The sequence below is a fragment of the Pinus tabuliformis genome, chromosome 5_2 (assembly GCF_031772625.1).
Source record: "Pinus tabuliformis cultivar Carrire ecotype Pingquan chromosome 5_2, CPIR1, whole genome shotgun sequence".
Taxonomy (NCBI): domain Eukaryota; kingdom Viridiplantae; phylum Streptophyta; class Pinopsida; order Pinales; family Pinaceae; genus Pinus; species Pinus tabuliformis.
The window spans coordinates 1,060,863,546-1,061,007,724 of NC_142306.1; the positions used below are offsets into that span (position 1 = coordinate 1,060,863,546).

The 144,179-nt window shown below is 38.8% G+C and overlaps 1 pseudogene; it reads left to right on the top strand.

Moving 5' to 3' along the window:
* The first annotated feature begins 25,994 nt into the window (after nt 1–25,994).
* Nucleotides 25,995–86,908, top strand: LOC149162892 (malate dehydrogenase 1, peroxisomal pseudogene; annotated as a pseudogene).
* The last annotated feature ends 57,271 nt before the right edge of the window (nt 86,909–144,179 follow it).

Here is a 144,179-nt window from a genome sequence, read left to right on the forward strand (position 1 = left end):
TAAATGCAGTAGAAACTGTACTAGCTTTAAATGGATGTGATAATGCACAAAAGTGTGCATACTTGGTAAGTCTGTCAACTACCACCATGATGACACTCTTTCCCTCAGACTTGGGTAAACCTGTGATAAAATCCATTGAAACCTCCTCCCAACGTTGGATTGGAATGGATAAAGGTTGTAATAGACCCAGGGTCTTAATTGTTTCAACTTTATTTTGTTGACAAACCAAACATTCCGCCACAAATGTTTGAATATCCGATTTAAGGCCATTCCAAAAAAATTGCTTCTTAACCATGTGGTAAGTTTTTAAAAATCCTGAGTGCCCTCCTACAGGAGAAGTGGGCAATTCCATAAGAATCTTTTGCTTGAGTTGGGAATTCTTACAGAGGTATAAGTGATCTTTGTACCATAACAAATCATTTTTCCAGCTAAATGTATCAGATGTACTGGAGTCTTGTTGTAACTTTCGAATAAGTTCCCACACTTCTTCATCATTCTTCCATTCCTCCCTTGCTTCATTTATCCAATCTGGTTGGATAATAGAAATGGCGCACAACAATGCTTCCACATCCTCATCCTTTCTTGAGAGTGCATCTGCCACCACATTTTGCTTCCCTTTTTTGTAGATGATTTCAAAGTCATAACCCAACATCTTTGTGACCCACTTTTGTTGCTCCTCAGAGGATAATATTTGTTCTAAAAAGTATTTAAGGCTATCACGATCCGTTTTTACATTGAAGTGTCTTCCCATTAGGTAGGGTCACCATTTCTTAAGTGCATGTAGTATTTCCAACATTTCCTTCTCATAAATAGCTTTGTGTAAAAACTTCCCCTTGATTGGACGACTTTCAAAAGCAATGGATCTTTCATTTTGCATTAAAACAGCACCAATTCCATTTCCTGAAGCATCACATTCCACAATAAAGGTTTTTGTGAAGTCTGGTGTAGCTAAGACCGGTGCTTAGCACATTGCCTCTTTAAGATGTTCGAAGGCCTTTGTTGCTTCTGGAGTCCATGAAAATGCATCTTTCTTCAATAATGTTGTTAGAGGTGTTGCTATTCTCCCATAATTCTTAACAAACTTGCGATAACACCTATCAACCCGAGAAATCCTCGCAGATGCTTTATGGATGTGGGTATTTTCCATTCCTTAATGGCTTTAATTTTGCTAGGGTCTACCTTAACTCCTTCATGAGATACAATATGACCCAGATATTCCACCTCTTGTACTCCAAAGAAACATTTGGATTATTTTGCATATAATTGTTTCTCCTCCAATAGTTGTAGCACCTTGTCAACATGTTCAACATGATCTTTCCAAGACTTGCTGTAGATTAGTATATCATCAAAAAATACTAACACAAATTTTATGAGGGGTTTGAAAATGGAATTCATCAAACCTTGAAATGTATAAGGTGCATTGGTAAGGCCAAAAGGCATGACCAAAAATTCATAATGACCCTAATGAGTTCTAAATGTTGTTTTCAGAATGTCTTCAGTCTTCATTCTGATTTGATGATATCCTGAATGAATTTCCAACTTGGTGAAGTAAATTGATCCATGCAATTCATCCAGTAATTCATCAATGACAGGAATGGGAAACTTATCTTTAATAGTGGGCTTATTGAGCTCCCTATAATCTGGACACATGCACCATGATCCATCTTTCTTGTGCACCAATACTACTGAAGCAAAGAAAGAACTTTGACTAGGTTGAATTATACCAGCCTCTAGCATTTCTGCAACCATACGTTCAATTTCACTCTTTTGGCATATGGATATCTGTACAACCTGATGTTTGGAGGAACACTTCCTGGAATCAGATGAATAGCATGATCATGATCATGAATAGGTGGGATACTTTTGGGAGTCTCAAATACCTTGGAATGATTGTCCAAGACTTTTTGGAGATCTGGAGAAATAGATGATTTCGATGTGGAAACATCTAGCGAACATAATTGTGCAATTGCACATCTTTGTTCCTTTTTTAAAGATTTGTCATACCGTTAGAGCTAATTATCTTTCTTGGTTTCCCTGCAATTACCCTTAATTCAACTTCCTTTCCTTCCACTGAAAATTTCATGAAAAGTTCTTGAAAATTAAAAGCTATTGTACCCAAGGATTGTAGCCATTGGACTCCTAGTACAACATCAGCATTGGAATGGAAAGCATTGGGCTAGTCAATACATATTCTCCCATGGATAGCTTGATATTATGGCACTTTCCAAAGCAATTTATTGTTACTCCATTTGCAACTATCACTTGACACTCTAGTGCTGGATATAGGAAGAAATTCAATTCTTTTGCTACCTTACAATGAATAAAATTGTGTGTACTTCCTGAATCAATCAACGCTATTACCTTTTTCTTCTTGATTTGTCCTTCTATCTTGATGGTTTGAGGAGTGGTAATTCCAGCCAATGCATTACAAGATATGGTCGGATTCATTTCTTCTTTATCTAGGCTTTGTTCCTGGAGTATATCCTCTTCTTTTGACCTTTCTTGCTCCTTTTCTTCTTCCTCTTCACAATCTATGTAGAATAATTTCTTCTCAACACACTTATGACCTTTAGTGTATTTGCTATCACAACTGTAACAAAGCCCTTTTCCTCTTTTTTCTTCCAATTGTTTTGGTGTAAACCTTATAGGTTGTGGAAGACTAGGGGCAACAACACTTCCATCTTTATAGTTGTGAGTGGTATGTTTCCTGGTTGCCATAATTTTGCTTTCCATTTTTCTTGCTAACCTGAATGCCTTCTCTATTGAATCAGGTTCCCAAAGGCAAACATCATGTTGGATATTATCCTTTAAAGTCCCTATGAACACATCAATCCTATGCTCCTCTGGAATATTTTTTTACCCTTATGTTCAATTTTTGGAACTCCTCAATGTGCTCCATTATTGAACCCTTTTGTTTGAGACTTATCAATTGGCTAAAAAAAGAGTTGCTTTTTGTATCCTCATAATGTGTTATCAATTCTTTCATAAAAGTTGCCCAAGTGATAATTTGTTTACGAGAGCAAAGCTATTGATACCATACAAACTGATTTGGTTCCAAATATAAAGTTGCAATACGTACCTTTTGTGTGTTTTGCACATTATTGAGATCGAAAAATTGCTCCATCTGTAATATCCATGTTGCGAGATCCTTGCCATCAGATTTCCTCATATCGATTTTTGGAATATGGTGGGTCTTCAATCCAACATTAGAGTCTATGAAATCATGATTAATATTTCTTTTGTTTGCATCATGAGTTTCCTATACTACCCTTTAACCATTAGTAAGTATTTCTTGTGGAAAATTTGTCAAATTTGTCTTCAAATCTGCCATGCCTATCTTCAAATTTGTGTTCAAATCTATCTTCAAATTGTTCATCTTAGCTTCCATGCCATTCATCTTAGCTTCCATGCCATTTATCTTAGCTTCTGTTAGCTTTTGTGAGAGTGACATTTGTTACACTTGGTATTGTAATTTTGATATATCATGTAGCATTTCTTCCTCTTCTTCATGAGTCATGCTAGAGCTTTCAAGTTGCTTACTAGGTGTTTGAATTTTCTTTCCTCAGGGCATCAGTTACTGATAATAATGCTCTACTATTCCCTTTGAATTCCTTCAAAATATTTTTTCAAACCAAGCTTAAGCAAGAATTTAAAAAAGATCTACACACCTTTTTCACTTTGTAGATGCTTGATATTGCCTCTGATGTATCTCTATAATTTTGGATCATATAGTTTTGAAATTGTGACCTGAAATAGCCCTCTATGTCCTCTTTCCAATGCCACCAGTCTTATCCAAATTGGATTCTCTAAGGAAGAGTTATGCCAAATATCCCACAGTGACATGATTATAGACTAGCTCAGTAGGGAAAACTTGTACGACATGCCACGTGTCCCTGTTTCGACCTTTGGCTCTAAAAAAATATTTACAAGAAACTACAGTCCGTCCTCTTCCTTTACCTTCTTACGAAATTTCAATCCGATGCTCAAAGAGAAAGTTATTATGATTTTCCCCAGGTCACCTGTTTGGGATGTAATTCAGAGTCTGCAAAAAGACCAAATTCCTCAGATCATATCTCCGCAAATATAGTGTGAAAAGCTCTTAAATTTGAACCTTAGGTTCAGTGCAATTTCCTCTCAAATGGGTTTTTTTTTTTCTTCTGAAACATCGCAGAAATAAAGTTATAGCGAAAATACCACGATGACCTATTTGGAGCAACGAAACCCTAGAATCCAAAAGCTCTGATTCCAAATGTTATGAAACCAGCTCACAAAAAGATAGAAAAGATAGATCAACGCCTTAGAATTCAGCCTCTTTGAGGCGGCAACCTCCTTTACATTACACAAATGAATGATTCTTTTATGATTCAAATGACAAAACCTCCTTTCTATATATAGGAGTCTAAGGAGTCACAATATAACCCAGCCAACCTAACACTAATAATATAAAGGCACAAAAATAACAATAGAGGGATTCTTTGGGGCACAATAATAACAATATGGGGACAATAGGGGCATAGTAATAATAATATGGGGACAATAGGGGCACAACAATATTAATAAGGGATACAACTACAATAGTAATGGGGTAATCACTAGAATTATGGGGACGTAACAACTGTCTAGGCCTAATGGCAGTGGAGCAACACCAGAGATGAAACTAATACTTTGACGACTATATTGCTTGTGCACCTATATACCCTCAACCCCAATTGAAACAATTGTGTTTCCTTGGCTTGGAATGTGTATCAATTAACCAAGAGCTTGGCAGATGCTACATCTTACAATCAAGTTAGTGTGAAACCAAGATGAGCTAATAACTGAACAATACTTCCGGAGGTGTTAGACTTGCTTTTCATGAACAAGGTCCATTCAAAGAGCTAGAGTTCTACCAGTGTGTTGCCAAGTGTTGTAGTGGCTACAACCACCCTCCAAAATTTTTCCTTAGCCCGTTTTGGAGCCTCCCTACCAACCTTTCATAGCACCTTGTCTTGCTTCGTCAAGTACACAAGCTTCAGTGTTTTTCATGCACAAAGGCAGCCTGTCGAGCACAACTTGATGCATTCCCCTCACAGGTTGTTCACCCAGACTTGGTCCAGTTGCAGGCTGAGCAGCTTCCCCAAGAAAATTGTGCATTTCTGGAGGGAAACCAGTCTTCCCTCCATAAATTGTGCAATCTTGTATGGTAGCTTGTTGGGCTCCAGAATTGTGCAATTTTGCTAGCCAACACTCCTAGCAGAAACTGTGCAAATTTCCCCTGCAAAGCTGCTCAGCCCAGAATTTGCAGAAATCTGGGCAGCAGTCAGTTACTCTACCCAGAAATTGCACAAACCTTCTAGGTAGTCATCCCAGCTCCCAGCCAAAAATGTGCAATTTTCTCAAGAAATTGAGCAGTTGCATGCATGAGTAGTCTGGTTGACCAATTCCACCCGGGACCAAGGAAACTTTACTTGCATGCATGCATGACTTGTTCTTCCCAGAATAAAAAAAGGCAACATGCAAAAAGCATCCCATGATTTGGGGAGCTATTTTTAGCAGCGAGGGTTACATGCAAAGTTGTTTTAGAAACTTCCCTCCAAGTGTTGCTTTTTCCTAGATTTGTGGCATGCGCGTCATGAGCCCAAACTTATTTATTTGATGCATCAGAGCTCATTCTTTCACATCGATCTTGGAACTCTGACATCCCACATCACATCCAGGACTCTTCGACACATCTGACTCAACTATTCATGGGTAAGTGGCCTCAACTTGTCTTTTTCAGCATTTCTGTCGCTTTTTGTGTATTCACTTGTGTGAGTGTTGTTTACTTGATTTATTTGAACGCTTGTTGTCGTTTACATTTGTACTAGCTTTTCCTAGCTCTGTTTTAGTTTTCATTATTATCTCACTACTGTCGCATCCATGAAATTGTTTTTCATGAATGTTTGTTGAACCCGCAAACCGCTTCACCCACATGCATATTGATCTATTTGCTGAATATTTCATTCATGTTTTACATGCACTGTCAATCACTTCTGCTTCCACTTAGTGTCGCCATGCATTTACTGTCTTATTATATTTTAGTTTCCCATCTGCAGGTCAGGCCAACCTTGGCCTGGACTCTGCCTCACTGAGACTGCATTGCGCAATCTTGGGGAAGGAAGGCTATGCCTTCCTCTCCAGAAATGCACATTTTTTCCTAGCACTAGCCTCTAGGACTATTTTGCGCATTTCTGGAGGACAATGACTACTGGCCTAGGAAATTGCGCAATGCAGTCCCTAGGCATGTAGTCCTTCCCAACTGGAATTGCGCATTGCGTAATCCCAGTACCCAGCAGCGAGTCTGGATTGTGCATTGCGCAATCCTAGCAGCCAGTCTAGATTGCGTATTGCATATATCTAGCATCTAGCCCTACCTCCTAGACAACCCAGACTGCCTTTTGCATAGTTTTGGAAGCCATCCTCCCTTCAGAAATTGCGTAATCTTTCCCATTAGTTTCCTAGGTATGTGTTGTGTCATTCCCCGAAGTTCCTTTATTTTCAATGATAGATTTCTTGCCATGCATGTTTCTTGTCTCCAAATCTTGCAAGTGTTTATCTGTCTCAATGGATTCCAAGAGAACAGGATCTTAGTACATTAATGGAAATGCAGTTGGAGTTGCAACTGAGCAAGTGTCCTCTAGTCTGTCGATCTATGAATACATAAAGTTGTATCTAGACAAGGACATCAAAATGAAGTGGCAAGAGGTTAATGAAACATTTTCAGGAACTTTTGGGGAACATCTTGAACACTGTCAGGTGTAAGTGAACATTCATAAGTTCGGCTTGTACCGGATTGCATGCATATATCTCGTGTTCCCATGCACGGACATGATACACTAGATTGTCTCTCACACTGATCCCAAGATAATGACCTTGAGTAGTGTTAGTGGGATGAAGCTTGTGACCTTCTGGGAATGAGATTATGATGAGATGTATTAGATGTCAGAGCATGTGACTGTCATGGAGACTCCATTAAGCTTACCCAACAATAATGCTAACTCCATAGACATTCTAAAGAATTGCGTAAAGGAGCCAACTCGATTCAGCTTGACACCCAATCAGGTCTACAAGACAAAGATACCAAGGAAGGCATACCAATAATTGATCGTATTTTCTTATCAACTATATGGCCAAGCAAGCATAGAAACCTTCCCACAGAGTTGGGTAGTTGCACTGGACCAATTGCCTAGAGAAGGAAAACCATGTAATTGGTTTGGAACATTGGCTCATCAACTGAACGAATAAGTAATGAAGGCTCGATAGTCACCTGGAGGTATGCATGCAGAGATTTACATTTCTGCCTACATCCTAGATGCAGTTTGTGCCCATAAGGAGTTCACAGGCTTAGAGTGGGCATGGTCACCGACAAAGACTGCTGTGAACACATATTTCAAGTTGTTGTCTGAATTCAGCTTCAAAGAAGTAATCACACAGCTGTCCAATCATTTTTTCGCCCCTATGTACAAGATGATATTCGAATAGGATCCACCTTGCATGTTAAAGGAAGCAATGGAAGCATTGATAAGCATTGCAGATTGGTATGCCTCACCCTCCGGCACTTTTAGCGAAATGTTCAATGCAAAGAAGCCTCCGCATGTTCTGCCAAAGTTTTCCTTGGATGTACTTGTCATGAAGGAAGTAGCATATCACATCTCAGCAGGATTGACAGCTAGACTGCATCAGAAGAAGAAGGCACCTTGGCCCAATCTTTCATTGTGGATTGGGTTATATGAGATCCGGAGTATCAATCAAGCGGATGTCAAAGCAGAACTGATGAAGAAGTACCTGTTTGACCTCCGAAGCTACAATCCGTATGACCCACATTGCATTGTGAAGGATCACAGCACGAGAGTTCAGTTCAACTGGATCTACGTGGCATTTCATTGGGCCGAGGAGGACCCATGGAGATATTGCTACAGTTTCTCCAGGCCCAATGAACTGATCAGATTCATTGTGAAGTGGTTAGCAAAGCAGCGTGAAGCATCATCATGGAGAGCGCCAGCAGTAGCAACAGTGGTAGCAGATCCAAGCATACTAGTGCAGGACAAAGGGAAGATGAAGATTTTCGATCACATGTAGGAGGAGAAAAGCTACAAGTTTCAAGAAGATCCATTTGTATAGAAATCAACTATGGCTATATAGGCAAAGAGGCAGCAGTGCGATAAGTGAATTGCACGAAGGCAGAAGGACAAGAAGAGAATGGAAGGAGCAGAGAAGAATTTGCATGAGCTGAGAGAGAAACTCCGAAAGGAACAAGAGCTGCCGAAATAGGAGAGGTAAGTGCAACAACAGCAGATACAACAAGGGGCGCAACATGTGCAAACAGACAAAGCAACACCTGTACAAGTAGTTGATTCATCTGAACAATTGGCATCAGGCAAATAGGATGAACCGTCACAAGGGGAAGACTTTCTTCATGAGATAAAACATGCAATTCAACAGTTGCATGCAGCATGGAGTAGCAGGAGTTGGAACAAGACACCGACCTCATGCCTCACCACAAAGAGGTCGACTCACCCACTTCAATGCAACCAGAAGAGGAGTAAGTCTTAGATGACCAAGGAGGCACTGAGATCCTTAGTGATCAACCAAAATAAGAGATGCACAAAATCTCGTTTGATGAATCCCAACATAGAGTTGTGTAGTCTCGTAGAGTGTCAACTACGGAGGATCAAACATCTCCTACACAAGTTGAAGAATGAGTGATCCTGACTTATGTGCACAAACATCCATCTGCCTTGGCTGATGCAACCAGAGTGTATGTCGAAGCCACTAGCTCAAGTGTTCACTTCCTAATAGCTAAGAATGAGCAAACGGCAAAGGAGCTACAAATGGCCAAAAAAGGAGGAGACTTGGTGATGATGTCCACCTGAGCTGAACTGAAGAAGGAAATACTAGATGAAGTATTGTCCCTTGACACAGTTATGCAAGCATTGTACTCCAAGTTTGGTACCATGCACAAGGCAGACGTCCATCTCGGTGAATGGCAACAACGATGTGCTAAAAGAGCACGCATTTTGACGAACGCGCATGTTGTTGTTGATGACATGCAAACATGGACGATGAAGTACAAGAGAGCCCCACTTCACCTTCCTAAGATGATGAAGGTTAATGCGGTCAAGCTGAAGGCACGTATCCAGAGTCAGATCCAGAATTATGAAGAGCTCTCATAGTTCATCACTAGCATACAAGCCTCCCATGCATGAGTATTCAAGAGTATGAATGTTGTGGTGTGCACGCATGTGATCCCATCAATTGGGACTCTCACCCAGGCAAATACCAAGAAGCAGGTCCGACTAGAGCTTCACTCATACTTCGACGAGTTAATGCGCATCGCCATCAGCCCAAACTTGCCTATCAGTGTAGACAACATGCATAAGTATGTTGCTGGTCTAACCACATTAAAGACAATGATGCACATGCTTTCAGACGAGTTGGATAGAGGACCCCGAGCAGTGTACCCGGATTCTATGGAGGCGAAGGTCAGGTTTCAGATGGATGTCATTGCAGAACACACGAACACTATCAAAGACTATATAGCTTGGCATCAATATGCTACTGTTGATCAACATGAGTATTTTGAGCAGTTGGACTTCTATAGTTGTCTAAGTCAGAGTGATGTCTAGTTTGGCTTTCTCAAGCCCTTGTGTTCACATGGGTACATGTGCAAAGTAATGTTGAGTCATGTCAAGTGTAAGTCAAGTGTCAATAGTGGATGTAACAGTCATAGAGTAGGTGAAGAGTCATGAGGGTAGTTGAGCAGTCATAAAGGAGAATGTCAAGGGCCACCCCACCCTTTTCTATAAATAGCCCCTCATAACTCATTGTACAGGCTTTTGGTTAGCCAAGCTTCTGATAAGACTATCTTGGAGAAATCTTGGACAGTATTGTAACACACCTTGGCTTCTCCATTGCACGGAACTAGTTCATCTCTTTGGAGTAGCACGCAGATGTGGCTGTAACGTTCCACTGTTGGGGCTAGTAGGTTTACATGGATGTATTGTATGATTGGGACTTAAACTTATTTATATAATAAGAGCCAACACATTTTCATGCATATGTTGTTATTGTAGTTGGACTATTCCAGTTGCTTAGCAATGTATGTTGTTTAACTTATGTAGTTGTGTATGAACTGCTTTATATGCAATTATATGAATCTTGTTGCAGATGTGTTGTTGGTTTAACCATCACTTTGGATTGTCGGCTGACCTACTTTCCAGCTTGTGATGCATCTTCGCTCATGTGTTCCCTTCTCAGCTAAGTACTACTACAGGTTTCCAAGGGGCACACTCATCTCACCCCGCATATGTTAGAACCTCTCATCCACCTTGACTCATGGGAACGGTCACACCCTTGCTGCTGACATAGTTATCTTGCTTGCCTCTGTGTGACATCACGGTCAAGGCATTACCTTACGACCCACTGCTGGGACTCCTACACCAAACGGTCTGAGGTCTAATTGGGACTTCTTACCTGGGAGATCCCCTTGAAATGTTGGCGGGTCCAACATTGTCAAAAGATTCATAACTTTTATTGAAGTCTTCTTTTAAGTACTTATTTTTTCAAACTCATATTACTTAATCTATTTATGTGGGACCTATGGAAATGTTTTACTCTTAAACAATTTCCTGAACTCCATTATTTTTAACCTTTGGGTAAATTAAAGTTTATTATCTTTAACCAAAGATAAATGTTTCTTCATAGGGACCCTTTCCATTAATTTCAAGCTAAAACACCTTTTATGATTTTCATTTAAGTTAATTGTCCTACAAATTTTGCTATTTTTTCATTTTTGTCGAATTTACGTTTTGATTGTTTCATTGAATTTGACTTTTAGAAAACTTTCCATTGATACTTGTTTCACCTCATTTGGTTATTCAGTTTGTAAATGACAATTCTTTGATGTTGGACCATTTTTGTCAGCTGGGTTTCAAAATGTATAAAATTTCAATTTTTGCAATTAAAACATTCATTCATTGTAAGTATTAACTCTTAGTTAATTTTTACTAGTTTTTTTTTATTTTTCACTAATGCCTCTACAAATGACCCAACCAAATTGTGGAACAGCTAAAAAAACGCAGTTTTGGGATCTTGATAATTTATTCCAATTTCTTATTTTAAAACAAATTGCCAAACCCAAAATCTCAAAATTACAAAATGACTATAGTTAATTTTGTAGAATCTTTAATTCCATGTGGACCCAACTCCACATCATCTCCTTCCTTCCAAAATCCCAATTTAAAAAAAAACGAAATAAAAAATTTGTGAAATGAAATTGCAAAACGATATGGCCATGTGATATAACGCGTGTCGTATATCGCAAGTTTCATTATCCACTCATTAAAAAAATTATAATCACCAATATTGATTTTATGTGAGAGGCTCTTTTTCGTTTAATATAAAGTTTGGAGTCAAGCACCTTATGACTCCCAACCTCTGCTTACGTCAACCTACGTCACCCTCATCCATTATCACTCCACCTCACCTTTCCTTAACTCCACCACTCCATTAAAAGCTCACACTCATATTTAATATCACGTAGGTTTTGTTGTTATGTTTTAACTTTGGATTAATATGGTGTGGTTTTAAGTTTTTATCACTCCACCTCACCATTCCTTAACTCCACCACTCCATTAAAAACTCACACTCATATTTAATATCACGTAGGTTTTGTAGTTGTGTTTTAACTTTGGATTAATATGGTGTGGTTTTAAGTTTTTAAAATATAAGTATAATATTATATTATGATTTATGATATAATTTTAATTTTAATATAATATAATTATATTTTAATTAATTATTAAATCATTTATTATTATTAATTAAATTTTATTTTTAATTAATTTATAACTAATTAATTTTAGTTTGTAATTAAAATTAATTAATAAATAATTGCAGTTTAATTTAGGATTAGAATTTAATTTAAAATTTTCATTTTTAGTCTAGACAACAGAATTTCCAGAATTTTGGCAGTTTTAATTCCCCAAATTTAGAAGCTCATAAATTGTGTTTTATTTGGCCAAATGAGGCCCAGGATGTCTCGTTGGATGATAAAATCATGAAGAACATTTCTGAAGTGGTTTTATTACTAGATTTGATCATTTAATCGGTCTAAAATTCAACAGAAGATCAAGCTTTTATTTTTTTAAATAAAACTAATTTTCTGAGTTTAATTTTCGACATTTTCATTTGCCCACAACTTCTACTGAGAATAGATCTATTCTTCTATGTTCTTCCTAACCAATTAGATATTCACAGGGATCAATAGAAAGATCTGATTTCTTTTTAATTATTTATTTAATTAAATTTGATTGGATATATTTTATATTCCAGATTTTGTATTTTGAGTTTAAGTTTTTATTTAATTAAACTTCGATTGGTCCTTTTGCATGGAAATAGTTGAGGACGCAAGGAGAAGAAGATTTCAATCAATGAGAATGCTCTAGCAAGAGAAGAATGGGATTTTTGGGCCAATGAAAATGAATTGAACATAACTACTCTTCAATAACTTTCCCATTGAGAATTCTTTTTGTAAAATTATGAGGATAAAAAATAGCAACAACTTCTTTAGCCAATTGGTAAAACTCAAACAAAAGAGTTCAATGGGGGAGCACATTGAAGACTTCCCAAAAATTGAATATAAGGGTAAATGATATTCCAGAGGAGCATGGTATTTATGTGTTCATAGGCACTTTAAAGGATAAGGGTAAATAAGGGTAAAATGATATTCCAGAGGAGCATGGTATTTATGTATTCATAGGCACTTTAAATCAGGTTCACCTTTGGGAACCTGATTTAGGTTGGCAAGAAAAATTGAAAGAAAAATTATAGCAACAAGGAAGCCTACCACTCACAACTATAAAGATGGAATTGTTACTTCCCATAGCCTTCCACAACCTACAAGGTTGACACCACAACAATTGGAAGAAAAAATATCAAAAGGAATTTGTTACAGTTGTGATAGAAAATACACTAAAGGTCATAAGTGTACTGAGAATAAATTATTTTACATAGATTGTGAAGAGGAGGAAGAAAAGGAACAAGAAACATCAAAAGAAAAGGATATACACTAGGAACCAACCCCAGAGAAACAAGAAATGAATTCGACAATATCTTGTAATGCATTGGCATGAATTATCACTCCTCAAACTCTCAAGATAGAAGGACATATCAAGAAGAAAAAGGTATTAGTGTTGATTGATTCGAGTAGTACCCATAATTTTATTCATTGTAAGATAGCCAAGGAATCAAATTTCTTCCTATATCTGACACCAGAGTGTCAAGTGATGCTTGCAAATGGAGGAACCATAAATTTCTCTAGAAAGTGCCATAATATAAAGTTATCCATGGAACAATATGTATTGAATATTCCAATTCTTTCCATTCCAATGGGTGGTGATGATTTTGTACTAGGAGTCCAATGGCTACAATCTTTGGGTATAATAGCTTTTAATGTTCAAGAACTTTTCCTGAATTTTTTTTTGCAAAGAAAAGGAAGCTAAAATAAGGAGCATCGCAGGGAAACCAGGAAAGACAATAAGTTCTAATGTCATGACAAAGCTTTTGAAGAAATAACGTGGTGTAATTCCACAATTATGTTCACTAGAGGTCCCCACATTGAAATCATATTTTTCTCCAGATCTCCAAAAACTCTTGGAAAATCCTTCTAGGGTATTTGAGACTCCCAAAGGCCTCCACCTATTCGTGATCATGATCATGCTATTCACTTGATTCTAGGAAGTGTTCCTCAGAACATCAAGCCTTACAAATATCCCTATGTCAAAAAGAGTGAAATTGAATGTATGGTTGTGGAAATGATAGAGGCTGGGATAATTCAACCTAGTCAAAGTTCTTTCTCTACTCTAGTAGTATTGGTGCACAAGAAGGATGGATCATGGCGCATGTGTTCAGATTATAGGGAGCTCAACAAGCTCACTATTAAAGATAAATTTCGCATTCATGTCATTGACGAATTATTGGATGAATTACATGGAGAAATTTACTTCACCAATTTGGATCCTCATTCAAGATATCATCAAATCAGAATGAAGACTGAAGACATTTTGAAAACAACCTTTAGAACTCATGAGGGTCATTATGAATTTTTGTTCATGCCTTTTGGACTTACCAATATGCCTTCTACATTTCAAGGTTTGATGAATTCCATTTTCAAACCCTTCCTTAGAAAATTTGTGTTAGTATTTTTTGATGATACACTAATCTATAGCAAGTCTTTCAAGGACCATGTTCAACATGTTGACAGTGTGCTCAAACTATTGGAGGAGAAAAAATTATATGCAAAAACCTCCAAATGTTTCTTTGGAGTACAGGAGGTGGAATATCTGGGTCATATTGTATCTCATGAAGGTGTTAAGGTAGACCAAACAAAAATTAAAGCCATTAAGGAATGGAAAATACCCACATCCATAAATAATTTGCAAAGATTTCTCGGGTTGAAAAGGTTTTATCACAAGTTTGTTAAGAATTATGGGAGAATAGCAACACCTCTAACAATATTAATGAAGAAAGATGCATTTTCTTGGACTCTAGAAGCAATGAAGGTCTTTGAACATCTTAAAGAGGCAATGTGCCAAGCACCGGTCTTAGCTACACCAGACTTCACAAAAACCTTTAATGTGGAATGTGATGCCTCAAGAAATGGAACTGGTGTTGTTTTAATGCAAGAAAGAAGACCCATTTCTTTTGAAATTCGTCTAATCAAAGGAAAGTATTTACACAAAGTTGTTTATGAGAAGGAAATTTTTGCAATACTACATGCACTTAAGAAATGGTGACCTTATCTAATGGGAAGACACTTCAAGGTAAAAAAAGACTATGTCAGTCTTAAATACTTTTTAGAACAAAGATTATCTTCAGAAGAGCAGCAAAAATGGGTCACAAAGATGTTGGATTATGACTTTGAAATCATCTACAAAAAAGGGAAGAAAAATGGTGTTGCAGATGCACTCTCAAGAAAGGATGAGGATGTGGAAGTTGCTTTGTGCCATTTCTATTATCCAACCAGATTGGATAACCGAAGCAAGGGATGAATGGAAGAATGACGAAGAGGTGTGAGCACTCATTTAAAATTTGCAGCAAGATCCCAGTTTATGTGATACATTTAGCTGGAAAAATGATTTGTTATGGTACAAAGATCGCTTATACCTTTGTAAGAATTCCCAACTCAAACAAAATAATCTTCTAGAATTGCACACCTCTCCCTTAGAAGGGAATTTAGGATTTTTAAAAACTTACCATAGGGCTAAGAAGGAACTTTTGTGGGATGATCTTAAATCTTATATTCAAAATTTTGTGATGGAATGTTTGGTTTTCCAACAAAATAAAGTTGAGGCAATTAAAACCCCGGGTATGTTACAACCTTTATCCATTCCAAGTCAATGTTGGGAGGAGGTTTCAATGGATTTTATAGTAGGTTTACCCAAGTCTGAAGGAATGAGTATCATCATGGTGGTGGTTGATACTTACCAAGTATGCACACTTTTGTTCATTATCTCATCCATTTAAATCCAATACATTTGCTACTGCATTTATGGAAACAATTCAAAAGCTACATGGAAACCCAAAAATTATTGTAAGTGACAAAAATCCCATTTTCACTGGAAATTTTTCGACGAAATTATTTTCTTGTCTGGGTACTTAGTTAGCTCATAGCTCATCTTATCATCCTCAATCTGATGGGAAAACTAAGATAGTGAACAAATGTTTTAAAGGGTATCTCCATTTCTTTGTATCTGATAAATAGACACAATGGGTCAAGTGGTTGCCTTTGGTTGAATGGTGGTATAACACTTCCTTCCATATTGCAACAAAAATGACCCCATTTATGGCACTTTATGGATATCATACACCACCTATCACATCATCTTTAAGAGAAAATTCTAACGTTCAAGTAGTGGAAGATCACATCAAGCATCAACAACAATTTCTCCAACTCTTAAAAGATAACCTCACTTTGGCGCAGAATAGAATGAAATGACAGGCAGATCAACATTAGAGTGAAAGAAGTTTTGATGTAGGCAACTACGTATGTCTACGACTACAACCATATAAAAAAATGTCCCTCAAGCAAGCTAAGAAGGATAATAAATTATCACCAAAGTATTATGGTCCATAGAAGGTGTTGCAAAAGATTTGTATTATGGCATACAAATTGGAGCTTCCTGCATCTTCCTGAATTCACATAGTTTTCTGTGTTTCATGCTTAAATAAGTTTATAGGTGACAAGCTCCCAGTTCAAACAATATTTCTAGAACTTGAAGAGGAAGGAAAAATCATATTGGAACATGAAGCAGTCACAAAAACAAAAACTCGACAACTATGAAATCAATCAATTTCAGAGTATCTCATCAAGTGGAAGAACTTACCCACCAAAGATTCCACATGGGAGGATGAGAATTTTATTCAAAAGCATCCAGAACTACTCAAGTGTTGATAACAACACTTTTTTGAAGGAGAGGGGCATGTTAGGTCCCTATAATACTAGTGTATTCCCTCATTGTTATTGTCATTTCAGCCCCTTATTGTTATTGTTGTGCCCATGTTGTCCCCATATTTTTATTATTATGCCCCATAGGAGCCCACTATTGTTATTTTTGTGCCCTTACATTATTATGATTATGTCATCTCTCATTATATTGTGACCCCTTAGACTCCTAAGGTTTTTTCATTTGTATCATCCAAGAATTGTTCATGTGTGTAATGTAAAGTAGGTTGCCCCATCGAAGAGGCTAATTTTGAATTCATTGATCTATCTTCTTCTATTTTTTGAGATGGTTACATATAAATTTTGCTTTCTCAAAATATCCTTTCAGCAGTCAAGTTGCAGTAAAGGAGTCAGCTCTGATACCAATTTTTAGGCAAAAGTAATATTGAGAGGGGGGGGGGGGGGGGGGTGAATCAATATTACAAAAATACAAATTATTTCTGCAAATAAAACTTATTTAGAAAATTACTTCAGAAAAATATAGCAAGATCAAACACATGAAAAGCACAAACAATCATCACATGTAGACACTTGAATTTTAGGTGGAAAAACCCCCCTCCAGGGAAAAAAACCACTAAACTATTTTCTGCTTCTTCTATTATCTATTGCTTCAAAAATATTCTCATTACATTACATTAGCTAGCACCCACTAGCAATGGAGCACCCACCCCTTGACTGAAATGAGAAATGTTGGCCACAACCAACTTGGAGCACCCACTCCTACAATAGACAAATAATATGCACTAAGCTTGAAGCTCCTACTCCAAGTACAAACAATTTTGCTATGATATGATTCATAAATAAATATGGTGCTGCAAAATCAAAACATGCAACAAGAATTCACACTCATGCAGCCACAAATCCACACACCAATTGAGAGAACAAAACTCTCTCTACACACCCTTCAAACTGAATTTCAATTTTTGCATCCAACACTCAAATGTTGTTGAAGATTAATCTTTGAAGCACTCTGCAATTCTAAAATTTGAACTCACTACAAAACTCACTTGAAGTGTACTTGCAACACATGCACATTCACTTACTCACACTCTCTCTTTCGAACCAACAACTGAGCTTCTTTCCTTCTCATTTTATAGAATCTGGAGATGGTTAAGTCAATTAATAATTTAGATGATGGAGCTCACACAAAACTTGTTCACACGCTTCAGAATTGATTGAGAATGGAATCTTGACCATATAAAACCACTCTATCCACTAGTCCTTTTGATAATTTCAAATTTAATCACTTTCTAGAGGCCCCCACAACTCATCCTGACTTTTTCTAGAAGATTCTGAAAATAAACTCCGCTAATCAACAATTTAATTCTAAGAGTGCCCGAGAAACCTGGACATAATTTTTTTTTTCCTTAGACGCATGCATAGGACTAAACAAGAACACCTTTGGACACTCCCATAGTAACTGTGAGCCAGCGTCTATACAGCTCTGGATGCTCCCATGACCTTTCATCCATGCATCTGGGACTTTTCTCCCTTAGACGCTTCCATGGTAACTTCCAGCCAGTGTCTATAAAGCTTCAGATGCTGCCACAACCTTTCATCCATGTGTCTTAATGGTTTTAGACGCTCTAATGAGCCTCCATCCATGCGTTTGGGGTAGAGCATGGCTTCAAACAAAAAATCCAACCCTCAAGCTTGCAACAGAGCTTCACGAGAATGAAGTGACCTATAAACCATCCCTTTAGACTTAACTTGACATCAAGAACCCAACTGTAATACTTCATCAAGACATCACACACACACCATCAACTAGATTTCTAGACAAGTTAGCTCAACTTTAGATGAGGCCTTGTTACCTCATGACACCACTCCTACAGACCTTCTGGGGCTTATTCCAGCATGTTACAACAACATCACAACCTTTAACAAATATACAACCGATGCAAGACTTGACATATAGACTCATGAGTACATGCATTCAATGGGTGACATCAATGGAAACATAAATAGGCCAACACCTTCACCTTTCAATTTCCCTATTCTTTGACTACCTTTGAATTCCCCTAAACTTGCATATTTTTCACATCCTGATTGTCAAAAAACTTGAGAAATATCGTATGTCCAAGTTATTTGATCTAAAAAGAAAACATAATTCAATAAAAAAGTTGACTTTTCAGTATAAAGGTCTAATAGTGTAGTGTAATTAACATAAAATATAGTGAAAAAACAAAAAACACAAGAGAAATGATAGATAAACCCTAAGAAAACCCTAAGAAGGATCTCTTAGAAAATAGAGAGCTATGATCATTTGCCTCTTCAAGGGCACAAACTCTAAGAGAAATGCTCCAAATATAATAACTTTTGACCCAACATTACATAACCTTCTACTTTGTTTATTACTATCCATAGTCTAGAATATTAACTATCTATGGGCCCCATATAATAAGGGCCAGCCAGCTAATTTAGGTATTATAAATAAAAAGAAACATGTTTACAGTAAATGACAATTAAAAAATTATCTAATAAATCTTATCCATGGAAGGTGTCCTCATAAAATAATAAAGTATCTAAGTAAGAGGGTTGGGATAGGACCCTAACATGCCTTTCACCTTTTAAAGCAACATTTTCCTTTAGGTGAGGAACTTGTTAGAGAATTGTTGTTGGTTCCCATGTGGAATATTCCTATTTCATATATTTCCACTAGATCAATACTTATTTAATAATGTACTAACACAATTAGTATTCTCTAGTATAGAGTACCTCTTTTGGTTGGAGCAAAATGGACCCTTCTTCACTGAATATTGGTAGGTTGGTTTGCACTTTGCAATTTGATCCCACAAACTTCTTCAAACTAGACATGTGAAATACTAGATGAATCTTGGAGTGGGTTGGAAGAACCAACTTATAGGAAACATGATCAATGCATTATATGAACTGATGGGGCATATAGAACTTAGGAGATAGGTTTTGGATAACTTTATCATTGTGTGATTCATGTTAATAAGGCTACAGGAAAAGAAACACTTGATCCCCTTTGGCAAAATAACTTTTATGTCTATGAAGATCAACTTGTTGTTTCATTCGGTTTTGCACCATAACCAATTTATCCTTGAGGATATAGATAATGGCTTCTCTAATCTGAAGTGTTTTATATATTTCATGAACCTTATATGTTCTGAGTACATAGGATGTCACATACAAGGTACTTTTGGGCATAAATCACTTCACATTGTTTCATTTTGATAACTCCATTATAAGGGGTATTATACCACCATTCATCTAGGGGAATCCATTGTGCCTACTGGTGCAGCTTTTTAGTTGCAAGGCATCTCAAATAGGTCTCCAAACACTTGTTGACCACTTATGTTTGACCAGTAGTTTTAGCATGATATGCTATGTTCATATTTAGCTATGTACCTTGAAGTTTAAATAGCTCCTACCAAAATTATTTGGTGAATATGGGGTCCTAATCCAAAACAATGGAAGTGGGCATACCATGTAGCTTAAATATTTGATCCATGAAAAGTTATGAAAATGAGGAAAGAGTGAAAGGATGAGCTAGGGGACAAAAGTGAGAAACTTTTGAAAGACATTCTACCACCACCATGATCATTGATTTGTTACTTACTTTTGGGAGTCCAATTATAAAATCCATTGAAATGTATTACCCATATTTGTGTTGGGATTGGTAAAGGTCTCAATTCCCTTGGTATCTTTATTGTATCTCCCTTGTTTCTTTTGAAAGCATCATAGGATGCTACAAAATCCCATATACCTATTTTCAGGCCTTGCTAGAAGAATGAATGTTTAGTTCTTTCCTAGTTTTTAAAAAATCCAAGGAGACCTTTTTTTGGCAATGAGTGGAGCTCTTGTGAGACTCATCATTTTAGAGTTCAACCTTTTGTAAAAACAATGCACACTTTATATCAAAATGTATCCTGTTTCCATGTATAATTTGTAGGATGGTTGCAATGTGTTTGAATCCATTGGATTATTTGTTAGACATTCTATATGGGCTTTCTCAATCCATCCTAGACTTGGTAATGATAAGGAAAGGAGAGACACTTCCTCCTAAAACTATCTAGATAAGGCATCAACTCCAACATTCTCCTACCTTTATTATATATGATATCATAATCATATCCAAACATCTTAGTGACCCATTTAGGTTGTTCTGGAGAAGACAAACGTTGTTCAATAAATTATTTCATATTATGGTGGTAATTCTTGATATGAAAACACCTCCTTGTGATTTATGGTCACCAAGTATCCATTGCATGAAGGAGAACCATCATTTCCTTCTGATATGGGGAATGTCCCAAATTGCAATCACATAATTACTTACTAGTCAATTCCATGGGGCATCATTATTGTATTAATATTATTGCTATACCTCTTCCTAAGACATTGCATTCCAAGAAAAAAAGCATTATTAAAGTCAGGGATTGCTAATACCATAGTAGTACACATGGAATTCTATAAAGTAGTGAATAGCCATGTGGATTCCTCACTATAGACAAAGGATTTATTATTAAGGAAATAAGTTATGGGAGCTACAATTTTTCCATAATTTTTCAATTTTTTCATATGGTAATGTATAAGTCCTAAAAATCTCCTTAAATATATATGGTGTTTCGGATGGGACCAATATTGCATCATCTCCACTCTCTAATGAGAAACTCATACTCCTTGAGTTACAATGTGACTCATATATTCAACCTCAAAAGCCCCAAAATAACATTATGAGAACTTAAAGAATAATTGTTGGTCTCTTAATAATCGCAAGGAATTATCAACACGCTCTATGTGTGATTCACATCCAAAAGGCTCCGGAAGGTGAATGGAACATTAAAAAGACTAAAATGCATCACTAAAAACTCATAATTACCTTCTCTGCTCTAAAATTCATCTTAGGGATGTCTATTTTTTCCTCCCGATTTAGTGTTATCATGAACATAGGTCAAGCTTAGTGAAAAAAATTTCTCCATGCAATTCATTTAGGAGATCATCAGTAACCAGGCCAAGAAATTAATCCTATATTGTTTAATTATTGAGATCCCTAAGACTAGGACACATGCACCAAGTTCTTTCCTTCTTTAACATCATGACTATTATTGATGAGTAAGGTATTTTATTGGGATGTATGACCCTTACCTCCAATAGTTCTTGAATGATATTTTCTATTTCATTATTCTACGCAAAACATTGTAAGTAAGGATACACATTTGGTGGTTGAATTTCCGGAGTAAAGGGAATTCCATTTTCATGCTCTCCTTGAGAAGAGGGCAAATAATTTTTTGTCTAAAATAACTAATGATGTTTATTAAAGGAAACATATAAATCTAGGTGAATTTCTTGTGTTGTATTATCCATAACTTTAAGTAAATTGGGCAATAACACTAGTGGCCTTTCTTTAATAACATCTTCATATGATGAGAGTTGACTATTTTAGGGGAGCCTACCCTAAGACCTTGATGGGTGTGTACATGTCCCTTTTTAATGAAACTCAAATAGATTTCTTTGAAATTAATTGTGATCGTTCCTTACATGTGTATCCATTCTTTCCCCAACACTATATCAAAACTACCCATGTCGATCACAAGTACATGGGTTTTGAATTATTACTCACCCATCTATATTTTTATATTTTGACATCTTCCCCCACATCTCATCATAGCTCCATTAGTTATCATGATTTGAAATTTGTGCACTAGGTGTACAAAACAATGGTTTTATTTTTTCATTCTCTTGTGAATGGAATTATGAATACTACCACAATCAACTAAGACTATAACTTTCTAGTGCTTGATGTATCCCATTAGTTTCAAGGCTTGTGGAGTCGACTTGGAATGGTCATAGCCAACAAATTTGTAAATATCCCTCCTAATCCTATAGAGGAGAGATTTTCATAGCTGGAAGCACAAGTTTCAAATATAAACCATAATGTGAATCTCATCATGGAAACCCTAACCAATAAGCTTGGACTATTTTGAGAATATGGTTGTGTTTTTGTTGCTACAAAACCCTCCAAAATTTCACTACATTCAAATTTTGGAGTCTACTATCATTGTCAAATCTAGAGTTTCTTTTATCTTCAAGTGTCGTGTCATGTCGTTATATGTGTTTCAAGTATTTTTGAATGGTCTCAAATGTTGTCACATTGATCAAAACGTATTTTAGTGCATTTGATAGTCATAGCATCTTTGTTGTAGCAAAACGACACTTTTTGGTCACAATCGGACACACTACACCCATTGCACTTAGGGAATGGGTATAAAGTTGATTTTCAATGAATATTTAGCTTTTTTCATGTTTGTCTAAGTTCTCTTAATGAGTTGGTTTGTGTCACACATGATTCTATGTCCAGACTCATCCTGTTCACCCCTCGTCCCATATCTCAGACTTAGAAAAAAAATCGGTTCAAAGTGAATTCATTAAGGCCAAGAGTGCATGAGTGCAATATAAACCCTTGATGAGGAAAATCCTTCGTTGTTCAAAAGTGCAACATGTTCCCTCCAAGAGCACTAGGTGCACTCCTCAACCCTCTTTTTCCTTCCTTACTCTAAATTGTGCCCTTCAAAAGACCAAGTCTTCCTTGAGCACACTCCTTTGACTCAAAGAAGTGTGCTCTCCTTGAGCACATAGGCACACCATCAAGGCTTTAATCTCCACCCTTCATCCTCTCCTGATGCACCATGCACCCTCTTGGACTCTTTGAGTGCATGAGTGCACCTCAAAGGCACGAATCCTCAGTCTTCAACCTTTAGGAGTGTGCCCTGCGCCCTCTTAGGCCTCTCGAGCACATAAGCACACCCTGAATTCCTAAAGGCTTCATCCTTCAGCCTTCAAGGGTGCGCCCTACGCCCTCCATCTTTCCCTTGGGCACACAACGCACTTGGGAAGCTCGAAGCTTTCCCCTTTATCCTTCGAACTTGCACCATGCACCCTGCCTTGATTTCCATCTTCCTTTGAGCACATGAGCGCTTTTCAAAGCCCCTAAGTCTCTCCTCTTCAACCCTTCAGCCTTTCAAAGTTTTCCCATGCGTCGTGAATCCCCTTTTGTTCCTCTTAAGCACACTAAAAAGGCATGAATAGAAAATATGCATGAAACATGGTAGAATAGGAAATTTTCAAGCTAATGGTTTATTGTCATGGGTGATTTGTAGATAAAAGTATTCTAGAACTAGCATGGAAAGCATGCATGAGGAAGATTGGGCGAGGATAAAAAATAAAGGAAGATTGAAAAGAATGAATAACACGCTTTCATTTCAATGATTAAAGAAACTCCAAAGACTATATTTGATCAAAGAACCTTTAGAGGGTAGAGGAAATCAACAATTGATGTTGCATGAAGAATGAAAATACAGTTGGCATCCATGTCATGACTAGAGAAAGTCCATGTCATGAGTCACTATCATTCCCAATCATCCAAGATAGTGACATGTCAAGTCTCATCATGTGATGATGTGGAAGTCATCATGTATTATTATAATCATTGCAAAGGACAAATATGTGGAAGACCAAGAGTCATGTATGAACCAAAGAGTCATGGAACTCCAAAAGACATGTAATACCAAACTCATATGTAATTCCAAAAGTCATTTGGAATTCCAAAGGTAGTAGAAGTCCAAAATTCACTACAAGTTAGAAACTCGTGTCATGAGGATGTGAAATTTCATTCCTCAAGTTATAAACAAATCTTCATTTCTCATGTAAAGGACTTTTAACCTTGGCTTCTCCCACAAGGCATTATAGAGATAGAGTTAGTACTTTTTGGGAGCAAGTAGTGGCTCTAACGCTCCACTATTGGAGCTAGTGGTGTTCATTGCATTTATGTATCTTGGGACTTTTGCTTAATATTGTAGCCTTCCAAGCAAACATGTTTTCATACATTGATTGTGAATTTTCTAATACTATCCTTTGAAAGTTTATGGTTCATGTTTTCCTTCATTAGTACTGGATTAATTGAACTATTTCAGTTACTTCAGTGCTTCTTGTTAGAAATGTGTTGTTATGTTTATAATGATTGTCACATCCATCTGAACTATTTCACTTGATGTTAGACGAACCTTTCTATTTCATGTGTATCCATTAGGATATTACTATTACTTCTCTCTTAGAGGCTCACTTAATTTTCCCTCGTAGTAGAAGAACCTTGATACATCGGAAATTGAACATTTACAAGGAATACTAGATTGCTCATTTGAAAGGAAAATTGTGCTTCTCTCTCATGCTAATATTTAAATCCAAGGCATAACTTTAAGTAAATGAAAGTCGGGCCATATTTTTGATGGGACTCCTACCCAAACGGTGTGAGGTCTAGTTGGGACCTTATATCAGGGAGATCCCCTGTATGTTGGTGGTATACAACACTGTCAACACTCTAGCACTAGAAGGGGGGCCTAAACCTCCGCACACTGTAATCATTCTTCTTCCGTTCAAGGTAGAAACATTATGAGCACTACTCTGATTCTTGAAGTAGGAGGATATTCTTAGCTTGGCCTAGAACCAACTTGCAAATTTACTTACGAGAAAATCCTATTAATTCGACCTATAACCCATCGGTTCGTGAAGGATATTAGATTAATTCCCAGAGCACGGAATCTTCCACATTTTCTGAAAAAGAAAGAGAAAATTGGTATTGGTATCTTGGTTTCTACAATGCAAGATTTGGTTTTTGCCACTCTTGAGGGGTTGGTAGAATCAACAGATGATAATGAACATCAAGAACAACTTCCACCACTTAACGAAGGATACGAAGATGATACCATTTTTCTTCCTAACGACCTCTTTGATGAATTAGACGATGAAGATTCCTTGTATTCTGATAAAGAGGAAGAACACAGAGACAAGAAAATGAAAACCAGTATTTGGATTGGATGGCCCAAGGGTCTCCTTCTCTTTCGGATAACTTGCATAGGGTGTCGAGACATCCAAAAAAGTTGTTCTCAAAGTATGAACCAGATAAAAGGAAGAAGGAAGAAGACCATCTCGATGGATTTTACCTACATTTATGAATGATGGAGGTAAGGTATGATGATGTTGCCTACAATCTTTTCTCTTATACATTAGATGATAGAGCAACATCATGGTACCATAGTCTACACATCAATTCATTCCCACCTACAGAGATTTTAAAAAGTTATTTCTTCAGAAATTTGTTGACGAAAAAACTCCCTCCATGCTACTCAAAGAGCCTGGAAGCATAAAAATGGGGAAAAAGGAGCAAGTGAAATTTTTTAATCAGAAATTCAATCGTATATTAAATAAAATCCCCCCAGGAGTGCAACCACACAATTCGATTACTAAATAGCCACCTTTCCCACCAGTATTTTCCAATTCGTAAGGAGAGATGCAAAGGCAATGTTGGCACTAAAGTTTGTAGAAGCGATCACCATTGAGAAGGACTTGCACACGAATGGGGTCATTACAAGCGATGAGGAATCAAAAGACTCCAAATATACTAGTAAGAAGTCACAACCATCTGGAAATATGGGAGTTGATTTTAGACGCCATGGATCACAGGACCAGAGATCGAATCTCTCGAATTGCTGCTCACCTCGTCCATCCAGGGCATTCACAGTTGCAGAATGAAGGAGTACTCGGGCGCATCGATTGCAGATCGAAAGGCGGGGCGTCTGGATTCAAGGTGGCTGTCCTCGGAGCCTCAGGCGGCATCAGACAACCCCTTTCCATGCTCATGAAAATGAATCCGTTGGTCTCAGTCCTTCACCTCTATGATGTCGTCAATACCCCCGGCGTCACTGCAGATATCAGCCATATGGACACCACCGCCGTTGTGCGTGGATTTGTGGGCAAAGAGCAGCTGGAAGCAGCGTTGGTGGGAATGGATCTAGTGATCATCCCTGCAGGAATTCCACGGAAACCCGGGATGACTAGGGACGATTTGTTCAATATTAATGCGGGAATCGTCCGCACCCTGTGCGTAGGGGTAGCCAAATGCTGTCCCAATGCAATTGTGAATATTATTAGCAATCCAGTCAATTCCACTGTGCCAACTGCAGCCGAGGTTTTCAAAAGAGCCGATGTCTATCTGCATGTTGCAGATCTGCTCCCTCTCACAATGGATTGGCACAAATACTGCAGATCCGGGCAGGATCCATCCGATCTGACCAATATTAGAAGACAACCAGAACCCAGGCAGCAGATCGGTGGAAATATGCATCAATCGAGCAGAGGGGATGCAGATCTTGACATGCAAATGGAAGTTCGACCCAATAAGAGGTTAGATCTGGAAGATTGCCTACAGCCAGAGCACATGGCAATCAGCAGCGACATCGGCTTAGGCAGATCAGGAACTCTGCCAAAACCCAGACTTCAGGTAACAACAACTCGTTTTCAGATTTTTATTAAAACCCCTGAAGGGAAATCCTGTATAGTATGGGTACATGCAGGAAGCACTATCATGCAGCTGAAACAACAAATTTGGGCTTTGACCGGATATCCTGTTCAGATCCAACATTTGGTCAGTGGTAGGTGGTCTCTCCAGGACAGTAGAACTTTGGGAAGCTACGAGATTAGTCCAGAAAAAACCATTGTTTTAAACCTCAGGCTGAGAGGAGGAGCTCTGCCTCAGGGACAGCCAAGCTTCTCAGGAGGAGACAAGGGGAAAAAGACAGCATCTCAGCATCAACCCAAGGGAGGGTTCTCCTACAAGAACATTCTACAAGGTAACAGAGATTCAGGGTCCTCTCCAGATCAAGGCGGATATATATCCAGGCCATACATAGTAGATCAGCTAGGGCAAACTCCAGCCCTTAACCTTGATTCTACAGGGCTTGATGATTTCGTTAAGTCTTATGAAACGCAGGCTCTAATCTGTCGCTTCAACAGTTTTTGGCCAAAACCATCGGATCTATTTCACTGGATTTTCACCAGTTGGACCATGGAATGTGATATACATTTATGCTCCAAGGGGTTTTTCATAGTTAGATTTGCATCCAGGGAAGTCAGAGACACAATCATCAGTGCTGGACCTTGGTTCTGGGGAACGTCGGGGTTGTTCATGACTCCATGGTTTCCAGATTTCGATCCAAACAAAATGACTGTATCCAAAGTGCCGGTCTGGGTCCATCTATACAACCTTCCCCTTCACTTTTGGAGTGAACGAGTTTTGGAAGGAATTGGGAACAACATAGGGAAATACATCAAAACAGATCTGGAGAGGATTGATGAAAGGGTCTACACTTTTGCACGCATTTGTGTGGAAGTAGATCTAAGTAAAGGGCTGCCAGACAACATAAGGCTGATCTACAAACAACAAAATTGGCTGCAAGCACTAGACTACGAAAACACAGCTTTCAGATGCAGGCTATGCAGGCAAACAGGGCACCTGCAAAGCACATGTCCAGAAGCCAAGAAAGCAAACAGTAAAAGAAAGCAGAAAGGGAAGCAGAGGAAAGGATGGCAATTTTCTCCCCATAACTCAGAAGACGAAGAATCAGAAGCAGAAGAGGAAGATACCCCCGCAGAGAATGCTGAGGTATCCCAAGAAATGGAGACACAGAAGGAAACTACATCAGACAACAAGGCTTTACAGCGTCATCCAAATCAGGCAGAGAAGGCAAACGAGGATCAGAGCATGGGAGGGATCAAACGACATCACCACTCAGATACCTCGGATTCAGACAAGGAAGCAGGATCTCAGAAAGCAGAAACACAGTTAGTCATAGCTTCGATCGAGCCCACCCAAGGAGAGTGTCGCAAGGTCGAAAAGAAAAAGGGAAGAAAAACTTGAAGTGTGAGTTTTTAATCACTACCAAACTCAGTTTTTCTTGCCTCCTTTTTTTTCTCTTTTTTTTCCCTTTCTTCTTCTTCATCTGCACGTTAGCTTTGTAACGTTGCGTGGGGTGCAAAATCACTCGAGCCCAATGGGCGTCTTATGGAAATGCTTCAAGCATCTGCTAGTGTAACTTTTCATTTTTTAAATAAAAAGTTACCGATTTTTCCACTAGAAAAAAGAAGTCACAACCTTCTTCTAGTAAGGCTAACGAAAAGTAATCATCAAACATTGAAATCTTGACAAGGATGGTGAAGATGCTCACCAATGAAATTGTATAACTAAAGAAAAGTTCAAGTGAGACTTCCTCCAGCAGCAAGCCTCCCAATTATTTCCCATTTCTAAGGAATAATAGTAACAACAACAATTAGCTCGCCATGTCTGCACAAAGTTTGAATGTTGTGATGAACATAGCAAGAATTGGCATGGATAATTATTGTTCTTTCCATTAGGAATATCATTTAGGAAAAACATGCCTTCAGTGGAATCACAACTGGAATGCTTTGGTTGCACACATTGTAGATACTCTATTAGCATATGAGCAGATAGAATAGGCAAAAGAATTAGAAGAACCTATAGCAGTTGAGTAAAGAAAAAGTGTTGGGCATGTAGTGAATGCATATCATTGTATCTACAATGCTGATAAGAAGGATGTTGAAGAACCACCACAGAACGAACCCCCTTAGAAGAAGAAAAATAGTCGATCTAGTCTAAGGAGTAAAGGGCCCATATTTAATAGGAATTGACAAGACAAAAGTTAAAATAGTAGTTGCTAAGAAGAATATCACCATTGGTCAATCCTACTCAGAATGCACAGAGTAAGCTCGGAGAGCCATCTAAGTCCAAGAAAAATTCCTCGAGTAATAAGGGTAAGTCCAACACTCTGAAAGTGTCAAATAAATCCACTCCTCCAAACACTTCAAGATTTCCTACAATTGTTGAAACAATTGATTATAACATTGTGGAAGATATGAAGAAACATTGAGCCAAATTTTCCATCTATGAGCTCACGAATATTGCAGCCCAACTTGAACTTATTGTCCAGACCCTTTCAAAACCTTCGACGAGTGATAAATCTTCCTCCTCTCAAAAGGTGTCAAGTAACTCTTTTGGTCCTCTTGAATCTGTAGTAAATTCTTTATCACTAGAAGCTATCACTCTTTTCTTGCCATTTTTATTAACGTTTGGAATTTTTAATTATAATGTCCACAATTTTTTAGTAGACTCTGGTACATCTATGAATGGCATGCCATTATCGGTAGCAAAGAAAATAAATGCAAAATGGGAGAAAATTGTTGGCATTATGATACAGGTGTTGTCCTTGATGGCAACTCACTCAGATGAAAGATCAAAGTACTATAGGTTAACAACAAAGAATTATAGTTCAGGCTACATAGAATGAAGAAAGAAAGGTATATGCAGGTTCACCTTGACCAAGTCGCATATACACGTAGGTTCATTGAACAAAAGGAGCATATATGTACACACACACTTTCACAGAAGGAAAAGCACGTATATATTGGGAAAACAAGTTTTTGGGTCCACGGTTTCTGACCCAAGATATTTGGTCCATGGTATTGGTCTGTGGTATTAGTCCGAGGTATTTGGTCTGAGGTATTGGTCCTAAGTGGTTTTGGTCCATGGTATTGAGAAAGGCCTAAAACTATATAAGGAGGAGAAGATCATTAGGCCAAAGAGTACAAGCATTTTGAATATCTAATGAAGTGTGAGATCCAGTATGCAGATTATGGGTTTATGATGCTCTGCTTGATCTATACCAAGGAGGAGCCTTAGCGGTTGATGGAGGATAAGATCTAATAATGGATCAGGATCTTAAGGCTTGGGATGAATAATCTTTATATGGTTTGATCATGTTTATTCTAGATTTGTATAATGATGCATGTGTCGATCTGTAAATATTATGATCTGGTTATAACTGAAGTCTGGAATAGCTACAAAATTATGAATGAATATTTACAGATGTATACGCTGGTTGACCTTGGTAAAAGCACATATACACGTAGGTTCGACACATCTAAGTAGTGTATACCTTGTGAACTATGATTTTTGAAGTTGCAATTAGTTCTGGTTGTTGATGCAGAGTTCTGGGTTTTACATTGTGTTCTGGTGACTGTTTTTTGGTGACAGTATTCTGCATATTTAGACTGGTTGATTGTGATTAGCTTCATTGTTGATGGATGAAATCTAATGATGGATCAAGATCATAATGACCTATCATTATATGATCTGATAATGGATGGGATAGATCTGATCACTGACATATGTTTTATCCTCTATGTGTGATTATGTCTGAAGTTTGGAAGTGCAGCAAAGTGTTTGCAGATCTACATGTTGGTTTACTTCAGGGAAGTTGTGTATACACAGGTTGGCTTATGCCAAATAGCGTATACACTCTGAAGCATGGTTTTAAGATTACAACTAATTCTGAATGATAATGTAACTCAGATCTGTGAACTGGTTACAGTGATCTATCTGTTGCAGTTGATTGGCTAAAGTATGAATGATTGATTGATTCAGTTGTGTCAGAGGTTCAAAGGTTTTTAGTGATTGATTGAGTTTGGTTGATTCAAATTGATTTTCAGTGATTGGTTGATGCAGATGTAGTTGATGGTTGTATTACAGTGGTAATTGATTTTGAGCTTCAATGTTGTTGATGGGTCCAGTATGAAAATTGGATGAAACGTGGCCTTCAGAGTATGATGTTGTGTTCCAGGAGTATCCAGTCTGAAAATTTATGAAACGAGGTCCCTAGAGGAAGAGACAAGGTTGTAGCCTTTTGTAGGTCGGTGCCTACGTACTAGTAAACATATCAGCTAGTACAAGAGCTAGGGGATTGTAGCTCCCTTCCAGTAGAAGCTAGAGAATGAGAGAAGGTTGTAGCCTTCTGCAGGTAGAAGCCTGTGTACTGGTATGAGTCTGCACCAGTACATTGTTGTAAATAGATTTTCTTATTATTAAAAGAAGACAGAGACAATAGCAATAGGTGGTTTTCACCCACATTGGGTTTCCACCTTAAATCTTGGTGTTCATGTGTGTTGCTTATGTGTGATGGTTTACTCTGTTATTAACTACATATGGTTATTGTTTAATGCTTAATAAAGTACTGATGCACAGATTAAATATCAACATATGATGAATTAACTGAATCATTAGTTTGTTGGATATACGCTTGTTTCCTTAAGCATAGTTGCGTGTACACACAGGTTACCCACATGGAAGTAGTGTATACAAATTTGAGTATGAAAAGAAAAAGATTATTGAGTTGATTAATACTGATTCACCCCCCCCCCCCCCCAAGTATTATTTCCAAAAATTGGTATCAAAGTAGGTCGTTTGGTAGAAGCTTGATCACTTGAAGGATATCCATAGAACAATGGGAAAGAAGCTAAAGAAGAAAGCGCCTCAAAAGAAGAAGACATCTCAAAGGAAATATGACAGTGGGAGAATCGATTGGGGAACATGTGGAAGTAACTCTTCAGATTCAAAATCACCTCAAAATGAAGATGAACAAGAAGAATATTTATCAGGTATGAATTTGTTATCCTCTGGTGATACATTTCTCCATCCATTTGAAGATGATGAAAGTGATAGCGAAACAACTGAATTTGCTCTTATGGGTGAGGAAGAAAGATATCAAATAGAGTCAGAATTTAAAAGGCTTACGGATAAAATTAGATATCAACAAGATCTATTGGACAAAAGGGAATGTGCCTTCAAAGAAGAAGCTACCAAAGTAAAAACTCAACTAGAGGAAGGAAACAAAGTAAGGAATCAATTCAAGGAAAAGGAAGATCAATGTCAAAAGTTGTAGGATGAAGTGACATCATTAAGAAATGAATTAAATGAAAGAAGCACAACAATCAAGAAACTCAGAGATAGATCCAGTTACTATGAAAGTCTTGAAGCTAATATCCTCTCGCTAAAAGAAGATCTTAAAAAATCAAATAAGCAGAATAAAGAACTACTCCAAGCTCTTGAAAAACAAGAAAACGAAGTTCTTGAAGAAAGGCAACAGATGGAAGAAGGAAGAAAAGTTGAAGGAATCATGAAGAAGCAGTATCTTGAAAAAGATAAGCTCTTACAATTTCAAGATAGTACTAAGATCTTGGATGATATTCTTAGAAGTCAAAGGTCTCCTGCCATGAAAACTGGTCTTGGTTTACATGAATCTGTTGAAGGTGAATCTAGCTCACAAAGTAAGGCAAGAAACTCTAATGAAAAATCTAAAATGCTCAACAAGGAGATGAGAGGTCAATCCCATCAACAACCAAGGAAAGAAAATCTTCAAAGAAAATCTTTTACTCCTAACCATGGAAATGATAGTCGGTTATTTCCTCAAATGAATAATGTTGAATCTTTTATATGTCATAATCTTGGACATGTTTCAGCAAGATGTGGAAGAAGAATGGTTCACACAGAAATATCATCAGCTTGCAGGTACTTTAAGGGATATTGTTTTTCTTGCAATATGTTTGGTCACAAAGCCACTAACTGTTATAGAAGAAATATGAAACATGTAAGATGTTATGCATGTAACAAGCTTCAACATATAGCAAAGGAATGCAGGAGAAAATATTAGGCATCATACCAAAAGGAGAAAACATTATCACACTGGAAGATATGGAAGAAGAAGGAAGTACAGTCAGAAAATTGTGGCATGGCACAGTGTACAGACATGAAAAACTCAGGAGAAGCCGAATGTATGAAACTTCAATGCTCTAAATCTCATATGCAAGTTTCATGAAGATAAGCCATGTATATACGTGAGTTCGAAGTTGCACAGTCGTGTATATGTAGGTTTGAGAAAAATGCAGATGGATAGACTCAGAAAAACTAATTTGATATGGCTCAGACAATTATCAGTTATCTTTTCTGTCGTAATGACTACAGTCTGTGGATATTATTTAGAAGTGTTTTTGATCCCCACAAGTTGTTGATAACTTAACGTGTATTTGATTGATAATGATGCCTTGATACTTCTTACTAATATATGCAATGATCAGATCTGAAAGTGAACAGGTGGAACAAGTTCAGGGGGAGAACATGTTATGCTTCTAATAAATCATTGTTGGCATTATGTTTAGAAGCCTTTGGTATCTAATCAATGATGATGAAGCTTGTGTGGCTAAATGATACATCTTGTTATATTTTGGTTATGAGGTGCCCATGATAAAATCTCAAATGATACTTGGGGTCACATAGTTGGTATTCAGATCAGATTTATGGATGATTGTGAATGACCTTTTGATGATGCATATAGTACATATATGTTTCTTACATGGTAATATTCATTGGGACAAGGACAAGTACAAAGCCTGAGTACACAACTTCATTATTTGATGATGAACCACTCATTTCTTTTATGTTATTGTCATCATGCCTTCAAAGATACATAAAGTTCATATGGTGCAGTTATGATTCGGGATTTCTATAGATCTTGGGACTCACACGGTTGAAGATTGTTGTTGTTGATGATATCAAGAAATCTTGACAAAATTAACATGAGCTCATATTTTGCTAGGTACATATTGATTACTCAAGTTGCATATCATTGGTTGGCCAAGAGAATGGCGTTATTGCAGGTCGCATGAAGACATAGCTATTTGAAGACATGGATATTTGAAGACATGGCTTACTGATGAGCCTCATAAACGGGTAATTATATGGGCTCATTTTACCTCCTAACCTAGTCAAATCAACCATTCTCTTAGTTTATTGTATGATTTTCTGATTATATTTATGCTTATAGAGTGAGTTGAGTTAGTTATGATGCCATGTGGTCTAACATGTGTTTAATGCAGATTATTGATGATTTTTGAGGTCAAAGTCAAGGATCCAGTGGACAAATGGCAGCAATAACTCAAAGTGGACAAAGGAGAGGACTTATAGGATGGAACCCCCCTCATTTATTACTCCTCACTTCGGATTCCCCTTCATTGAGATCATAGTACAAGCAGCCAAGTGATGCACTAGAAGGCAATCGAGCAAGTGGAGGATGACTGATGATTATATCGCGTTTTGGGAGCCAAGCCTCCCTGATTTTAAGGAAGCTATTGGTAGCTTTATTTGTATAAGTATAGAGGCCTAGGGCCTCACTAGGATCAGATTTTTGTTGGATTTTTATTGTACTTTTGCTTATGTAAACTGTGCTCAACTTCGAGCTTATTATTTTTGTGATAGTTTCATGTAATCTTGTTATTGTTTTGAAACAAAGATGGAATCCTTTTCTGAGCTAGCACTGAGTTACCTCAGAGGGCTGAAGCTCTTAGGTTAGGGCCCAATCCAAGTATCTAAGCTCCTCTTTACTTGTATTTGTATGTTTTATTTCAGTTTGTAGAATAGGTCGTTGTTAGATGAATTTCTTTTATGGTCAAGAATAGGTTGCTTTTGATGATTCAATAGTTTGCTTCCATTTGTGCTTTCTCTAGAAGGTTAAGAAATGATAAATAAAAGATCCAAAAGGCTAGAAACAATGCCTTGGCCTCTCTCCCTCCCTTTGGGACCATGATTTGAGGCAAAGACCCTCTTGCTGCCCCAAAAACACAAATTTTCCTCATTCATAGGACTTCTAGTGTTTACAACTTTTTAGTTGGTTAATAGTCTAGTTTACTTTGTTTCATAACTTCTCCATCATTCTCAATTCTTTATTTACGATAGTCTTCTTCCATGTGTTAACGCTTGAATCTGCCTCAAGCTGAGGAAGACAAAACTCAAGGCAACATCAAACCACGCTCAGCCTCGTAGCTAACCCTACGAGGACAGGAGAGGGCTCTCTCCAGGTCAATCTCGGAAAAATATAATCAATGAGGCTCGAGATGACTGAAATTGTAACTAATCTTAGGCTAGGTATTAAGTGCAGAGGTTTAAAGGTGAATTTTTGGGGGTTTTTGTTGAATCAAAGGGAAAGGCAATTTTGGGTGCGGGGATGAGACACAGTTCCTGCAGAGGTCTAATTGGAGCAAGGTAGGCAATTGTTTGATGCCTTTAAAGCTAATGAGGTGAGTAGATCAGACAGGTGAGGAGCTAAGGAGAGCAAGAAAACCTCAAGAATTCTCCTTAAACAGATGAAAACATAAGAGATCAAACAAACTTAAAGGCAGAGCATTACAGATTATGAATTCTACCTTAACACTTCATTTGTTCAATTGTAGAAGATGAGATAAGGAAAATGATACACATAACAACTTACAAGAACTGAAAGAAGCACACCATCAAGACATAGAGCCACATGAATTCCAAACAGTGCTGCAAAACCCTGGTCTTTCCTTTGCCAAAATGCTGAAGTAAAATGTACAATAAAGTCTCAAAACCTCTTCCCCAAGAGTCCAACCCTGAAAATGACTAAGAAAATACATAATATAGGCAAGCTAACTCATTCCCTTGCCTCTAGGGGTCGAGCTCATCATCCTAGGAGCTGTTTCAACCAATTCTAAACAAATCACTACAATCTAGGCAGTCAAAACAACTTGCCTCTATAACGTAGGAAACTGATTCATTCATTTAATTTTCACTTTTTAGTGAATGAATCCTCTAGAACAAGTAATAAAGTGCCAAAATTACATCATGTTTCACTAATTACATCAAGAGGAGTGAAAAAATCCATCACAAGTCAAAACTGATCAAACTGGCTTCGTTTCCTGAGCTAAAGATGAAAATTGTGCCAAAAAACCTTGTGCGCCGCGCGCCTGAGCCCTATGCACCGTGCGCCTTTCCACCTGCTTTTGGGGCACTTCCCGGCATCCAAATTGAGCTCGGGTTGCCTTGTTGGAAATCCCTAGATGTCTACTTTCCAACCCAAGTGGAATTTTCCAATTTGGTGTCCATTTGCCCCTCCAAAAGTGCATTCTCCCAAGACTGCTTCCTGTGTGTTCAAAAAGGGGCAGTGAGATCATTTTTTGCATGTTTTTTGACCTTTTGGGGACCCAAACCTTGATGAAATGCCTTGGAAATAGCTGAGCATGTATATTTCATCATGAAAAATCCAAAAATGCAAACCATTTGTGATTTGGACCTCCCAATCTTATGGGTCGCGCACGGCGCGCTACACATTGAGCCAAAAAACCTGTTTTTTAAACCAAAAATTTCAAAATTGACAAAATTTTCCCCAAACTTGTTGAAATTTGGGCTGGGGATCCCCAATCAAGTACCATGCTCAGCCAAAGAGTCTTCGGCCAAAATCTGAAGACGATCAAGCTCCTTTTGTCTTTTTTGCTTCTTGACCGCTTTCTTCAATTTTGCCTTAAGACTCCTAATTCGCGCCTTGCAAACTAGGTTCCAGGCCTTGTAATGCATAGCCATGTGTTTTAATAATGCATTGTCTCTATTGGACTTTTTCAGCCGCTCCCCCAAGTAGATGTTGACTCTCTCGAGATTAGCCTCTCGATCCTCATTTACCTGTTGCTCTAGAGAGGTGAACTCAATTTCTCTATGTTGGGCAGCTTGGCGATTCGCACGGATGTTCTGTAGCTCTATGATCACGTGTTGGTCCTCAAGCTATTTATTCCGCTGCTCTAGATACCTGATATTTGACTTTGCCATCTCCAGCTGAATTTGCAAAGCTCGAAGGTCCATTCCTTGCTCTTTGATAATCCTGATATATTGGGTCTCCTTTGATTCTGAAGCTGTCTCATCATCATGAATAGTAACAAAACTTGATGGCTCACCTGAAGGCCTCTCCTCATGCTTGGGCTTCTTGCCCTTATCCTGTACCTGCAGTGCTGCTGTCTGAAGCGAGGCCCCTTCCACACGAGGTGGAGATAACACTCACCGTGTAGATGCAAATAAGGCCCTGTGGCCTCGCTGGTATGTCACATATGGAGGAGCACTTATATTCTCAGTCTCGGGAATGCCTGGCTAGTGTGAAGGTGCTCCCTCATCATGAACTATCTCGGGAGGTGGTTGTAATGCTGCAAAGTAATCACGGGAGATGAAATCTTCCCAAGTAATGCCCTACTGTGCCAACTGATGTATCACTGTGATTTTGATCAATGCATAATGATAGATGCTCTTATGCTGATGTACTGGGCTCTTCCTTTGTACTAAAGGCACCATCCTCTCTATGTTGCAACACATGAAAAACAGAATGTTCATCATACGTGCCCTTGTGAAATGCATCAACAAACGAACATGGTACGCATAGAGACGTGAGAATCTGCCCTCGCAACTGAAATATCGAATGATGAGTTTCATCAATGGTGCATACTCATCCCTCAGAAATTTGAAAGGAAAAACTGCACTCAAGTGTCTCATATACCCGGGCTTGATATATGGCTCATAGTAGAATCTGTCTAACTGCTGGCGTTTACTCCATTCCTCCCCTACATTTGGTATCCCAGTGGCCTGAGCAATAGTCTCGGGTGACAAGGTGAAAAACACTCCGGCAAGGTTTACATGACCATCCTGTAAATGTAGAACAAATAAACGGACTAGTTCCCGATGATGCTGGATTTGTGAGATCAACTCACAGTATTTAAAACATGATTGATACTGAAAACAATCCATTGCAAGTGGACAACCTTGCAATTGAGCCAAAGAAGTAGGCTCCTCCCTGACATGCTAACCACTTTTGCCACCTTTGTGATACCTCCTTGGCACATTTACCTCTGGTGTAGAATCACTATCATAATCCTGCTCATAGACTGACTCGGTCTGTGACATGTCTGGAATATATATGCTGATGTGTAAACTGCGTGCACAATTGCCTGTAAACTGTTCTTTTGCTCTAAAAATGTTGTGACCAAGGGGACACAAATGCACAAGGGAATATTAGGACAGGGGAAGCATTAGGGAATTAGGAATTTGGAAATAAAAACAAGGGACTTAGAGAAGGGAAGGGAAATGATAAGGATAATGTGTTTTGTAACAGAGGTGAGGGACTAGGATTTTGAGGGATTATAGTGTAGGATGAAGGAGGGAATTAATGGGGAGAATAAGGGTGAATTTGGGAATGGGAAACAAAGGGAAAGGGAGAAATAATGACAACCTTGGTTACACTCTATTTTTGAAACCCTTACAGCAATTTTTGCATTAAAACCCTACAACAATTTCATTGACAAGGAGGGCTTTCCACTTGGATTTCTAAGGCAAACACATCATGAACCTATTACATTTATCTTTCAAAAACCAAGCACAAGTGGTGGATGTGAGCCTACCTGCAATTTTGTGCGGAGAGGAGGCGAGTTCATGCGCTTCTAATCAAATTTCGGGCTTAAACCCTAGTGCGCCGCACGCCTTACCCAACGCACCGCGCGCCCCTGAAACTGCTCCAACTTCCTCACAAACTCACAATTTCGCTTTGGAATGATGTTTTTCACTCTTGGCATGCAAAATGAGTTGCAAATGTCATGAAATATCTTTATAAAGACTCCCTTTTGATTTTTTCTTGGTCCATGACCCATTTTGTAATGTTTTGTCGTTGACACTTTTTTAGGATTAATAGACTTCTGACCTTTTTGGTTTCCTCCTTAAATTTGATTGAAATGATGATTTTCTTTGCAATTTTTTGCAGGGATAGTTGTGATATGATCTGGCAAAGGAGACCAAGGCTACGCTTGGACGCTTCAAGAACTGAAATTTTTGAAGATTTTTACAAAAATGAGATGACGACTCATCTTCAAAACAGAGTTTTGAAGAGAAGTCCTAACTTATCTGTATAATGATGAAAATTATTGAAGTAACCACCTATCGAGGACATCCCTCTGGCCTGCTAGTCTTCTTAGACTTTGCAAAACAAGACTGAATCAAACCCAAGACCTACTGACCAAAAACCATTGTTATGACCCAAAAATTTGAAACAGGACTGTACATGACCTTTGAAGACTTGTTTTTATGAATAGACCTGAACCAGCAGTTCCAAGCACGAGGGGAATGAGTAACACAAACCATTCCGTCAGAGTTATGGCATGCCTAACGAAATGAAACTAATCGAAACTGATGGGACACCTAAACATGAAATGCAAAAAAAAAAGCTTTGATCTCTGACGGAGGGATAACTAGACCGACTCTAACACCATGCTTTCCTTTCTTGCAGTAGTTATCATCATTTCCTTTCATAGATCACAGTTTAGATTAGTTTGATGCAAAACTCTGTTTTTCTAGATGCACTTATTTCATTGCTTTCTTAATCTCATTGGTTGACTGTCAGTTGTTTATGCAGCAGATATATTCTAGCATCAGGCCAGCCTATCAGCCATCCCATCCTCCATCTAATCCATTCCCTACAGTTCACCCAAGTCTCCCCTCAATTCTACCTTAGTTTCCTGCATTTTCCATAGAATTTCTTCCTCTCTCCTTGAGAAAATCCAATCATCTTTCTCTCTCCTAATGATTCTTGGTAGACCCTAGGTGCCCTAACACTTCATTCCAACATTCATCCACCTTTTCCACCCACTTTTACACCCTAAAAATAGCCAAAACTACTCTCAGCCTCCTCCTGTAGGCCTCCTGTAGAACATTGTTTTTCCTCCTGTAGATTTCATGTGTCCTCCTGTAGATTTTCCTGTAGGTTTTCTTTTGAAGGTTGAGTGTGGGAAAAGGCTCCAGAAGGCCACCTAAGACCTCCTAGGACCCAACCACACTATCCTTCATCCTCACAAGTCCCAAAACCACCCTTCAACACCACCTATTCACTGCCACATTCACAAACAATAAATCACATGCATGTCAAATTCACATAAAAATACATAAAAATCCAAAAAGATGTTTTTTGCTCATTTACTTCCAGAAATAGCTTAGTTAGAAGTTGTTTACTTCCTTGAGTAGGTAATGGCATTCTTTTCATGGTTTTCATAGTGCTTTCTGCAAAAGTAGGATTAGTTTCTTAATTAGGATTTACTTGGTCTGCTTTACATTTTAGTCTTTCTCCTTTTTGCAGTTTGAGTAGTATCTGTAGAGTAGTCTTTCTCTCCTTTCATCACATATAGAGCTACTTCTGGAATCCATAGAAGTTGGCTTGAGATCCTAGTGATCTTGCGCTGGCTGACCAAGTGGCAACCTGTAGTAAGAACTAGTACTTGTGCATACAGCACTGTCGCTTCCAAGTTTGTTACAAACTACCGGGTTGATAAGAGTAAAGTAGGTAGCCCAGGAGTTGCAGCATTATTGCTACAATACTGGTGCTCACCATACTTTTTGGCACTGTTGTTGGGGAAGCGTCAAAGTATTCTATGATTACTACTTTCTTCTATTTTCTATTGCAACATTCTGCTAATATTTATTTCAGCAAAAGTATACTAGTCATTTCTTTTCCTTCAAGTTCTGCATTTCTTTGCTTTCATTTTCAATTCTACAAATTTCATTTTAGCAAGAGTAGACTAGTCATTTCTTTCAAGTTCTACATTTCCTTACTTTCCTCTTCAATTCTGCAAATTTCCATTTAGCAAGTTTATTTCAACTAGTTACAATTTGTTTTGTTCAATCAATTTCAATTTTGCAGGTACTATCAGTGTGGGGAAAAAGAAACAAAAATCAACCAAAAAGACTTCCTTTCATGCCTTGTAGGAATAGAGATAACTCAGGAAAATTCTTGCCCAACACCCCCACTGCTTCACACAGCCAACCTTCTCTCTTCTTCGGTGGCTGCGATCAAGAAGAACCCTTAGGTGAACAACCAGACATATTTGAAGAACCTATAGGGGAAGAAGAAGAAGAAAACATTCCTTTGGAGCCAATGGCTGAACACAGAAATGCTAGGGGGAATGGAGAGAGAATAGAGGGTACCTTTCCTATTCGGGAGACCAATGGGGACACCAAATTGAATAATATAAGCCCTTTTGCCCTACCTCATTTCCACGGTCTGACTACAGAATATCCTGAAACCTTTTTGTTTGAGTTTGTTGTTATCTGTCGAACCTATGACTATGCAGAAGATGAGAAAAAGTTGAAATTGTTCCCTTCTACTCTCAAGGATGTAGCATTGCACTGGTTCATGGGATTACCTGGCAATAGCATCACAACTTGGGCTCAGATGAAGCAAGCCTTTAACAAGAAGTATCGAGACTATTGTAGGTCAAAAGATACTAAAGAAGAAATTTTCCGAATGACTATAGGAAGTGATGAGTCCCTAGAAGACTATGAGGAGAGGTTCTAGCTCAGTTACAAAGGTGTCAGGTGCACACTTGGCCCTGAGTCTCTAAAGGTGGTCCTGCTCAGGGGAATTCGGGAAGATCTTTTAGACACCCTCCATCTACTAGCCGGGGGAAACATCTACCAACTGTCTTATGAGGACATAAAGACTATTTTGAGGAACCATTCTATAGTAGCCAGAAAGAAAGGTAGGGGGAGTCAACCCATAGCCAGCACCTCTTCCTCTAGCTCATCCATTAAAGGATAAATTGGAAACATGTTGGAAGACTTCAAGAGTGAGATGTTGTAGACTCTTGCCATGCAAATGGATACCTTACATATTAAAAGGAAACAAGAGGAAGCAGAGAGGGCTTTGGCCATTTTTTGCCCTAGATGCACTAGGATGCATCTTAGAATGAATGCCCATTGAACTCTATAGAGGTTTGTTTAGTCTGTGAAGAAAATTATTCTACATACAAGTGCCCTTCCTTACCTGGACTTAAAGTTGTATATCAAGGGGCTGAGGGAGTCATTGAACAACTCTATTACATAAACTAAAGGAGTCTGCATGGACCTAAGCCATATCAGCAGGGGATGCAAGGGACATCTCAGGCATACTACAACCCTAACCAGGTCACTCCCATACCTTCTTGGGGCCCCCCTGCTCATCCTTCCTGGTCCACACCTCCTCCTTGGTCCTTCACATATCCATATCATGCTCAACCAGTCACCCATTCATTTTAATCCTATGCTTAGCCACAGCCTCAGTGGAATGCATCTCATCAAGGGTGGAGGCCCCAATACAACTCTCCTCCCGCTCTTTTGCCTCCACCACCTGCCCAACCACAACTATTACCTCCTGCTCCACCAAAGCAACCCCAAATGCCTGCCCAGCCAAATCTGAACCTGAACAATAGACAGGCTCAACAAGTGTATAGTGGGGAACCATCATGCCCGACTTATGCTGTGGAGATTCAGGAAATTAACTTGCGATCTGGGAAAGTTCTCCCAGATAGCCAGCCTCCACCCAGGGAGGTTGAGGAAGATAAAGAGGAAAGTGAACCTAAAGCAAATCCACCCTTTCCTAAGAGACTATCCACAACAGTCCAGCCTACCCTAGAAGAAATTGAACTCCTAGGAGAATTGAAACATTTATGTGTGAAGATACCACTTCTCTAAGCCATAAAAGATGTGCCTATCTACAATAGGTTGATCAAAGAGAATTGCTTTAGGCATCCAGGAAGGTGCAAGAGAGATGCCCCAACCATCAATGTCATAGGGCAATTGTCCGACCTGATGTTGGGGCAGGTAATCTGTCCAAAGTATCTGGACCCTGGAAGCCCAGTAGTTGATGTCCACATCAATGGCACCATGATCCCACACACCTTGATTGATCTAGGAGCTACCATTAATGTGATGACAAAGGACACAATGCTCAAACTCAACCTCCAGTGCTCCTTGAGGAAGACCACGATTGTGCTACAACTTACAGACCACTCCATCGTGACCCCTAAGGGGATTGTGGAAGATGTGATGGTCTCCATTGATTCTTGGGAGTAACTTGTTGATTTCTTAGTTCTCCAGCCAAAGGGAAGGCTCATTGGGTATCCTTTCATTTTGGGAAGACCTTGGTTGGCTACCGTCAATGCCTACATTAGCTGTCGAGCTGGGAACATGACCATAAAGAACGGGCATATGTCCAAGCAGTTAATCCTATATCCTCCTGCTCAACCCTTGCTAGAACATGATCTACCTCTCTCGTTGGAGGAGGAATATGAGGATGAAGTCTATTCTGCACCACTTTGTGCATTAAAAATCGCCATGGGGGGGAAACCGCAAGATGAGGATGATATGATTCAAAATCTGATTCAAAATCTACCTCCCAGTGTATCACCATTAGAGGACATAGTAAGACAAACCCAAAACAACCCCTCAATTGATCTCTGTGTAGCCAACTCCACTCCTCTCCGTGTTAAGAATATAGAGTTCGGCCCAGAAAGAACCTTGAAAATTAATCCATCCCTATCCACTTCCCAAGATAAGGAACTGTGTAGCTTACTGAGAAAACACCTAGATGCCTTCACCTGGAGTTATAAGGAGATGGAGTGCACCCTTCAGTATGTACTCATCATATATACATCAAGGAGGATTGTAAGCCAGTTAGGCGACCTCAAAGGAGGATGAATCCAGCACTTAAAGATATTGTTAAGGAAGAATTGCAAAAATTGCTTGATAGAGGATTCATCTATCCCATCTCTGACAGTGAATGGGTCTCTCCTTTGATGCTAGTGCCAAAGAAAAATAGTAAGTGGAGAATCTATGTCGACTATCGGGAATTGAAAAAAGACACTAAAAAGGACCATTTTCCTTTACCTTTCATAGATCAAGTGTTAGACGGTCTGGTAGGGATAAAGTTTTTCTCTTTCCTAGATGGGTTTAGTGGGTACAATCAGATTCAAATCAGCTCGGAAGACCAAGATAAGACCACTTTCACTTTTCCTTGGGGTACCTTTGCATACCGGGTCCTTTCTTTTGGTTTGTGTAATGCTCCCGCCACTTTCCAAAGAGTGGTATTGAGTATATCCTCTGGATTAGTTCATGATGCAGTAGAGATATACATGGATGACTTTACTCCTTATGGCTTTGACTTTCAGGAAGCTTTATCTAACCTAGGAAAAGTTCTAGACAAGTGTATTGAGATGAACCTGTCCCTCAGTTCAGAAAAATGTGAATTTCTGATGACTGAAGGGACTGTGCTAGGTCATGCAATATCTCAACAAGGACTGCAGATGGACAGCAATAAAATTGCCATCATCCAAAGGGTCCCACCTCCTCAAAAAGTGAGAGATGTGAGAAGTTTCCTAGGTTTAGCTGGGTATTACTAGAGATTCATTAAAGATTTCAGCAAGCTAGCCTCTCATTTGTTTGGCCTCTTAGGTAAAAATGTCGAGTTCATATGGTCGGAAACCTGTCAAGAGGCCCTAGATACCTTGAAGAGAAAGCTTGTGACTACCCCAATTCTGAGAGGCCCAAATTGGGCCCTACCTTTCCACATTCACATAGATGCCTCGAACAAAGCAATAAGAGTAGCCTTGGGACAAATTGATGAAAATTTGCCTTATGTCATATACTTTATAAGAAAAAACTTGTCAAAGGCAAAGTTAAACTATACGGTGATCCAAAAGGAACTCCTAGCTATCGTGCATTCCTTAAACAAATTCAGACATTATATCACTGGGTATCAAAATTTTGTGCACACTGATCATGTTAGAATTAGATATTTAATGAACAAACCAGATGTGAATGCTCGCATTATTAGATGGTTGCTTTTACTACAGCAGTTTGATTTGACCATTATTGATAAGCCTGGTAAAGAAAATGTTGTTGATGACTTTTTTTCTAGAGTAAATTTGTCTGCAGGTCAAGAAGGAATGGTGGATGACCAAATGTCAGATGAAAATATATTTTCTATCTCAGTACTCTCTCCATGGTTTGCTGATATAGCAAACGACTTGGTTTCAGCACAGTTTTCACCACACTTGTCCTCAAAAGAGAAGAGCAAGATAGTAAGGAAAAGCGCCCCTTTCACCTGGATTGGGGGCAATCTCTTCAAACTTGGCTTAGATCAGATCTTGAGGAGATGTGTCAGGGAGGAGGAAGTCTTTGACATCCTCTTGACCTGTCATGATGGGCCTTGTGGAGGTCATTTTGCAGCAAAAAGAACTGCCTTCAAGATATTGCAAGCAAGCTACTACTGGCCCACTCTTCATCAGGATGTAAGGAGATATACCAACCAGTGTGATCGGTGTCAGAGGAAGGGGAAACCTACTCCAAAAGATGAAATTCCCATGCAACCTCAAGTGACCTTTGAGCCATTTGAGCAGTGGGGCATGGACTTTGTGGGGCCTATCAGCCCTCCTTGAAAATAGAAGCAATACATCATTGTGTGCACCGATTACCTAACAAAGTGGGCAGAGACAAAAGCAATCAAAGCAACAACAGAGGAAAAAGTAGCTGAATTTTTGAGAGAGAACATATTCTACAAGTTCGGGTATCCAAGATAATTGGTCACAGTTCAAGGTAGTCAGTTTACTTCCAATTTGATTGAAGACCTGCTCACACATCATATAATCAAGCACAAGACTTCGAGCCCCTGCCATCCATAAGCCAATGGGAAGGTGGAGGTCACTAACAAAGCATTGGAAGGGATCCTGACAAAGGTAGTGAACAATAGCAAAAAACACTGGTCGGACAGATTAGTTGAGGCCACTTGGGCCTACAACACAACTTGGAAGACCACTACAGGGTTTACACCCTATGAGCTAGTCTATGGGAGGAAGGCTTTGTTGTTAATAGAATTTGAATTCAATACCCTGAGGACGGCAGCTCAACTGGACCTAGACCTTAGTCATGCATAGAAAGAAAGATTACTTCAGCTCACTGGTTTGGATGAACACAAAATGCAAGCCCTTCTCCATACAGAGGTAGTTCAGCCTCAGAGAAAGATATGGCATGACAAAAATATCAAGGAGAAGCAATTCCAAAAGGGAGATTGGGCACTACTCTATGATTCAAGATATAAATATTTCAAGGGCAAGCTAAGGACAAGATGGTTGGGACCCTACACTGTGGAGAAATGCAATGACAATGGTTTAGTTCTGATCAGAACCATTGATGATGAAGCCATCCCCATGCTTGTCAATGGACATCGGTTGAAAGTCTACAAGAAACCCCTCTCCAAGAGGGAGTTCATTGAATATTTGAATAAGATAGTGATGGTAGTGGAGCATGTCTTAACCTCCACTTCATCCACTCACTGAAGAAAAAAGAAAAAATAAAAAATAAGGACTCAAGTGAAAACCTCCATGAGGCGCTTGAGTCCCATCATTGGGTTGAAAACCTCTTTTGAGGTGGCCCAGTGATGTCAAAAAAATAAGAGAGAAAAATAAGATCCCTGGGTGAAAACCTCCCTTGGAGGTGCCCAGGGCAAGCAATTAGGGTGAAAACCTCCCTGAGGCGCCCTAGTTGTTTTCAAAAAAAAAAAGAGAAAAAGAAAAAAGAATTTCCAGCTGCATTGCAAGTTTGCAAGAGGACTACAGGAAGCAGCAGAAGGTGCCAAGGGAGCCCTAAAACCAACACTAGCAACTATCCTACCTTCCCACACCTTTCTCCATCATTCTTGGCATTTTTTTCACCTCACTATGCTTATTTTTCAAAAACTGTGTTTTCTACAAGAGGCTCCTGTAGGAATTAAACAGAGCCAGAAATGGATATAAAAGGTAGTTTGAGGGACAAGGAAGCTTCATAAAAAATCTATAAATCCTTCTCCAGTCTTCAAACCTCCTTGCCATCATGTCCAAGCCTGCATCACACCCCAAGCATCATTCTTCTTCCTGTCCAAGAAAAACACAGAAAAAACAATTCTTCAGGAAAAGAAAAAATAAGAAAGGGAACAACACCATCAACCTCACCTGAAGCCTACCTATTACCTCTCCATTTCTATCCACATCTCTGGCATCATCCTCACAACTCCAAGCACAAAAAAATGCTGAAGTTTCAAGGGGAGAAGCAGCTACAGGAGCTCCTATAGGAATTCCTGTAGCAACTAATCCCATTAAAATCCAACATTAGCAGCAAGAGGGTGAAAATATGAAGGTGGAAGAAGAAACCTGAAACTCAGATCTAGCCAGAGAAGAACCTGCACAAGGCACAACCACACATTAGCAAGCATATAGCATGCATCAAAATAAACAAGGGCATGCAGCAAAGAGAAAGAACCATAGCACCTTACAAGAAAATACATTCGGATCTCAGGTAAGTAACTAACCCGCTCCTCTGTTTGCATTTGTGTAATTAGAAGGAATGCAAAATTAATGAGATGGTTGAGGTTGAATGAGGGAAAGGTGGCCAGTTAACTTGGCCACCTTCATCTAGTTGACTCTACTCATCTGAAGATGTCACCCACACGTGCGCACAGTCAACTCAAGAAAGATATCAAGGACAAGTAGTGGAGGAAGTGTGAAATCCGATGCAATCATGAGGGATGATTATGAGGAAAGGGCCATGATGACAAGGCAGGTGGGGACCAATGGTCTGAATATGGAAAACTTACACTTTTCCAGCTCACCCTCCATCACCGGAAATATCCATAGAAAGTAATAAGTACTCCTACCCGAGCACTCTCACCACCTTTTCCTTCATTCTCTCCTCAAAACTCCGCTCCTGAAATCTCCTCGTGCCCCCATAGCCTCGTAACCATTGTTCTCCATTAATGTCTCCCATATTACTACTCTCAGCATTTTCTATAGGAGCACTTTCAAGTTCTATAGGAGCACCTACAAGGATTCTACAAGAGGGACATCAGTCTTCTACAGGAGGGCCAGTGAGTTGTTTTGAAGGGAGAAAACACAGGTTTTAGCACGATTCTTGGGCTGAGGAGGTAGGTTCCATGCATACCCCCATTGAATATCAAAATATGCAAGCAGTGGTTTAAATTTGAGGGTGAAATCAAGCCTTTAGGTGGAGGAAATACATAAAAAAAATTCTGCTTGTTTCTAAAAAAAAACACAGTCTCTTTGTTTGTCTATTTTTCTTCAAAAATTGTTGTCTCCTTCTCCAAATTTGGCTTCCCAAAGAAGCATAAACAAAATGATAGGAGGTTTTATGAGGAAGGAGCCCACCAACTCCTCCAGGCTCCATGCACATCCCCAAGTAGTGGACATATTCACAAGAGCAAATTGGATGAACTTTTTTGAGAAATTCCGAGGGTTTGATGAGGAAATTGCTCAAGAATTTTCCCACTCTCTGGTCCCTCACACCAGAACACATGCCACTATCACCTTTAGAGGTCTTTCCATGGAGATAACCCCTGAATTCATCAGTAGGGTCACTACTCTTCCTCTTGGATTGCCTTCGAGTAAGGATGAAAAACCAATTGGCCAGGCTGCCAAGAAAAACTTCTTCCAAAACATTGAAACCCCTGTATAGGATAAAAATGGCCTTAGAAGGGATAGCATACCATATCCTTGGGATGAGGTCAGCTACCAAATAATCAAATATATTTCTTGTTAGGGGAAGTACAACATTGTCTATGGTTACCACTTTAGAATCCTTCATGAATTAAGGTATGGCATGGACACTCCAGCCCCTCAGAAGCTCAGCGTCCCCTACTTCCTCCTACAATCTCTCATTGGCTCTAGCACTAAAGTTCAAGCAGGGAATTTAAAGCAGCTTGCTCACCACGCGTTAATAAAAATTTTAGTGGAAGAAGCCCTCCATGCATTTACACTCCCTATAGCATGGGAAATCTTCTGAAACATGACAGCAGAAGATGACATAAAAGCCCTAACCTATGATATCAGTCCTACTGGAAGTGAGGAGGAAGAGCAGCAAGGGGGAGAAGATGAAGCAACTGGTGACTTATTAAAACAAGAAGGGAAGGAGGAAGAAACTAAGATAGAGGAGGAGAAAGCTGAAGAAACAGAGCAGGAAGAAACAGAGAAAATAGAGACAGAAAGAGAAATAGAAGGAGGAGAAAAAGGGGCAGAAAAGACAGAACAAGAAGAAGTGTCCCCTGAGACTCTGGAAAGAGAGGCAGCAGCTACTCTCACTGCCCTTAGTACACCCATCAAGCCAAAATAGAAGAGGAAAAGGCAGGCCTCCATGTATTTTAGGGCTAGGAAGAGCACAAGAATCAAAACAGGGAAACCCCAACCTTCTTCAAAAGTGCCAATTATAATTGAAGATTCACCCTTTGCCCAAGGAAAAGAATCCCCTCCTAAGGCACCTATCACATATGAAAGGGGGACTCCTAGATCTCCCACATGGAAAGAAAAGGTAGAACTACAGGACCCAAAAACAGTCCTATAGGAGGCACAGATAGTTCTATAGGAGACATTGTCAAAACTACAGGAGACCCAAAAGCTTGAGAAAAGGATAGAAGGACAGCCAAAGGGAAAGGAGGAAGGAATAGAGCTACAAGAACCTAATCCCTAGTCCAGTCTTGGCTCCTACTACAGTCTTCTTGAGGGGGGAAGAATAATTCCACACAAATTTGTAATTACATTGTTCTTTGAATTAGAGAAAGAGAGAATAAGAACACATAGGTGGATTCAAATAGCCAAATCCAAAGGAGTTGAGGATATTAGCCATATGGAGAAAAAACTCAAAGAAATGGGCAGAGAGTTGAGTGATATCAGACATCAAGAAGCAATTACAAGAAGCCAACTTGAAACAAAAAATGAATTGCTAAGGAGGCAATTGCAAGAGCAAGAGACCCAACTGGCATGCATGGCCAACTGGTCCATGGAGGCATTGCAATGTAGAACACCAGCAAAATCCTATGGCCTGTATCTCAAGGACCAATGGTTGCAATTTCAGATAAAGACTTTGGCACAAAGAGGCACAATGCCTTTCCAAGATTACAGGCAGTTTATGGACTTGTGTGACCAAAGCACATTAGAAGATAAGGCAAAGATGGCAGAATTCTACCTACATATCATGGCCCTCATAGACATGAATGTGTGGGACCCTAATGCTAGGCTAGGGGACCTGCAACTAATGGCCATGGCCTCATGGATGAACCATGAAGAGTTAAGGGCAGCAGAAATAAGAAGGTTGATAGTAAAGGAGAAGAATGAGCCATTAATAATCAAAGCCAAGCCATCAGACCCCATGGAACTCATCACCACACATAACCTGCTTGCCAATAATCCTCATATTTCCCCTAGATATATAAGTGATCAGGCACAAGCCATTGCACACTTTGAGGATATGGAAAGGCTACTTGGGGATGACTGTATGCATGCATGTATGAGGAGATGGAACACCTTACCACAAACTCTGTAGATCAGGGAATATCATTCCCCAATGAGGATGAAGGAAGCATTAAGGAGAATGCCAATGTAAAAGTGCTCCATGCAGAGGTTGAAGGTCAATTGGATTGGCCTCAAATTGAGTCCCCCACTGCTACTAAGCATGCTGGAAGGCAGAAGAGAAGAAGAAGAGTAGGAGCAGTGGGAAGAGATAGATAGGAAGGTAGGATTCTATGACAAGGAAGAGGAGACCACATCATAAGCATGGGATGCCAGGGAGGCCACCAGGGCCATAAAAGATGAGGAGATGGACAAAGTTGCTCAGAGGATGAGCAACACTTTTAGTAGGGGGGTGATGATGAGCCTCATAAATGGGTAATCATATGGGCTCATTTTACCTCCTAACCTAGCCAAATCAACCATTCTCTTAGCTTATTGTATGCCTTTCTGATTATATTTATGCTTGTAGAGTGAGTTGAGTTAGTTATGATGCCATGTGGTCTAACATGTGTTTAATGCAAATTATTGATTATTTTTTAGGTCAAAGTCAAGGATCTAGTGGACAAATGGCAGCAATAACTTGAAGTGAAAAAAGGAGAGGAATTGTAAGAGGGAATACATGTTATGAAACCAGCTCAAGAAAAGATAGAAAAGATAGATCAACGCCTTATAATTCAGCCTCTTCGAGGGGGCAACCTCCTTTACATTACATAAATGAACAATTCTTGGATGATTCAAATGACAAAACCTCCTTTCTATATATAGGAGTCTAAGGAGTCACAATATAATCCAACCAACCTAACAATAATAATATAAAGCCACAAAAATAACAATAGAGGGATTCTATGGGGCACAGAAATAACAATATGGGGGTAATAGGGGCACAACAATATAAATAAGGGGTATAACTACAATAGTAATGGGGTAATCACTAGTATTATAGGGACCCAACATGCCCCTCTCCTTCAAAAAAGTGTTGTCCTCAACGCTTGAGTAGTTCTGGATACTTCTGCATAAAATTCTCATCCTCCCATGTGGAATCTTCAGCGGATAAGTTCTTCCACTTGATAAGATACTCTGAAATTGATCGATTTCGTAGCTGTCGAGTTCTTGTTTCTGTGACTGCTTCCGGTTCCAATATAATTTTTCCCCCTCGTCAAGTTCTGGCAATATTGTTTGAATTGGGAGCTTGTCACCTATAACCTTCTTTAAACATGAAACATGGAAAACTGGGTGCAATCGAGAAGCTGCAGGAAGCTCCAATTTGTATGCCATAGTACCAATCTTTTGCAACACCTTGTACGGACCATAATACTTTGGTGATAATTTATTATCCTTCTTAGCTTGCTTTAGGGACATTTGCTTATATGGTTGTAGCCGTAGGAATACCCAATCACCTACATCAAAACTTCTTTCACTGCGATGTTGATCTGCCTGTTGTTTCATTCTATTTTGTGCCAACACGAGGTTATCCTTTAAGAGTTGGAGGACTTGTTGTTGATGTTCGATGTGATGTTCCACTGCCTGAACCTTAGAATTTTCTCTTAAATATGATGTGATGGATGGTGGTTGATACCCATAAAGTGCCATAAATGGGGTCATTTTTGTTGTTGTATGGAAGGAAGTGTTATACCACCATTCAGCCAGAGGCAACCATTTGACCCATTGTGTCTGTTTATCAGATACAAAGCAACGAAGATATCCTTCCAAACATTTGTTTACTATCTCAGTTTGCCCATCAGATTGAGGATGATAAGATGAGCTATGAGCTAACTGAGTACCAAGACAAGAAAATAATTCTGTCCAAAAATTTCCAGTGAAAATGGGATCTCTGTCACTTACAATAATCTTTGGGTTTCCATGTAGCTTTTGAATTGTTTCCATAAATGCAGTAGAAACTGTACTGGCTTTAAATGGATGTGATAATGCACAAAAGTGTGCATACTTGGTAAGTCTGTCAACTACCACCATGATGACACTCTTTCCCTCAGACTTGGGTAAACCTGTGATAAAATCCATTGAAACCTCCTCCCAACGTTGGCTTGGAATGGATAAAGGTTGTAATAGACCCGGTGTCTTAATTGTTTCAACTTTATTTTGTTGGCAAACCAAACATTCCGCCACAAACTTTTGAATATCTGATTTAAGGCCATCCCAAAAAAATTCCTTCTTAACCCTGTGGTAAGTTTTTAAAAATCCTGAGTGCCCTCCTAAGGGAGAAGTGTGCAATTCCATAAGAATCTTTTGTTTTAGCTGGGAATTCTTACAGAGGTATAAGCGATCTTTGTACCATAACGAATCATTTTTCCAGCTAAATGTATCAGAAGTACTGGAATCTTGTTGTAGCTTTCGAATAAGTGCCCACACTTCTTCGTCATTCTTCCATTCCTCCCTTGCTTCGTTTATCCAATCTGGTTGGATAATAGAAATGGCACACAACAATGCTTCCACATCCTCATCCTTTCTTGAGAGTGCATCTGCCACCACATTTTGCTTCCCTTTTTTGTAGATGATTTCAAAGTCATAACCCAACATCTTTGTGACCCACTTTTGTTGCTCTTCAGAGGATAATCTTTGTTCTAAAAAGTATTTAAGGCTATCATGATCCGTTTTTACCTTGAAGTGTCTTCCCATTAGGTAGGGTCGCCATTTCTTAAGTGCATGGAGTATTGCCAACATTTCCTTCTCATAAATAGCTTTGCTTAAAAACTTTCCCTTGATTGGACGACTTTCAAAAGCAATGGGTCTTTCATCTTGCATTAGAACAGCACCAATTCCATTTCCTGAAGCATCACATTCCACAATAAAGGTTTTTGTGAAGTCCGGTGTAGCTAAGACCGGTGCTTGGCACATTGCCTCTTTAAGATGTTCAAAGGCCTTTGTTGCTTCCGGAGTCCATGAAAATGAATCTTTCTTCAATAATGTTGTTAGAGGTGCTGCTATTCTCCCATAATTCTTAACAAACTTGCGATAATACCCTGTCAACCCAAGAAATCCTCGCAGATGCTTTATGGATGTGGGGATTTTCCATTCCTTAATGGCTTTAATTTTGCTAGGGTCTACCTTAACTCCTTCATGAGATACAATATGACCCAAATATTCCACCTCCTGGACTCCAAAGAAACATTTGGATCTTTTTGCATATAATTGTTTCTCCTCCAATAGTTGTAGCACCCTGTCAACATGTTCAACATGATCCTTCCAAGACTTGTTGTAGATTAGTATATCATCAAAAAATACTAACACAAATTTTCTAAGGAATGGTTTGAAAATTGAATTCATCAAACCTTGAAATGTTGAAGGTGCATTGGTAAGGCCAAAAGGCATGACCAAAAATTCATAATGACCCTCATGAGTTCTAAATGTCGTTTTCGGAATGTCTTCAATCTTCATTCTGATTTGATGATATCCCGAACGAAGATCCAACTTGGTGAAGTAAATTGATCCATGCAATTCATCCAGTAATTCATCAATGACAGGAATGGGGAACTTATCTTTAATAGTGAGCTTGTTGAGCTCCCTATAATCCGGACACATGCGCCATGATCCATCCTTCTTGTGCACCAATACTACTGGAGCTGAGAAAGAACTTTGACTCGGTTGAATTATACCAGCCTCTAGCATTTCTGCAACCATACGTTCAATTTCACTTTTTTGGACATAGGGATATCTGTACGGCCTGATGTTTGGAGGAACACTTCCTGGAATCAGATGAATAGCATGATCATGATCACGCATAGGTGGGAGACCTTTGGGAGTCTCAAATACCTTGGAATGATTGTCCAGGACTTTTTGGAGATCTGGAGAAATAGATGATTCCAATGTGGAAACATCTAGCGAACATAATTGTGCAATTACACCTCTTTGCTCCTTTTTTAGAAGCTTTGTCATGCCATTAGAGCTGATTATCTTTCCTGGTTTCCCTGCAATACCCCTTAATTCAACTTCCTTTCCTTCCGTAGAAAATTTGATGAAAAGTTCTTGAAAATTAAAAGCTATTGTACCCAAGGATTGTAGCCATTGGACTCCTAGTACAACATCAGCACCTCCCATTGGAATGGAAAGCATTGGGCTAGTCAATACATATTCTCCCATGGATAGCTTGATATTATGGCACTTTCCAGAGCAATTTATTGTTCCTCCATTTGCAATCATCACTTGACACTCTGGTGCTGGATATAGGAAGCAATTCAATTCTTTTGCTACCCTACAATGAATAAAATTGTGGGTGCTTCCTGAATCAATCAACACTATTACCTTTTTCTTCTTGATTTGTCCTTCTATCTTGATGGTTTGAGGAGTGGTAATTCCCGCCAATGCATTACAAGATATGGTCGGATTTATTTGTTCTTCATCTAGGCTTTGTTCCTGGAATATATCCTCTTCTTTTGACCTTTCTTGCTCCTTTTCTTCTTCCTCTTCACAATCTATGTAGAATAATTTCTTCTCAGCACACTTATGACCTTTTGTGTATTTGCTATCACAATTGTAACAAAGCCCTTTTGCTCTTTTTTCTTCCAATTGTTGTGGTGTCAACCTTGTAGGTTGTGGAAGACTATGGGCAACAACACTTCCGTCTTTATAGTTGTGAGTGGTATGCTTCCTAGTTGCCATAATTTTGCTTTCCATTTTTCTTGCTAACCTGAATGCCTTCTCTAATGAATCAGGTTCCCAAAGGCGAACATCATGTTGGATATTATCCTTTAAAGACCCTATGAACACATCAATCCTATGCTCCTCTGGAATATCTTTTACCCTTATGTTCAATTTTTGGAACTCCTCAATGTGCTCCATTATTGAACCCTTTTGTTTGAGACTTATCAATTGGCTAAAAAAAGTGTTGCTTTTTGTATCCTCATAATGTGCTATCAATTCTTCCGTAAAAATTGCCCAAGTGATAAATTGTTTACGAGAACAAAGCCATTGATACCATACAAACTGATTTGGTTCCAAATATACAGTTGCCATACGTACCTTTTGTGCTTTTTGCACATTATTGAGATCGAAGAATTGCTCCATCTGTAATATCCATGTGGCGGGATCCTTGCCATCAAACTTCCTCATATCGATTTTTGGAATATGGTGATTCTTCGATCCAACATTAGCATCTATGGAATCATGATTAACATTTCTTTTGTTCTCATCATGAGTTTCCTTTACTACCTTTTCACCATTAGTAAGTATTTCTTGTAGAAAATTTGTCAAATCTGTCTTCAAATCTGCCATGCCTGTCTTCAAATTTGTGTTCAAATCTATCTTCAAATTGTCCATATTAGCTTCCACGCCATTTATCTTAGCTTCCATGCCATTTATCTTAGCATCTGTTAACTTTTGTGAGCGTGACATTTGTTGCACTTGTTCTTGTAATTTTGATATATCATGTAGCATTTCTTCCTCTTCTTCATGAGTCATGCTAGAGCTTTCAGGTTCCTTACTAGGTGTTTGCATTTTCTTTCCTCGGGGCATCAGTTACCGATAATAATGCTCTACTATGCCCTTTGAATTCCTTCAAAATAAATTTTCAAACCAAGCTTAAGCAAAAATTTAAAAAAATCTACACACCTTTTTTCACTTTGTAGGAGCTCGATATTGCCTCTGATGTATCTCTGTACTTTCCAATCATCTAGTTCTGAATTTGTGACCTGTAGTAGCTCTCTGTGTCCTCTTTCCAATGCCACCAGTCTGATCCAAATTGGATTCTCCAAGAAAGAGTTATGCACAATCTCCCAAGATGACTTGATTATAGACCTTTCAGAAGAGCGAACTTGTATGAAGTGCCACGTGTACAATTTTCGATATTTGGTTCTGAAAAATATATACAAGAAACTACAGTCCGTCCTCTTTCTGTACCTTCTTACGAAATTTCAATCTGATTCCCAGAGAGAAAGTTATGACGATTTTCCCCAGGTCACCTGTTTTGAATGTAATTCAGGAGTCTGCAAAAAGACCAACTTCCTCAGATCATATCTCCGAAAATATCATGCGAAAAGCTCTGAAATTTGGACCCAAGGTTCAGCGCGATTTCTTCTCAAATGGGTTTTTTGGCGACTTCTGAAACGTCACAGAAAAAAAGTTATAGCGAAAATGCCACGATGACCTGTTTGGAGCAGCGAAACCCTAGAATCCAAAGCTCTGATACCAAATGTTATGAAACCAGCTCAAGAAAAGATAGAAAAGATAGATCAACGCCTTAGAATTCAGCCTCTTCGAGGGGGCAACCTCCTTTACATTACATAAATGAACAATTCTTGGATGATTCAAATGACAAAACCTCCTTTCTATATATAGGAGTCTAAGGAGTCACAATATAATCCAGCCGACCTAACAATAATAATATAAAGCCACAAAAATAACAATAGAGGGATTCTATGGGGCACAGAAATAACAATATAGGGGTAATAGGGGCACAACAATATAAATAAGGGGTATAACTACAATAGTAATGGGGTAATCACTAGTATTATAGGGACCCAACAATACCCCTCATTTATTACTCCTCACTTCGAATTCCCCTTCATTGAGCTCGGAGTATAAGCAGCCAAGTCATGCACTAGAAGGCAGCCGAGCAAGTGGAGGATGACTGATGATTATCTCGAGTTTTGGGAGCCAAGCCTCCCTGATTTTAAGGAAGTTGTTGGTAGCTTCATTTGTATAAGTAGAGAGGCCTAGGGCCTCACTAGGGTCAGATTTTTGTTGGATTTTTGTTGTACTTTTTCTTATGTAAACTCTGCTCAACTTCGAGCTTATTATTTTTGTGACAGTTTCATGTAATCTTGTTATTGTTTTGAAATAAAGATGCAATCCTTTCTAAGCTAGCATTGAGTTACCTCAAAAGGCTAAATATCTTGGGTTAGGGCCCAATCCAAGCATCCAAGCTCCTCTTTACTTGTATTTTTATCTTTTATTTCAGTTTGTAGATTAGGTTGTTGTAACATGAATTTCTTTTATGGTCAAGAATAGGTTTCTTTTGATGATTCAATAGTTTTCTTCCATTTGTGCTTTCTATAGTAGGTTAAGCAGTGATAAAGAAAATATCCAAAAGGCTAGAAACAGTTCCTTGGCCTCTCTTCCTCCCTCTAGGACCATGATTTGAGGCAAAGAGCCTCTTGCTGCCTCAAAAACACAGATTTTCCTCATTCATAGGACTTCTAGTGTTTACAACTTTTTAGTTGGTTAATAGTCTAGTTTACTTTGTTTCAGAACTTCTCCATCATGCTCACTTCTTTATTTACCATAGTCTTCTTCCATGCTTTCCTTTCTTGCAACAGTTATCAACATTTCCTTTCATAGATCACAGTTTAGATTAGTTTGATGCAAAACTCTGTTTTTCTAGATGCACTTATTTCATTGCTTGCTTAATCTCATTGGTTGACTATCAGTTGTTTATGCAGCAGAGATATTCTTGCAGTAGGCCAGCCTATCAGCAATCCCATCCTCCATCTGATCCATGCCCTACAGGTTTCCCAAGTCTCCCCTCAATTCTACCTTAGTTTCCTGCATTTTCCATAGAATTTCTTCCTCTCTCCGTGAGAAAATTCAATCATCTTTCTCTCTCCTAATGATTCTTGGTAGACCCTAGGTTCCCTAACACTTCATTCCAACCTTCATCCACCTTTTCCACCCACTCTCACACCCTCAAAATAGCCAAAACAACTCTCGGCCTCCTCCTGTAGGCCTCCTATAGAACGTTGTTTTCCCTCTTGTAGATTTGTTGTGTCCTCCTGTAGATTTTCCTGTAGGCTTTCTTTGAAGGCCGAGTGTGGGAAAAGGTTCTAGAAGGCCACCTGAGACCTCCTAGGACCCAACCACACCATCCTACATCCTCACAAATCCCAAAACCACCCTTCAACACCACCTATTCGCTGCCACATTCACAAACAATAAATCACATGCATGTCAAATTCACATAAAAGTACATAAAAATCCAAAAAGATGTTTTTTGCTCATTTACTTCCAGAAATAGCTTCGTTAGATATTGTTTACTTCCTTTGTTTAGAAATGGCATTCTTTTCATGGTTTTCATAGTGCTTTCTGCAAAAGTAGGATTAATTGGTTAATTAGGATTTACTTGGTCTGCTTTACATTTCAATATTTCTCCTTTCTGTAGTTAGAGTAGTATTTGTAGAGTAGTCTTTCTCTCCTTTCATCACATATAAAGCTTCTTCTGGAATCCATAGAAGTTGGCTTGAGCTCCTAGTGATCTTGCACCAGCTGACCAAGTGACAACCTGTAGTAAGAACTAGTACTTATGCATACAGCACCGTCGCTTCCAAGTTTGTTATGAACTACTAGGTTGATAAGAGTAAAGTAGGTAGCCCACGAGTTGCAGCATTATTGCTCCAATACTAGCGCTCACCACTTACTTAGTCACATAATGATGATGATTTCTTACCTTATGATGATAGTTAATACTCATATATGTTGTTTATCATGGTTGATGCTTATTAAGATGCTCCCTAGTGATGATTCATGGTTGATATATTGAAGGTCCTTGTTGAAATATCATGCAGTTCTTGATGATGATCATGTAATGACTATGGTTTTTTCACATATGATATGGTGTGAATGACTTTGTTACTGCTTGGAGATATGACATATGATGAGTTGATTCATGGAAGGAAACGAAGCAAGTTGATCTTGATAAGATCAAGAGGATGAGGTGATATCTATATGCAAACATACTTTGTCACAGGTTGATGATATTTACACTGACATGGACATATATAAGTTGTTGGTCTGGATGTTTTTAACATATTCTTATGGAGCAGATCATACATGGTGTATGATAGTTGCTGATGAATATTATGATCTTGTTTAGATATTTGGTCTTTGTTATAAATGTCATGTATATCATTCGATGTAAATGTCATATCAAGACCCATGATGTAATAATTTGTCTCTCTCTGTTGTAGTCTTTTGATGAGTCCCTTTTTGGTCATATGATGTAAATTGTACACCCACTAGGCATGGGATGAATGATGTAATGTTTCTTGTTTTTGACTTGTATAAACAATTGATATATCCCCACTTGGTTGGGTGGATGAGTCAAATCTGGTATATTCCCACGTGGTTGGGAGATGGATGCATGTATGAGTCATTAGTGATAGGAAGGTCATTTGTGATGTATGTATAGAATCATGTTCTTCTTTCAGAACATTTTCTTTGCAGACTTTGCTTATGCTCAGGGGGAGTATGGACTTGATCATGGGAGCTCAATCAACACTTCAACATATCAGAGAATTCAGCATGCACTTAGGGGGAGCATGACCCTTTGCCCTTGATGTCAAAGGGGGAGAGTGACTTGGTGTGGTTGTTGCCATCAAGTCCAAAGGGGGAGATTGTTGGCATTATGATGTATGTTTTGTACTTGATGGCAACCCTCTTGTAGCAGAACAACTCACTTGTATATGGTAACTAGATGAATCTACAGAAGAGATATCAGATGTGACAGAATACATGGTAGTTGTGTTAACAAATGCGATGCAAAGCAGTTCAAAGGAATCATTTTAGAAGTAATGTACAATGGCAACTCACTAAGATGACAGTTCATAATGCAACAAGTTAACAATGCCATCAAGTCCAAAGGGGGAGATTGTTGGCATTGTGATACAGGTGTTTTCCTTGATGGAAACTCACTCAAATGAAAGATCAAAGTACTGCAGGTTAACAACAAATAATTACAGTTCAGGCTACACGGAATGAAGAAAAAATGGTATATGTAGGTTCACCTTGACCAAGCCGCGTATACACACAGGTTCATTGAACAAAAGGAGCGTATACATACACACGCACTTTCACAGAAGGAAAAGCGTGTATATCTTGGGAAAACAAGTTTTTGGGTCCAAGGTATCTGACCCAAGGTATTTAGTCCGTGGTATTCATCCTAAGTGGTTTTGGTCATGTTACACTAAAAAATGTCACCATGGCTATTTACAGTTAGTATGGCTCTATCAACAGTCATGCTATCCTCCTGGGCAAGTCTTATGCCTCTGCTCTCCATGTCAAACTCCAAAAAGAGAGAAAGTCTTTATAAATGTATTTATCTCTGGGTACGCAGGTTCTCTCAACCTTACCTGCGGGTACGCACCCAATGTTCACAAAAGCTGCGTACTTGTACGCTCTGTATGTAAAGAGGCAGGTGCGTACCCCTGTAAAGGTCAAAATGCGCAAGTTTCATCTTTAAAAAGTTACTTGTGGTCATTTCTAGAGCATTCTAGAAGGTTGTTCGATGTGTATTGAGCGCCTCCAGATGGTTCATGTACCCCTACCAAAGAGGAACTTATCCCATCAATGAGGGAGATATCCCATCCAAAGAGGGGATTATCCCATTGATGGTGGACCTGATTAACTTCCTCTAGAGCACTATAAATACAGGCATTGGGCCAGAAGGAGAGGAGGTTGGAAGCTAAACATTTCTAAGGGTAGATGCTGCTGGAATTAGGACTCCCATTTAGAAGCTTGTGAGGAGAGATTGCCATCTTTGCTTGTTCTATTTGGAAGTGGGTGAGCTTTGTCAAAGTAAAGGAGAACTCTTGATGGACCCTGGGAGGGACTTGCACAACACCAAGGCTCAGGTTGTAATTGTTCCTTTTGTTTCCTATTAATGCAAATGAGTCCATTCTTCTCAATAACTTGTTATTTATGAGTTGTTTCATGTACTCCTTGGTCTATGTGTTAAATATGTTTTATTCTATGAGATTATCAAGTGCTATTTAATTGTTTGATTGTTAGTGGATGCAGGTTTCAAAGTGAAGGAGGAGCTCATCCGGATCAGTGGAGCTGGACTGCTACAACAGCGTTGGACTACAGGTAGGATCTAAACACTTGATTTCTTATATAGTGAATGCATATTTAGAGAAGGATTGCTCTTGTTTGTCTTGTTTGTCACTAGAGAGTCTTAGGCTCCTAGGGAGGTTGGTTGTGTCCGCACTATCGACTCTTTCCGCCTGACAAAATGGCGACTCCACTGGGGAATCCATTGATGTGAAAGTCCTTTCCTTTGTATGAAACTTTGATCTGAGAAAAATTGCTTGTTTTCTGATTTTTGGTTGTCTAGCTGTGTATTTGGGTGGGTTAGCTTAGAGTCAATTTAGTTTTTTATTTTTCTTAGCCTTGCCAGCAGTACGCAGTCTCTAGGTTTAACACAGTGCGTACTTGTACGCACTGCGTCTTTGTGCACAGTGCGTACCCGCGCCTGTGTGAACAGATGACCTGCGTACCCCTGTCAATTTTGAGAAAATTTCAATTTTTGCTTTTTTGCTCTTTAGATTTTGTTTTTAATTTGTTTTTACTGCCCAGATCCATTGGCTTACTATCAGAAATCTTCACCTAAGCTTGTTTCATTGGCATTCCTACTCTAAGCTTTCATCAATTGGGTGTTTTGAGTCTCTTTCTTAAGAAATTCTTGATTTGTTTTCCTTTGGTCATTACTTAGAGGTTTCTCTCAGTCCTTTCACAATTTTTGCATCTTTTTGCTTTTGTTTTTGCAAAAAAATTTCCCCCTCATTCGCCGGGGGGGGCTAAATTGTGTATGAGTGTTAATCGCCTTTGAGTGTTTTTATTTTTTGATCTTTGGAACTCTCACCCAATTTTCTCGACTTGCACTTGATTGGTTCTTAGGTCACATTAGAATCGTCTTGTGTTTGAGAATTCTCTTGCATAGATCACATTTGCATAATTAGAATTCTCATTTTTAGAATATTAATGAAAAATGTGCATAGATTACATTTGCATACTTTTCAAGTGAATTGTGCATAGATGACAATTGCATAGTTTACATTCTGAAAAATCAATCGTAGATTTAGATCAGTTTTCTTTGATTTGAATTTACACAAAAATAAAAATAAAAAAATGGTTTGGAATTGATTTGCATTATTTTTTCTTGATAAAATTAGTGCATTAGAGAATTTGTTATATTTTCTCTTAGTGATCAATTTTTTGCATTGTTGGAAGTGAATGGAAACTCTCTCCTTACTTTAGTCAGGATTCATCGAATTGAAAAGATTACATTATCATATTCGATTGCATTCAGTTGAGTCGGGTCATAACACCATTGGTTTCGTATCCATTTACCCATTTGAGTAATAACAGCCTAATTAACACAACGCTTAATTAAAATTCATCTAGTAATTTTTACATTTCTAGGGCTCTGATACACCAACTAGCTTAGGCTAGTGTCTTGGATTAGGATCTAGTTAACAATCCAAGACAACAAAACCAAACAAGTAGCTCATCTTGTGGTAGGATAAATCCAACTGTTTCATTTGTACTCTGGGAAAGCTCCTCTTAAAGGAGAAGCACGAGACCGTGTCCGAACCAGTGAGGGGATCAATCCTCCTTCATTGGGAAAGACGCCAGATACGCACGTACTACAAACGGTAAACCTCGGATTATTGTCGAGGAGCCTGGGATCACTTGTCGGTAAACCTTGGATTATTGTCAAGGAGCCGACAAGGGGATTGAGCTTGTTACTCTGCCCTTGCATGCTATCGGGTCGTAGACTGTTCCCCTAGGTATATTTGTTCCTGTTGGTAACCTTAGTGACCATTATCTTTAGGATTCTACCCGAGGTGACGGTGGAGGGAAGATCCCACTGTACCTGGAATATACGTCGGCTAGACTATCTTGGATTTTCTGGGGGGTTCACTTCACTCGAGACGGTTAAAGTGGAGGAACTTGGTCCAGTCTATTCATTAAGTAGGTTGCCAGGGTAACTGTTCCACCCACCACTTCTGTACTGAATTCTACGATGTTGGGCTTCATCACCAACTAGTGTTTTCGGGCCGGAAGGTTACTGTTTGTGTGTGGTTTGACTCCTAGATTTGATAGCGCGTGTTAATTTGTTTGTTTTTACTTTTAGAGACCATAGGTGTGATTTGTGAATTTTAATTGTTAGGTGTGAATTGTTAATTGTTAATTTTAGTTTTAAATTGTTAATAAAATTCACTGAAGTTGAATATAATGGCAAATGTTCCGGAATTTATCAACCTAGGAACCCCTCCTAACGAGAATCCTAGTACTTTTCCTTACTTTGGAAATGTTGGTCCTCCTTATATGGCTACTTTGTCATTACCTGGATTTACAATAGGTTTACCGATATGGTTATTTTCAACTTCGTTGGCCCAAAATACTCCAATTGTTCCATCTCAACTGGATGATTCACCTCAACAGAGTTCACCATCTCAACATCACCAACCTTTTGTTGACCCTTTACCTTCTTCGCCTAATTTTTCTCCCTCCATTTCTTCCTCTTCGCCTGGTAAAAGCCTTGATGCTAGTAACCAGGAGGCTAAGAAGAAGAAGAAAGGGAAGAAGAAGAAGAAGAAGAAGAAGCAAGATAAGAAAGAAGTCAACCAACCAACCATGACTGTAAGTGTTAGTTGTGTTGAGGAAAACTCCGACATGCATCGTAAACCCAAATACCCTTGCAAGCTTTGTAAGGGTGACCACTTCCTTGTCAATTGTCTTGGTATTCCAAAGGTCTTGGAAGTATGGTCAGAAAAATCTCATCAACTTTCCGTTGATCCATCAACCAGTGATAGTCAGGTTCCTGGGAAAAAGGGTAAAGTTAGGTTTCCTTGTAATTTATGCAAAGGGAGTCATCAAACTCACATTTTCCCTCACATGGATGAAGCCTCAACATTGTTGGAAAACCTTACTGTTCTACAGCAAGAATTTCCAACTGGTTACTGTAAAATTTCTCCCAACCTACCGTCAACTGACGGAGTGATTGATCTAAATTCAAGTACAGTCGATCACACTCTTCCATTGGAGAGTGAAACTCATGTCACTCAGGTTGATGATCCATTAGTTGATCAAGTGGTCGATTCAATTTCACATTCAATAAATCACACTTTCCCTATGGAGAGTGAACTTCATACCGCTCAGGTTCTTCTTGTTACATCAGATTCTTCTATGCCGGGGGGCATTTCACCTGTTTCTACAGAACCCCCTCCAAGCACTGAGGTCTTTTCCTTTGATTGGAATAGACTGACAGAACCTCGTCTTCCTTCCTCCATCCCTTTCCAAATCATTGTCAAGGCTGGTGGTAGGGACATACATCGTACTCAGGTAGATGAAGGTGCTTCTGTTAGTATTTTATCCTCAACTGTTTGGAAAGCTTTGGGTTCCCCTCAGCTTGCGCCTATTACGCAGAATCTAAAAGCTTTTAACCGAACCATTAGTGAACCTTTAGGGATCCTTCCTAAGTTTTCTATCACCTTGGAAGGTAAAACTGTCTGTATTGATCTTATGGTAGTTCGAGGTCCCTTGGATTGCAATTTAGTCCTTGGACGAGACTATGTTTATGCAATGAAAGCTATCGTATCAACACTCTTTCGCGTGATGTCTTTCCCTCACAATGGCAGTATTGTGACTGTAGATCAGCTTTCGTTCCCTAGTCTTGTTTCACCTACCAATAATATGACACCCCTAAATGTTCCTGATTCTAAAGTGGTATCTACCCTGCCACGGGTTAATTATGTGGCAACTGGTCCCATGTTTTCAGTTACCAATGTAAGTGAGCCTCTCACTGTTGATTTAGATCCGGTAATTGACATGGAAAGCTCTATGGGATTACTTGAACACGATGTTCTTATCCCTTTGGAGTCCCTTGACATGTGTTCCTTCCAGAGAACTATTCTTCCTTCTGATGAAGACCTCTTGGAAGCCATGATCAAGGTGTGTCCATTGACATGTCTTTCTTCCAGTTGGAAGCCATGATCAGTGTGTGCGAGGATAGTTTTTTCCTGTATCAACCTCGTTAAAAAATGAAATAGGCTGCTGCGAGGATAGTTTGTTCCTGTATCAGCCTCGTTAAAAAATGAAACAGGCTAGAACGAGGATAGTTTTTTCCTGTATCAACCTCGTTAACAAATGAAATAGGCTGGCATGAGCATAGTTCCTTGTCTTGTGTCAAGCTCGTTAAAAAATGAAACAAGGGTAGGTTAAGTAGGTAGATTGTAGAGAGTAGTCATGAGCATAGTTCCTTGTCTTGTGTCAAGCTCATTAAAAAATGAATCAAGGATTTTAGAGCACAGTTCCTTGTCTTGTGTCGAGCTCGTTAAAAAATGAATCAAGGTTTTTTAGGTATAGTTCTTTGTTAGGTAGATTGTAGAGTAGTTATGAGCATAGTTCCTTGTCTTGTGTCAAGCTCGTTTAAAAAATGAAACAAGGGTTTTGAGGATAGTTCTTTTCCTATGTCAACCTCACTAAAAAAATGAAACATCTCCCACACGTCTTTCCAAGATCTTGAAAGTAAAGCTTCATTCCATCCACCTCATTGAATGCAATAAAGCTTGGGGGGCATGTACCTCGTTTTGCGTCATTATGCTGGGGGCATGTGAATTTATAACAAGCATAGTTTTTCGTTTCAAGCTTGCGTAAACATGGAACCGAATCCGAGCATAGTTCTTTTCCTGTGTCAAGCTCGTTAAAAAATGAAACAAATCCTCCTCTACTTGAGTCGAGAGTTTGACTAGATCTCATAAATGTTAAGTTTAGGTTAGTTATTTCAGTGTTTTGCATAATTTTCTTACAGTTTTAGGTCGAGTTTTTCAAACGATCTCGTACATGAACCTTCATTCCATCCAGCTTGTACTTAGTTGAATGAAATGAAGCTGGGGGGGGGGCATGCGCTCTAACAGTTATGCTTAGGGGGCATCAAGCACAGTTTTCTCTCTGTTTCAAGCTTGTGTAAAAATGAAACTACTTTGAAGCATAGTTTTTCTCTGTTTCAAGCTTTTGTAAAAATGAAACCTATCTCGAGTCAGTTTCAGTTATTTTCAAGACTCGTTAAACTCATGAAAATCCCGAGATTATTTTGCTATTTTTCATTCTCATAAAACAAATGAAAATGCCAAGTTCTTTCCGTCTTTTCCTGCTCGTAAATTAAATTGAAAGTCGGCCATATGAGTACATTTTTATCATTTTTTCGAACTCATTAAAACTTATGAAAAAGTGAAAACCATGAGTACATTTTTATCATTTTTTCGAACTCGTTAAAACTTACGAAAAAGTGAAACCTCAGAGTCATATTTTAAGCCCTTTTCTGACTCCTAAAACATGAAAAGATTGCCGAGCGTTTCTTTTACACTCGTTAAAACGGAATTAAAAGATGGTCCTCTTACAGCCCTTTTCTGACCGTGAAAACACGAAACGGTTGCCGGGTTTTTGTCGTTTCAAACTTGATACTGAAATAAAACGACGTGTCCTTGATCGCTTTTTACTTTTCAGGTCAGAGACACTAATCATGAAAGTATTCCTTGGTCGCAAGATCAAGCGGTTCTCTCAGGTATTATTTTATACTTTTTCGGGCTTGGGGGACACAAATTTACGAAAAAGTTTAACCTGGAGTCTTCTTAAGTTTTTCAGACTCTCTAAAATTGAAAAACGCCGAGTTTCTCCTATACTGGGCTCGTTAAAATTTCACAGTAAAGGACCTGTTCAATTACAAACAGGAACGAACCACTCCTTCCTAGGGTTCGAATCAAAACTAGGTTGGACTCATCCGAAGGATGAGCTTATAATCAAGCATATGTTATCCTCCTCAAGCTTGTTAAAAATAAAGAGGTACTTGCCAGAAATGGTGGGGGAAAAGAGAGAAGAATGAGCCTATTTGTTATCCTTTGTCTCAGAAGAACCTTATCACCGCTCTTGGACACGACACTTTCCGTTCACCTGGGTTGGGAAATCCTTTGCCTTAAAAGTTGATCAAACCACTTGAAAGTCTTCAACCGTTTCCAGGTATTAACTTTGGGTCAATCGTCACCAAACCATCTGTTGTGTCGTTATGTGTTCAAGAGGTCTCTGCAAATAAACCATTCATATGCAAAATACTTGTCATCCATTTGACCATCCCTGAGTCAGTCCTTACAGCAACATTTCTTCAACTTGAACAATGATTTCGTGTTGTGGGCTTGCCTGCAACGGGTCACTTTCTATCGACATCAGCACATTATCTAGAGAGATGACTTAGAAATCGTCAGTACCTTGAAGTCTGCATGCATCAATGGCAGGTTTCTCGCCTTTGACGTCAGTTTACATCATTGACTTTCGATCGAAGGATTCCGTGAAATGTTCGACATCAACTCATTCATTCACATCTCATGGATTGTACTGGGTACTTTGAGAACCATTGACATTACTGGTGGTTTCTCTCACACTTGTTAACAGTTTACATCATCGACTGGTAATCAAGTGGTTTCTACCATGTTCGACATCAACTCATTTATTCGCATGGCTAGAATCGTACCAATTCGGGAAGTAGAAATGAAGACCCTGGATCTAGTTCCCACCATCCAGGCTGCGAGGAGTTTTGTATTCATTATCTAGTAGACTAATCATAAACAGATGGCTGCGTCCATACTGTGTCTACAAAAGTCTATGATTATGATGTACTGCAAGATCATTCCTGTATCGGAATAGTTAGTCTGTTAGTTAAAGTTTTGATCTGAGTATGGGAATGCCTACCTCAGCGATGATATAATATTATACATGTATTTTGTGTTGAAAATTGCAGGTTCTGACCAGGCTCTCCACGAGATAATCCTTGAAATGATAAAGCGCTTCACCCTTCCTAGATAATACAAAACCCTAATCTATTACAAGCTTCGCACTTTAGGGGGCAATCTGTTACACTAAAAAATGTCACCATGGCTATTTACAGTTAGTATGGCTCTATCAACAGTCATGCTATCCTCCTGGGCAAGTCTTATGCCTCTGCTCTCCATGTCAAACTCCAAAAAGAGAGAAAGTCTTTATAAATGTATTTATCTCTGGGTACGCAGGTTCTCTCAACCTTACCTGCGGGTACGCACCCAATGTTCACAAAAGCTGCGTACTTGTACGCTCTATATGTAAAGAGGCAGGTGCGTACCCCTGTAAAGGTCAAAATGCGCAAGTTTCATCTTTAAAAAGTTACTTGTGGTCATTTCTAGAGCATTCTAGAAGGTTGTTCGACGTGTATTGAGCGCCTCCAGATGGTTCATGTACCCCTACCAAAGAGGAACTTATCCCATCAATGAGGGAGCTATCCCATCCAAAGAGGGGATTATCCCATTGATGGTGGACCTGATTAACTTCCTCTAGAGCACTATAAATACAGGCATTGGGCCAGAAGGAGAGGAGGTTGGAAGCTAAACATTTCTAAGGGTAGATGCTGCTGGAATTAGGACTCCCATTTAGAAGCTTGTGAGGAGAGATTGCCATCTTTGCTTGTTCTATTTGGAAGTGGGTGAGCTTTGTCAAAGTAAAGGAGAACTCTTGATGGACCCTGGGAGGGACTTGCACAACACCAAGGCTCAGGTTGTAATTGTTCCTTTTGTTTCCTATTAATGCAAATGAGTCCATTCTTCTCAATAACTTGTTATTTATGAGTTGTTTCATGTACTCCTTGGTCTATGTGTTAAATATGTTTTATTCTATGAGATTATCAAGTGCTATTTAATTGTTTGATTGCTAGTGGATGCAGGTTTCAAAGTGAAGGAGGAGCTCATCCGGATCAGTGGAGTTGGACTGCTACAACAGCGTTGGACTACAGGTAGGATCTAAACACTTGATTTCTTATATAGTGAATGCATATTTAGAGAAGGATTGCTCTTGTTTGTCTTGTTTGTCACTAGAGAGTCTTAGGCTCCTAGGGAGGTTGGTTGTGTCCACACTATCGACTCTTTCCGCCTGACAGGTCCATGGTATTGAGAAAGGCCTAAAACTATATAAGGAGGAGAAGATCATTAGGCCAAAGAACACAAGAATTTTGAATATCTAATGAAGTGCGAGATCCAGTATGTAGATTATGGGTTTATGATGCTCTGCTTGATCTGTACCAAGGATGAGCCTTAGCGATTGATGGAGGAAAAGATCTAACAATGGATCAGGATTGTTGTAGAGGTAAATCCCCTCTGCGGACAGAGGCGATCCCACTAGCCCAAAATGGGTCTAGCAACAATCAATTCACGCTACCATGCAAGTTCCTAGTTGCAAACTGAAAGTGGATTATGAGAACCAACCTGGAGTCCAACGCTAATGTCGTAGAAGAGTTGATACTCCCGTTCCCTTGCTTCGGCATGTCACGATCCTCACGATCTCCGCGAATGGATACCTGCACATGCAAAGAACGAAGCGAATACAAGCATAAAATCCACTAAAGTACAACTATATATCAGTCAGAAAGGAAATAGATCAAACATTATCATAATGAACAGTAAGATCGGAACCATAATGATAGTCATTTATTAATGAATAATCAACAGAGAAAGATACAACCAAGGTTCTGACGTTGAACCTCTCCTCTAGCTGGGCGAGCAGCTATGTATGTCTTGCAATAGACCTTCTGTTAGGATATTCCGACACATAGGATATAGTTAAGATCAACTTGGTCTAGTATAGAGTTAGGTTAGAGTTAGGTAAAATGTGTTTCTTTACCGTTGTACATTTTGTAACTTACAATCCGACGGTCACGATATGTAGTGATCCGACGGTTCACTCTCACCTCGGTATTACCGACACTTGATCCGTGGCTTGACACCCGATTGGTCCATGAGTTCTATTTAAAGCGCATGGAGGGTCATTGTTCGGGTAATCCGTGCATGAGAGAAGCTTATGTAAATTTTCATTCTTTGATTAATAAATTGCCTATAGTACCCACGTTGGGACAGGCCGTGGACTGTTTCCCTCCTTGCACTTTGAGGGTTTTAACCACGTCAAAAATACTGGTGTATTGATCTGTGATCTGGTTGTGAGCGGTGTCCTTTTGGTATTCTTTCTGAGGAACTTACCCTGTAAATTCCTACATGGTATCAGAGCTATTTGAGGGCCGCGTCCGTTGGTGATCCAAATCTGAAGCCGGTAGAACTGCTTGCGGCTGTCGTTTCCTAGATCTGCTGTTTCTGACTGCTTTCGGGCCGAGAGGACTGCTCTGTTGCGTTCGGAGCATCTGTTCCAGTGAGGAACCCCTTTCGTTTCACGCGAAAAGGTTTCCGGTAGCCCTAGCTGCGTCATTTTTCAGATCGGGAGGTATACAGTGTTTTTTGCAGTTTACTGTTATTTTCTCTCTGCTTATTTCGGTCTCAGTTTATTTAGCCTTTTTTTAACCGGATCTATACCTTTCATTTCTGTGTATGCTCTTTGCCCCGCGACTCTGTGCGATCTGGGCAAATCAGAAACAGAAAGGAAGGATTTTTCTCATGCGTATGCTCTTTTCCCTGCACCTTAGTGTGATCTCGGAAAATCAGAAACATTGAGAAAAATATTTAATTTTTCGGCTAAAGCTAACTTTGAGATTTTTTTTAAATTTCTAGTTTTTTGGCTAAAGCTAACTTCGAGCCGCAAGGTTCGTTTTTCTTTGCATATTCGTGTTGGGTTTTGTGTTTTGTGTTTTGTAGGGAAAAAGAGCTTTCTCAAGGCAAGCACGCAAACCAAGGCCCCCTCTCTATCTCTCTCTCTCTCTCTCTCTCTCTCTCAAATTTTTTGTATAGATCAATTGGTTCAAAGCTATTTTAAGAGAGTAGAGGTCTTGGGTTCAAGTCTCCATTTTGTGGGGGCGGATTTTTTTCATTCCCGCACATTCGCGCACTTTGCCGGCAACGTCAACAATTTTTTTAAAAAAAGCCATAACTTCTTCATCCGGAAGCCTTTTTCAGAGCCGTTTTTTTTTAAACCGCCTATTTTTTTGAGATCTATCCATTGGAACACTTACTTTCAGCATCTTCAGCTTCAGTTTTTTTTTAAAATGGAAAGTCCATGCCAAGTCATTCTTGACAGCACTAACTACTTCCAATGGGTAGCCTACATGGAAGATTTACTCAGAAGTAAAGGTCTCTTCAGAATAGCCACAGACCAAGAGAAGAAACCAAAAGATGAAGACAAGGCTACAAAATGGGAAAATAGACAAGATCAAGCACGTGGTTTGATAGGAATGTCTATTTCTCCTGATCTTAGATTCCACATTGCAGAACTTGAGACTCCTCATGAAGAATTAGAAAAACTCGCTAAAGTTTTTGGGATTAAAAATGAAATTAGAGCCCATCAACTTGAAAATGAGTTGCTTACTTTGGATCCTAATAATTTTTCTTGCATTGAAGATTTCTTGTCCAAATTCAAGACCCTTAGATATCTCTTGGAAGGTGTTAAAGTTAAGAAAGAAGATGGTAACCTTATTTATTCCATCCTTACTAAGTTGGGACCAGCCTACTCTGTATTTGTTTCCACTTTCCATTCTACAAGGGAAGCTTTCATTTGTCAAGGAAAAGACTACAAGGCCCCTTCCTTTGACTCCTTTTGTGATTCCTTAATAAGAGAACAAGAAAAACTCTTACACCTTGGTCTTCTTAATCTTGGAAACTCTTCCGCGAAAGCGTTAGCCGCCCAGCAGCAACCAAATTCAAAGAATCCTAAGAAGTCATATCCTCAAAAGAATGGTCCTAAACCATCTTAGCCTCAAAATGAAAGATCATTTCAGCAAAATGATAAGACCAATAAAAACAAATGGAAGAAGACTGATAGACATTGTAACTTTTGTAATCGAGATGGCCACTTAGAATCTAAATGCTTTAAGAAGATGGAAGCCTTGGAAGCCGCAATGAAGAAACATAACATCCATGTGGAGCCTACTTCAACTTCAACTTCCGGAATGGCACTTTCTGCATGTCGTTGTCAATCATCTCAGTCTGGTTATGCATTAAATGTATCTTCTTCTTCTTCTCATTCTCATGAGTGGCTCATTGATTCTCGAGCCTCTTATCACATGGCCAAAAACCAAGCCATGTTTTCTTCTTTAAATGATTGTAACACCAAAAATATATATATTGGTGATGATAGATCTCTTAATGTTGTAGGGACTGGAACTGCTCATCTAGACAATGGTCAGTTTAATGATGTATTATGTGTTCCAACCTTATCCTGCAACCTTTTATCTGTCTATCAGATAACTCATTCAGGTGAAGGTAAAATTGTTGAATTTTCACCTCATGATGTTGTAATCAAGGATCTAAAAGATCCTAAACAGATTCTAGCTACTGGTCTTGCTGATGATTCCAAAAGGTTGTATAAGTTTCACAACTTTGGGTCATCAAATCTTCCCTCAGTATTTGTTGCTCATAATGATGAAGTGAGCAAACTTTGGCATGAGCGATTTGGTCACTTAAACTATCGCTCCCTTCAGCATCTATGTAAAGAAAATATGGTGACAGGTCTTCCTATGGTATCTTGCAGAGATGGTGTTTGTTCCGGATGTGTACTCGGAAAACATCATCGGGACAGTTTTGACAAACGTGCCTCTTGGCACGCCTCAGCCCCTTTACAGCTTGTGCACAGTGATTTATGTGGTCCTCTTCCTGTTGCTTCATTCTCTGGCTTCAAGTACTTCTTAACTTTCATTGATGATTTCTCCAGACGCACTTGGGTATACTTCTTAAAACTCAAGAGCGAAGTATTTAACACTTTTTTGGCCTTCAAAGCCTTTGTTGAAAAACAATCTGGACATCAAATTCTTAAGCTAAGAACTGATAATGGTGGAGAATATGTTAAAAACACATTCATCAACTTTTGCACCGAAAATGGAATTCAAATGAAACATACTGTTCCATACACTCCACAACAAAATGGTGTAGCTGAAAGGAAAAATCGCACCTTAAAGGAAATGGCTAATTGTATGCTGCAATCTAAAGGACTCAGTCTTAGTTTTTGGGCCGAAGCAATTAATTGTGCAAATTATATAATCAATCGCACTTCTACTAAGGTTCTAGAGAATATCACTCCAGAAGAAGCTTGGAGTTCCATTAAACCAGATGTAAGTCACTTTCGTGTGTTTGGAAGTGAAGCATGGGCCCATATTCCAGATGAAAAGCATAAAGCTTTAGAACCTAAGAGTGAGAAATGTACTTTTGTTGGATATTCTGAAGATGTAAAAGGTTATAGACTTATTCCATTTAAGTCCAAAAATGTTATCATTAGAAGAGATGTAAAATTTGATGAAAATAAATCGGCCTGCGAGCCTAGTCCGGCGGATGTGCCACCTCTTCCTATCTCTTCTACTTTTGAAAACATTTCTTCTTCAGATGATGAAAGCGAGGATGATAATCCTCCCCCACCTTCTCAGGATCCTCAACTTCCAAGATGGGTCCGTGCTACTCGGGATGCAGCAGGTGATCTTGCCGGTGATCCTACAGATCAGCGACGTACACGTTCTTAGTTTGAAAGAGCCTCTTCTTTACTGGCTCAAGCTCCAGTAAATCATGATCCTGACACTTTTGCAGAAGCTTCAGGCCATCCACATTGGGAAGCAGCTATGAATGAAGAATATCATTCATTAATGACAAATGATACATGGGATCTTGTTCCTCTACCAAAGGGACGCAAACTTGTTAGATGTAAATGGGTTTACAGAACCAAGTATGGACCAGATGGGAAAGTTGATAAACATAAAGCTCGTCTCGTTGCTAAGGGCTTTTCACAGGTTGAAGGCATTGACTACACTGAAACCTTCTCCCCTGTTGCCAAAATGAACTCTATCCGCCTTGTTCTTTCCCTTGCTGCCTCTTTAAAATGGGAAGTCCATCAGATGGATGTTAAATCTGCCTTCTTGCATGGGGACTTGCAGGAAGAAATCTACATGGAACAACCCATTGGCTTCATACAAACAGACTCCAGCCTTGTTTGTCAACTTAAGAAATCCCTTTATGGCCTCAACCAAGCTCCTCGGGCTTGGTATGCCAAAATGGATAGCTTTCTTTTAGAATCTGGCTTTTCTAGGTGTCATTCTGACAATACTGTCTACACCAAGAAAGTGGGCAACTCTCTTATCATCCTTGTTCTTTATGTTGATGATCTTATTCTTACTGGTAGTGATCCCAACCTTATAAACCATGTGAAGTCCAGCCTTAAAAAGAAATTTGAAATGACAGACTTAGGACACTTACACTATTTTCTCGGTCTTCAAGTCTTGCAATCCCAGGAGGGTATTTTCCTTTCCCAGTCCAAGTATGCTTGTGATATTCTTCGTCATTTTCACATGGAAGACTGTAAGCCAGCCCCTTCTCCCTTTCAGTCTGGAGTCAAACTTTCAGTCTCTTGTACTTCTCCTGAAGTTGATGCTACCTTATACCATCAACTTGTCGGAAAACTCTTGTATTTAACCCATACTCGTCCTGATCTTTCCTTTGTTGTTGGCCTTGTTGCTCGTTTTATGCAAAACCCCCGTGAAAGTCATTGGAAAGCAGCTAAAAGAATACTTCGTTATGTTTGAGGTACAGTACAGTTTGGGATTCATTACAGTGCCAAAGCAGCTCCTTTGTTAGTTGGTTTCACTGATTCTGATTGGGCTGGTGACCCTGATGATCGGAAGTCTACTGCCGGTTATGTATTCACTCTTGGTTCAAGACCTATTACATGGGCTTGTAAGAAACAGGCTGTCATTTCTCTTTCGTCAGCAGAAGCATAGTATCGTGGTGCCGTGGAAGCTAGTAAGGAAGCCTTGTGGCTTCGTCAGATCCTATCAAAGTTTGGCTTTGAGCAGCAGCATCCAACCACACTTTGGTGTGATAATCAAAGTGCCATTCAACTATGCAAAGATCCAGTCCAGCATCAGCGCAGCAAACACATTGAACTACACATGCACTTCATCAGAAAGCTCATTCATGACCATGTTCTTGAAGTGCAATATTGTCCAACAGATGATCAGGTTGCAGACATCTTCACAAAGGCTCTCACAGAGGCGAAGTTCACTAAACTTCGATATATGCTTGGATTTCAGGAAGTTGTCACTAAGGGGGGATAGGCTCTAGTGCCTCCTTCCTTCTCCTATTGTGTCATATTTGTAAATCCTTCAATCCTATCCCAAGTTGTTCTTAAGGGGGGATGTTAGGATATTCCGACACATAAGATATAGTTAAGATCAACTTGGTCTAGTATAGAGTTAGGTTAGAGTTAGGTAAAGTGTGTTTCTTTACCGTTGTACATTTTGTAACTTACAATCCGACGGTCACGATATGTAGTGATCCGACGGTTCACTCTCACCTCGGTATTACCGACACTTGATCCGTGGCTTGACACCCGATTGGTCCATGAGTTCTATTTAAAGCGCATGGAGGGTCATTGTTCGGGTAATCCGTGCATGAGAGAAGCTTATGTAAATTTTCATTCTTTGATTAATAAATTGCCTGTAGTACCCACGTTGGGACAGGCCGTGGACTGTTTCCCTCCTTGCACTTTGAGGGTTTTAACCACGTCAAAAATACTGGTGTATTGATCTGTGATCTGGTTGTGAGCGGTGTCCTTTTGGTATTCTTTCTGAGGAACTTACCCTGTAAATTCCTACACCTTCTCTCTCTCAGACTTCCGGCAGCATAACCTCCCTATGCTTCAAGACTCTTACTATCACTCAATACAAGCGTTATCACAACTAGCATTACTCAAAAACTAGCTTGTCAAATGCATGAGGACAGACTTTTATAGATGGAGAAGGGGAGGAAGATACAATGCATCAGGACACCCATTATGGATTGGCATTATCTCCAAAAAGCCGCTGTGGATAGATGTCAAGGATAGATGATGACTCTCGACATCTAGAAGATGAGCTTTATCCTCAAAAGACTTCATGACTTGAAGGGAAAAAACATCAAGGCGCGCGTTTGTCAAAAATCTTTACCAAACTTGGTTGGCGCGGGTGTTGTTTTAAGACAGAGCGCCAATGGTCGCACCCTCTTTTGAGGATCTCATTGATTGGCGCGGGTAGTACATTGTGGACCCATGCTAATGGAAAAAGAGCACTTTTCAGGGATATTTTGCAGGAGGTGTCTTTAGGGAACATGAAGTACATACTTAGGGGAACATAATGCAAGTGTTTTTAAGTTATGTCACTGCTCACAGGTCTCGGAATGAGTCCTCCAAAGTACAAGAAAGGGGTAACAGGGACGGTGACCAATGGTGACAAATTACTGTGTAACAGATGCCCCCTAAAGCATGAGGCCCGAGAGAGAGAGAGGGGTGAAATGCGTTACAAGAACACATGTAGCTGCCGCCGAGAATCTGCATTGAGAGATACAACTGATAGGTCAAGTACATGAAATATGCGGTATGGTCACAGCCATCCATAAGAGAGTACATAATAATCTAGATCCATAGTATGGACGCAGCCATCTAGTTAGGATCAATGAATCGACTCAGGTATGGTCGCAACCATCCAGTGAATGAGTCATGTACCAAGAATCACCCCTGGATTACAACAGACAAAATCCAGGGTCTTGCGCTCCATCTCGACCCGAACAAAAGTACAAGTTCAAGCATGCGAATATATGAGCTGAAGTCGAACATGCATGAATGTCGTCTGATTACCAGTCAATATTGAAAACTGTTAACAGACGCGAGAGGTACCACCAATAATGACAATGGCCCTCAAGGTACTACAGGTACAATCTACGGCGTGCGAATTAGTGATCTGACGTCGAACACCCGTAGAATCATTCGATCGGAGGCCAATAATGAAAACCTCACGTCGATCACGAAGAACCTGCCATTGAGGCATGCAAGCTCCAAGGCACCGGAAGGGAGTCTCTAGATCAGCTTCCTGGATAATGAGTTGAAGTCGACAGGAAGTGACCTTGATCGAAGGTGGGCCATAATGTTTCCCACATCATCGACACGAGACAGAGAGATAATGTTGTGAATCAAGATTATGTGAGCTATCAGAGGGAGGTTGTTTCTTTGCAAAGGTCAACTTCTCTTGAACATATTGGTGGCACGACAGTGGAATTGGCAGTATTTGACATCAATGGATCAGAGGTCATGGTGACAAGGCAATGAGCAGATGAGAGGTCAAATAGGATTACCCAAGTCCACGGAGGCAAGTGAAAAATGAGATGAGATATCCCCACCCAGACATGAAAGCATACAAGTGCCATGTTCAAGAGCGACATACTGCCGACACGACAATAATTATGGTTCCTTTTTTCCCCCCGCCATTTCTGGCGAGTACCCCAATTATTTTTAACAAGCTTGATGGGGATAACATATGCTTGTGGTGCGTCATTTCGACAGAATCCGATGTCATCAGGTTTTAACGAGTCTGACAAAGGAAGAACTCGGCGTCTTTTCATGTTTAGAGAGTTTGAAAAGACAACAGAAAAGGAAACTCCAGGGGTGTCCTTTTTCATAGAGTTGTGTCTCTCGAACCCGAAAAAGTATAAAACAATGCTCGAAAGAACCGCCCGACCATTACGATCGAGGAGTACTTTTCATAAGTAGTGATTTCGACCCGAAAAAGTAAAAAAATTATCGAAACCACGTCGTTTCGAAACCGTTAACGAACCTGAAACGACAAAGGTCCGACGATCTTTTCGTTTTTACACAGTCGGAAAAGAGTTTAAAGACGACCGTCTCTTATTTACGTTTAACGAGTCAAGAGGGATAACTCGGCGATCTTTTCATCTTTAAACGTCGGAAAAGAGCTGAAAGTAGACCTCCATTTTTATTCTCTTTAACGAGTCAAAAAGGGAAAAGTACTCGGCAATCTTTTCATATTTTACGAGTCAGAAAAGAGCGTAAAGGCGAATCATCCTGAAGGAATGAGTGGTATAAAGGGTAGCAACTGGTTCTGGCAATGGTGGAACTGCTCAAAACATATAATAGTTAAGAGGCTGGCTAATAAAACCACTCATTGCCGCGGTTCCTCAGGAAAGGATAAACAATCAAGTGAGAGCATATGATCAACCAAAGAGATGGTGGCGATGGAAAGAAACAACCAAGGCTTATCTAACAGAATTTAGCAGATAAAAGGCAATCACGAGATGTAAATCAGGTATGGTTTCATTTTTACACAAGCTTGAACCATGGAGAACTCTGCTTAGATTCGGTTTCATGTTTACACAAGCTTGAAATGAAAAACTATGCTTGTTATCAGTTCGCATGCCCCCAGGATAATAACGCAAATCGACACAAATCGAGGTACATGCCCCCCAAGCTTCATTGCATTCCCGAGGTGGATGGAATGAAGGTTCACTTTCCAGATCTTGGAAAGACTCGACTTGTATTTTACGAGATCTTAATCAAAGACTCGATTTGGAAAGGAGGAGATGTTTCATTTTTTAATGAGGTTGACCTAGGAAAAGAACTATCCTCATAACCCTTATTTCATTTTTAAATGAGCTTGACACAAGACCAGGAACTATGCTCGGACACCTAGTTTCATTTTTTAAGGAGCTTGACATAGGAAAATGAACTATGCTCCAACTAGTACTAGTTTCATTTTTTTTAAGGAGCTTGACACAGGAAAGGAACTATGCTCCGCCCAAATTTCATCATAATGAATAGGAAGTCGGGGCTTCCAAGAGTGTCACTCCCGGTGGAAGGACAACATCTCAGAAGTCAGGACCCAATGCCCCCAGGACACTGTGCACGACGGCGGCATCGCTGGATACATGCACGGGATAGGTGGCCACGTAGTTGATCTGTGGTGGGGCAAATGCAACTAGTGGATGAAAACCAGGAGGGGATGACGACTGCGCAGGAGGGACCCGTGGACGAATGAACGATAATTGATCGATAGTCACAATTCTTCCATCGTGTGGAAAGCAAACCACACAGAAAAGTGAAGAGACAAGGGTCCCCATGGCATAAACATAGTCACAGCCAAGGAGAAGACTGAAATCTAAAGCACCTTGGCTAACTGATACGTCTATATAGACGGTTTTTCCTCCCAAAGTAATAGGGAACTTTGGAAGGATCCCTAATGGTTGACTAGTTCCTCCGTCAAAAGCCGTCAGATTCGGTGCGACTGGCACAAGCTGTGGGGAACCTAAAGCTTGCCAAGTAGTGGCAGGCATAAGACTGACAGATGCACCCTCATCCAAAACAGTGCCAGGTATCGCCTTATTATAGGCGTGTACCATAACCCAGAAAGGCACATGGGATGGAAGGCGGGAGGTCGTCAAACGACTCTAGTCGAAGGAAATGACTGAACTACTTGGTGGGGGAATCGTATGATTGCCCCCCTGCTCTAAAGGGACCGAAGCAGGACTCTCAGGAGCAGCTGGGATAGGAGAGTCATTTCCGGACTCAGGAGAATCTGAGGAGACGAGAAGAACATGGGAATGATGCTCTTCCGAAACAGAGTGGTCGACGGGTGGTGAACTCGAGTCGACACTCTTTCCGACCAATGGTTGGTCTGGAACAGGCTTGGCAGAGCCAGGTTCGGGAAGAGGAGGCTGGACAAGAGAGGAATCTTGGTCGATCTATTTGTCAGCAGGGGAACGATCTGCAGCTGCAGAGAGACGTTGATAACCAGTGGGAAGTTAGGGTGAGGGAGCTGTAAGACTTTCCAAGACAACAGAGGCTTTATCCATGAGCGGACAAAGGTGAAGGGGATGATTGCCTTCACAAAGTCTACAGGGGATTCGAATCTTCCCTTTTCCCTTAACATTTCCAGCTGATAGTGTAGCATCGCCGTGAGCTTCAGAGGATGATGAGGGGTGGGCCGGATCGCGAGACCATACTTCTAAGACCTTGGGAATGCCAGGACAATCGCGAAGAAGATGGTCCTCCTTGCACAACCTACAAGGAAATTTGACCTTCCGCGGAGGAGCAGAAGGTGGCTCGACTTGAGTTGTACTTTTAACCTCTCGCTTAGGAGTCTTCTTCTTCTTCGTCTTCTTCTTCTTCTTAGCCACCTGGTTACTTGAATCCAGACTTTCGCCAGGTGAAGTAGAAGATGAGGATGCAGAAACAGGCGAAGAAGGGGAGAGGTCCACCTTGGAATCAACATGATGTTGTTCGGGTGGAGGAGACGGTGGAACAGGAGTCATCACACTCGGGACCACCGAGGTTGAAAACAACCATACGGGCAAACCGATGGTTAACCCAGGCAAAGACAAAGTTGCCATATACGGAGCATGGACATTTCCAAAAGAAGGAAATGGACTAGGGTTTCCATCCGGGGGAACACCTTGGCCGGTAGACTCAGGGAAGGATGCCATTGAAAACAAGAAAGAACCTTACTCAAGCTAACGCAAACAAGATCTAACTGGGTAAATGTGAATCGTGGCCGAATAAATTTTAAGACAAAGGAACTGAACTTGACCTTTTCATGTTTTAAGAGTCGAGAAAAGGACAAAAAGGTGACTCTAGTCTCCTTCGAATGTTTAATGAGCACGAAGTGACAAGACGCTCACTGGCACCTTTTCTTTTAAGGAGTCCGAAAAGGATCAAAAGTGACTACTCTGGAGACTCTAGGCAAAGGGTTTACCAAACAATCCGTAAAACTGCTTATACACCTTGGCAATCAGATGAAAACCAAGGACTTCCCGTACGGCAGTCAATCTTCCCGAATGCTGTGTTCAGTGCATTACGGCTTGTAAGGCGGCAGACACGGCTTCCTGTGGATAAAGGATGATAACCTAGTGGGGTCTCCCTTATATACGCGATGGTACGTGGGAGCTCAGTCCGTGCTAGACCACTATCGAGTCACAAGAGGAGGAATCACCCAACCGTAATGTGAAACAACAGTGACTAGGTTTAACGACGCCGGAACACGTCTCTAGCCTAGACCTCTAAATGTGTGTGTTAAGTTCCAATGCGTTGTTAGATTCATTCAGTTCATTTTATGGTTGATCTTTGATTAGGTTTCGATTTTCATGCCCTACCGTATGTGATCTCTCAAAACTTCCTAAATGCAAACTATATGCCAAAATTATATCATTTCGTTCAATGAATGCTAACTACAGGAGAGTTGAGATTTTCAAACAAACAAAATGAACACCAAACAAGCAACAAAGATCCTAATGCAGCTAATAGCAAGAAATGAAACTTTTTCTTTTTCTTTTAAAAGTGACTAATTGCCAATAACAATAAATGCTAACTAATATAATGCAAAAAGATCATTTGTTTTTTTTTTTTTAAATGGCATAATGCACTTAACAAATCTCAAGAGATATTAACAAGCATAAACAGACAAATTTCACTCAATGCAAATAGAACCAAGTCTGAAACACCAAGATGAACTGTCAAAACAAGGAAAATCGCAAAGACCTCAATGAACCATGTGATCTAAGCTCAAACGAAGCCAAGAAAAATCCAAACAAGCTAGAGGTGAATTGCTCGAAGCACAGAATAATAAGCTTTGACAACCACTAGACAAGTGTAGAAAACAACCAAAAAGTTGACTGGACAATCAAAGAACTGAAACCTCCCACAGAAGGCTCGATATACAAAGCCACTAGATGCACTAGGGCTGGGATATAAAATCGATGGAAATAGGCAAACACCCAAAGGATAACGGTAAAAACCAGTCAAACAGAGTTCTGATACACTCCAGTAGCTGAGAAAAGACAGAAATCTGAGTTTACAAAGTTTCCAACAAACACACTGGCAAAGTTTACAGGACTGGCGCGACTGTCAGCCTGTAACTAGCGCTATTAAGGAATTAGCGCGAGTTGCTTTTGTGCAACATGCGCCAACTGGCGCGACTGTCAGGTAGAAAAACGCGCCAACACAGTTTGCTAGCTTAAAAATAAAACAAGCAGTCCAGGGTCTGGTCGACAGTATTCAGACAGATCCAACAGCAAGAAACAACTTTAAAACTGACCCAGAAAGCTCATTTACGCAAGCAGGCAAGAGAAAAGTAACATGCAAGACAAACTCCAAGCTGTTCGGTTCATAAACCAAACCGGAGATTGACTGAAGTGGCGTTGATATACTTCGCTAATGCAAAGCAATAGCATTTCGAAGGCTGCCTAGCCGCGCTTCAGACTCCGTCCAAGGTTTATGAATCAAACAACAAATAGCTTCTCCCCAGCGGAGTCGCCAAATTGTTGGAGAGGTAAATCCCCTCTGCGGACAGAGGCGATCCCACTAGCCCAAAATGGGTCTAGCAACAATCAATTCACGCTACCATGCAAGTTCCTAGTTGCAAACTGAAAGTGGATTATGAGAACCAACCTGGAGTCCAACGCTAATGTCGTAGAAGAGTTGATACTCCCGTTCCCTTGCTTCGGCAGGTCACGATCCTCACGATCTCCGCGAATGGATACCTGCACATGCAAAGAACGAAGCGAATACAAGCATAAAATCCACTAAAATACAACTATATATCAGTCAGAAAGGAAATAGATCAAACATTATCATAATGAACAGTAAGATCGGAACCATAATGATAGTCGTTTATTAATGAATAATCAACAGAGAAAGATACAACCAAGGTTCTGACGTTGAACCTCTCCTCTGGCTGGGCGAGCAGCTATGTATGTCTTGCAATAGACCTTCTCTCTCTCAGACTTCCGGCAGCATAACCTCCCTATGCTTCAAGACTCTTACTATCACTCAAGACAAGCGTTATCACAACTAGCATTACTCAAAAACTAGCTTGTCAAATGCATGAGGACAGACTTTTATAGATGGAGAAGGGGAGGAAGATACAATGCATCAGGACACCCATTATGGATTGGCATTATCTCCAAAAAGCCGCTGTGGATAGATGTCAAGGATAGATGATGACTCTCGACATCTAAAAGATGAGCTTTATCCTCAAAAGACTTCATGACTTGAAGGGAAAAAAAATCTGGGCGCACGTTTGTCAAAAATCTTTACCAAACTTGGTTGGCGCGGGTGTTGTTTTAAGACAGAGCGCCAATGGTCGCACCCTCTTTTGAGGATCTCATTGATTGGCGCGGGTAGTACATTGTGGACCCGCGCTAATGGAAAAATAGCACTTTTCAGGGATATTTTGCAGGAGGTGTCTTCAGGGAACATGAAGTACATACTTAGGGGAACATAATGCAAGTGTTTTTAAGTTATGTCACTGCTCATAGGTCCCGGAATGAGTCCTCCAAAGTACGGGAAAGGGGTAACAGGGACAGTGACCAATGGTGACAAATTTCTGTGTAACAAGGATCTTAAGGCTTGGAATGAATAATCTTTATATGGTTTGATCATGTTTATTTTAGATCTGTATACTAATTCATGTGTCAATCTGTAAATATTATGATCTAGTTATAACTAAAGTCTGGAATAGCTGCAAAATTATGAATGAATGTTTACAGATGTATATGCTAGTTGACCTTGGTAAAAGCGCGTATACATGCAGGTTCGACACATCTAAGTAGAGTATACCTTATGAACTATGATTTTTGAAGTTGCAATTGGTTCTGGTTGTTGATGCAGAGTTATGGGTTTTACATTATGTTCTGGTGACTGTTTTCTGGTGACGGTATTCTACATATTCAGACTAGTTGATTGTGATTCGCTTTAGTGTTGATGGATGAAATCTAATGATGGATCAGGATCATAATGACCTATCATTATATGATCTGATAATGGATGGGCTAGATTTGATCACTAACACATGTTTTATCCTCTATGTGTGATTATGTCTGAAGTCTGGAAGTGTAGCAAAGTGTTTGCAGATCTACACGTTGGTTTACTTCAAGGAAGCTGCGTATACATGCAGGTTGGATTCTGCCAAATAGTGTCTACACTCTGAAGCATGGTTTTAAGATTAGAACTGATTCTGAATGATAATGTAACTCAGATCTGTGAACTGGTTACAATGATCTATCTGTTGCAATTGATTGGCTAAAGTATGAATGATTGATTGATTCAGTTGTGTCAGAGGTTCAAAGGTTGTCAGTGATTGATTGAGTTTGGTTGATTCAGATCAAGTTTCAGTGATTAGTTGATGCAGATGTAGTTGATGGTTGTATTACAGTGGTAATTGATTTTGAGCTTCAATGTTTTTTATGGGTCCAGTATGAAAATTGGATGAAACGTGGCCTTCAGAGTATGATGTTGTGTTCTAGGAGTATCCAGTCTGAAAATTTATGAAACGAGGTCCCTGGAGGAAGAGAGAAGGTTGTAGCCTTCTATACATCAGTGCCTACGTACTAGTAAACATATCGGCTAGTATAAGAGCTAGGGGGTTGTAGCTCCCTTACAGTAGAAGCTGGAGAATGAGAGAAAGTTGTAGCCTTATGTAGGTAGAAGCCTGCGTACTGGTATGAGTCTGCACCAGTACATTGTTGTAAACATATTTTTTTATTATTAAAGGAAGACAGAGACAACAACAGTAGGTGGTTTTCACCCACATTAGGTTTCCACCTTAAATATTGGTGTTCATGTGTGTTGCTTATGTGTGATGGTTTACTCTGTTATTAACTGCATATGGTTACTGTTTAATGCTTAATAAAGTATTGATGCACAGATTAAAGATCAACATATGATGAGTGAACTGAATCATTAGTTTGCTCGATATACGCTTGTTTCCTTGAGCATAGTTGCGTGTACATGGAGGTTACCCACATGGAAGTAGCATATACAAATTTGAGTATGAAAAGAAAAAGATTATTGAGTTGAATAATACTGATTCACCCCCCCCCCCCCCCCCTTCTCAATATTATTTCCAACAAAAAATGATGCACAGATTGTTCAATTGGACAGGTCTCTTGTCTGTGCTATTGGTGAGCTTAAGAATGTGCTTATCATATTATCAAAAGATGATTGAGTTCACTAATGTATAAATATTGTAATTGTGGACATAATAGAAGCCTATGGTGTATTACTTAGCAGAGACTGGTCTAACAACTTACAGTGATATTTTGCAACATGTTGGTCACATTTGTGGCTTCCATAGAAGGGAAGGAATAGTTAGATTTGAGTAAACACTAAGTTGTACATGAAAAAATTGTAACATTGTTGGAGGGCCACAACAAGCCTCTTGTTTTTTCTTATTTGATATTTTGTAATTGCTTTCTTGAAACCTACCTCAAGTGTTATTAGGCACATCCATCACTCATTCCACCAGACACATGACTAGATCTCCTTCCATGTTATTCAGATGGTGCAAATGAAACATGTAATATAGATGTACATAATAATAGTAATATTCATATAGGAAGAATTTTAGTACCTCATAATATTTTGACTTTATATTTTGATGGTTCAAAGACACAGGATGGTTCCCAAAAAAATTGTGTTCTTACAGACCCACATAATAAGAAGTACATATTTTCATGCCATCTAGAGTTCGAGTGCACTAATAACATTGTTGAATATGAAGCACTTGTACTCGGATTAAATAAATTTGTTGACCTAAAGCTAGAAATTCTAAAGTTAATTGGTGACTCAGAGGTGGTCACTAGTTAGGTACGAGATACTATACATTTTGTTTCACTGCATCTTAAAAGCTACCAGTAGGAGGTAAGGTGTTTGATCAATCATTTCAAAGATTTCAATATTGTTTATGTTCATAGAGTTGAAAATGTTGCAGCAGATGTATTAGCAAATGCAGTCACTTGGATGTCGCCATTGAAAAATGGTTTTTATGTTGAAATTATATATAAACCATTTGTGACAGACAATGTCACTAACCTGCGCATTTTCAATGACAACCAACAAATACCGCACTTTCTAGCTAATGCTGACATATTCAAAGATATTTCCATAGAGAAGGATGAGTATGAGTAGGCTCTACAGGAGGCATCTAATGTAATGAAAAGAAACAATATGCCTAAAGGTGCAGTTTCCTAGGAGAAATTGTATGACATGAAGAACTGATTTAGAGAGCCAACTAATACTAAGATTTCAAAGTTAGCATCTAAACAAGCCAATTTTGGAACTCCCGAAGATCTAAAGTACGTGAACCTCTGTAATTATTGTTCCCCATAGGAATAACAAGTGTTTATCCATTTATTCAAAAGGTACCGTGATGTGTTCACATGGACATACAATGATTTAAAGATCTATGACACTCTTATTATTCAGCACATCGTCCCTATAAAAGAATGGGTGAAACCATTCCAGCAGAAACTATGGAAATTTCATCCAACATTAGAACCTCTTATACATAAGGAGTTTAGAAAGTCATTGGATGCTCAGATAATATTTAAAGTCAAACATTCTACATGGGTTTTCAATCTAGTCCCAGTCAGAAAGAAGTCTCAAGATATAAGATTATGTGTAAATCTCCACCGCCTTAATCAAGCTTATGATAAATATAACTATCCAGTGCTATTCATGGAGCAAATACTCTAGAGAGTGTTTGGGTCTGAAATGTTTTTCCTACTAGATGGTTTCTCAAGTTATAATCAAGTGCTAGTAGTGGAACCCGATTGACTGAAATCTACCTTACGGGTCAAATGGGGGTCATTCTCTTTTAAGAGGATGTAATTTGGACTTATGAACGTAGGTGTGACTTTCCAAAGAGCAATGGATGCCACATTTCACGGCCTGATATATCACAACATTGTTCTTTATTTGGATGATGTTATTATGTTCTCCAAGAAAATATCAAATCATGTGCGTCATCTAAAATAGATATTCGAGCAGTGTTGAGAGTATGGCATCTCTCTTAATCCCAAGAAGATTGTTTTTGGTGTATCTGAAGGGATCCTAGTGGGGCACATCATAGCAAAGAGCAGAATCAATAATGATCCCGAGAGGCTCAAATCTATCACACAAATCCTGTTCCTGGTGAATAAGAAAGCCATGTAGTCTTTCTCAGGAAAAAATAATTTCTTGAGAAAATCCATCTTTGATTATGCTCAGATAGTCAAACTCAAAAAAGATATCATAAAGAAAGATGCATTACTATACAGGTGGGATAAACAGGAAAAGGATGATTTTTCTCATATTAAGAAGGCTATTGCCAATGCACCTACACTCTTCATTCCATATTATGGGAAATATTTTATGCCCTATATGTTTGCTTCAGATTTGTCAATTGCAGTCGTACTGGCTCAAAAAGATAGTGAATGAAATGAGTGGCTTATCTCTTTTATGATTGCTAGTCTACAAGGTCCTGAATTAAATTATCCTTCTATTGATAAAAAAGCATATGCAGTATACAAGGCAGTTAAGTATTTCAGGCCCTACATATTGAAAGCTCACACAATTGTATTTGTACCTCATCTAATAGTAAGAACATTGTTTGTGAAACAAGAGTTGGGTGAGAAGAGGGCTAATTGGATGACCTGTCTTCAAGAGTATTATTTGGAGTTCAAACAACTTCATACCATAAAGGGTCATGGCCTATGTAAGCTAGTCACCAAAGAAAGAGATGCTCCCGAACAAGATCTTTCAGGGTGGGAGCAGGAGATCAAAATGTACAATATTGAATATGTTCCTCAATCCACGTCTACAATGCCTTGGTATGTAGATCTACAACAATTTTTGGAGCATGGAACCTTTCCCTCACACTTATTGAACAAATAGAAAAGTGAAATCCATTTAAAATATCTATCTTACCAATTGATTCATGGATTTATTTTTCGGAATCACCACAATGGTGTCCCACTGAGGTGCCTTGAGCTGTAGGATACAGAGAAGGTATTGAAATATTTACATGATGGACCGGCAGGTGGCCACTATGTTGGCAATACCACAACACGTAAGGTTATGTAGACTACTTATTATTAACCCACTCTATTTAAGGATTCTCACGCCTATGCCCACAAGTGCCAAGCATGTCAGAGATGCATCGATTGTGATAAGAGGTCAGTCACCCCACTGCTACCAGTAGCAGTTGAAGAACCATTCCAACAGTGGGGCCTTGATGTGATTAGAGAAATTTTTCCTCATTCATCAAAGGAGCACCAATATATCTCAATAGTGATATATTATGTCACTCAGTGGTCAGAATCAATTCCTCTAAAACAAGTCAATGGCCAGGAGGTCATCCACTTCTTGTAACACAATATTATGACCAGGTTTTGCATTCCTACATCACTTGTCTTTGATATTGTGACATATTTTTCATCATTAAAACTTTATGAATTTTCATTAGAAAATGGAATTATATTGAAGCATGCATCTAATTATTATCCACCTGGAAATGGTTTGGCTGAATCCATGAATAAGAATCTTATCTGTATAATCAAGAAACCATCTTCTCCAAAAAAGCAAACTGACATAAAGCATGGACCAATGCTCTTTGGGCTAACCATATTACCATAAAACCTTCCTTGAGAACCTCGCCCTACTTTCTGGTTTACAGTAAAGAAGTTATCTTTCCTCTGAACCTGTATCTTCCAGCCTTGCAACTCTCTCAAGAGTCACAAGGTAAACCTTGCCTTCTGGTTCAGAGCAGGATAGATATGCTACTTAAACTTGAGGAAGAAAGGTGCAAGGCCAAAGAAATATTTTTCGTACATCATAATCGTGTAAAGCAATAGTTTGATAAGAAGTGTGTAGGGGAAAAGAGCTTTGATGTGGGTGACCTAGTCCTGAAGTGGGATAAACCCCATGAAGAAAAGAGGAAACACACAAAGTTCCAGCCTTTGTGGATTGGACCATTTGTTGTTGATGAAAAGCTAGGCCACAATTCCTTTAAGCTGATATCATTAGATGGGAGGATTGACCCCCTTCCCGTAAATGGCTGATATTTAATGCATTACTTTCATTGGCAGCTACTAGTTGCACTTCATGTACATTTTTTTCTTTCTGTTGTTTGTCTATATGTAACTCATGTCTTGTCATGTCTTATTGGTTGGTTAGTATACATAAATAAGACCCTTGTGTAAAGTGCATGGATCAAAAGGCTTTGTAGTGCGATAAAAGAGAAGTGTTACAAGCATAACACTTGGATTTCGGTTGTTCTCCTTCTCTGTTTGGGAAAATTCCATAGGTTGAGCTAAGTCCAAATGGAAAATTTGATTCTTCCAATAGGAGAACCTTGAGGGAACCCATTAGATCTATGTCTATACTAGTATCTAAACTGCTCAGCTTGGTGTAAATCTACTTGTGTGTTAACACTTGTCCATTCTAGTAGAGAAGGGATAAGGAGAAATCTAAAGAAAGAAAACCAAAATCAGAGGTCTTAAAATACTTCTTTGAAAGGGAAATCCCCTCTACTCTCAATAAGTCTGGATCCCTCTTCCGTCTGCTGAAAATAATAAATGCCAATACACAGTTCTATTAAAATAAATAAAAAAAGGGTGAAAGAAGAGAAAGGCTTCCTATGCTGAGAGGTGAAGCAAGTGAATTCGCCAGGATACTGTCCAAGCTCACTGGCAAAAAAGAAACATTTGTGCTCCTAAAGTGACTCTGCCAAGGTATTGTCCAGGCCTACTGGCAACATAGCAACACTAGAGATGAAAACCCATACTTTGAATATCTTAAACTCACTGCACACATTACCCTTTCCTGTATTGAAACAATTGTGATATAGTTGTATTATGTATGTGTTTTTACCTAGTAGAGAAAAGTGAATGTTGGAAATGTGTTGTATCAATGACTCATACATAGCTACATTGTTTTTGCACTGAAAATCCAATATGCGGGTCAACATAGTTTTTCCCCATTGGGACTTTGTAGGATACAACTAGCTCCTATAACATCATTAGATCTATATACATCGAAATATAGAGACCACATTTGACTATATACAACATTATTTACATAATTATCTACAAAATTTATGCATTGTGAGGAATTTGTTTGCTAGAAATTGTAGCAAGGAAGGCCTAATTTTACTTGTGCCTTAGTCAAATTGAGTAATTCGATTTTCCACATTATTAGGATGACTTGGATTGCAGTTAGCTAGAGTGGCATGGCCTTATCTGCTAGTTAACTCAGTAAATTCAATTTATAGGCTTAGAGTAGAGTTGTGCATGTATTGATTGCTAAAATTTGGCAATCTAGTTCACTTATTTTCAGTTGAACTCAGTTAACTGAGCTCAAATCCTTAGTTGAGTTGGTTGAAGGTCAATTGAGTAGTAGAACTATTGTTAACTTGGTGATCTCTCAGTTAAAATAGTCAATCAACTAAAAATATCTCGTACATGCACAAAATTAGAATTGCCTAGATGGAGTGGAGGAAAAGGCACATTGTAATCATCAATTGTATACTAGTTGAGTGTGCAGGCTTAGCAGTTAAGCAGGTGAATCTTTCTTTGGGAATTACGCAAGAAAATAGGGATTTCCCCTATTGTTTGGAAGGTTAATTAATCCAATATTGTGCAAGTAAATGCGAGGAATTTGGGGCCATGAATTGGCTAAGTTTTGGCTAGAGCAGGATAATCAGTAGGAGAACAGGTTTACAGTGCAAGGTGTGCTTCAAGATTGAATAAATATATTGTAATAGTTTCTCATTCTCATCTGATTAATGAAAACCGGTGGAGAGCTTTACCCCAGTTGGGTTCCCCTATAAAACCATTGTTTTGTTGTGGTTTTGATGGTTTCATGTCATTGCATGTGTTTATAAAGTGTGATTTCCATTCCATAGTATTGTAGGGGAAATTTGTAATCTCTTGTTTTCATTTCGAATTCATCAGTAATAGAAAATTTCTATTATTTTCTAAATGGTATCAGAGCAAAAATCACACTAGAAAACAATCAATAGATCTTCTTCTTCAGAGATTTTCATTTGCAAATTCAGTGAAGCAATTTTCTTCCATCCGAGAAAATGTCTTCAACAAATTGAGATTGCAGTATGCCCTAGAGGGAACCTCGAATTGCATAGCTTGGAAGGACATGATGGAAGTTGTACTTGATGATAATGGAGGGTTGGAGTACACCAAAACTAACATTCAAAAACCAGCAGTGTCAGATGCACAACAGTTAGCCCAGTGGAAGAAGGATAATGCAAAATCCAGGAGGATTATCCTGGAGGTTGTGAGAGATCACATAGTCTCAAATTTACATGGAAAGGAGACTCCATTTGCTATGTCGAAGACCCTTGCTAAGTTATTCAAAAATGAAAGTGATGCCAAGAAATTGGCATTGAGGTACAAGTTTAGAAACATCTGCATGCGGAAAAATGAAACCATTCCACATTACCTCTCCAGATTCACTCATTGTTGAGATGACCTTAGAGGAGTTGGAGAAAATATACCATATTTGAATCTAGTGAGCCTAGCTCTTCTAGACCTTCCAAAATCCTTGTACAACTACCAAGAATTTGTAAATGTAAGGGACAAATTTCCAAATTAGGAGAGAATTTGGCCCGATTTGGTGTAGGAAGAAATTCGAAGGAAAATTAGAGATGGAGTAACATCCAAAGCTGAAGAGGAAGAGAATTTTTCCTTGGTTGGGAAGGGCGAGAATTCTAAGGAAAAGAAGGCCCAAAGAAAGATGGAGTCCATCCAAAATAATGGCAAGAAGAAGGACCTAAGCAAGATAAAATGTTTTCATTGCCACAGATATGGGCACTATGTTACAAATTGTCTACCCAAGAAGTCTAAGAAGAAGCCTTCAAGAGGAGTAGGAGGTGAATCACTTGCCTCACAATTCGAATTATACTTCACCCTAATTGCTATGATGTTGTAGGGGAAAGCCTTTATGATACATGTAGCTATCAGGAAAGTGAAATACATTGGAGTTAGAGTGAAAAATATCTACAAACTTGAGGTGGAAGCTTATGTTGCACTGAGTATCAAGGCACAAAAGGTGTAGAGTTGAGATGTTGGAAAAATTTGGCACAGGTGAATGGGACACTTAAACCATGGAGCCTTAAAAATCATGGAGCAAATTACCACCAGTATCCTGAAATTTACCCTTGACCAACATGATGTCTGCAAGGGATGCACATTAGGGAAATATGTCAAATCCACCTTCCAGATTCGAGATAGAAGAGCTAAAGAAATATTGGAGTAAGTCCACTATGATGTCTACATCCCCTACAACAAAACACAAGTATTATGTGATTTTTGTTGATGGATTTTCTGGAAAATGATGGATCTTCTTCGTGTAGAAGAAGGATGAAGTCTTCTCAAAATTTATTTAATTCAAAGCATTGGTTGAAAAGAAGACTGGTGAGAAAGTGAAAACCCTGAGAAGTGACTATGGAGGAGAATTTGTTTCTAACACCTTCAAGGAATTTTGTGCCAAAGAGGGTATTAGAAGAGAACGGATAACATAACCCACGGAAAAATGGGGTGGCTGAAAGGAAAAACATAAGCATAGTGGGAGCAACAAGAGACACGTTGCATGATCAAGGGTTACCATTACATCTTTGGAAAAAGCATGCAACACCATAGTTTATTTTCAAAATAGGAGCCCTCGTAGAAAACTTGGCATGATCACACCCAAAGAAGCTTTCTTTGGGAGGAAGACAAATGTATCTCATCTTCGAATTTTTGGAGCTACTATGTATTTTCATGTATCTAAGGATAGTAGGAAGAAACTTAAGCCTACATCTAAGATGGGAGTATTTGTAGGATACACAGAGACACCACATAATTACCGGGCGTATTTTCCCACACTCAAGGTAACAGTAATGAGGAGAGATGTCAAATTTGATGAGGAAAAGGCTATGAGATGATCTCTAAAGCAAGAGTTGAGAATCCGACTAGAGGAGGAGATTTTATCTCCTAAAGAGGAGACTTAGATAGAAATTTAGGATGTTGTGGAGAATCCACAGGTGGAGCAGATATGAGGTTGAGTGGAGGCATGCATTCAACCAGAATCTTCCAAAGAGGGTAGGAAGAGAACCAGAGAAGCTGACAGATTGGTGCAGGATGCATGGGAGCATGTGGGAGCTCCTACATCTCAGTGCGGGAAGAGAAGGTCACCAAACATGTACACTTGGTATATGGATCTCATGAAATAATTCATTGAGATAGAGCCTTATTCATTTGAGAAAGAAGTTTCTCAACCAATGTGGGTTGATGCCATGGTGGAGGAGTATGACTCCATCATGAAGAACAAGGTATGGAAGGTGGTGTTGAGACCAGAGAATAAGTCAGTGGTTGGTTCCAGATGGATCTACAAAGTGAATCTTCTTACAGGTAGAGGGAGTGTACTATGAGGAAACATTTTCCCCAGTGGAAAGATATTCCTCAATCAGAACCATTCTAGCATTAGTTGCACAAATGGGGTGGAATATCCATTAGATGGATGTGAAGACCTCCTTCCTCAATGCAATTGTTGAGGAAGAAATTTACATAGAGAAGCAAGAGGTATTTGATACATATGACATGGCGACACATGTGTGTAGACTTAGGAGAGCCTTGTATGGTCTCAAGCATGTGCCCCAAACATGGTACACTCAGATTGACACATATCTCAATGGATTGGGCTTCACCAAAAGTGAACCAGATGTTGATCTCTATCACATTGTGGTAGATGGAAAAATGCTTATCTTGGTTTTGTATGTTGATGACTTGATACTTACAGGGGATGAACATTTGATCCACTTTTTCAAGGAGGATGTTGCAATAGAATTCAACATGAAAGACATGGGCTTGATGCATTACTTCCTTGGGATAGAACTATGACAAGGTGATGGTGAGTTGTTTGTGAGTTGAGGAAAGTATTTCTCTAAAATACTTTGGATATTTCACATGGAAAACTACAAGCCTATGGACACACCTCTAGCTACAAAATGGAGGAAGGAGAGTGTTGCTTCGGGAGAGGCAATAGATGCCACCATCTATAGATAGCTTGCGGGATCGTTGATGTATCTAGTGAACACAAGGCATGAAATATCTGATGCAGTTAATCAGCTAAGTCAAGCCATGGTGAATCCTACCAAGTTGTATTGGAAGGTAGAAATGAATGTGTTGAGACACGTCAAAGTCACAACTAAGTATGGTTTATGGTACAAGAGGACAAAGGGAGTGAGGATCCAAGGCTTCATTGATGCAGATTGGGTAGGGAGTCCATCAGATAGGAAAAATGCTTCAGGTGTTATCTTCAATGTTGGTTCTACATCTATTTCCTGGTGTAGTAAGAAATAGGGATCTGTGGCACTCAACTACGAAGAGGTTGAATATATGGTTGCAAGTCAAGCAACATGTGAATCCATATGGATGAGGAAAATAATTGTGGTTCTTTTCAGTTGGGAGATGGATATGAAAATTATTTATTGTGATAATTAGAGTTGTATTAAAATCTCTAAGAATCCGGTATTTCATGATAGATCAAAGCACATTGATATCAGGTACCATCACTTGCGAGATTGTGTGCAGAGGAGAATTATGATGCTACAATACATTCCAACTAAGGTGTAGGATGCAGATATCTTGACAAAGGAATTGTTAAGAGGCAAATTCAAATTCCAAAGGTGCAGGATAGGGTGGTGAAAAATCCATTTCTTTTTAACAGGGAATGTTATAAATTGTATCAAGAAAGGCTCAATTTGACTTGTGAATTAGTCAAATTGAGTAATTCTATTTTTCACATCAGCAAGATGACTTGAATTGCAGTGAGCTGGAGTGAAATGCCTTTTATACTAGTTAACTCAGTAAATTCATGTTATAGGATTGGAGTATAGTTGTGCATGTAGTGATTGCTAAAATTTAGCAATCTAGTTTAGTTATTTTTAGTTGAACTCAATTAACTGGGCTCAAGTCCTTCATTAAGTCAGTTGAAGGTCATTTGAGTAACAAAATTGTTGTTAACTCAGTGATCTCTCAATTAAACTAGTCAATCAACTAAAAATAGCCCATACATGCATGGAATTTTAATTTCCTAGTGGGATTGGAGGAAAAGGAGATACTTGTTGAGTGTACATGCTTAGTAGTTACACAAGTGAATCATTCCTTTGGAATTGTGAAAGAAAACATGAATTTCCCCTATTGTTTAGGAGTTGAATTTCTCCAGGATTTTGCAAGGAAATAGGAGGAAGTTGGGGCCTTGAATTGGCAAAGTGTTGGCCAGAGCAGGATGGTCAACATGAGAATAGGTTTACAGTGCAGGATGTGCTTCAATATTGAAGCAAGACATTGTAATAGTTTCTCATTCTCATATGATTAATGATTATTAGCGGAGGGGTTTTTCCCAGTTGGGTTCCCTTATAAAATCAATGTGTTCTTATGGTTTTGATTTTTGCATGTCATTAAATGTGTTTCTAAATTGTAATTTCCTTTTCGTACTATAGAGGAAATTTGCAATCTCTTATTTTCAGTTCGAATTCATTAGTAATAGAAAATTTCTATTAATTTCTACACTATTTGTGAATTTCATATTGAATAAATAGCTAAGGGAAAGGGGAACTTTGCGTGGAAAATTTTCCAAAAAAATAGTCCACACAATAGTTACCGATTATATTGTTCGTAAAATTAGCAAGTTCATTTTTTCCATCAACATTAGTGATAGTGTGCTTCATGTGTTTTTTGCATTCCACCTTTATCTGATGTGGCTCACCATTAAATGATAACCATTTATGTGACTAGTGTGTATAAAAATATCCGTTTAATTTTTTAGACCAATCACAGCTTAAAAGAAAACTATATGATTCAGGTATACCAACAACCACAATGTCAATGACTTGATTAACTTTTGGATGATATGTTATTATCATAAGTACATCTTTTAATTCTCCTAGAACTTTCACTTTTGTTCTATCTAGTTGTGCTATTTGAGTAGTTGACTCTTGCGAGCAAGTACTAATCTTAAGAAAAACAGAATATGGCATAATATTTGAAGCTCCTGGCTCAAATAGGTAGTTATGTACATTTTTTAAAAATATTTAAAAATAAGAAAAAATGGAAGAGTATGTGAGTTTGAGTAATCACCTATTAGGATAGAACTAGCTTGCTAATTTTTTTTTAAAAGCTAAAGTTTGAGGAACTTTTCCTTTATCCTTATTTACAGTGGTAGTGGATGGTAAATATGATCTTTCCATAACATTTAGATATTTAAAAAAACTATTTTTTTGTTGTTTTAATTTTCTTAACTCAAAAGGTGATATATTAGATCTTGTTTTCTTCATATCTTCTACTATATCATAATCTGTATGATCAGAAATTATCAAAGTTTTGGGGATTGACTTGCCTTGAGAATAATTTGTCTTTGGGGAACTAGCTATAGAAGAAGGAGTTAAAGTTGAAGGTGTAGCGTGTGAACTTTTACTTCTGCTTTAAACCACCAAAACTTCTTCTTCACTTTCATCTATATGAGCTCAAGTTACATCCCAGGTAACATTAGCATCTAAAGTTTGTGGTTCTTCTTCCTATTTGATATGTTCTCCTTCCTACTTTTCTTCCTAGTTTTCTACAATTGAAATTTGACCACCTGGAGGAGGAGGAGGATCTTTTTGACAAATAATCTAAAAGGTATTTTGGACAATATTCTTATCCAACTTTTTTTTTCAAGTCAAATACTTCATTAGTCGGACTCTTAATAACCTTATGTAGACTTTCCATGTCAAATGCATATTTATCCTTTTTCTCTTCATTGAAGGTAACCTTCTTGCTAGGTTGAGAAGGATATTTTTCTCTTTGCAATAGTTATGTTAGCAATACTCGTAATTTTTTTCTCTACATTCAAAGTTTCTTGCATTGCATCAAGACGGTCATCGGTGTTCTTAAAACATGTGATAATAATTAAAAGTTGGCTTCTATTAGATTACTTTATCTGAAGCAACATAAGAGAGCACTTGGTGTGAGCATGTGTGAAGTTGACGAGATGACAACTTAAGTGTTGGGACAACAATACCAAAAAAAATGGAGATATATTTTTTTGTTTAAATTACATGTATATGGTCATATGGTTGTAAGACCCAGTTAGACATGTGTGCCTCTACCAATAAATTCTAGACATAGACCTAGGTGATCGAGGGGAGAGAATTCAAGTTTTGGGATTAGATCTAAAGAATTTCCCTAGTTAAGTTTAAAGGGGTGATTGTTAATTAAACTTGAATCGGTCAAATAGTCAAGGTTGTTATGTCACAGTGATGGTTTCAATCACCTAGTATTGATGACCCATGGTATTGAGCCTAAGGTATTACATGTAGTTAAATCCTTTAAAATGCTTGGGGATTCTCCATTGTAATGTACCAGAGTTATGATGAAGCAACATAAAGAGATGAATAATGGGGAAATTATAGATGGTTGTAAAAAGATATCAATAGATATAGAGGCATTCACAAGTCCCATCACATAAGAAGGGATATGAAGGTCTCATTTTCCATTTTTAAATAAGTTATATTATAATTTGTGCAATAATAATTAATAAATAATACCATGTTTCAAAGGGTTGTTCAAGAATATATGAAAAAATTTATTTTAAGCTTTGTAATATCAAAACATAACATGAAATTATATAACAAATTCATAAGAACCAAATAGCACACAATGACATTTTTAGGGTTTATTTTGATTATGATATGAAATTATATTCTTCAAACTAACATGAAGTAGGGATTTTCCATGAAGAAGTTGATAGATATAATAAGATTTTATTTCATGTGAGGGTTAGTGTGTAATAATTATAATAATGTGAGCTAAAAAATAATATATGTTAGGTAGATGGTTTTAGGCACATGGTATTTGTGACCATGGTATTGTGCTCGTTCTATTACATGTAGTTAAATCCCTTAAAAGGATTGGAGATTTTCCATTGTAATGTGCTAGAGTTGAGCAAGCATAGGGCTAGAGTGTTGGCCAAGTTGGATGCATTTAAGCTAAAAAATATTTAAGTTAAAAGATGTTATATCTATTATTAGGTCGGTTTTTCCCTAGTTGGAGTTTTCCAAGGTAAATCACAATGTGCATGGTTTATGTGTGTTGTTTCTATGTGTAATTGTTATTTCTCGTGTATTTATTTTAATGTTAGCAAGTGGTAGTAGAGCCAAATGAAGGGTCGAAAAGGATAATTTGTCACTTGGTGAAGAACAAAGTGACGTGTTTAGTTAAGCCATGAAGGGCTAAGAGTAGGGCATAAACATCTCACCTAGATATGACTTGAGATCATTAGGTTAGCAGGAAGATGTAGAGGCAAAGTCCAAAACCAACATACACAAAAGTTAGGTTATAATTTTGGTTATGATGAAGCAACATAACGAGAGCACTTGGGATGAGAAAGTGTGAAGGCGACAGGATGACAACTTAAATATTGGGACAACAATAACCAACAAAAAATGGAGGTAGCAATTTTAGTTTAAATTACATATATATGGTCATATGGTTATAAGACTTGGTTAGGTATGTGTACCCCTACCAATAAAGTCTAGACATAAACCTAGGTGATCGAGGGAAGAGAATGTGAGTTTTGGGATTCAACCTGAAGAATTTCCTTGGTTAATTTTAAAGGGGACATTGTTAGGTAAACTTAACTCATTGAAATAGTCAAGGTTTTTATGTCAACAATGATGGTTTCAATCACCTTGTATTGATGGCCCATGTTATTGAGCCCAAGGTATTACATGTAGTTAAACGCTTTAAAAGGCTTAGGGATTCTCCATTGTAATGTGCTAGAGTAGAGCAAACAAAAATCCCACCAGGTTGGAGCCAAGGTATTGATCAGGTTAGTTCCATTTAAGCCAAAAGATAATCAACCAATTATCATGATGGTTTTTCCCTAGATAGATTTTTTAGAGTAAATCATGGAGTGCATGATTATGTGTTTTTTTATTATGTGTTATTTCTTATTATTTATTTCTCTCGTATTTTTAACTCTATAAATGGTATTACTTATCATATTTTCAACTTGTCTTTGCTATTGTCATCATTATTAAAAGAAACAAGAGAGCACTAATTATATGCTTCTATAAACAAGAAACATACATACATCATATACATTAATAAAACCAAATATGATATATATATATAAACTTTAAACACTTTCATAACACAACATTTGAAAAATATTATATAATATTATAAATTTAGTGTTTACATTGTATGGATTGAGACAATATTTTACTTTTAGATGAGGACAACAAGTTTCTACTTCTTAGAAAAGATATTAAGACAAATGATTCATAAAAAAATAAAAAAATAAAAAAATAAATTATAACTTTGCATAGACGTAAATCAATTTTATGTAAATTTAATGAATTTTAGTATGTAGGTTTTCACACTCATAATAATTTTAATGTTAAGAATTTCTTTTGGACTACTATATAGTAAGAGGTGTCCAGCGATACTACACAGTATTCCAGAAGAAATTGTCAACATCAAAATTTAATGAAATAAATTTAAATACAATATTTTCAAGTACATTAAAATATTTGGAAAGCCTAAATTCGTATAAATCATATTTTTATTAATTTATAAATATCAATAAAAACGACTCAAAAACCTACAAGGAAAATTACAGCATCCCTGAACTCAAAACACAATAAGCACATAATAAAGAGCAATGCTTATCATACTATATTCAAAATCTTATTATGTGGAAAGTGGTATTGTGTAACCAATTCAAACATTTTATCTCCTCATGCAAAATAAGCATTCAAATCCATATTGTTCCATGTTCATTTTCTTTGATCCTAGCCAATAAAAAACAAAAGCGCTGACAAGAGAAATGATACAACTAAAATGTAAACTTGCATGTTCACGTCCCCCATAAGCATCACAAAGTATTGGCAAGGATAATTAGATTAAAGAACAAAAGCAATGACAAGAGAAATGATACAACTAAAATGTAAACTTGCATGTTCACATCCCTCATAAGCATCACAAAGTATGGGCATGGAGAATTAGTTCAAACAACAAAAGCAATGACAAGAGAAATGATACAACTAAAATGTAAACTTGCATGTTCACATCCCTCATAAGCATCACAAAGTATGGGTGTGGAGAATTAGATTAGTTTATTCTAGATCAAAGTGTGGGATCTCCACTTATGTTTATAATGCAAAGAAGTGTGTGTGAAGAAATTGATGAAAAAATGCAAACAAGAAAAACTCATATTTCTTACAAAAATAATGTTTTGTTGCTTCAACCACATTATAATGTTTTCTTGCTTTAGCCACTATGCACTTGGTTTGCCTTAGCTTGGCCTTGAAGGTGAGATCTCTTACGGAATTATATTATTTCATTTAACATGTTAATTAGGATTTCATGATATGAAAAGGGAAAAAAGTAAATTTTCATCTAAAATTTAAGTCAAACCATAACAACTATGTGTAAAGAGAGAAAAGATGCATATAACTACCAACAAGCATATTAATTATACATAAAATTATATTGCCTCATAACCTTAATCTTAGCTCTGAATACAATGCCTCTCATTAAATCTTGTTATATAGTGCAATATACTAATGAAAATGATAGAAAATATATATATATATATATATTTTATTTTTTAAATTTCTAATTTTTTATTATTATAATGGAGAAAAATACAAGGGCAATAAATTCAATATTCTCACATAACTCTTATCCAATCTATTCATCAAATAACTCTTAGAAAATAAAATTATATAATATTAAAATACAATGAATATTATTCCATCGATTCAAAATGATTATTGACCCCTATACTAACTATACATCAACTGAAAAATATTATGGCCATACTATACCAAATATAGAAAAAGACAAACTATTTTAAATATATATTTTTAAATGTATATCATTAAAAGAGAATGTATATTATTCCATTAATTCAAAATTGTAAGTATATAAAAAAGACAAACTATTTTGATTAATTTATTTTTATGTCCATCCTTCCCTTAAGTGATAAAACCAAATCAAGGTCCAAATTTGTACCTAAAACTATACCAACTATACAGAAAAGACACACTATACTAAATAATTTTGATCAAGTAGTACACCCACATGGTTTACATGTGCATATACTTTACGTAACTGTGATGCGTGCCGTGTCATATCATCGTGCAGGCATCTAAAGAATGTGGGAATGCAATCTGAGAGGAAACTTTTTTATTCAATTTTCCTTGTAGAGAAAGGAAAACAACATAACAATTGGGGTCCACTTGTACCAAATTACACGTTGTCTACAAGGCCCATATTGGTACAGGGTTTTTAAAGAAATTTGCTTTGCTTCCAAGTCATTCCTGTTGGAATTATAGGTCAATTTCGGTATGTTAATTTATGGAATGCAGGATGTGAATTGTATTCAATTTGTCTCTTTAGAGTGGGTAGAATTCAGGTTCATTTTGGAAAATTTTGGATTTTTTATTTTTAGGAAGTTAGACTTAGGATTTTGAAAGATATTTTATTGAAGGTTAACTTAAATATGGGTGGGACTACTTGCAAATCAATTTTAAATATCAAATTCTAGAGACCGGAGTTAGTGATGAGACTTGCTTTCATATTGTTTGTATCCCCCTATATTAAAAGCTAAAATCCATTTGTATTCTTTATTTTCAAGAAGTTAGACCTAGAGTTTTGAGAAATATTTATTTGAAAGTCAACCTAAAATCCAATGCCCCCTTTAAGATGCCTGAGTTTGAATCAGGAAGAATTGTGTTCATAGTCGTAACTCAATTTCTGAACTGAAATCCAACATTTTGAACCCTAAATTTTGATCTTGAATCCCCTAGAAATTTGATCTCAAAGTTCAACCAATTTGAGAATTCAGGAGATTGGAATCCGAGGATCAGAAAAATCTAAAAGTATAGGTGGGTTGAGGTTGTACATGTTCATTTTGAGGTTGGAAACACGAGGAGCAAATAAAATGAGTGAGAACTACTGGACCTGGTCTAGAGGGTTATTGTTGTTTTCTTTTTTTTCACAGGTGGGAAAACCTATTATAATTCAGTTGTCAAACTAGCAGTGAAGACAACCATCTCTCACTGCTATCGAACTGACTCATCACCCTTATTCAAGGAAACTCATTTGTGTTCTAGAAATGTATGACTAATTAAAATTATATTTTATAATAAAAATCAATTTTTTTTTAATAAATATTTGGTGGCTTTACTTTTAAAATAAAAATCAATTTTATTATAAGAAACAATTTTACTTTGAATAAATTTTTGGCGAGTTGTCTTTAATGAGACTTTTTGGAAGCTTTTCTGGCGGGTTTTCTATCTAATTTCTCTAAAAACCGGCAGGAATTTATTGAAATCACAAGCTTGATGGGTAACCCCTACACTATTGAAGTGCCCTAGGGTTTTTCAGCATGCTGAATCCATATATACAGTCAAAAAACCAGTTTAAATATTTCGTACCTTGGAAAGTTTACGTAATTATGTTAACATAATTACATAAAAAACAAATTTGTTATAAGAAACAAATTTACTTTGAATAAATATTTGGTAGCTTTCGTTTATGGAATCATGTTAGCATAATTACATATCTAGCATGAAAGGTATATGTAAATTGTACCTTTTTTTGTAGGTTTGGTGTGAGAAGATTGTAGTTTTTTTTATTATTGAATTATAAGAATATGGATATCTTGCTTTGTTGATGTTTTTTTGACATATTGTTAGGGTTTTATTTCTTAAATTTGTCTTATTTGACTTCTTTGCTATCTGGTTTCATTATTTCTCAGCATCTAAATTTCATATGGGTTTACACATACCAACAAGTGGTATCAAAGCACAAGTGAAAGGTGTTATTAGAGGTTGTAAGCCATAAGTTTGTCTCTCATGGAAAGATTTAAAGATGTGAGCCAAAAGTGTCTACAGACAAAGCCACAACATGAGAGTTTATCCACACAAACAAGAAATTACCAAGAAAAGCATTGATAATATGCCATGTTCTGTCAGTGCATGGGAGATGTCATTGTTTTCTATGTTGATAAGATGCCATGTTCTATTAACACATGGCAGATGTCATTGTTTTGCTTACGAGTAAGAGAAAACATGATTTAGTGCAGGCCGATTTCTATCCATGTTCTAAACATGATTTAGTGGATGTTGAGTTCATACCATTCTAGTTAAGGCCAAGTAGAGTAGAATTCATAGAGGATTTTGTTCGTTTTTTGTGTATCTTGTTCTACTCAATTTTGTGAGTCTGCGAAGGATGCAATTTGGTGGAGCCACCTATTCACTAGAAACAGTGAGGAATCCATGTAGAAGTCAATTAGGATTTCAGGACAAACTCATGTGGAGAGTGTTACCACACAATGGACCTATGGAGTCTCTCTCTAGTGGAAATTGTGGATCTATTCTATTCATTTGTTGGTGGAGATATTTTAAATTTCAAATTTTGCATTAACATATTTTTTTTAAGTTTGATTTGGTGGGAGCCTATGTGTGGAGTCAATGGAAAAGTTTTCAAATGCAAAGTTCGAGGTGGAGAAATGGAAAAAATAACTTTGAGTCGTGGAAACTCAAGATACAGGATTTGTTACAAGGACTACATAAGGCATTGGATGCCAAGAGAAACAAACATTCATACATGACTAATGAGGATTGGGAATATGTGGATACTGAGATCTCTCAACACCATTCAATAATGTTTCACGGATCATGTTTTCAATATTGTTGGAAAGATTGCCATTAAACCTACTAATCTCTTATTTGAAGCAATAACAACGCAAGGATGCAAATAAGAAAAACTAGAAGCTCTTTCTGAAGAAGAATGAGCATGGGTTCAAGTGGGTACTAAGCCTCCTCAAATACGTCAAAGATAGAAAGGCCCACTTTAAACAAAAAATTATGCATCTCGATTAGTGAAGAAGAGTTTCAACAACATTTAAGGTCACAAAACTCAAGCATCTTGTTTTTGATGGATCCTCTCAAGGAAACCCAAGGGCAGCAGGAGGTGAAGGGGTCATTTTTGGCCTTGTCAAAAATGAGGAAATAAAGTATGCTTGGGGGCTAGGAGTCACAACCAACAATCATGCTGAATTTTTGGTGCTTGTCAATGCTTGAGAATAGCACTAGACAAGGGAATAAAAAACCTAACATTCTATGGAGAGTCATTATTAGTCATCCCGTAGGTCCATGCCCTCAAAGGGGAATCTCATGACACTACCTTCCCAATAACTCATAGAATAGCCAATCAAATTCATTGTTTTGAGCATAAAAATTTCTTTCATGTTCTTCGAGAATTGAACACCAAGGCAAACTCAATGGTGAAAATGGGAGCAGGCTTGCAGCCAAGAGACCTAGTGAACAATTGTAATAAATGTTACTTCCCAATTCCTTAATGAAGAAACTGAACTATAGGAAATTTTAGGATATTATCCCAAGGTGTAAAAGTACAAAAGGAGTGGATATTGCATGCATTTTTTGGGGACTAAGGACAGGGGAGTGTTTTAAGAAGGTAGGATGTATCCCAACAAGGGTAGTGTGTGTCCCAAGGGGCAGCCTAGAGCAACTAACCCTCCACACCACCTGACGTAATCAAACAAATAGCGGCGATACTAATGGCATGGGATATTAAAGACCTTGATTCTTTGTTATGTGCGAGAGCTTGAGAAACATTCTCTTCATTTATGCCATGATAATAACGAGCTTAAGGTATAGAGAAATGTGAAAGGAATGGTTGAGGTATTCAAGGAGGAGAAATGGTCCTTATATCAGGCCTTGGAAGCTTGTGTTCGTCATCTAGAAAAGGTACCGACCAAGGATATTTGATTGTGTGGAGTAGTAGATGTAGTATGGCGTCATTAGCAACCTGGAACCAATGGAGGTGGCCTAAGTGGAGTCTCTAGAATATGATGTTTAACATTTGTTTTAATTTTAATTAGCTTATATGTTATGTTGTTATGTTAAAATAGGTGGATTGTTTTGGTGGTGCTATAAGCACCTGAAAAGTAGAATAGTAGTAGAGCAAACAATTAGGAAATTCAAGTTCCATTTTTCCTACTCAGAGTTGTATTGCATAATGGAACCATTGACAAATGTAAAGGGAATTGGCCCTGTAACTAGCTTTTGAGTAATATAAATATTCAACCTGTTTCATTCAAAATATATATTGTTGGAGAGAAAACAAAAACAAGCTTATGGAGTAGAATGAAGAGCCTTTATATGAAAAAATAATTGATAAAATAAATCTACTTAAGAGGGAACTATAAAATTTACGAGCGAAATAAGGTACCAAAATTGTTGATCATTTAAATGTTTTCAATAATCTTATATGTCAGTTAACTAGTATGGAGGTAGAAATCCATGATGAAAATAAAGAAGTCATTAGCTTTAGCATAAGTTACACTCTTAATTACGATTTTTTTTGTGCAAGAATTATTGTATAAATAGGTGCAAAGGATATCTAGTATAGAAACCTCCACACCATAACCAATTGTGGCCAAGGGCCAATCCAAAGAAAAATGAGAGAGGTCAAGAGGTACATCAAGATCTAAGTCAAAAGGCAAAAAGGTTAAACTAAAATGTTGGTATTGCAATAAATCAAGGCATCTTAATAAAAACTTTTTGAAGATGTAGGAATCCAAGGATGACTCGACAAAGGAAGCAAATATAGTTGAGACACATCTAGGTACAACTAATGAAGTTTTATCTATTTGTAATATCCCACAAGACCATGAAGAGTGGTTATTAGATTATGATGCTTCACATTATTGTGTCCACGTAGGAGTTGTTTTTCTTCTTATCAAGTTGTCAATAGTGGTATTGTACATTGTGAGGGATTATCCTGAAGATGAGTCTTGCTATAGACTGGAAACATCAATTCTAAAATATGGCCACTTTGTAATGGATTCTGAACACAAAAATCAAGAAAAAAATGTTTCTCATAATACTACTGGGGTTGGAAACATTAAGATTAAAATTTTTTATGGTATTGTATGGACATAGACAAAGGTAAGACATGTACCTAAACTCAAAAAGAACTTAATTTCATTATGGGTTTAGATTTTGGAGGCTATAAATTTACAAGTCAAGGTGGAGTACTAAAGGTGTCCAAGGGAATTTTGGTAGTTATGAAGGCTACAAATATTTGGAACTTTTACAATCTAGAAGGGAGTGTTAGCACTCAAAATGAACCTCAAGGTTGAGAAGAGGAAATTCTGAGGTAACCACAGACCAAACTTTTGATCTGGCATCTAGCCCTACCAGAACAAAGAGGGCTCTCTCTTTTCCAACTGAGGGTGGCTGAAATAAATGAATCTTAGGCTAGCTATGAAGAATGAGGATTTGGTTGAAAATTGTGGGTCGAAAACAGCAAGAGAAGGGACCATTGGGCTATGGAATCGAGGCTAGTTTTTGCCGGCAAACTTGGGGCAAAGTAAGCGCAATGTTCAACCAGATTAAAGATATAATGAGAGAAGAAAAGAGGAAAAAGACTACTGCCCTGCAGGCATAAATCAGGGGATGGATCTATAGTGGCAACTTTAGAAGAAAGAGAAGCACAGGGTTACTCAACAGAGCATCTAACAAAGGATGGATTCTGAAAAGATAACCACTACATTAAACAACATAATCATTGTGAAAGGAGCATCGTGCGTGGATGGATTCCTAACACTTCCCTTAGAGAATGCTGTAACAAAATTAGCAGAAAAAACAAAGCTTGGAAATGAATTTATAAGAAAAACATGCTAAACATTAAACACTGTGATGGATCCTAAGTTTAAAGGGCAAAGACTGCTCCAATAGAATAATATTCAGAAAAGTTTAAGCTTTACACAGTCCAATAGCAGCTTTCCTCTACTGAAAAATTTGAACTCTTTACACTCTAAAATTCATAAAATATATACAATTAGCTCATCCATGTACTAAGGGAGTTGAGCTCAACCATCTCCCTAAAGATAGAAATAGTTACATTAAATTTGGACCAAATTTCTGAAAATAGGGGTCAAAGATGAACGCATATCTCTTGAACCATAACACCTGTTACAAAACTGAAAGAGGTTTTCGTAGATAAGGTCATTTTTTAGAAAAAACTCTCTCAAATTTTGGAAATTCATTTTTCATTGCTCGGAATCTGTGCCACAAAATAATCTCTAAAACAAGAAACCATTAAATTTAATATTTAAATCTGTAAAAATAGGCTGTAAAGATCTAGTCAAATATTTCAATTCATGACACCTGTGAATAAAATGAAAGAGGTTTTTATTATATGGCTCATTATTGACAAAAACCTCCTTGGGTTTCTCATAATTTCTTTCCATCTGTTGTAAAATGGCGTTGCACTACAATGACTAAAACAGTAAAACAAATGCAAAATTTGTTTTGTTTTAATGTAGGCTTCAAATATCACTGCATATCTCCCACATAGTAACACCTGTGCATAAACTGAAGGAGGTTTTTGTTATTTGGTATGTTACTGACAAAAACCTCTTTCACGTTTGTAAAATTCATGTCCATTACTTCAGAAACAGATTTTGTAGTAAACTTGTCCTTGTGTGTAGCAAATGACCTCAAAACATGCATAACCAAGAATCAATCATTCATTTCGATCATATCTTCTAATCCAGGAACCGGTTTTTGGCGTGCAATATAGTGTTGGAAATCCCTTACTGAGCTACTTCTAATGAACATACTTAGGATATGATTTGCACTGAAACTCTTGTGCAAAACATCTATGAAAACCAGACATAGTAAGAGCCCATTTTGATCCCTAGTGACAAGCTACGAAGGCTGGAACTAACATTGGCCTTATTGGGAATGGAAGCTCCTTTGAGGTGTCAAGAAAACCATAGACCAAATGCCTCATCCATTGGGCAATACGGTCAAAAACATCTACAAACCTAAGAAACTTATATCAACCAAAAAAACACACATACTGCAACCTGTACATAAACAAATACCAGACACTGAAATGCTACCTTGGGCAGCTTATTTATTTACAAATCTACCCTACTATGATGCAAAATTGATATATCAAGTAATGTTGTAATGTCAAACCAACCAATCAAGCAGCAGTGGCAATGATGATTCTAGGGAGTGCTTGAACCAGGACACAATTGGAAATGTTGACAACCATACATGCACAAAATGAGTCTGGCTGTGTAAAAGAAAATCTGGTTTGTCATTCAAACTAAAAAGATACTCCATATATGCAACAACAGGATCATAGAAACCAAACCATGTCTGCTGCCATAACTCCTTAACATATGCTTCCAGCTGCAAACTGTCAATGCAAACATCCATGGGCAGCCCTATTGTTTCTTGTTTTGAAGGAGGGAGAGTTTCCAAGAACTTTTTGGGATCTCGAAATTCATATGACTTAATTTGAACATCTATATACTCAATCTCCTTCTCAAATTTTTCAACCACTAACTCAAAGAAACCAGTTTTACCATTAAGAGGAAACTTCGAAGATCTCAAACATTGAAGCACAGTAATGAAAAATACCTCATCTATTTCAATATCCACTAACTGATCTCTAACCTCTTTTAAAACTTCACAAAACACAGGGTTTGCCACATATCCTACCATCATCTTATTTTAGTACATGAATGGATCAGTGAGCGCTGGAATCTATGGATTGAGTTGGAGTCGCCAGGTGAATGTTTCAGCCTTCATATGTGTCTAACTATTGTCCACCATTAGCAATCAGATCTGCAACTTGAACGATCTTTCCCAAAGAAGATTTGTCACCTTGTCCCCGGCAACGATGCCAATATGTTAGCACTCAAAATGAACCTCAAGGCTGAGAAGAGGCAATTCTGAGGTAACCACAGACCAAATTTTTGATCTAACATCTAGCCCTGCCAGACTTGAGAGGGCTCTCTCTTTGCCAACTAAGGGTGGTTGAAATAAATGAATCTTAGGCTAGCTATGAAGAATAAGGATTTGATTGAAAATTGTGGGTCGAAAACAGCAAAAGAGAAGGGACCATTGGACTATGGAATCGAAGCTAGTTTCTGCCGACAAACTTGGGGCAAAGTACGCACAATGTTCAACCAGATTAAAGATATAATGAGAGAAGAAAAGAGGAAAAAGACTGCTGCCCTACAGGCATCAATCAGGGGATGGATCTATAGTGGCAACTTTAGAAGAAAGAGAAGCACAGGGTTACTCAACAAAGCATCTAACAAAGGATGGATTCTGAAAAGATAACCACTACATTAAACAACATAATCATTGTGAAAGGAGCATCATGCATGGATGGATTCCTAACACTTCCCTTAGAGAATGTTGTAATGAAATTAGCAGAAAAAACAAAGCTTGGCAATGAATTTACAAGAAAAACATGCTGCACATTAAACACCGTGATGGATCCTAAGTTTAAAGGGCAGAGACTGCTCCAATAGAATAATATTCAAAGAAATTTAAGCTTTACACAGTCCAATAGCAGCTTTCCTCTGTTGAAAAATTCAAACCCTTTACACTCTAAAATTCATAAAATATATACAATTAGCTCATCCCTGTACTAAGGGAGTTGAGCTCAACCATCTCCCTAAAGATAGAAACAGTTACATTAAATTTGGACCGAATTTCGGAAGATAGGGGTCAAAGATAAACTCATATCTCTTGAACCATAATACTTGTTATAAAACTGAAAGAGGCTTTTGTAGACAAGGTCATTCTTGAGAAAAACCTCTCTCAGCTTTTGGAAATTCGTTTCCAGTTGCTCGGAATCTGTGCCACAAAATAATATCTAAAACAGGAAAGCATTAAATATTTAAATCTATAAAAATAGGTTGTAAAGATCTAGTCAAACATTCCAATTCATGACACCTGTGAATAAACTAAAAGAGGTTTTTTTTATATGTCTCATGGTTGACAAAACATCCTTGGGTTTCTAAAAATTACTTTCCATTTGTTGTAAAATGGCGTTGCACTACAATGACTAAAATAGTAAAACAAATGCAAAATTTGTTTTGTTTTAATGTAGGCTTCAAATATCACTACATATCTCCCACATAATAACAAATGCATAAACTGAAGGAGGTTTTTTTATTTGGTATGTGATTGACAAAAACCTCTTTCACTTTTTTAGAATTCATGTCCATTACTTCAGAAATGGATTTTGTAGTAAACTTGTCCCTGTGTGCAGCAAATGACCTCAAAACATGCATAACCAAAAATCAATCATTCATTTCTATCATATCTTCTGATCCAAGAACTGGTTTTGGGCGTGCAATATGCCGTTGGAAATCTATTTCCGAGCTGCTTCTGATGAACATACTTAGGATATGATTTGCACTACAACTCATGTGCAAAACATCTCTGAAAACCAGACATAGTAAGAGCCCATTTTGATCCCTGGTGATAGGCTAGGAAGACTGGAACTAACATTGGCTTTATTGGGGATGGCAGCTCCTTGGAGGTTTCAAGAACACTGTAGACCAAGTGCCTCATCCATTGGGAAATATGGTCACAAACAACTGCAAACCTAAACAACTTATATCAACCAAAAAAACACACATACTGCAACTTGTACATAAACAAATACCGGAAACTGAAATGTTGCCTTGGGCAGCTTATTTATTTACAAATCTACCCTACTCTGATGCAAAATTGATAGATCAAGTAATGCTATAATGCCAGACCAACCAATCAAGCAGTTGTGGCAACGATGATGCTAGGGAGTGCTTGAACCAGGACACAATTGGAAATGCTGACAGCCATACATGCACAAAATGAGTCTAGTTGTGTAAAAGACAATCTAGTTTGTCATTCAAACTGAAAAGATACTCCATATATGCAACAACAGGATCATAGAAACCAAACCATGTCTACTGCCCTAACTCCTCAACATATGCTTCCAGTTGCAAACTGTTAATGCAAACATCCACGGGTAGCCCTATTGTTTCTTGTTTTGAAGGAGGGAGAGTTTCCAAGAACTTTTTGGGATCTCAGAATTCATATGACTTAATTTGAACATCTATATACTCAATCTCCTTCTCAAATTTTTCAACCACTAACTCAAAGAAACTAGTTTTACCATTAAGAGGAAACTTCGGAGATCTCAAACACTGAATCAGGGTAATGAAAAATACCTCATCTATTTCAATATCCACTAATTGATCTCTAACTTCTTTTAAAACTTCACAAAACACAGGGTTTGCCACGTACCCTACCATCATCTTATTTTAGTACATGAACGGAACAGTGAGTGCTCGTTTCCAGTTGCTCACAATCTGTGCCACAAAATAATCTCTAAAACAGAAAATCATTAAATATTTAAATCTGTAAAAATAGGTTGTAAAGATCTAGTCAAATATTCCAACTCACGACACCTGTGAATAAACAGAAAGATTTTTATCTTATATGGCTCGTGGTTAACAAAAACCTCCTTGGGTTTCTCAAAATTACTTCCCATATGTTCTAAAATGGTGCCTCACTTCAATGACTAAAACAATAAAACAAATGCAAAATTTGTTTTGTTTTAATGTAGGCTTCAAATATCACTGCATATCTCCCACATAGTAACACCTGTGCATAAACTGAAGGAGGTTTTTGTTATTTGGTATGTGATTAACAAAAAAATCTTTCACTTTTGTAAAATTCATTTCCATTACTTCAAAAACTATTTTTGTAGTAAACTTGTCCCTGTGTGCAGCGAATGACCTCAAAACATGCATAACCAAGAATCAATCATTCATTTCGATCATATCTTCTGATCCAGGAACTGGTTTCAGGCGTGCAATATACCATTGGAAATATATTTTCGAGCTTCTTCTGATGAATATACTTAAGGTACACTGAAATTCATGTGCAAAACATCTCTAAAAACTAGGCATAGTAAGAGTCCATTTTGATCCCTGGTGACAGGCTGCGAAGACTGGAACTAACATTGGCCTTATTGGGGATGGCAGTTCCTTGGAGGTGTTAAGAACACCGTAGACCAAGTGCCTCATCCATTGGGAAATACGGTCACAAACAGTTACAAACTTGAACAACATATATCAACCATTAAAACACACATATTGCAACCTATACATAAACAAATACTGGAAACTAAAATGTTGCCTTGGGTAGCTTATTTATTTACAAATCTATCGTACTCTGATGCAAAATTGATAGATCAAGTAATGTTGTAATGGCAGACCAACCAATCAAGCAGTTGTGGCAACGATTATGCTAGGGAGTGCTTGAACCAAGACACAATTGGAAATGCTGACAGCCATACATGCACAAAATGAGTCTGGCTGTGTAAAAGACAATCTGGTTTATCATTCAAACTGAAAAGATACTCCATATATGCAACAATAGGATCATAGAAACCAAACCATGTCTGTTGCCATAACTCTTCAACATATGCTTCCAGCTATAAACTGTCAATGCAAACATCCACAGGCAGCCCTATTGTTTCTTGTTTTGAAGGAGGGAGAGTTTCCAAGAACTTTTTGGGATCTCGGAATTCATATTACTTAATTTGAACATCTATATACTCAATCTCCTTCTCAAATTTTTCAATCACTAACTGAAAGAAACCAGTGTTACCTTTAAGAGGAAACTTCAGAAATCTCAAACATTGAAGCACGGTAATGAAAAATACCTCATCTATTTCAATATCCACTAACTGATCTCTAACTTCTTTTAAAACTTCACAAAACATAGGGTTTGCCACATACCCTACCATCATTTTATTTTAGTACATGAATGGATCAGTGAGCGCTGGAATCTCTGGATTGAGTTGGAGTCGCTAGGTGAATGTTTCAGCCTTCATATGTGTCTAATTGATGTCCACCATCAGCAATCAGATTTGCAACTTGAACGATCTTTCTCGGAGAAGATCTGTCACCTCGTCCCCGGCAACAGTGCCAATATGTTAGCACTCAAAGTGAACCTCAAGGCTGAGAAGAGGCAATTATGAGGTAACCACAGACCAAACTTTTGATCTAGCATCTAGCCCTACCAAAACAGAGAGGGCTCTCTCTTTGCCAACTGAGGGTGGATGAAATAAATGAATCTTAGGCTAGCTATGAAGAACGAGGATTTGGTTGAAAATTGTGGGTCGAAAACAACAAGAGAAGGGACCATTGGGCTATGGAATCGAGGCTAGTTTCTGCCAGCAAACTTGGGGAAAAGTAAGCACAATGTTCAACCAGATTAAAGATATAATGAGAGAAGAAAAGAGGAAAAATACCGCTGCCCTGTAGGCATCAATCAGGGGATGGATCTACAGTGGCAACTTTAGAAGAAAGAGAAGCACAGGGTTACTCAACAGAGCATCTAACAAAGGATGGATTCTAAAAAGATAACCACTACATTAAACAACATAATCATTGTGAACGGATCATCGTGCATGGATGGATTCCTAACAATTCCCTTAGAGAATGTTGTAATGAAATTAGCAGAAAAAAAAAAATCTTGGAAATGAGTTTACAAGAAAAACATGTTGCACATTAAACACCATGATGGATCCTAAGTTTAAAGGGCAGAAACTGCTCCAATAGAATAATATTCAGAAAAGTTTAAGCTTTACACAGTCCAATAATAGCTTTCCTTTGCTGAAAAATTTGAACGCTTTACACTCTGAAATTCATAAAATATATACAATTAGCTCATCCATGTACTAAGGGACTTGAGCTCAACCATCTCCCTAAAGATAGAAACATTTACATTAAATTTGGACTGAATTTCTGAAAATAGGGGTCAAAGATGAACTCGTATCTCTTGAAACATAACACATGTTACAAAACTAAAAGATTTTTTGTAGATAAGGGAATTTTTGAGAAAAACCTCTCTCAAATTTTGGAAATTCGTTTTGATTTTCTCGGAATCTGTGCCACAAAATAATCTCTAAAGCAGGAAATCATTAAATATTTAAATCTGTAAAAATAGGCTGTAAAGATCTAGTCAAATATTCCAATTCATGACACTTGTGAATAAACTGAAAGTGGTTTTTGTTATATGGCTCGTGGTTGACAAAAACCTCCTTGGGTTTCTCATAATTTCTTTCCATCTATTGTAAAATCGCTGCACTACAATGACTAAAACAGTAAAACAAATGCAAAATTTGTTTTGTTTTAATGTAGGCTTCAAATATCACTATATATCTCCCACATAGTAACACCTGTGCATAAACTGAAGGAGGTTTTTGTTATTTGGTATGTGATTGACAAAAACCTCTTTCACTTTTGTAAAATTCACGTCCATTACTTCAAAAACTGATGTTGGTCACTTTAATTGCATATTAATTCAAACAACTAAGTGCTACATAAATTGTCAACCCAGGGAAGTATGTTTATTTAAAAGGAAACTATGCACTATATGTGCTCAATCTCAAAAGCAATAGAAGTTGTAATAATAAATAAATTAGTCACACCTTGCTCTAAGCAAACTGAAGCTCCACTCTGAGTTACAGCAAAAACAATCTATTGCAGACAATCACCAAAGAATGCTTAATTTCATTAAAAGAGTAATCTAATGGAAAAGGAATCAATCTACAAAGGAAAGCACTAGCTATGCTGTAACAGAGAACAGGACCCTATTCCCAAAGTAGGAATCTTCAGCACCTGTTTCTGATTACCATGCTTGCTAACTCACTCTGTAAACTCAATTGCCAATAGAACACTCACGAATTAACTATAGATGAACTAAATAATGCAGCAATCAATTGGAAAAACAGAGTTCAGCGACAATGCATAAGCACATTCAGTAAATAGAACTTTTAACAAGGTATGGATAGGAAACACACTTAACACACTACAGAAATATAATGGGTGAATCTTGTGATGAAGGTGGGCCCTGTCCTTCTCACAAGATTCCCCAAGAAACAAGAACTAGAAAGAAATGCTCAGAACAGTATTTTATTTATCCATCAATATGTCATGTTGCAAAAAGATTCTGGTTCTTCTCCTTCAGCTAAAAACCTTCCGTAGTCTGTCCTGTTGAGATTGCAACAAGATGATGGAGCTTAGTGAAAAGAGTCGCCTTCACTAAGTGGGCCTGCAGGCAAATTATGGCGCAAGTTCTATTTTTTATCACAGTGTGGATGATCACAGTGTGGGTGACCACAGTGTGAGTGATCACAATGTGGGTGACCAAAGTGTGGGTGACCACAGTGTGGGTGATCAAAGTCTATTTTTAGACTGGCTGTCAAAAATAGAAAAGTCAAATATTATTGTCTCATAATAATATTTGGACTATAAACTTGATCTTATTCTCTTGGAGCACTTCAGTTTGAGCTACAGATGTGGCCCATGCAACTGTCAGAAGGAAGTATGCTTTTCTTATGAGTCAGTTGAGTTGTTGCATGCATGACTTCAGTTAGAACTCAATCAGTTGAGTTTGGTGGAGTTGATGGAGTTGTGTTCAGTTTGAATTGGTTAAACTAGTTGTAGTTAGTCTAACTACAAATAGACTAATGATGAGTTGTTAAACTAATTATTAACTCATAATACAACTATAGAATACATCAGTTAACTCAGTTGCATGTCAGTGCATGTTCAGTTCAGCAGGGACAAGTGTTAGAGAATCAGATTGCTATCAGTTGTGACTATAGTTGTGCATCAGATCTTGCACAATCAAGGGATTGAGTATGCCAATGAGTTTGCTCATGTATTTGCCCAGTTTGTAGCTTCTGCTCACGTCTTACACATTGTGAGTGATTCTTTGGAGGTGAAATACGAGTTTGGTAGACCATTCTCATTCATTCTTGAGCAGGTATTGAGCAGTGGAGGCAGGCAAGCAGTGGAATAGATTTGGAGATCAGATCTTAGATGTATTGTGTGTAACAGGTGGAGCTGGTACTGGATTGCTTGTGATAAGCATTGTACTTTGTAATGTTACATGGTCTCAATCATTAATATACAGATAGTGTGGGGTTTTTAGCGAGATGCTTTCCCTGGGTTACATACTGTGTTAATGTGTGAATGCTCTTGATGTTTTATTTTTATTGATGCTGCTATATTGATGATCAACGTAGAGGAGCTTATGTATTGTGTATGTATTCCGCAATAGTACATGATTAGGATAATATCCATTGAATATGTGTTAAATTATTCAAAATTTCTACATGTCCATCCCCCTCTAATGTAGATGTCTCCTCTTTTGAAAGAGGAGACATCTATTACAATTGATTACATTGTAAGTCCTATCTTTAACCCAATATACCGCAATAGGGAAATCAGTTTTCCCATTAACAAAATGTTCTTACAATGGTTATGGTAATGTTGACTTTGGAATATGGTAGTTACAGCCAATGTAGCAGCTCCTTCGATGATCTTCTTCTATTACTGTCGAATCTAGAACGCAAATCACGACTGCTTCAGCAACGGGATTTGCTCCTTGTTCTAACTGTTACAGCAACATGACCTGTAATAATAACCTTGCAGCCTTCAGGCTGTTTCAGCAATGTAGACTGCAATGATAATTGTTTCAGCAACTATCCGTTTCAATGAATAAATTATGAAAGTAATGTAATTGTATGTAAAATAAATTCAACATATAGTAATGAGAAGAAATATTGTATACCTTTGGAAAAGTGGGTTAAAGCAATAACAAGGACTTAAAATATGGGTTGAAAATAGATGACATAATAGCAAAATATATGGTCAAAAAGGGACAATGTGAGGTCCTAACATCCCCCCCAACTGAAAGGGTTGCATGTCCTCATTCAACTTTTACTCTGAATCTAAGTCCGAGTACTGGGACCTGCAGTGCAAATTACTTAGGCAGTAAGTATAGAAGGTGCTATCAGCCAAGTCTCTAAAACCATGAACATTCTGTAATCTCTACCATGCTGCTAGCTCCTCCTTTTTGGACAACTTGAAGTAAGCCTTATATTCTTGTGTTGGCAGCCATAGAATAGGGAAATGAAAATGATACCCTAACCATTTTTCGGCACACTGTTGAATGCATTTGACATAGTTAGGTAGCTGTGAAATTGTTGTCTCAAGATTAAGAGGGTTAAAGGGATGATATTCCTTCCTTTCCTTAGAGGATTGTTCCCAAAATAGGTTGTTTGCCTGTAAGGCAAGGGCTCCCTTGGCTTTGACATAATGTTGGCAGTCTTTTAAGACTGCTGCCTGTAACTGTCTGATATGCTCGGTCATTCTTGGTTCCTTCAAAAACTGATGATATTCAGCAACGAAAATGGCAGCATTTTGTGGCTCGGATCGAATCCACAGAAGGTGATTATCTTCATTGTGTCTTGCTGAAAGGAAGGCATTCTGCCATGTGAGCTGATTGGAAAGGAAAGAGACAAAGGCTCTAATCTGAATGTCACCAACCAGAGGGTTCAGATTGAGTTTCCTATCCTCAGGGATGGCTTCATTATGGAGATACAGTTCACAGAGTAAATTTTGTTCACTGGGAGATGCTTCTGTGAAGGTTTTCACAAATTGTTCAGGTGTAGATACCTCATGAGGTCTACCATCTCTAATTGCCTTTATTTGGAAGAATGCTAAGTGTTCTACAAGAAAGAGAGAGTAATTGGAGGATGGTTTCCTGGTGGCCAGTAATCTTTGAACCAAATTAAACATGAGGAGCAATCTAGTTTTTAACTATTTATTTTCCCTGTTCTGTGCACGAGACTATTCCAAAACTTCCCAATTTGCATATATATGATTTTGCCACGATAATTTGTGCTCCTGCAAGATATTTTCTTGTGACATAACATATTCCTTCTTCCATTTATCCATTTGTGCTTGAGTGTTGTTGGTCTAAGTGAAGACAGTTTTTGTAGGCCGGGGTTCAGTCTGAGTAAACACAGTCTTTGTAGGCCAGGGTACAGGACTTTCGGTTTTAACAATCACAGTAGGCCGAGGTATTTGTGGTTTAACCTCTTTTTCAAAAATCTTTGAAGGCCCTGTTGGTTCTTGTGTGAAAGCAGGGCAGTCCTCTTTAATTGCAACAGAAGTAGATGCAGGGGTGGCTCCAGGCAGTGGAACTTCAACTATTTTATAACCGGCTTGATGATAAATATTACCACATTGGCTGCACATATATTCATTATATCGGTCTTTCTCTATACTCTTCTTAGCTGTGGATGCTGCATGAGCTAAAGTATACAAATTAAGTTCTCTGTCATAGGCTTCCCTTGCCGTTATTAATTCTTGTTTGTAAGCTTCGAGTTCTGATTTTAGAAACTCGTTTTCCTGTAGAAGGGAAGCCAAGGTGACTGGGCTTTGTGTAGCAGTGGTAGTTTCAGTAGCTGATTCTAGTGAATGAAAGGCCTGTTGTTTCGTAGCAGCTTCATCATTTGGAGCCTCAGCAGGTGGTTCTTGTGTGGCAACTGCTGAATCATCGGCTGGTTCTGTAACAGCTTCATCATTCTGAGCATCCATATTTTGCATATCAGCAGATGGTTCTTGTGTGGCAGCTGCTGACTCAGTAGCTGGTTCTTGTGGGACAGCTACAGTTTGTGCAATGTCCTGGTTATCTATGTCTTGCTCATCAGCAGTTGGTTCTTGTGTAGCAACTGCTGAATCGGTAGCTGGTTCTTGTGGGGCAGCTACATCTAGGTCGTCTGTTTTCTGTTCATCAGCAGTTGGTTCTTGTGTGGCAACTACTGAATCAGTAGCTGGTTCTTGTGGGGCAGCTACATCTAGGTCGTCTGTTTTCTGTTTATCAGCAGTTGGTTCTTGTGTGACAACTGCTGGATCAGTAGCTGGTTCTTGTGGGGCAGCTACATGTTGTACATCATCTTGGGTATCTAGATTTGGTGGATCAATAGCTGGTTCTTGTGTGGCAGCTGCTGAATCAGTAGTTGGTTCTTGTGTGGCAGCTACATTTTCTGAAAGAAATGATGTCACAAAATCCTGGGCATCTTGCATTTCAGTACCCGAGGGTGAGACAGGTAAAGGTTCAGGGCCTTGGGACTGTGGTGGGGTATGGGGTTTTAGGGTAATAGGTGGGGAATTTGGGATGGTGGTAACAGTTGCTGCTTCAGTAGACGTCCTTGTTCGTCTTCGAGGTAAAAAGGCAGGGAGAACAATGGTTTTTCTTTTGTGAGTGGTTTTCTTTAGAGGAGGAGGGTCATGAGGGATGGTAGCTTCTTTGGTTGAGGCCCTTATTCGTCTTTTTGGTAGGGAAGCAGCCTTTTCTTGCCTTTTTCTTTTTAGCTTAGCAATGGGAAGGTTATCATCAGAATCATCACTAGGAATGTGGACAATGGGAGTGGATGATTCTGCTAAATTATGGGATGGAGTTAATGTGGTGGGAGGGTCAATTGGATTAGCTGATGCGGGTGGTGGAATTTCTGGGGGGTCAGAAATGCTTCCTAGTTGTTGTTCGAAAGGATTTTCAACTTGCTGAGGGATTCCAGGAGTTTGTTGAGGAATTTCAGCGGCTTCTTGGGGAATTTCAGCTGCTACTTGAGGGATTTCAGTGGCTTCTTAGGGAATTTCAGCTGTTGAGGAATTTCAGCAGCTTCTTGGGGTTCTAGGGGTGGATTGTTAGGTGGGGGAGGGTTCTGCTGAGCCAAACCTCTTTGAATTAATAACTGGACGAGACGATGATGGGTGAGGGAAAGGAGTGGGTATTTTGCATGCATACAGTAATGTGACATATTCTTTAGACACCCAAGTAGATAATACGACATATTTAACAGTTGACCATGTCTCAAATGATTTAACAAGACAAAATCATGCTGATAGACTACCTAGTAGCGACCTTCACAGGTGAGATAGTGCTTGAAAAATTCGGCAACCGTCGGCCATGGAAGTGGTAATGAATGAAGTGCAACACCCCTGCCTTTAGGCTCGACCCGCTCTCCTGGCAGAAGAAAGTCCTGTTGTGCATTAAGAATGATGTGTTTACGACTAAACCATCAAGTGCTAGCGGCTGGTAGGCCTGAAACCTGTGTTATATCATCCTCTGAAACTGGAATTCGAACTCCTTGAATGGTAGAATAGCCATCCCGTAAATTACTTGCAAATTCAAGGACTTGTTGTGGATCAAATCCCTGGAGCCTCCGAAAATAATCTACTGAAGCGGCGCGTTGAAAAATATGATATACCTCTGGGTGTAATTATAATAAAGCTATCGAGCCAGGCTCATATAAAATAGCATGTCCTCCCATGGTTACCAGCTTCAGTAAAATGCACAGTGACAAACCGAGTTACTGCACCCGAGACAGAGTAAATTTGTAAATGAGTTCATGGAATAATAAGATAGAGATGGGGTGATGAGACGTAATTGTGGGTAAAAAAACAACGGTGATTAGTGTGTTATGAAATGATGGTGTGATGATTTGATATTGCCCCCAACTACGGCTAGAATAATGAGTTTTAAATGTACGGCGATCATGGTAATAATGTTGTAATCTTCTCATTTGACTATAGTTTAATAATATTTAGACATACAAATACATACCTCATGTTTACCTTTGATTGATATTTGGAAAATATATAGTATACATTGCTAATAGATCATCAATGGTTATGGAAAAGGGGTTTTGAAAAATGAGGGTAATTGTATGAAAGGCCTACATAATGATAGGAGAAGGCAGTGAAAGAACAATGCAATAGATGATTCTCACAACTGAAAGTAATGTATATTCATTCCTTGAGAAGAAATGGTGTTTCAGCAACAGGGAAAATGGTAAGAGTTAGTGTTTCAACAACGGGAAAAATGGGGAAAGGTTGGTGTTTCAGCAACGGGAAAATGGATGGAAATTGGTGTTTCAGCAACGGGGAGAAGAATGTTGCTGTAAATGGGAGAAATAAGGAAAATGTTGCTGAAAAATATTTATGATAAGAATGGGAAAGATGTTGCTGAAAAATAATGGGGGACATAAGGAGGGGAAAAAGGAAGAATGATCAAAATGGGGGAATGAATTGTGAATTGGAGTGAGATAACAATGCTTCACAAGATGAAGCTTAAATCTACTTGCAATAAGACTATTCTTTTCAACCAACCTCCCTATGTCTGAGATCTGCAAAATAATCAATTGTAACATGCCAACCCTTGATAGGGATTATTAGTTAAGAAATCTAATCTAATACTAAAAAGAATACAATGCAGAAATTAAATGCAATGAGGGGTAGCAGGCTCCCCCAAAAAGATATAATGTGAATCTGCCATGCAGGTAGCTTTAAAATCCTCTTTAGAAATGGGTTGCTAGTAGGGACGAAGCTGATACCCATTTACTAATAATGGTGTTCTAGAATCATCAATTGTTAGGAGCCTTACTATTCCATTGGGAAAAACAGTATCTATTTCGTAAGGTCCCAACCATCTTGTTCGTAATTTCCCTTGAAAATTTTCAAACCGAGAGTCATACAATAAAGCCCAATTACCTTTTTGGAACTGCTTATGCTTAATAGTTTTATCATGCCACCTAGTTCTTTGTTGTTGAATCATAGTTGTTTGATGGATGGCATCTAACCTCTTTTCATCCAATTCCTGAAGTTGTTGCAACCTGGTTGTCTGTGCATCAGTCAAATCAAGGTTAACAGCTAAAGCAATTCTTAAGGTTTTAATCTCAAATTCCACAGGAAAAACAACACTTTTACCATAAACCAATTCATAAGGAGAAAATCTTGTAGTGTTCCTCCAGTTAGTTTTGTAAGCCCATAATGTCTCTAATAGCCTTTGAGACCAATCCTTCCTATTTTCCTTCACTGTTTTTGTTAAAATAGCTTCTATGACATTGTTTTTACTTTCCACCTGACCATTGGCTTGGGGGTGGTAAGGTGTAGTCATTTTATGATGAATATGATATTTTTGAAGCGTGGCTTTAAAACCATGAGAATTGAAAGGAGGTCCTCCATCTGTAACTAGTTCTCTAGGCACTCCAAATCTAACAAAGATTTCTTCAAATAGAAAAGTTAAAACAGCTTCTTCATTGGCTCTAATAAGTGCCTTAGCTTCCACCCATTTAGTCATATAATCTGTACAGACCAATATGTAAACTCTTTAACTGGATGGAGGATTGATGAGTCCTATAAAGTCTAGAGCCCATCTTTCAAACTGTTCAAGTATTACCTAGGGATTCAATGGCATTTCATCTCTATGATTAGGTTGACCCATTCTCTGACAGCTATCACAGGCCCTAACATATTTCTTTGCATCCTTGAAAAGTGAGGGCCAATAATAACCCATTCTGAGAATTTTATGTGCTGTCCTCTTATCAGCAAAATTCCCTCTGCAAGGGCCATCATGACAAGCCTTCAATATATCATAAACCTCATCTTCTCTAATGCATCTTCGGATTTCATGATCAAGTCCTATATGGAAAAGACACCCACTTATCCAGCTATACCGAGCACTTTGTTGAATGATCTTTCTTTTCTCCCGATGTGATAGGTGTGATGGTAGCTTCCCTGCAACCAGATAATTGGCAATGTCTGCATACCAAGGTGAGTGAGCAGATACTGCAAATAAATACTCATCAGGAAAGGAATCATCTACTGGAGCATTATCATTAGTTTTTATCCAAGAAAGGAAATCAACAACTACATTTTCTTTACCTGGTCGATCTACAATTGTAATATCAAATTCTTGTAATAGTAATAACCACCTGGTAACTCGAGCATTTGTGACAGATTTGTTCATTAAATACTTAATAGCCGAGTGGTCAGTATGAACAAAAGTAGGGTAACCAGTAATATAATGTCGAAATTTATTAATAGCATAAATGACTGCTAAAAATTCTTTCTCAGTAATTGTGTAATTAAGCTCAGCAGGGGTCATATTCTTACTAATGAAATAAATAGCATAAGGAAGATGATTTTCTTCTTGTCCCAAGACAACTCCAATTGCAGTATCTGAAGCATCGGAGGATATATGAAAGGGAAGTGCCCAATCAGGTCCCATTAGAATAGGAGTTGTAGACAACTGATACTTAAGTTCATCAAATGCTTTCTGGAAAAGATCAGTCCACTTAAATTCAACATTTTTCATAAGTAACACAAACAAAGGAGAAGCTATTTTAGAAATTTTTTTGATAAATCTCCTGTAATATCCAGCATGTCCTAAAAAAATTCTTAGATCAGTTTGTGTTTTAGGGATAGGAAGGGTCTGAATTACCTGTATTTTGGATGGATCTGCCTGAATCCCTAGGAATGAAATGAAGTGCCCTAGTACAATTCCTTCGTTCATCATCATATGACATTTTTCAGGGTTCAAGGAAAGGTGAGCTTGTATACAACGTTTAAGTACTTTCTCAAGGTTTTGTAATGCATCTTCAAAAATCACACCATAAGGAGTAAAGTCATCCATAAATATTTCCATAGTCATTAAGCATATCAGAAAAGATTCCAATCACTGCTCTTTGAAATGTTGCTTAGTCCAAATCGGAGAACTCTATAAGCAAAAGTTCCCCAAGGACTAGTAAAAGTGGTCTTCTCTTGGTCTTGGGGTGCAATTTGGATTTGGTTATATATGCTAAAACCATCTAAAAAGGAAAAGAATTTATTCCCTGACAAACTGTCTAGAACCTGATCAATGAATGGCAGGGGGAAATGATCTTTTTGAGTGGCTTTGTTTAAGGCTCTATAGTCTACACACACTCTCCATTTCTTGTTTTTCTTAGGTACTATCACCAATGGAGAAACCCATTCACTGTCAGATATGGGGTATATAAACCCTGCATTAAGCAATTTTTGAAGTTCTTCTTTAACAATTTCCCTCAAATTGGGATTCATTCGCCGCTGGGGTTGACAGACTGGTTGGCACCCTTCCTTAATATAGATACGATGAGTACATAATTCAGGAGAGATCCCCTTCATATCTGTATAGTCCCATGCGAATGCTTCCTTGTTTTCTCAAAGTAACTTCATTAGTTGTTGTGTTTCAGCATCTGATAAGTTGGGGTTTATGTTCAATGTTTTGCCAGGTTTGATTTCTACTGTTATGCTTTTAGAGGAGATAGCAGTTGATGTTTGAGGTAAATTTTTAGATTTAAGCTTTTCCTGGGTTTCAGGTTCCAAAATTGCAGTCAACTAGTTATATGTTTCAGAAGTGACCGAGGAGGGTTCGGAAATAAAATTACTAATTACTTCATCCTCCGTGGTATCTTTAAGAGTTAAGGCTTGTCTGATAGTCAAAATAGGTTGAGTAGCATTATCATCATAATCCAACCATACAGAATCATCATTATTAATCATAGGTGTGGCATGAGGATAAAGAGTAAGTTGCTTAGTTTCACATCCATTAAAAATTGTCATTGAACCTGATCTACAACTGATAAAAGAATCTGTTGTAGCCAGCCAAGGTCTCCCCAAGATTAGAGGATGTCCCCCCAAATTTGTTTTAGTCTGTAATACAACAAAGTCAGCTGGGTAATTCCAAGATTCAACTGAAATGATTAGATCTTCAATGACTCCTTCTGGTTTGATTGTGGAACGGTCAGCTAACTCCAGGATGGTTGGTGTCTCTCTGATTACATTCTTTAACTGTAATAGTTGTGAGGTTTCAAGGGTCATAATATTTATAGCAGCACCTAAGTCTACCAGAACTCGTGAAACAATAGTTTTTCCAATCTGTACTATAACTGTAGGATGACCGGGGTCACCATATTTAACAGGAGGAGTTTTTCCGGACATTAAAGCAGCTAGATCACCCATCACATGAACTGTAAGGGGATCTTTAGCTTTCCTACTAGGTTTCTTAATACAAATATCTCTGATGGTTCTGGCATAAATTGGTACATCTCTGAGTGCTTGTAAAAGTGGGATTTTAACATAAAGATTCTGCAATTCCCCTAAAATATTAAAAGTAGGCGGCTTCGGTCTCTTAGTGAGAGCTAGATGCTCAGGGAATGGTGGCTCTGTTGTTTCAGCACCTTTATTAGAGGGTGGCTCGACTATTTCAGTACCCTTATTAGGTAAATTATTCTTTTCTATTTCTTCTTTGTCAGAGTTAGAAGAGGTAATATCATCAATAATCGGCTCAACTATTCTCCCAGATCGTAAATGAATATCATTACATTGCACAGGGTAAATAGGAGATGTAGGCTGGTTCTGAATATCGATGACTTGCACAACTTTATTATTATTAGGGTTAGGGTTCAGTTGTACAAGCAGCTGGGGTCTTATTGTCTGATTATTTGGTGGAGCGCCTGACAATAGAGATAGTGGTTGCTGAAACTGAGGAAATTGGTTTGGGAACAGGATTTGTTGAGCTCTCCAGTTTGGGTTCCATTGATTAAAATAAGATTGCTATGGAGGCCAAGGAGTCCACATTGCAGGGTCTAAAAAGGGAGGGTTTGTTTGTTGCATGGGTGGGAAATTCATTTGATTAAAGGGTGGGTATTGCATTTGGTTGAAGGGCGGGTAGTTTGCTTGATTAAAAGAAGGATAATTATTCCAACGATTAAATGGCATATTAGAGTTCATACCTTGTCCTCGTGGTTTCCATTGCCTCCTTTGTGTCAGAAAATAAACTGCTTCAGCTTCCTCCTCGGTTGGTTGCAACGCTGCTTTTATTCCTGGTAAAGAAGGGCATTGTTGAGTTTCATGGTCCTTCTCACAAATGGTGCAAATTGGTACCTTGTCCAATGGGCATTCCCTTAGTGGATGTTTTTCTCTGCATTTAGGATAGAAGATGGCCAAAGCAGCTTCTGCCTCTGCTTGTTTCTTCTTAACCTGCAAGGTATCAATCTGTGAAGCAAAAGAACTTAACATTTCAGTTTTGAATTCCTCAAGTAGATTACCTATTTCAGCTCTTGTTGCTCCTCCACTGGCTGATTTTTGGACTCTTGAATATGTATTATCCCTACTTTTTGATCTATTTGCAGCTCCTCTTGAACATCTCTTGCAGAGGTTGACAATTTCATCATACGATTCTTTAGATATGTCCCCTTTACCAAGCATATTTAGCATGTCTAAACAATCATCCCTTACCCCTTTCAATAATATTGTCTTAAGAATATCTTTACTTACATTGGGGTGATCGGATCTCTGCAGATTGTATTGTAGTCTTTCCACAAAGTCCTCCAAATTTTCATCGTCCTTCTGAACCATCTTAAATAATTCCTCCCTTTTTTCTCTTGTCCGGCAGTAGTCTTGATATTTGGTCAAGAACTTCTCCTTCATTTGTTCCCATGTCGTGATTACCTGACTTCCCAGACTCATAAACCATCTTAGTGCATTTCCTTTTAATGTTGCTGGAAATAGCTTCAATTTCTGAGCATTAGTAACATAATCATAACTTCTACACAATATATCAAACTCAAAAAGAAACTCATCAGGATCTTCAGAAGATAAACCATGGAAGTTAGGTAAGGCTGAGAGTGGGATATTCTTCATAGGAGTTGCCCCCCTAGGAAGATCCCCAATAGGAAATCCCAATGTAGAGAGAGAATTTTCCCCTCTTCCTTCCTGTCTTCCATTATAGAATCCTTCATTATTTTCTTCCATTGGTTGCTCTCCCGTTGCACTTGCTCTGTCTTCAATGTTTTCTATTAACTCCTCAACGTCCTTAACTGGTTCCTCAACGTCCTCAATTGATCCCTCAATGTCTTCAGCTGGTTCCTTGAAATCTTTTGTTGATTTTTCAATTTCTTCTATTGTTTCCTCAACTCTTTTAGGACCCACAACTTCCTCCGTTTCGTAGTTTGTTTGGAGGGAGAGTTGAGGCTTGGGCTTCCGAGAGCTCAGCCTCTGAGAAGTTTCAGCCTTTGATATAATATCATCAATAAAGGTCTTTCTTCCTCCTCCTTTACCCTTGCCACCTGTATGGTTGTTTTTCTTGCGTCCTCTCATGCACTCTGCATATCTAAAAGAAAAACGTTAATGCTTTTTGAAATCTACAATTGCCTTCCCCGGCAATGGCGCCAAAATGTTGGTCACTTTAATTGCTTATTAATTCAAACAACTAAGTGCTACATAAATTGTCAACCCAGGGAAGTTTGTTTATTTCAAAGGCAACTACGCACTGTATGTGCTCAATCTCAAAAGCAATAGAAGTTGTAATAATAAATAAATTAGTCACACCTTGCTCTAAGAAAACTGAAGCTCCACTCTGAGTTACAGCAAAAACAATCTATTGCAGAAAATCACCAAAGAATGCTTAATTTCATTAAAAGAGTAATCTAATGGAAAAGGAATCAATCTACAAAGGAAAGCACTAGCTATGCTGTAACAGAGAACAAGACCCTATTCCCAAAGCAGGAATCTTCAGCACCTGTTTCTGATTACCATGCTTGCCAACTCACTCTGTAAACTCAATTGCCAATGGAACACTCATGAATTAACTGTAGATGAACTAAATAATGCAGCAATCAATTGGAAAAACAGAGTTCAGCAACAATGCATAAGCACATTCAGTAAACAGAACTTTTAACAAGGTATGGATAGGAAACACACTTAACACACTGCAGAAATATAATGGGTGAATCTTGTGATGAAGGTGGGCCCTGTCCTTCTCACAAGATTCCCCAAGAAACAAGAACTAGAAAGAAATGTTCAGAACAATATTTTATTCATCCATCAATATGTCATGTTACAAAAAGATTCTAGTTCTTCTCCTTCAGCTAAAAACCTTCCGCAGTCTGTCCGTCCCCCTCTAATGTAGATGTCTCCTCTTTTTAAAGAGGAGACATCTATTACAATTGATTACATTGTAAGTCCTATCTTTAACCCAATATACCAAAATAGGGAAATCAGTTTTCCCATTAACAAAATGTTGTTACAATGGTTATGGTAATGCTGACTTTGGAATGTGGTAGTTACAGCCAATGTAGCAGCTCCTTCGATGATCTTCTTTTGTTGTTGTCGAATCTAGAATGCAAATCACGACTGCTTCAGCAACGGGATTTGCTCCTTGTTCTAACTGTTACAGCAACATGACCTGTAATAATAACCTTGCAGTCTTCAGGCTGTTTCAACAACATAGACTGCAATGATAACTGTTTCAGCAACTATCCGTTTCAATCAATAAATTATGAAAGTAATGTAATTGTATGTAAAATAAATTAAATGTATAGTAATGAGAAGAAATATTTTATACCTTTGGAAAAGTGGGTTAAAGAAATAACAAGGACTTAAAATATGGGTTGAAAACGGATGACATAATAGCAAAATATATGGTCAAAAAGGGACAATGTGAGGTCCCTGTGTACAGCAAATGACCTCAAAACATGCATAACCAAGAATCAATCATTCATTTCAATCATATCTTCTGATCTAGGAACCAGTTTCAGGTGTGCAATATACCATTGGAAAGCTCTTTCCGAGATGCTTCTGATGAACATACTTAGGATATGATTTGCACTGAAACTCATGCGCAAAACACCTCTTAAAACCAGACATAGTAAGAGCCCATTTTGATCCCTGGTGACAGGCTGCGAAGACTGGAACTAACAGGGAGCACTCAAATAAATGAAGCAACGTTGGTATATAAGGAAGAAAATGAATCTATTCATTTACAACATTAGAAAATGGGTAATATGAGCAAGAAAAGGCTAAAGATACTAATAAAACGCAAGTTACTTCTAGATTTAAAATATTTGCATTTGAATTTTTACCAACATTATGTTATTGGGAAGTAGTGTAAATAAATGTTTAAAATATGTAGTCATACAAGTAAAGGTATTCTAGATTATGTCCATTCAATTGTCTAGGGGTCATCCCCTACAGTTTATTTTGGAGAATCATCACATTTTGTAACATTTATAAATAATTACTCTAGAAAAGGGAAGGCGACAATCCCAATATGGCTTGGAGGAGGCGATGGAAGCGGCCGGACGACACTAGGTCCACTCCTTGGAGGACGCTAGGTCCACTCCTTGGAGCTAGCGACCAGTGGGCCTGACAGCTCTGCTCCCGTGACATGGATCCTGTACAAGCTACCTCCTGTGACTTGGACCCTGTACAAATCGTGGGTTGTTTCTGTCATGTTCAGCCACCTTGGTAAAACCGTCCGTCGTTCTACCGTTCAAAGGTAATTTTCCCCTTGCTCACCCTCCATTTCCTCAACCTGGTACCCTTCCTCAATAGCGAAAGGAAGATTTTTTTGAGACGGAAGTCGGCGCGGGTTTGTCGGGGTGGTTATGGAGGATTTCCTTGATTATTCAGAGGACCCTCAGGAGGGTGCCCCCATTTGGACAACTCCCCGCTCATTTCCACCGATGCTGCAACAATTCACCTCTGTGCCCTCGAGCTCGCTTTCTTCCCACCCAGTGCTCACCTCTGCTTGGCCATCCTTCTTGTCTGCCCCTGAGTAGACACCAGCCCTTGCACACACAATCAATCTTGAAGGCACCACTTTGGCGAAAACCCCCTCTGGTATCGCCTCTCGCCCACTTTCTGTCATCTCCAACTCTTTCCATCCGGCTCCCCCTGACCCTTCATCAGTGGCCCCTGTGGCATTGCTCACCTCGGCTCCACCCTCTGGCAGTTTCACCCAAATTCCGCTAATTACGAGAGCCTTTCCTGTGGTATCCCCCTTGGAACCCACAAACCCTAACCCTAATCCTCCCTTTGTTCAGACTACGAGGGGTGACCCGCAAGAACATTTGAGGGAGGGGAACGGTCCAAGTAAGAAATAGAGGTGCGTCAAGACCAGGGTGAAAGAAGCTTTCCTCAGTCTGGGAGAGGACATTCAGTTGGGGGACTCCATGGAAACTGCAGATCGGGTCCTGGTCGGCAGGGTTCGAGGAAGATTTTACTCAGCGGATAGGCTGAAGCAATGGGCGGCTGAAGTCTGGGGCCATCACCTCGCCGACCTCCCCTTCGTTCAAACTTTTGTCAAAGGCTAGTTCACGCTCTGATTCGCCAGAGTTGAGCATACTAATTGGGTCCTCTCTTTTGTATGGCATATTGAACAAGCTCTGGTTCTGCTGCGAAGATGGAACCCACTCTTTGATCCAGAGAGTGAACATCTAGGAGTAGGCCCCCTCTAGGTGAGATTACCAGGTCTACCACTCCAGTTCTGGTCCGAGGACGTTTTCTGTCGTATTGGAAACACCTTAGGCACCTACTTGGACCATGATAAGGCCTACCTCTCCACTGGCATGATGGCTTATGCAAGAATTCTGGTGCATCTGGACACAAGGGAGGGTTTACAGGAGCATATTACTCTCCAATGGAGGAATATTACAAGAGTGCAGAATTTGGACTATGAAGGGGTGCCCTTTCATTGTAGAAGGTGCCATAAGGTAGGCCACCTCTTTCAGGATTGCCCTCTAAACCCGAATAACAGGCCAAGGGAGGCAACCAAGGGAAATCCAGTAGGAATCAATCTTTAGAAGGACCATCCTCCACTGAGGGAAGAGGCCAAAAACTAGGTCCATTCAGAAGCAGCTCAAGGACCTCGTACCAAAGAAGCCTCGAAGAAGAGGGAAAATGCTCAATATCAGCCTCCTTCTCCTCCGCTCACCAGATCAAGGGCGGCTGCAAGGGCATCGGGCAATCCAGGTAAGAGTTCCTCAGTCTCCTCTTCCTCTCTTAATTGTGCTCCTTTTGATGCCTCTTCTCATGATAAGATTAATGTGGGTCAGCCTATACCTCCTTCCCGAGTGACATGTCCCCTCCCACCGACCCTCCCTTCAGATTCTTTGATCCCTCCCTCCATCCTGGAATCCCCTCCCTCCCTCTCCTCAGCCCAAAATCCTGGTCCCCTCCCCTCTCGCTATCCGACTTGCTCCAAGACGAGGATTTTGGTCCCAGACCCGTTAGGCATCGGCCTTGATCCATCCCCTTTCTCTCTAAAACTTCCCCGAGGCCGACCCTCCTCCCTGTCAAAAGCAAAGCTTCAAGCCGAGTAGGATGTAGCTGTTGGACATAATACTAAGAGGGGGGGTGAATCAGTATTATTAAGTCAACAATTTTTCATTTTACAATCAAATTTGTATATGCTACTTCAGTTAGTGAAAACTGCATATATACGCAACTGCAGTTAAGGAAACTCGCATATGACCTACAGACTTATAATTTATTTTATTCTTCAGATGTTGATCATTAATATTTGTGTCAGAACCATATAAACAGTAACCAGGATTAGTAAAATAGAGTAGACATTCAGACACAAGAACACAAGATATAAGGTGGAAACCTAATGTGGGTGAAAACCACCTGCTGCAATTCGTCTCTATCTTCTTTCAATTAGAAAACTTTCTTTTACAATGTTTCTGTACTGGTGCAGTCTTATACAAGTATGCAGGTTTCTACCTGCAGAAGGATACAACCTTCTCTTGTTCTCCAGCTTCTCCTGGAAGGGAGCTACTACCCCCTAAGCTCTTGTACTAGCTGATGTACTAGTACGTAGGTGTTGCCCTACAGAAGGCTACAACCTTCTCTTCTCTTCTACGGACCACGTTTCATAAATTTTCAGACTGGATCCATCAATAACATTAATCAAACATCAAATACATATGCATCAACCAATCTCCTTTGCACCAACTGAAACTGAATAAAACAATCACTTTTCTGAATGTTGTAACCAGAATACATTAACAGTAACCAGAAACCAATCCTGAACCTAGAATACTGCAGCAATAAATAGAAGTAGCTAAAACATATTTTATGTGACGTACGCTACTTCAATATGTAGAACCTACGGCATACACTATTGTATTAAGGGCAACCTGCATATATGCTATTTTGAATTACCGAACCAGTGTGTATACACGCCTTTGCTACGTTGAACTTGCGTACAGATCTATAAAAAATAATCTTACCCTTTTCAGTTATTCAAACATTAGTAATACCCAGATCATCAGATTTATAGATCAAGTCATGCGCCAAATATAACAGATCAAAATCACACAAAGATACTTCTCTTCAAGCCTTAAGATCTTGACCCATCAATAGAACTTATCCTTCTCCTTGCGCTCAGGTTCCTCCTTGATTCAGATCCAGCTATACACCATAACCCAATGACTAGTATTCTAGATCTTGCTCCTCATAAGATATTCAATGCTTGAGTGAATGCCTTTGTCGAATGATCTCCTTCCCTTTTTATAGTCATAGGCCTTACTCAATACCATGGTCCAAAACCATAGAGAATCAATAGCATGGACCCAATAACTAGGTTCAACACTTCGGACGAGATACCATGGTCCAAAACCATAGGTCCAAATACCAAGGACTAAATACCATGGACCAAAAAATAAGTTTTCCCACATGTACGCGCTTTTCCTTGCATGAAAGTGCATGCATACGTATACGTGCCTTTTGATTGGCGATCCCACGTGTATACGCGACTTGGTTAAAGGGAACCTGCGTATATCTCTTTTTCCTTCATTCTAATAGCCTGAACTATGATTTTTCATTTGAGTGAGTTGCCATCAAGGACAACACCTATGTCATAGCGCCAAACCTGTGTCATAATTGCAACAATCTCCCCCTTTGGACTTGATGGCAACCCCAAGTCACTCAAAGTCATTCTCCCCCTTTTTCATCAAGTGCAAAGGGTTATGCTCCCCCTGAGTACATGCTGAAATCTCTGCTCTGCTATGCTCTCCATGCTCCCCTTGACTGTAGGCAAGGTCTGCAAAACGATGTTCTACAAGAAAGAACATGAATTTATACATCATAAATGACCTTCCTGTCACCAAAGGCTCATACATACATCCATTTCCCAACCAAGTGGGGATTCACTTATACACCAAAAGTTTACACATGATAAAACAAGAACATTACATCATCCATCCTAGGCATAGTGGGGAAACCAAAATAGGCCGTTACATGACCTTGATAATAAAAAAATACATGACATAGAGACTAAATATCTAAGACAATACTATGATAGTCATCAATAACTATCAGCAGCAGCATCTGTCAACCCTCATTTAGACCAGCAACCATGATCTCCCTCCGCACCTATTCCATCTGAACAAAAACCTACTGTGAATTTGAACCAAGATCTTCTAAGATAATGCCAACAATGCATTATTAGAAGAATATGCTCCCCTGGAACCTGTGCCAGATGGTCTCCGTCAGACCCATATTAGATTATTTTCATCCTGAGTCTGGGCCACTATTTGTCTTCAAACCAACATATACGTGACTATATCCATAGAAGCCGGCGTATGTACGCGGATACGCTTCATAAAACTCACATACAACCACTATTCTCTAAAATAGATAAGTGTCAACAGCAAGATGATGCATCAACTACTCCTAGCTTCTGTCTGAGGTATTCAAATGTCTCCCTGGGCAGTGGTTTGGGGAATATATTAGCAACTTGTTCCTTGGAGGGGACATACTCCATTTTGACCTTTTGTTCAAGCACTCATTCCCAGAGAAAATGATATTTGATAGGTATGTGCTTGGTCTTTGAATGCATGACTGGATTCTTTGAAATACTGATTGCACTTGTATTATAAAAAAAAATGGAGATAGGTGGAGTACAAGTGATTTGAATGTATTGCAATGTTTGCATCATCCAAAGGAGTTGCATGCAACAAGATGCAATAGCAACATATTATGCTTCAGCTGTAGATAATGCAATTGAACTTTGTTTCTTGCTGAACCAAGATACTAATCTAGAACCCATAAAGATTGCACCACCACTAGTGCTTTTTCTGTCATCCACGCTTCCTGCCCAATCTGCATTTGTATATGCATGAAGTGTGAGATCTGTATCTCTAGGATACCATAAGCCATAGTTTTGTGTTCCTTGAAGATATTTGAAAATCCTCTTAACTGCCTGAAGATGTGCTTCCTTTGGATTTTCCTGGAATCTTCCAACTATTCCCATTGTATGCACGATGTCTGGTCGGGTACCTGTTAGATAGAACAGACTACCAATTATGGATCTATAGGTTGGTTGATGTACTGCTGCTGATTCATCATTTGTACTGAGGCTGCATCCTATTACCATAGGGGTACATATTGGTTTCGAATCTTCCATGCCATATTTCTTCAAGATTTGCTTGAGGTACTTGGTTTGTGATAGAAAGATACTGCCTTTGTTTTGTTGGACTTGTAAACCAAGAAGATATGTGAGCTCTCCAAGTAAGGACATTTCAAATTCTTTCTGCATTACCAAAGCAAAGTTTTGACTCATGGCTTCTTTGCTACCAAAGATGATATCATCAACATACACAACAAGTATTAGCAATTTATCATTTTCAATTTTTAATATATAGATTGCTATCTACTGATCCTTTTGAAAAACTATGTTGATGGAGGTATTTGTCCAAATGATAATACCAAGCCCTTGGAGCCTATTTAAGACCATAGAGAGCCTTTTTGAGTCTGCATACAAGCTTTGGATCATTTCCAAGGATAAATCCATCTAGTTTCTCAATATACACTTCTTCTTCTAAGTCTCCATTTAGAAAGGCAGATTTCACATCCATTTGATATACTTTGAACTTCTGAAACCTAGAAAGAGAAAGGAACATTCTTATGGCTTCAAGTCTGGCAACTGGTGCAAATGTTTCTTCAAAGTCTATGCCTTCTTGTTGAGCATACCCTTTACAAACCAGTCTGGCCTTGTTTCTAATAACATCTCCATTTTCATTCAGCTTGTTTTTTAATATCCATTGTGTTCCTATGAAATTATTATCATCTGGTCTAGGAACCAACTCTCAAGTATTATTCTTTTCAATTTGCTCAAGTTCTTCATTCATGGCCTTGACCTAGCATTCATCTTTGCATGCTTCACTTACATTTCGTGGTTCAATGGTGGAGAGCAATGCTAGATATCTTGAAGCTTCTGTAATGGTTCTTCTTGTTTGTACACCTGCCTCTTTCTGCCCCAAAATTTGAGTCTTTGGATGGTTCTTCTGGACGTATCTGGATGGAGTCTTTTCTTCTACCCTTATCTTTTCTTCTGGTGCCTCATAGGTTTCTTCTTCATCATTATTCTGATTTGATGTTGAAGGATAGTCCTCATCATCTTTGAAATCTTCAGATTTTACCTACCTTGGATTTTTTCCTGCTTCATCAACCACTACATCAATACTTTCAACAATTTTTGCAAGTCTTTTATTGTAACACTTATATCCTTTACTTCGGGAAGAGTAACTAAGGAGAATGCGTTCATCTGTTCTAGGTTCAAACTTACCAAGGTTTTCATCAGTCCTTTTGATGTAACATTTTCTTCCAAAAATTTTGAATTATTTTACTGTAGGAGTCTTACCATACCAAAGTTCATGAGGAGTTTAAGTGTTGTTCACCCGGACATTTGTTTTGTTGAGAATAGTAACAACAACAAATGCAGCTTCACCCCAGAAGGTTGCAGGAGTTCCAAACTCATCAAGCATAGCACGAGCCATTTGTTGAACCGTTATGTTCATCCTTTCCACTACTCCATTTTGTTGAGGAGTCCTTGCAGTAGAGAATTCCCTTCCTATTCCATGTTCTTCACAAAAATCAAAAAATTCATCCGAGGTAAATTCCCCTCCTCGATCAGACCTAAGGCATTTGATTCTGTGATCTGATTCGTTTTCAACCAAGGATTTGAATGCTTTGAACTTTTCGAAAGCTTCGTCTTTATGCTTTAGAAGTCCTATCCAACACATCCTGGAAAAATCGTCAATGAACAATATGAAGTATTCTTCTCCTCGAGGTGACTTTTTCCTTAATGGACCACATAAATTGATATGGACAAGTTCAAGTGGCTTACTAGCTGATCCTTCCTTCTCATGGAAATTAGTTCTGGTTTGCTTACAAAACTGACATGATTTGCATATTGTATTGTCTAGAATTCTGATGTCAGGGGGATCACGAACCGCCTGATATTTGAATGCTTTCCTAATCTGAGAGAAGCTTAGATGCCCCAATCTTCTGTGCCATAGCAAGTGTTCATCATTCTTTCTTAGATAGCATTGTTGTTGTCCTCCCTTGAGTAAGTATAAATTATTTGAATTTCTTATGCCTTTGATCATTGTTTCTCCTATATCAAGCTCACGAACAATACATCCATTTGATCAAAATATTACCTCATTTCCTTGATCACACATTTGGCTAACACTCAATAGATTATGCTTTAAGCCATCAACATACATAACATTTCTAGCTTTGACTTTTTCTTTCAAAATAACAAAACCTTTACCTTTTATGAGTGCAAGGGTGTCATTTCCAAATGAGATCTTCCTTTCCTTTTCTAAGGCACTATATGACTGAAGTTTTTCTTTATCACCTGTCATATGTTTCGAGCATCCACTGTCAATGTACTACTGATTTTCTTGTCCTTCTACATATAAGGCTATACCACATCTTTCTGGTTACGGTTCTTTCTTTCTCCACGTTTTTGGACCCAATGAAGCTTGCTCCTTCTGAGTTGTTTGCTGAAATCTACTCCTACATTCAAAATCTTCATGACCGAAGTTTTTACAAATAGAACATTCTATTTCATTTTCAAGAGAAAAAAAGTTAGTGTAGATCCTTTTCATGATCCCAGTCATACTCCTTTGTTTTTGTGCTTCTCTAGTGATGATGGTTTTGTAGGCAACACATTGAGCAGCTTTGTGTCCAAAGTTATGACAAGAGAAACATTGGCCATTGAAGAAATTCCTACGATTATCAAACCTACCAACCAAATGATTGTAGTTTCCATTGACATCCATTCTTGAGGTTAATTGAGAATGACTTACCTGCAGTTGTTTGTAGCTTCTGTTCATCCTAGAAGTAGATTGACCCCGATTTACTTGGTGATCTATGTTCATCCTTGAAGTAGATTGATCCTGATTTACCTGGTGATCTGCTTTATGCCTTTACTGATGATTGTCAACCTATTCACTTCTCCTTGCTGCATCAAGATAACTTTTGGAGGTGGATGGCTTCTGTGCTTGAGGTGCTTCTTCAGTATATCCAAGACCTGTCTTGATTAGAGGAGAACGTTGCACTTTGATAATCTCATCTAAAGTTTCAGATCCTTTAGTAAATCTAAGATTAAGAGCTTTTGTTTTCTCAATATCTTTTCTAAGTCCCACAATTTCACATTCTAACTTTTCATTGTGTTTTTCCCTTTCAGCAAGTTGGAATTTCAGAGTATCTATGATCATACTCTTTTCTTCTAAACAGATTTTAAGTTTAGAAATTTCTTCATAGAGATCATCTTCATCTATAGCATTCAAGAAATCATAATCTTCAAAAGCCATCAAAAGTCTATAATCATTATCATGTTCATCTCCATCACTATTTGAAAGTCCATCGTTATCTTCATGTGTATAATAACTCTTCTTACTTACATTCTGTTTTCTGTTCCATTTAACTAGTTCCTTACCTTTATCAAGCTTATCTTTATGAGGACATTTGGCTGCATAGTGACCGACTCTTCCACAAGTAAAGAATTTGAAAGGTAGCTTACCTCTGAATCTTCCAAGACCCCGTTGAAGGTTCTTGACAAAGTTTGATTCTTCCTCTCCTTCTGATGTATGCCCTGACTCATTGTATTCTCCTTTTCCTGAAGCTTTGAATGCGGCTTCTCTCCTATCTGATGGTCCCCCTTTTCTCATTTCGAAAGCAGTTAGGATTTCGTGCAGCTGTGACATGGTAATACTTTATAGATTCAGCTTTTCTTCTATGGCCGAAATTTTAGATTCAAACTTAGAAGACAAAGATCTTAGAACCTTTTCAACCAAAGTAACTTCTTTTGTCTCTTCACCCAAGTTTTTCATATGATTAACAATCTCATCTATACGTAAGAAATAACTAGCCACACTTTCATAATTGTGCATTCTGAGAGTTTCATATTGAATTCTGAGAGATTGTAGTTTTGCACGTTTTACCTGATCGTATCCTTCATAGCTCAGAACAATCTTGTCCCATATTTCTTTTGCGGTTTTGAGCTGCATAACCTTGACAAATTCTGATTGAGATAAACTCCCTAATAGAGTATTGACAGCCTTTGCATTTGTTTCATACTGCTTCTTACCAACCGTATCTGTAGGAGTTGTTGATGGAAATGTGTATCCTCCTTCCACGATATCCCAAACTTCTGTACCAAGAGATTGAAGATAGGCCGTGATTCTTACCTTCCAATAGAAGAAGTTTCTCCCATCAAAGATTGGTGGCCTGATAGATGCCTCTTTTTCGTAGTTGCTCATGATGAGAGATCTTCCTTCAAGCGATCAAGCTTCTTTAGAAGGACCTGCTCTGATACCAATTGTTGGAAATAATACTAAGAGGGGGGGTGAATCAGTATTATTAAGTCAACAATTTTTCATTTTACAATCAGATTTGTATATGCTACTTCAGTTAGTGAAAACTGCGTATATACGCAACTGCAATTAAGGAGACTCGCGTATGACCTGCAGACTTATAATTTAATTTATTCTTCATATGTTGATCATTAATCTTTGTGTCAGAACCATATAAACAGTAACCAGGAACAGTAAAAAAGAGCAGACAGTCACACACAAGAACACAAGATATAAGGTGGAAACCCAATGTGGGTGAAAACCACCTGCTGCAATTTTTCTCTATCTTCTTTCAATTAGAAAACTTCCTTTTCAATGCTTCTGTACTAGTGCAGTCTTATACCAGTACGCAGGCTTCTACCTGCAGAAGGCTACAACCTTCTCTCATTCTCCAGCTTCTCTTGGAAGGGAGCTACTACCCCCTAAGCTCTTGTACTAGTTGATGTACTAGTACGTAGGTGTTGCCCTACAGAAGGCTACAACCTTCTCTTTTCTTCCAGGGACCACGTTTCATAAATTTTCAGACTGGCTCCATCAATAACATTAATCAAACATCAAATACATCTGTTAGGGTCCCACCCTAACCCCCTTATTTATGTCATGGGATCACGTCATAGTCAAGAGTCAATAAAGCCCATATTAATATTTGTAAGTGGTTAACCTGCAATTAATGACGGGACCACAGTTAGTTGCAAATGGGCGGTAGTATTAGATAGATGGTAAATGGGCGGTAGTATTAGATAGATGGTATTAATAAAACCCACGGTATTGGCCCGTGGTATTGCATGTATGAGTCATATATAAAGGATAGAGACTCCCTGCGAGGAGTGTCGTGTCTTGTTTTTGTAATCAAGCTCTGCTCTATTGGAGGTTGCCCCCTCGAAGAGGCCTGTGAACATTTCTCTCTGAATAATAAAATCATTGCTATTATGTGTTCTGGGTATCTTTTCTTCGCATATTCTGTGTTCTGGGTATCTTTTCGTCGCATATTCTGTGTTTGGGTATTACTTTGCAGGTTAAGGGCATAACAAGTGGTATCAGAGCACTTTCCAGGGCTCGGTGGGATCTCCAAATTTTAGCAAAAATTTTTTGGCTAGAGACGTGTTCCAGCGTCTTTAAACCACGGGATTTGTCGTTAAGCGCATAAACCTGCGGATTTGGGGAGGCATGCATGCAGGAAATACAAGAGGTGGTCACGTCTGTTGGACTCCCTTGTAACCCCTCTGGGTACCCCTTCGAGTAGTAGCGCATCAGACAGAACCGCGCACGGACTGTCTTCCACGTACCCTCTGGGTATATAGGAATCCCCCTAGCTCCCTTGAAACCTCGCCATAGATAAACCTTCGGCCGTCTTGTGGCTACAGTACACCGAGAACAGCACTCAGAGAGATTAATCGCCCGTACGATAGGGTATTCGGGTTGTACGGCTAAGGGTACGGTCGATCCTCCTTAGTTAGAGCCCTGAAACATTGGGCCGAGTACTACTGTCAGACCCTTATGTATATTGCGATCTGTAGCACCTGACACTCCTCAAGACCATAGTTCCCTTTCTACGGGGGATCACACATCATCTATTCCAGATCAGCAAGTGCAGCAGCAGCAGACATCAGTCCCGCAGCTCCATCAGATCAGCAGCAGCACTTGTTCCACCATTCAGATCTCTCAGATCCACCAGATCGGAGTAGTTGTGAAGGGTTCCTGTACCTGGATATAATTTTCGCAGGACTTTTGGCGGCATTGACATTTTGAGGATTTGGCGACTGCAGTATTGATCAGGAAGGAGTAAAACTCTGTTAGGATTTTTCCAAAAAAAAGAGTCTGAGATCTTCCGGGGCGCTTATTGGTGATCTAGCCCATCAGAATCAGGACGACGAGCTAAGCAAGGTGGTACCATTCAATTTCTTAGTAAAAAAATTTAGGCGGTCCCAATTTTTCATCAAGTTGGTGTATGCTAGAAACTCACACTCAAGCGATGGCCAATGAAAGGATAGACAAAATTGAAGACCATGTGAACTCCATCCAATTTGCGGTGACCGAAATCCAACATGAGATTAAAGGAATAAGTATCCAGATACAGAATGCACTCTCGAAGGGCAAGGAGCCAGCCCACGAGGAGGCGAATAATGGCCATGAATACCATGAGGGTGAGTCTAGCCACTCTCCTCACGTCTGGCACACCCATCCACCACCCAGTCAGCGACCTCCCAAGTTGGATATGCATAAATTTGACGGTTCTCACACGTCCGCATGGCTAGCACAAATGGAGCAGTATTTCAAATTGAATCATATCATAGATGAGGGGACTAAGCTTATGGTGGGCACCATGTACTTGGACAATGAACGATGGCAATGGGGGGAATGGCATCAGCGTTGCAATGGACATTTTCAGAATTGGGCCCAATTTGCCAAAGCTCTTCGAAATCGCTTTGAACAGGAAGACTCTTTTTTGGGGCGTCTCACTAAGCTCCGACAGACGGGTACAGTGGAGGAATATATTACTGCTTTTGAAGCCTTAGCCTTCCGCACTAAGGGTCTCACAGATGAGTTCTACATGGAATGCTTTATCAGCGGTCTTAAAGAAGCCATCAAAGCTCAGGTTCTACTCCACCACCCTCCCACATGGACAGAGGCTTGCCAAGTAACTCGTAAGGTGGAACGTGCATTAACAGCCCAATCCAGCCGCCCCAACTTCCCCGCTAAAGGTCGTCCCTCACAGGCTCCCAACACGACTCAGACACTTAAGATTCAAAAGGTGTCACCTGCGGAAATGGCCGAAAGAAGGAAGCAAGGACTATGTTACTACTGTGATGAAAAATATTCCCCGGGTCATAAATGCAAAGAGCCCAAGTTTTTTCAATAGATGCCACTGACTACAGCTCCACCGAGGAAGATCCACCACTTGAGGAACCGGAGGCGATCGAAGAAGATAACCAAAAGGAGATTGTATCTGATGAACCAATTATTTCGCTAAATGCATTGGCAGGAATTTCTTCCCCTCAAACTCTCAAAATCAGGGGTTTTCTTAAACATCGCCCAGTAGTAGTCTTGATTGATAGTGGAAGTACCCATAATTTCATCCATCAAAAGATCGCTGAAGTAGCACATTGTTTTGTCCAGGCAGTTTCTAACTTCCAAGTCCAGATTGCAGATGGGGGCACAATGAAATGTGAAGGTCACTGTGAAAATGTCAAACTTCAAATGGGGGATTATCAGTTGAAAACCCACATGTTTGCAATACACATGGGGGGTTGCGACATTGTCCTAGGCGCGAAATGGCTCCGCACTCTTGGGCCAATCACAATGGATTTCCAGGAGTTATATATGAGTTTTAAGCAGAACAACTCCACACATACCCTCCGTGGACTACAAGCGGGAGCCCCCTCTATCATCAACTCGCATAGGATGGAAAATTTGTTAAAAAAGGGCCATCATGGAGTGGTAGCTCAATTTAATGCCATCCAGGTAGTCGACACCATGTCTCTGCCAATTCATCCTGAGATGCAACAGATTTTAAATAAAAATCGGACGGTCTTTGACAAGCCTCATGAGCTTCCACCCTCGCGAGGGGAACATGATCATAGCATCACATTGGTTCCAGGGGCCCAACCCCCAAATGTGCGTCCATACAGATATCCGTTCACCCAAAAGAATGAAATAGAAAAAATCATCAAGGAATTGTTGGAAGCAGGTGTCATTCGTCCCAGCATTAGTCCTTATTCATCCCCAGTGGTCATGGTCCTCAAGAAAGATGGGGAGTGGCAGATGTGTCTCGACTTCAGGGCCCTCAATAAGTTGACAGTCAAAGATAAATTTCCCATCCCGGTGGTTGACGATTTGCTGGACGAACTCAATGGGGCTCAATTCTTCACTAAGTTGGATCTTCGCTCAGGCTACCACCAAATTCACATGAAGGAAGTCGACATTCCCAAGACGGATTTCAGAACTCATGAAGGCCATTATGAGTTCCTGGTCATGCCATTTGGTCTCTGTAATGCCCCCTCTACTTTTCAGAGCCTTTTGAATCACCTCCTCAAACCATATCTCAGAAAATTTGTCCTTGTCTTCTTCGATGACATCGTCATCTATAGTGGCACTTTTTGGGCGGCACATCTTTAGCATGTAGATCTACTCTTGCAACTGCTTCGCACGCATAAATTATTTGTCAAGATGTCTAAGTGTTCGTTTGGCATGGAAGAAGTTGAGTATTTGGGCCACATTGTGGGGCGTGAAGGTGTCAAGGTGGACCCCAAAAAGATCCAGGCAATGCAAGAATGGCCTCAACCTAAGACCTTGAAAAGCTTGAGAGGATTTTTGGGTCTCACAGGCTATTATCATAAATTTGTCCGCAACTATGGCCGCATAGCGAAGCCCCTAACTCAACTCCTAAAGAAAAATTCCTTCTTCTGGAACGAGGAAGCACAACAGGCATTTACCGCTCTCAAAACCGCCATGTGTTCCACTCCCGTCTTAGCACTACCTGACTTCACCAAATCCTTTGTCATTGAATGTGATGCTTCGGGTACAGGTATTGGAGCAGTCTTAATGCAGGAAGGGCGACCATTGGCCTTCACCAGCCAACAACTAAGTGGGAGGAATCTGGGCCAATCTACCTACGAGAAGGAAATGATGGCCATCTTACATGCAGTCGAGACCTGGCAACCTTATTTGTTGGGGCGACGTTTCCAAATCCGCACAGATCATCACAGTCTTAAATATTTTTTGGAGCAACGCCTATCTTCCCCACCACAAAATAAATGGTTAGCCAAAATGCTGGGATATGATTATGAGATCATTTACAAGAAAGGGAAAGACAACAGTGTAGCGGATGCATTGTAGCGCCAATTTGAGGAGGAAAGTACTCTGCTCGCAATTTCCCTCCCCATTCCAGACTGGATTGAAGAGGCTCGCAGGGAATGGTTTTCACATCCCGGGCTCTCCCAACTCATTTCTCAATTGCAGGTATATCCTAATTCCAGCAAGGGCTACTCGTGGCAGAATGATATTCTTCGCTACAAGGACAGAGTCGTAATATCACCAACATCCACCCTCAAAAGTTGCATTTTGGCAGAATTGCACTCATCTCCCATTGCAGGACATTCGGGCTTTCAGAAGACGTATGCTCGCACCAGAAGATCATTTTTTTGGATCGGCATGAAACAGGACATCCTTACTTTCGTAGCAGAATGTGACGTCTGTCAACGCCACAAAGGGGAAACCGTCAATACACTAGGCACATTACAACCATTGCCCATTCCGGCGTCAATTTGGACGGAGGTCTCCATGGATTTCATTACAGGTCTTCCAAAGTCTGGGAACAAGTCAGTCATCATGGTGGTTGTGGACCGACTGTCGAAGTATGCTCATTTCTGCGCCCTACCCCAACCGTTTACACCAACTTTGGTTGCTCAAACTTTCATGGATCAGATCTTCAAATTGCATGGCATGCCCACTTCTATTGTGTCCGACCGCGACCCGATCTTCACCAGTAATTTTTGGCAGGAACTCTTCAGAATACAAGGCACTCAACTCAAACTCAGTACTTCATATCATCCGCAAACAGATGGTCAAACCGAAGCCGTCAACAAATGTCTAGAAACCTACCTTAGGTGTTTCACTTCAGAAAAGCAACACCTTTGGGTACAGTGGTTACCTCTGGCTGAATGGTGGTATAACACCAACTATCATGCCACCACCAAAATGACTCCCTATGAAGCAGTTTATGGTCAACTTCCGCCTTCCCCTACTTCTTATCTCACGGGGTGCTCCAAAGTACAAGCCGTGGATCAACTCCTACAACACCGCGCAACCATGCTCGCCCATCTGCGCGAGAATCTTCATCAAGCTCAGAACCGTATGAAGCAACAGGCCGACCAACATCGCTCAGAGTGCCAATTTCAAGAAGGGGATCAAGTCTTTTTGAGGCTGCAACCATATAAGCAAACATCACTCAAAGACAAGGGTTGTCAAAAGCTCTCTCCAAAATTCTACGGACCATACCAAGTACTTCAGCGCATTGGAGAAGTGGCTTACAAGTTGGCTTTGCCACCTACAGCAAAAATCCACCCAGTTTTCCATGTATCGTGCCTCAAGAAAGTGATTGGGAACAATTGCCGAGTTCAAACCAGTCTACCTGAATTGGACGAAGAAGGGTCAATCTAGCTTCAACCTGAACAGGTTCTAGACACACGAGACAAGCACCTGCGCGGCCGCATGATTAAGGAGGTCCTCGTCAAATGGAAAAACACCTCTCCGGAAGATGCAACTTGGGAACCAGCCACTATTCTTCAGCAATTTCCACAGCTTCAGCCTTGAGGACAAGGCTAGTCTTAAGGGGGAGGGCATGTTAGGGTCCCACCCTAACCCCCTTATTTATGTCATGGGATCACGTCATAGTCAAGAGTCAATAAAGCCCATATTAATATTTGTAAGTGGTTAACCCGCAATTAATGACGGGACCACAGTTAGTTGCAAATGGGCGGTAATATTAGATAGATGGTAAATGGGCGGTAGTATTAGATAGATGGTATTAATAAAACCCACGGTATTGGCCCGTGGTATTGCATGTATGAGTCATATATAAAGGATAGAGACTCCCTGCGAGGAGTGTCCTGTCTTGTTTTTGTAATCGAGCTCTGCTCTATTGGAGGTTGCCCCCTCAA